Source organism: Ornithorhynchus anatinus, chromosome 19, assembly GCF_004115215.2.
Source record: "Ornithorhynchus anatinus isolate Pmale09 chromosome 19, mOrnAna1.pri.v4, whole genome shotgun sequence".
In the NCBI taxonomy this organism is placed as follows: domain Eukaryota; kingdom Metazoa; phylum Chordata; class Mammalia; order Monotremata; family Ornithorhynchidae; genus Ornithorhynchus; species Ornithorhynchus anatinus.
The window spans coordinates 1,526,648-1,630,333 of NC_041746.1; the positions used below are offsets into that span (position 1 = coordinate 1,526,648).

At 52.3% G+C, this 103,686-nt stretch overlaps 2 protein-coding genes across 2 annotated transcripts; one reads left to right on the forward strand and one right to left on the reverse strand.

The window, feature by feature from the left end:
- The first annotated feature begins 3,963 nt into the window (after positions 1-3,963).
- On the forward strand, positions 3,964-20,810 carry GPR137B (G protein-coupled receptor 137B). The gene is made up of 7 exons (XM_001512652.3): positions 3,964-4,500; positions 12,830-12,879; positions 15,552-15,774; positions 16,444-16,587; positions 17,225-17,353; positions 18,005-18,129; positions 18,879-20,810. Exons 1-7 carry the CDS (start codon positions 4,129-4,131, stop codon positions 18,988-18,990), a joined length of 1,155 nt encoding a protein of 384 aa, XP_001512702.1. The 5' UTR covers positions 3,964-4,128; the 3' UTR covers positions 18,991-20,810.
- Positions 20,811-23,489: 2,679 nt separating this feature from the next.
- ERO1B (endoplasmic reticulum oxidoreductase 1 beta) lies at positions 23,490-61,640 on the reverse strand. The gene is made up of 16 exons (XM_029047218.2): positions 61,400-61,640; positions 51,980-52,099; positions 47,759-47,842; positions 46,310-46,351; positions 45,528-45,610; positions 43,731-43,804; positions 40,387-40,507; positions 40,249-40,295; positions 39,508-39,519; positions 38,015-38,041; positions 35,461-35,553; positions 35,013-35,253; positions 32,158-32,227; positions 30,972-31,058; positions 26,268-26,401; positions 23,490-25,716 (listed from the first exon to the last, which is right to left on the reverse strand). Exons 1-16 carry the CDS (start codon positions 61,490-61,492, stop codon positions 25,656-25,658), a joined length of 1,389 nt encoding a protein of 462 aa, XP_028903051.1. The 5' UTR covers positions 61,493-61,640; the 3' UTR covers positions 23,490-25,655.
- Between the last annotated feature and the right edge of the window lie 42,046 nt (positions 61,641-103,686).

A 103,686-nucleotide genomic window follows, 5' to 3' on the forward strand; every position in this document is an offset into this window, starting at 1 on the left:
TCTTGGGGTTGGTCTCGGACTACCTCTCTTCCTCTCCCTGTGGACCCCGGATTTTCTCAACCCCATTGATCTCGGCTGATTCCACTCACTCTTCCTCCTCCCGGCAGGAGCCCGGCTTTAGTGCGTTGGGGGGAGACGTGAAACCCTCAAACCAAAGCCAAGGGGATGGAAAATTTCACTGTTGTGAATAGGATATGGCAGGTGAACCGCCGACCTCCCCCAGCTGAACTTTGCTGCGATTTTCCGCTGCAGACAAAGCGAAACGTTCTTCCCTGCCCCCAAGAGATTCACAATTCCGGTCTGAGGCAAAAAAAAAGTCACCTAATGCATTTCCTCCCGGGCTTTCTTAAACCTGGTGAGAAGTGAGAACTGAGTGTGTGTGCGGGTGGGTGGGTGGGATGGTGTAAGGGAACCTGTGGCTGGGTATACGTCCGTGGATGCCTACGTGCCCGAGTGTGTATGCACACTGACTTCATGTGTGTGAGTGTCCGAGAACCTTTGCCAATCCATCTCTATCTTTGACTCTTTCCAGATGTGTATCTCTCTGTTTGTCACTGTCTCTGTCTTCTTATTCTCGGCCTCTCTCACTCATTCACTCACCCCTGGCAGCCCCACCCCTGACCCACTCATTGCTCGTGGTGGACTTTGCCTTCTCTGGGGCCTCGGGGCTGGGGGGAAGACCGGGCAGCGGCAGTGTCCGTAGGGGAAGGGGCAGGGCCTGCTGTGTGTGTATGTGTGTGCGCCCGGGGAAGGGGCGAGCAGCGGCTGCAGCAGCAAAGAAGAGGGGTATTTGATTGCCCCCCATCCCCCTGACCCCGCCTTGCCCACCCCCCACCATAAAGAATTCTCAACCACATCCCACTCACTGTAAACAGCCCCACGTCTCCCCACCGTGAACAGTCCCCCGTCCCTCCACAGTGACCAGCCCTTCGGTCCCCCCGACTGTGAACAGTCCCCTGCTCCCCACACTATGAAGAGTCCCCCGTTCTTCCACTTTGAACAGCTTCCTCCCCACACCAGGTCACAGGTCCAGAAGGCGGGCCACTCCTGGGAATTTGGATTGTCGGCTGAAGTACGAGGGGCGACTCCGAGGGGATCTTACCGGTCACCGGGCCTGACGCTTCTCGGCCTGGATGCCCGGAAGTCCCCTCGATTTCTTTGGCCCCAAATGCCGTCCACCTCCCCCAACTCAGCCCCCTCCCTCAATGCCTCGTCGTCCGTCAAGGCCCCCGGTGAGTTGAGTTGGACTCGAGCAACCCTAGGAAATGCCCGTTCAGGGGTCTACCAAAAACAGAGGCAAGAAGGGGTGGGGAGGGCAGGGGGAAGGGGCAGCTAGGCCTTGGGGGACTTTTTCTTTTTTCTAACTATGGTATTTGTTAAACACCCACTAAGTGCCAGGCACCGTACTAAAAGCTGCGGTAGATACAAGGTAATCATGCTGGACGTAGTCCCTGTCCCACATGGGGCTCACAATCTTAATCCTCAATTTACAGGCGAAGTAACTGAGGCCCAGAGAAGTGAAGTGACTCGCCCAAGGTCCCAAGCAGACAAGTGGCAGGGCAGGATTAGAACCCAGGTCCTTCTGATTCCACTAGTAATAATAATAATAACTGTGGTATGGGTTAAGCGTTTACTATGTGCAAGCCACTGTACTAAGCACTGGGATGGATACAAGAAAATCAAGTTGAACACAGTTCCTATCCCATTTGGGGCTCACAGTGTCAATTTCCCTTTTAGGGATGAAGTAAGTGAGGCCCAGAGGAGTGAAGTGACTTGCTCAAGGTCACCCAGCAAACAAATGGCGTCGTCACCTACGACCTTGAGAAGCAGCGTGGCTCAGTGGAAAGAGCACAGGCTTTGGAGTCAGAGGTCATGGGTTCGAATCCTGCCTCGGCCACTTGTCAGCTGTGTGACTTTGGGCAAGTCACTTCACTTCTCAGTGCCTCAGTTACCTCATCTGTAAAATGGGGAGGCCTTGGGTGAGTCACTTAACCTCTCTGGGCCTTGGTTTCCCCATCTGAAGAATGGGGATCACGATCGCTGCCCTTCTTGCCTCACAGGGATATTATGAGGAGAAAATGAGGTGATGGATGTGAAAGCACTTGAGAAAAATAAAAGGACTCTCAAATACAAGGCGTTATTGAGGGCAAGGACGGTGATTATGAGGTGGGTCTTGAAGAATACTGATAATAATAAAAAAATGATGATGGTATTTATAAAGTGCTGGGGTAGATAGAAGGTTATTTGATTGGGCACCGTCCCTGTTCCACTTGGGGCTCACAGTCTAAGAAGAGCAGGGATCTTCTCCCCCTTTTACTGAGGAGGAAACTGAGGCCTAGAGAAGTGAGGCGACTTGCCCAAGCGCAGCAGCAGAACAGCAACGACAGCATAGCACGGCGTTGAGCCAGCTGGAGGCGTCGGATAAATACCGTGTGGTTTATTGGCAATTAATACCATCGATTCACCGATGGAGGAACGGCAAAAACAGAGGCTGCAGTTCCAGCAACAGGAGGGGGAGAAACGGAGGCTGCAATAGCAAGATTCGGACGCTGCCCTAACCACTCAGTAAGTCTTTGATGAATTGAATTAGCATTCATTCATTCTTTAATTCGTATTTATTGAGCGCTAACATTAACAGCAGCATTTGCAGAAGCTACATTAGCTAATGCTAATCTAGACTGCAAACTCGTATTGGGCCAGGAATGGGTCTGTTTATTGCTATATCGCTCTCTCCCAAGCGCTTAGTACAGTGCTCTGCACCCAGCGCTCAATAAATTCGATTGAATGAATGAATGAACGGTGGCTGGCACGTGGTAAGCGCTTAACAAATACCGTCGTGATGATTATCGATATTAGCAGCAGCAGCAGCAGCACCCCAGAAGCAGCAGCAATATAGCGCGGCTCAGTGGAAAGAGCCCGGGCTTGGGAGTCAGAGGTCATGGGTTCTAATGCCGCATCCGCCACTTGTCAGCTTTGTGACTTTGGGCAAGTCGCTTCACTTCTCTGGGCCTCAGTTACCTCCTCTGGAAAATGGGGATGAAGTCCGTGAGCCCCAAGTGGGACAACTTGATCACCTTGTATCTGCCCAGCGCTTAGAACAGGGCTTTGCACATAGTAAGCGGTTAACAGATACCATTGAAAAAAAGAATGAATGAGCATCAGTATCAGTAGTAACTTTAGTCAGCTCTCTCTAGACGGGCAATTCGTCGTGGGCAGGGAATGCGTCCGTTTACTGTTCTATTGGACTCTCCCAAGCGCTTAGTGCAGTGCTCTGCACCCCGTAGGCGCTCCATAAATACGAATGAATGAGCCTCAGTATCAGCAGCCACATTAGTCTCAGCTCCCTCCGGACCGTCAATTCGTCGTGGGCAGGGAATGCGTCTGTTTACGGTTCTGCTGGACTCTCACAGGCGTTTAGTACAGTGCTCTGCACCCAATAAGCGCTCCATAAATGCGACTGCAGGGAGTGGAAGGCCTTCCCAGACTCAGCTTCCCCTTTTCCCTCTGCTCCCTCTCTGCCCCCCATCTTCTCCCCTTTCCCTCTGCTCCCCCCCTCCTTCCCCCCCCCCCAGCACTGTATATATTTTCATCCGTATATATTTTTATGACCCTATTTATTTTGTCAACGAGGTGTCCATCCCCTTCATTCTAATCGATCGCGATTAAGTCGTCTTGTTTTTGTCCGTCCGTCTCCCCGGACGAGACCGTGAGCCCGTCGACGGGCAGGGATGGTCTCGATCTGTTGCCCCATTGTCCATTCCAAGCGCTCAGTCCAGTGCCCTGTACCTAGTAAGCGCTCAGTAAGTACTAGCGCATGAATGAATGGAGGAGCGTCGTGGTGGTGGGAGGAGGTGGAGGCAGCCGGGTTTCCTGGGGCCCGGCGGCCAATCGGTGGCTGGTCCGGCCCCCCGTGAGTCACCCTCGTCTGCGGGGATCATGTGGCCTTCTCCTCCCCCTCCTCCTCCATCGTCCCCCTGCCCCCCGAGGGAGTGCGACTGATTGCCCGCCGTCCGTCCCCACTCCCCTCGGGCCATGGCAGAGGCCGGCGCCGGCCTCCGGGCCGGGCCCAGCCCCCGGACCGGGGCGACCCGATGAGGAGGTCCCCCTTCCCCCCCCCCCCATCCGCCCATGGAGGGGTCTCCCCCGGGCCGCCCCCCCGGCAACGACTCTCTGCCCCCGACCCTGTCCCCGGCCGTGCCCCCCTACGTGAAGCTGGGGCTGACGTCCGTCTACACCGCCTTCTACTCCCTGCTCTTCGTCTTCGTCTACGCCCAGCTCTGGCTGGTCCTGCACCACCGGCACAGGCGGCTCAGCTACCAGACGGTCTTCCTGTTCCTCTGCCTGCTCTGGGCCGCCCTCAGGACCGTCCTCTTCTCCTTCTACTTCAGGGACTTCCTCGCCGCCAACAAGCTCGGACCCTTCGGCTTCTGGCTGCTCTACTGCTGCCCCGTCTGCCTGCAGTTCTTCACCCTCACCCTCATGAACCTCTACTTCAGCCAGGTGCCGGGCCTGGGGGCTGGGGACGGGGCCGGGGGGCTGGGGACAGGGCCGGGGGGCTTCCTTCCCTGACCCCATTGAACCTCTACCTCTGCCAGGGGCCGGGCCTTGGACTGGGGGCCGGGGGCTGAGCTGGCCGGAGAGGGGTTTGACTCCCCGACACCCGTGCACCTCTGTCTCGGACGGGTGCCGGGGCTGGGGGCTGGGATCAGGTCTGGGGGGAGAGGGGCTTCCGTCCCCGACCCGCTGAACCTCTGCTTCAGCCAGATCTGGGGGCTGGGACCCTGGCAGGGGGCAGAGGGTTCTCCTTCCCCGACCCTACTGAACCTCTGCTTCTGCCAGGGGCCGGGCCTTGGGCTGGGGGGAAAGGGGCTTGCCTCCCTGACACCCGTGAACCTCTGTCTCAGACAGGTGCCGGTTCTGGGGGCTGGGATCGGGTCTGGGGGGAGAGGGGCTTCCGTCCCCGACCCTCGTGAACCTCTGCTTCATTCAGCTCCGGGCCTTGGGCTGGGGGCCGGAGGGTTGGAGGGAGAGGGGCTTCCTTCCCTGATCCGTGTGAACTACTTCAGCCAGATGCAGGGGCTGGGGACTGAGACCAGGGCAGGGGGGAGAGGGGCTTCCTTCCCTGACCCTCGTGAACCCCTACTTCAGCCAGGTGCTGGGGCCGGCACCGGGGCTGGGGGCGGAGGGGCTTGGCTCCCTTGACCCTTGTGACCCTCCACCTCAGACAGGTGCCGGGTCTGGGGGCTGGGATCAGTTCTCGCGGGGAGAGGGGCTTGCTTCCCTGATCCTCATGAACTTCAGTCTGGTGCCGGGCCTGGGGCTGGGGACTGGGAGGGAGAAGGAGGGAGAGGAGCTTGATTCCCTGACCCTCAAGAAACTCTTCCTCAGCCAGGTGTCAGGGCTGGGGCTGGGGGGATAGGGGGAGAGGGGCTTCCTTCCCTGACCCCACTGAACCTGTGAGCCCGTCACTGGGCAGGGATTATCTCTATCTGTTGCCTAATTGTACATTCCAAGCGCTTAGTACAGTGCTCCGCACGTAGTAAACGCTCAGTAGATACGACTGAATGAATGCTTCAGCCACGGACTGGGGCAGGGAGCTCGTCCTCTAGACTCTAAGCTTGCTGTGGGCAGGCACTGTGTCTGTTTATTGTTATATCATACTCTCCCAAGCGCTTAGTACAGTGCTCTGGACCCAGTGAGTGCTCAGTAAATACGACAATGAGTGAATTAACCTGTACTTCAGCCAGGTGCTGGGCTGGGACCAGGGTAAAGGGGAGAGGGTCGTGGTTCCTGACCCTCATGAACCTGTCCTTTATCCTGGGGCTGGGGCAGAGGGTCCCCCTCTAGACTGCAAGCTTGTTGTGGGCAGGGAATGTGTCTGTTTATTGTTCTAGTGTACTCTCCCAAGCGCTTAGTACAGTGCTCTGCACACAGCGAGGGCTCAATAAATACTATCTACTGACTGAGGGGCTTGGTTCCCTGTATAAAAAGGGTAAAGCAATCAAAAGAGATAGTGTGTTTCCCCAGGCATGAGCCAGAGAGAGGTGATAAGGCTCTCTTAATCAGCCCTCAGTCTGTAGGTGTCCAATAAGCACTATTGATTGATTGGTTGGCGTAGTGGATAGCGCATGGGCCTGGGAGTCAGAAGGTCATGGGTTCTAATCCCGTCCTGACTCCACCACGTGACCTTGGGTCACGTCTTGGGCAAGACGCTTTGCTTCTCTGGGCCTCGGTTACCTCATCTGTAAACTGGGGATTGAGACTGTGAGCCCCACATGGGACGACCCGATTTGCCAGTGTCCACCCCAGCTCTTAGTACCGTGCTTGGCACAAAGTAAGCGCTTAACAGATACTATTATTATCGTTATTCAGCTACCTTCCCTCCCCAACCTGGTCTAGGCGGGGACCAGAGCGTGGGAAGAGGGGACGAGGATGGCGTTTGGGTGTGTGAGGAAAGGGAAAAGTCAGCCAGTTGGCTCTGGGATATAGCTGTGCCTGTTAAAACTTGGACATTTCAGGTCTCTCCCTTAACTCTTACTTCACTCCTCCTCACGAGGTTGTATCTTGGGCCTTTTCATCACCCGCATCATACTGAGCGCCTCGCCGTGGCCCGCAGGGTTACTGTGCTGAGCGACACTTCCCCCTTCCCCCGCCCCACACATTGTAAGCTCCTTGAGGGCAGGGATCATTAACGCTCGCTAAATCCCACTGATTGCGGTGGTGAGCAGAGCTCATTACTAAGTGTGGTGGTGGGCAGAGTGGTCTGTTCATTGTGGGCAGGGAATGTGTCCGTTTACTGCGCTTAGTACAATGCTCTGCACACAGTAAGTGCTCAATAAATACTAGCGAAAGAATGTGCCGAGCACCCCACAGTGGCAGGCAGGTCACCGTACGAAGCCTAGAGGAAATGTACGCTGTCCCCCAGGGTTCTTGTATCTGACACAATGCTTAATAAGAGTAATACTTATAATACTATTACTGATACTAATTGTGGCATTTGTTAAGCACTTACTCTGTATCAGGAACGGTAATAAGCGCTGGGGTAGATTCAAGCTAGTCAGGTTGGACACAGTCCCCGTCCCACGTGGGGCTCACAGTCTTAATCCCCATTTTACAGATGAGGGAACTGAGGCACAGAGAAGTGAAGCGACTTGCCCGGTCAGTACAGTGCTCGGCATATAATAAGTGCTTGACAAATAACATAATTCATGTACAGGAGAAGTAAAAAGACGGCCCCTGTCCTCAGAGAGCTTCCAATCTTCCTGACCAGACCAACCCTGTCCACTTCAGCTCCCTCCCCTTTAACCCCTCCTGGCCACCAGGCCTCTGCCCAAGGTAGCCCAAAGGGAGCTCCAGGCCCCGGGGACGGTAGCGGTACCGTGGCGGGGGAGTGTTTGACTCACGGAAAGTGAGCAGGGTGATCCCGGGGACCGTCCGGAGGGCCGTGGCCGGGAGGAGGGCCGGCACACGGGCCTACGCCCATCTCCGAACCCCGTCCCGGCGTCTCTCCACCTCGGGTGGGGAGAGGCCCCGAGTGATGGCCGTAAAACCGCCACGGCAAGCTTTAATGGGCTCCCTCTCCCCGGGGCCATCTGTCCAGGGCCCGGTCTTCGGCGGCCCGGATTCCGGAACAGCCGAAAGGCTTGCTTTTCACTAGTTAAAGGGATGGTAAAACGGTCTGCGAATGCGACGTGCTCTATAAAGGCCTAATGAGGGCTCAGGTTTATGAGCTGGGGCCCTTGCCCTGAAAGCCAGGACACAAGGACTCACAGTCGTCCCCCGTCTCCTTCCCATTCCTCATTAAAACTCTCCTGTTGGCGACGTTCTTCTGTCGGGAAAAACCCGGGCCCACTTCTGGAGGTGAGGGGAGGGTAGTCAGGCAAGGAGGGGTCGCTTGGGAAGGCAGGGAGACGGGCTGACCTTTTTGTCCATGTCTGTAATTTATTTATTTATATTAATGTCTGCCTCCCCACTTCTAGACTGTAAACTCATTGTGGGCAGGGAACTTGTCTTTTTATGGCTGTACTGTACTCTCCCAAGCGCTTAATATAGTGATCTGGACACAGTAAGCAGTCAATAAATACTATCGAATGAACACTGGACGGACGTGGGACAGGCAGTCAGGAGACCCGAGTTTTCACTCGGTCGTATTTTTTGAGTGCTTCCTCTGGGCAGAGAACTGTACTAAGCGCTAGGGAGAGCACAATGAAATGATTTAACAGAGTTGGCAGAGACAGTCTCTGCCCACAACGAGTTAACAATCTAGAGAGGGACTTACCTCTGACCCAGCCTGTTGTGTGACTTTAGGCAAACCACTTAACCTCTGTCAGCCTCAGTTTTCTAATCTGTAAAATGGGGATGCTCTGCCTCTCCCTTTCTCTTAGTCTCACCTGATCTGTGTCTGATCTCATTGTCTTGTAAATAATAATAATAATAATTGGGGTTTTTTTAATGCGCTCACAAAGTGCCAGGCACTGTACTAAGGACGAGGGTGGATACAAACAAATTGGGTTGGGCCCAGCCCCGTCCCATATGGGGCTCACAATCTTCATTATTAGTAGTAATAAAAATGATAATAATCTTAAGTGCTCACTATGCGTCAAGCACTGTTCTACACACTGGAGTAGATAGAAATTAATGAGGTCGGACAGAGTCCCTGACCCACATGGGGCTCACTGTCTCTGAATCCCCATTCTACAGGTGAGGTAACCGAGGCACAGAGAAGAGATTTGTCCAAGGTCACACTGTAAACAAGTGGCGGAGTCAGGATTAGAACCCAGGTTCTACCTCTAGCGTGGATCAGTGGGAAGAGCACAGGCTGGGGAGTCAGAAATCCTGGGTTCAGATCCCGGCTCTGCCACTCGTCAGCTGTGTGACTTTGGGCAAGTCACTTAATTTCTCGGTGCCTCAGTTACCTCATCTGCAAAATGGGGATTAAGACTGTGAGCCCCACGTGGGACAACCCGATCACCTTGTATCCCCCAGCGCTTAGAACAGTGCTTTGCACATAGTAAGCGCTTAACAAATGCCAACATTATTATTATTATTATTATTATTATTACCCTGCCATGTGCCCTGCGGTGGGCACAACCCACTACAGCCCCCTGCCCACCATACACACCCTGTAAATACCAGTGAGGGATTAATCTTCCCCCCTTCGGTGCAGCCCTCTCCCAAGCGCTTAGTACAGCGCTCCGGACACAGGAAGCGCTGAGTAAATGCGACTGACCGACTGACAGCCCGTCCCCGTCAGAGTCGTGGCTGGTGGCGGCAGAAACGAGGTGACTCACTACCACGGTGCTGTTGCCTCTGTGGGCTGGGTTGTTTTTTTTTTCTTTGTCTTTTAAGAGGAAACAAATGGGGAAGAGGCAACCCGGGACCGTTGCTTGCTAACAGTCACATGCAAGGAGAAGAGCCATCCCCGCTCGGCCTGAAACTCCTTGTTAAGGAAACTGGGGAAGGGTCACTTGGGGGTGGAAAATTCGGCGCCGAGGGGTTGGAGCCAGGTGGCTCACCTGAGGCGGAATGGACACCGCTCCTCTTCCTCCTCCTTCTTCTCCTCTTCATTCTCCAGGCCTCTGTTGTCCTCTTTCTCTCTCCTTCATTTAAAAAAGACAAAACCCTCCAAACCCCCCGTAAATAAAGCCTTGATTTTCCTAGTGGGGTAGATGTGCCTGACTGCAGATTCCTCCTGCCCCCTCCCCATCGCCCCGACTCCCTCCCTCTGCTCTACACCCCTCCCCACCCCACAGCATTTGTGTATGTATGTACAAATTTATTACTCTATTTTATTAATGATGTGTATTCATCTGTAAGTCTGTTTATTTACATTGATGCTACTGATGCCTGTTTACTTGTTTGGTTTTGTTGTCTGCCCTCCCCCTTCTAGTCTGTGAGCCCATTGTCGGGTAGGAATTGTCTCTATTTATTGCCTAATTGTTCTTTCCAAGCACTTAGTACAGTGTTTTGCACATAGTAAACACTCAATAAATACGATTGAATGAATGAATTAGTTAATTAATTAATTCAGAGCAGAGGCAGAATGGCCTAGTGGATAGCTCATGGGCCTGGGAGTCAGAAGGACCTGGGTTCTAATCCTAGCTCTGTCACTTGCCTGCTGTGGGACCTTGGGCAAGTCATTTCACTTCTCTGGGCCTCAGTTACCTCATCCGGACAATGGGGATGAAGAGTGTGAGCCCCATATGGGACAGGGACTATGTCCAACCCGATTTGCTTGTATCTACCCCAGTGTTTAGTACAGTGCCTGGTACACAGTAAACACTTAACTAATACTATAATTATTATAGTAGCAATAATAATAAGTAGCCACTGGACTTAGTCTGAGGCAATGCAGGGCTTTGGCCTAGTGAGCCCATCAGCAGTAATTACTGTGTGCTGAGAGCTTAGAAGACTACAGTAGAAAAAAGACATCATCATCATCATAATTGTGGTATTCATTATTTTTTTCTATGTTCTAAGCACTATACTAAACGCTGGGGTTGATACAATATAAGCAGATCAGAAACAGCTGCTGACCCTCCTGGGACTCAGAGTCCAAGAGCGTTTAAGGAAGGAGAACAGGCATCTTAGCCCCATTTTATAGATGAGGTAACCGAGGTCCAGAGAAGTCAGAGAAGTGGCATTTCTAAAGTGCTTACTATGTGCCAAGCACTATACTAAAAGCTGGGAGAAATACAAGTTAAAAAGGTGGGACACAGTCCCTGTCTCACATCGGGTTCACACTCTTAATCCCCACTTTACAGATGAGCTCACTGAGGTCCAGAGAAGTGAAGTGACTTGCCCAAGTTCCCCCAGCAGAGAAGTGGAGGAGCCGAGATTAGAACCCAGGTCCTTCTGACTCCCAGGCCTGGGCTCTATCCATTCGGCCACACTCTTCTCAAGGTTCATTTTCTCGCAACGTCCTGTGGGAATGAATTCCCCGGGCTTCCCACCTTCTGCGAAGAGATGGGTTTCAACCTTGCCCCCTTCAAGCTCCGGTGAGTTTTTGACCTCAATCGGCTGGAGGGCCTCAAATCCCAAGTCGAAGAGGGAGGAGGTCGGATTCATTTCGAGGAGGTCTTTTTACAGAAGCGCGCAGGAGCGCTTTTTAATCTGAGGGTCCAAACCTCGCTTTATAGTTAGACCCCGGCCGTGACCCGCATCTCTTCTCGTACAACGAGGGAGGTGTCCGCTATGGACACCAGTTTCCTCTGGCGTCTCCCCCAACCCGCCGCCCTAGAAAATACGAGTCCGTTTCCGAGGGAACGCGGCTTCCGTCGGCTCTGGCTTTTTCAGAGAGGCTTTTGCTTTGAAACTCTCGCCTCGTTTTTCCGCGGCGTTTAAGGTTAGACGAGGGACGGTGAACTTTTCTTCTCTTTTCTGTGAAGTCGGCTCAGGTATTACCGTGTCTGTTGTAGCCTAGGGGAAAGGGATGTAGACCCGGAGACTGGCAGGCAGGAGTGCCAACTCTACCCCTGACCTGCTGTTGGCCCTCGGGCAGATCGCTTACCCTCTCTGGGCCCTCAGTTTCCTCATCAGTGACATGGGTGTAGTACACCTGCCTTCCCCGGAGGGAGATAGTTGATGTGAAAGCGCTTGGGGGAAAATAAAAAGCAGCCAAGATCCGGATTCCGGAGTTAGCATTTAAGCGGCCCTTGCAGACTTGAGCGTGTTCAGCCTGGCTAATAGAGGAAATCGGTGAGGAGTGTTGACAGAACCCACTCTCTGTGGCCCAGCTTGCTTGGGCCACCCTCCGGCTCCTCTTTGTAAGAGAAGCAGCTCAGGAAGGAGGCGCGGGACGGGTCCAGGGTCACCGGCGAGTCACCGGGGGTTACAGTGCTCTGTAGGCGCTCAATAAATACGATTGAATGAATGAACGGGGGCGAGGCAGGGGCTGAATCCGGCACCCTCGCCCCTCACCTCCCCGCGTTAGGTCTGAGCTCTCCAAGGCCCACCTGGGTCTGAAGAGTGTCCGAGGTCAAATGGCTACCGGGGAGGGAGGCGGAGCAGGGGAGAAATCCCGGGTAGTCCGAGGAGCGGGATGGCTGGACAGGGCAGGTTGGGAGGGACAACTCTCCCCATCCTCCCCGGGGCTGCCCAGGATATGCAGCTGGGAACGGCGGCGTGGGGAACGGTACTCTCTCAAGCGCTTAGTACAGTGCTTTGCCCATAGTAAGCGCTCAATAAATACGATTGAATGACTGACCGATCAATCAAGCCACAGTATTAATTGTAGCATTAATCACTGGGAAGCAGCGTGGCCTAGCGGATAGAGCACGGGCCTGGCAGTCACCAGGTCTTGGCTCTGCCACTTGCCTGCTGGGTGATCTTGGGCAAGTCACTTCACTTCTCTGGGCCTCAGTTACCTCGGTTGTAAAATGGGGATTAAGACCGTGAGCCCCATGTGGGACATGGACCGGATCCAATTTGATTACCTTGTATCTACTCCAGTGCTTAGAACAGTGCCTGTCACACAGTAAGCGCTCAACAAATACCATAAAAAAAAAAGCGTCCCCACCAGCCACTTTGCGGTGCAGGCCTTTGGACACAGGGAGCCAGGTGGGGAGGTGGGGATGGTTCGGTGCCGACTGTCACTTCTGCTGCAAACACAACTCTAGCGCTCGTCCTGCTGGCAGAGTGGGAGGCCCTTTCCTCTCTTGATCATGCGTGTGCGAGAGGCCCAGTGACCCAGGAAAGGGTCCTTGCTGCCTCAGTGGGCCCAGAGGGGCCGGGGGCTAAAGGTTCCCACTCAATGGCCCTAATCCCCGGGGGCACTATCTTGGGATCGGTCCCTCCCGCCTCTAAACTTTTCTCCTCCTCTCTTTAACAGGTCATTTTCAAAGCCAAATCCAAGTTCTCCCCTGAGCTGCTCAAATATCGGTAAGGGTCCCCATGGCGGGGCTGGGGACGGGGGTGGGGAGGGGGCGTCTCTTGGGGCTGGGGGTTAAGCGGACGGACCCCGGTCACCAGAACCCCCTCCCTGGGATCGGGGTTTCCCCCCAATTACCTGGGTTCTCATCCCGGCTCTGCCTCTCCTCTGCTGTGAGATCCTCGGGCAAGACACTTCACTTTGCTGTGCCTCAGTTTCCTCATCTGTAAAGGGATTAAGACCGCGAGCCCCACGTGAGACAAGGACTGTGTCCGACCCGATTTGCTCATATCCACCCCAGCCTGGCACCTAGAACCCAGGTCTTTCCGACGTCCAGACCTGTGCTCTAACCATTAGACCATGCTGCTTCTCTGGGTAGACTTGAGTGCTCAGTACGCAGTAAGCACCCCGATGTCACAGATTAATCCGTCCCTCTGTGCCTGTTTCCTCATGTGTAAAATTGGAACCGAATGCTCGTTCTCCCTCCCTGTTAGACTGTAAGCCCCCCGTGGGCCCGTCTGACCCAATTATCCTTTCCCTCCTTCGGCCACACGCGTACACCTGAACCCGCTGATCAGAAATCTCTGGGCTCAAACGACGTCTCCCGGGATGCTTTGGAAGCGTTCCAAGAGCTCCTGCCCGCTCTCCCCGCCTCAACCCACCAAGCGACGACCGGATTAATATCAGTCCGAAATAATGATGATAATAAGCAGCCCCCAGGGCCTTTTCATCTTCAAAGCGGCCTGTGCTGGCGGAGTTGGGTGGTCTCCCGGGAGGCAGAGAACCGCCCGGCTCGCCTCGGTCCCATTCTGAGTCACCCAGAAGGGCAAATCTCGGGCAAGGAGGGGGTTGGCTTTGTTGCGGAGGGCTGAGGGGTCCTAGATCCTTCCTTGTGCTCTCTGGTCCATCCGTTCGGATGCTGACCCCTCCAAACGGGGCCAGGTCTGAGGGCATCCGCACCCCCGACTTGATTCGGTAAGCACTTATCCTGTGCTAATAATAATGATAATAATACTTGTGGTATTTGTTAAGCGCTTCCTAAATGTCAGGCACTGTACTAAGCGCTGGGATGGATACAAGCAAATTGGGTTGGATGCAGTCCCTGTCCCACGTGGGTCTCACAGTCTCAATCCCCCTTTTTCAGATGAGGTAACTGAGGCCCAGAGAAGTGAAATGACTTGTCCAAGGTTGCTTAGCAGCGAGCGGCAGGGCCGGAATTAGAACCCGTGACCCTCTGGCTCCCAAGTCCGTGCCCTATCCATTCCTCCACGGGGTGGATGCAGGGACAGGTCGCTCCCTGTCCCTCAAGGACTCGGATGAAGAGGGAAGGAGAAGAGACCTCAATCTCCATTTTCCAGAGGAGGAGGCTGAGGCCCAGCGCGGCTAAGCCCAAGGCATCGGGAGCCGACCGGGGGTGGGGCTGGAACTAAGAATAATAATCATGAATAATTATAGTACTTGTTAAGTGCTTACTAATAGCCGAGCAATAATAATAATGTTGGTATTTGTTAAGCGCTTACTTAATGTGCCGAGCACTGTTCTAAGCGCTGGGGTAGACACAGGGGAATCAGGTTGTCCCACGTGGGGCGCACAGTCTTAATCCCCATTTTACAGTTGAGGGAACTGAGGCACCGAGAAGTTAAGTGACTTGCCCACAGTCACACAGCCGACAAGTGGCAGAGCTGGGATTCGAACTCATGACCTCTGACTCCAAAGCCCATGCTCTTTCCACTGAGCCAGGCTGCACTCTTCTAAGCACTGGGGTAGCAGATTGGCATAATGGAAAGAGCACAGGCTTGGGAGTCAGAGGACATGGGTTCTAATCCCGGACTCTGCCACTTGCCACCTTGGGCAAGTCACAACTTCTCTGTGCTTCAGTTACCTCATCTGTAAAATGGGGATTAAGACTGTGAACCCCATGTGGGACAACCCAGTGACCCTGTAATAATAATAATAATGTGGGTATTTGTTAAGCGCTTACTATGTGCAGAGCACTGTTCTAAGCGCTGAGGTAGATACAGTGTAATCGGGTCGTTCCACATGAGGCTCACAGTTAATCCCCATTTTACAGACGAGGTAATTGAGGCACAGAGAAGTGAAGTGACTCGCCCACAGTCACACAGCTGACAAGCGGCAGAGCCGGGAGTCGAACCCATGACCTCTGACTCCGAAGCCCGGGCTCCTTCCACTGAGCCACACTGCTTTCTATCCCAACACTTAGAACAGTGCTTGGCACATAGTAAGCGCTTAACGAGTACCATTCTTATTATCATTACAAATTCATCAGGTTGGACGCAGTTCCTGTCCCACGTGGGACTCCCACTCTTAATCCCCATTTTCCAGATGAGGTAACTGAGGCCCGGAGAAGTGATGTGACTCGCCCGAGGCGCCCCAGCAGACGAGTGTTGGGACCCGGGATTAGAACCCAGGTCCTTCTGCCTCCCAGGGCCCGGGCCCTGTCGAGCCTCCAGACTCCGACTCCCAGGGCTCTTCCCACCAGGAGGCAGGTCGGCCCCCGGACGTTCGCCTGTAGGTCGGGGGGAAACACCCAGGGGCGGGGTTGCTTAGCGACACTGCAACGGTGGAGGGGCCGTCCCCTGACCCTCCACCGGCCAGCGGGGACCAGCGAGCGGCTCCGCCGGGGCATCCTCAGGTGTGGGTCGGTCTCCCCGTCTCGCCGCAGGCTGGCCCTGTACCTGGCCTCCCTGGTCGTCAGCCTCGTCTTCCTGCTGGTGAACCTGACGTGCGCCGTGCTGGTGAAAACGGGGACCTGGGAGAGGAAGGTGGTCGTCTCGGTGCGGGTGGCCATCAACGACACCCTCTTCGTGCTCTGCGCCGTCTCCCTCTCCGTCTGCCTCTACAAGATCTCCAAAATGTCCTTGGCCAACATCTACTTGGAATCCAAGGTAGGGGCCTGAGGGAAGGGGCAGGCTACAGAGACAGTTCAGGGTCTCTCCCTGAGGCCGGTAGCAATTATAAAAGTAATAATGACGATTGCGATATTTGTTAAGCGCTTACTATGGACCAAGCACTGTTCTAAGCGCTGGGGGAGATGCAAGGTTATCTGGTTGTCCTATGCGGGGCTCACAGTCTTCATCCCCATTTGACAGCTGAGGCAACTGAGGCCCGGAGAAGTGGTAGTGACTTGCCCAGAGTCACACAGCTGACAAGTGGAGCCGGGATTAGGACCCATAATAATAATGTTGGTATTTGTTAAGCGCTTACTATGTGCAGAGCACTGTTCTAAGCGCTGGGGTAGACACAAGGGAATCAGGTCGTCCCACGTGGGGCTCACAGTCGTCATCCCCATTTTACAGATGAGGTAACCGAGGCACAAAGAAGTGAAGCGACCTGCCCACGGTCACACAACCGACAAGCGGCAGAGCCGGGATTCAAACCCATGACCTCCGACTCCCAAGCCCGGGCTCTTGCCACTAAGCCATGCTGCTTCTCTAGGGTCAAGCGTGGTCTCTGGAGCCCTGCCCTCCGCCTGGGAAGCCCAGCGACCCAAGCCTAGAGAGGATGGTGCCGGGGGGGCCGAGGGGGGGGGTCCCACATTTCCACTGTCCTTTCAGGGCTCCTCCGTGTGTCAGGTGACGGCCATCGGAGTGACCGTGATCCTGCTGTACGCGTCCAGGGCCTGCTACAACCTGTTCACGCTGTCCTTCTCTCGGCACGGAAGCTCGTTCGATTACGACTGGTACAACGTGTCTGACCAGGCGAGTGGGTACCCCCCCCAAGCCGAGGGGGGGAACTGGCTCCCCCCTACATCGATCCCTCGATCCATCCGAACTGAGCCCGGAGCCTTATATTCGTTCATATTTATTGAGCGCTTACTCTGTGCAGAGCAAGTGCTTGGGACAGTGCATTAGAACAATAAGCAGACACATTCCCTGCCCACAACGAGCTTACAGTCGGGGGTGGGGGAGACCGACGTTAATAGAAATAAACAAATGGCGGATAGAGGTGGTGTGGGGCTGGGAGGGGGGATGAATAAAGGGAGCAAGTCAGGGCGACGCAGAAGGGAGTGGGAGAAGAGGAAGAGGGGGCTTGGGCTGGGAAGGCCTCTTGGAGGAGACGGGCCTTCGTAAAGCTTTGAAGGGAGAGTCACTGTCTGTACTAAGTGCTTGGGAGAGGACCCAAGGAGCGGAGCAGGCGGCTCTGACCCTCCGGAGGTTTCTTTTCCAGATCGACACAGGAATGTGTCCGTTTGCGTCATATTGTACGCTCCCAAGCGCTTAGTCCAATACTCGGCACGCAAAATAGCGCTCGATAAATACGACTGAATGAACGGTTTTGGGGGGAGGTAGGGGGTCCTCCTCTTTCCTCGGCGCTCACGCCTCTGTCTCCCCACAGGCCGATTTGAAGAGCCAGCTGGGGGACGCTGGGTACGTGGTGTTCGGGGTGGTCCTCTTCGTGTGGGAGCTCCTGCCCACCTCCCTCGTCGTTTATTTCTTCCGGGTGCGAAACCCCACCAAGGACCCGGTGAGCGAGTGTGGTCGCACCTGTGGGAGATTTGTGGCTCGGCTCCGCCCACCGCGGCCCACTTGTTTCCCCCCCACCCGAGAGCGTCGCTGTTTTGGACTGTCACAGTTCTGGGCCAATTAACGTGGCCTAATGGTTAGAGCACAGGCCTGGGAGTCAGAAGGACCTGGGTTCTAAACCCTCTCCGCCGCTTGTCGGCTGTATGACCTTGGGCAAGTCACTTCACTTCTCTGTGCCTAAATCACCTCATCTATAAAATGGGGATTAATACCGTGAGCCCCACGTTACAAGTTAGGTTGGACACAGTCCCCCTCCCACGTGGGGCTCACGGTCTCAATCCCCGTTTTCCAGATGAAGGAACCGAGGCCCAGAGAAGTGAAGTGACTTGCTCAAGGTCACACAGCAGACAGGTGGCGGAGCTGGGATCAGAACCCAGTCCCGTGCTCTCTCCACGAGGCCATGCTGCTGCTTCTTATTCCCGGAGGATTTTGGAAAACGCATTTCCCAAGCTCCACTCCTGTCCCCTCAGTTCCACCCTCCCGGGGGGCCAGAACCTTATCCCCACCACCCCGGGCTCTGCGGGCGGAGGGACGGTTCAGGCTGCTGCCTTCAGGTAGGTGAGACGTCTAACGACCCCGACTCTCCTTGTAGACCAACCCCAGAGGGGTCCCCAGCCACGCGTTCAGCCCCCGCTCCTATTTCTTTGACAACCCTCGGAGGTATGACAGCGATGACGACCTGGCCTGGAACGTCGCCCCTCAGGGATTCCAGGGAAGGTGAGAGGAGACAGACACCCCGGTTCGTGTCCTCGGAGGGTCCGTGGACGGGAGAGGAAAGGCACTAGCCCCTGGGGAGGGCTGTTTATTCACAAGAGCGTTCCGGCGGCTGCTGAGACCCACGGCCTTCTGGAAGCCGGGGGTGGGGTGAGGGAGGGTTGGGGGATAATAAAAATAATGGTATTTTTTACGCACTTACCGCGTGCCCCGTACTGTACTAAGTGCTGGGCGGGAATACGAGCCAATTGAGTTGGAGTCAGAAGGCCCTGGGTTCCGATCCCGGCTCTGCTACTTGTCTGCTGCATGGCCTTGGACAAGTCACTTAACTTCTTTGTGCCTCAGTTACCTCATCTGGAAAATGGGGATTAGGACCGTGAGCCCCACGTGGGACAGGCACTGCGTCCAACCTGTCTTGTACCCCCCCCCCGGCCCCTCCGGACTTAGGACAGTGCCTGGCACACAGTAAGCACTTAACAAATGCCATGTAAAAAAAACCAAAACCACTGATTCATTGATTCGCTCAGGCGCCCCAGCTCAGTGCTCTGCACACAGTAGGTGCCCAGTCAATACGGCTGCAGTAGCGAAAACTAGTCAGATGGTCCGGGAGACTAGTAGTTCCTTCGGCCTTGGCCTCACCATCCTTTCCAATTACGTTAGGCACCTGGTCAAACCCAAAGATGAAAGAAGCAAGAGGAGGATGTCTGAAAGGCTTTGGATTCATTTATTCGGGGTTTTTTTCCTCCCCTCAGCTTCGCTCCAGATTATTACGACTGGGGTCAGCCTTCGAGCAGCTTCACCGGGCACATAGGGTCTTTGCAGCAAGACTCAGACTTGGATAACGGGAAACCAAGCCACGCGTAGGAGAGGGCGAGGAGGGAGGATTCTGGATCCGCGGGCAGCGACAAGACTCCAGCGCCAGGACCGGCCTGTCGTCCCGCCTTCCCGTCGGCCCGGGGAGGGGGGCATCAAATGCGAATTCAGACCGATGAAGTCTGCAGCCTCGGGTGAGACGAGGCTTGCCCTTCCAAGCGGGCCAATTTAAACGGTTTCTTTCGCACCTTTACGAACGGGCACACTTCGTAATAATGTAATAATAGTGCTTAAGGGGGCTAGCGATACTTTTCCGAGAGTTTGTCGACGCAATGTATTTAGTTTGCACAGGAATTTTTATGCATAACTCACTTTAAAACTATATGTCGTGTAGTTTAATATAATCACGTAGGGTCCTGGGACATTCCTCAGCCCCTTAAAAAAAAAAAATCCTCACCTCCAGTTTAGAGTTCCAGGATTTCTGCTAAGGAAATCCCCTCTTTCCAAATGCTTTTTCCTCTTTCCTGCACAGCGAGACCCTAAATGTGTGATTAGCAGGAGGAGGGCCTGAACGACTCGGCGAGGGAGGGTGGTCCGCAGCCAGGACGAAAAGCTCTGGCTTTCTCCAGTGGGATGACAGCAGAGCAAGGTGGAGAGAATAAATGACTATGGGAGGCGGGAGAGTGGGGCTCCGGCCCAGCTCTGCCACTGCTTGCTGGGTGACCTTTTGTGAGTCAGCCTCTCTGGGCCTCACTTTCCTTTTCTGTAAAGTGGGGGTAAAATATAGGTTCTCCCTGACGCCCTAGTGAGGCCCGCGGGAGACAAGGATTGGGTCCAATCCGGTTGTCATATTTACCTCTGCATTGGGCACGTAGTTAGCGGCTAAAGAACATCATTACCGGGGGAAGCCATCAGGCACGGGTGCATTTTGCCCCGGTCAAAGAGAGGCAAACCGGGGCAAAGCCCCAGCCTCCACAAAAGGAAGTTGGGAGGGGCGGCTTTGCTGCTCCTTGATCAATCGGTGTCAAACGCACCTGATTTTAACGAGGGTCCTCACTGATCTTTGAAGCCCTGGCTTGGGTTGGTGCCCCGGGGCGGGGGTCTCCATCCTTCAGGACCGGAAAGCCGGAGCCCCGGGGAGCCCATCCTAGAGCCCGACCCCCGGCTCCGCAATCCGGAACGGGGAATCCGAAAGCCTCTCAGGAACTCAGAGAAGCCAGAGAACGGAGCCCAGGAAAGGTGTGACCTAACATTCCGGGCCCCTGACCGGGGTTCATCCGTCAGAGCCGGGGGTGAGTGCAACTCCCGGGGCACGGCTTGTCCGGAACGGGAGCAGGAGGTCAAAGCCTCACCCTCCTTCCTGCCCGGGTCTTGGCATAGGAAAGGGCCCGAAACCAACCCCGGCTCCCAAGCCGTCTGCCCCCTTTTCAGAGAGTTGCCAAGGACCGGACTGGTTGCCCGGCCCGGCTAGAGACCCATCCCGGCCGTGGCCACGGGCCGCACAGCCCTCTAGCCAGCAAGGCCCCCGGGTTAGCTGAGAGGTGGACAAAGATAAGCCAGCGCTCAGCTTACAGAGACAAATCCGAACGCAACGCAACATTCTGGGACCAAAGGCAAGGTGTCTAATCTCTGCTCCTTCAGGGGTTCCGAGGAATGATAGCCAGGGTGAAGACTCACATCTCAAATAACCCCCACTAAATTCATTGTTCTTGGGAAACAAAATAACTAACTTTGGGGCATTCACTTAAAGATGATTTACTTAGAGAATTTTATGATCTTTCAGGGCATTTGCGCCCTGAAATAGGATTGCACTGAATGTTGCCTTAAACTTGTTTACTCTGATTTTAAAGATTAAACCTTAAAAAACAATACTTTGCTCTCTCTGCTACTGAATAACTGCCGGGAAAGGTCTCTGTGTATCCTTCAACAGCACTCCATTGCTTTTCACACTGTGATTGCATCGTATCCTGTCAGGCGCGTGTGGTCAAAAGAACACTCCCCACATGTGGATATTTCATTAGGATGAATTATTTGTTTGGAGAGGGGACAAAACCTTATTCCTGCTGACCATTCCAGGTGTGTTTCCAAAACTGTCCAAGTAAAAGCAAACAAGGTTTATAGCTGATGAATAGATTAGTCCAGAGCTTGCAACACGCAATCAAAAGCACACCAAAAGCATGCTGCTAGGAAATGATCCCTCACTCCCTCTCCACAGAGAGCGGGGGAGAAGAGTGGGAAGAAAAATGCAATTTTCATTTGGGTCCCCGATTGATTAACCTAAAAGCAAGCTGAATTTTTCTTCCAACCCATCTCCTGCAGTCTCTCTCCTCGCTATACTGATAAAGCTATTCATTCTAAGAAATCTAAGGAGGCCCAGAAGAAATTAAAGGTTCCATTGTTAGCGATTGTAAAAATTATTCAGATCCCAAACCTATTGCTTTCCCATAAGAAGAATAATCATCTAACGAAGACTTGCAGGATTTCCAACCCACGGATCCAGCTGACCATATCTGAGTGAAAATCACAAACGAACCCTTATTCCGAAAAGACTGAGTAACAAAAGATGCTCATGGGGCAGTCTTTTTTCATTGAGCGCTTACTTTGTGCAGAGTACTAAGCACTTCGAAGAGTACAATATAACAATAAACAGACATGATCCCTGACCACGACAAGCTCACAGTCTAGAGGGGGAGACATTAATAGAAATAAATGACAGATATTGACATAAGTGCTGTGAGAGGCTGGGAGCTCGGGATGAATAAAGGGAGCGAGTCAGGGCGACGCAGAAGGGAGTGAGAGAAGAAGAAAGGGGGGTTTAGTCAGGGAAGGCCTCTTGGAGGAGACGGACCTTCAAATAAGGCTTTGAAGTCGGGGCAAGGGGCATAGATTTGGGGGCTGTTCCTATGAGGCCCAGGTGCCTGCCTGCGCTATTTACAGGAACATGGAGAGTCTCACTACACAAGTTATGGAATTTTTTTAAACCATGATTTATCCTTTAAAATCCCCCTGGCTGATTTAGAAAGCATCGAATTTCCAACGTTTGGATGACTAGTTCAACAAGGACAGAAGTGCAAGTGGAGTGCAGAGTACTTTTTTCGCTCTAGAAAATGACTACAGGGCTGATCTAATTGGGGGGCTACGACTTGGCATCTGGGGCATTGGTTTAGCTGATCAAAATCCTCAATCAATGAGAGATGATGCCGTGTGGGAAATTTGAATTTTGCTGATTTGAAGGCTCCTTGTTGGTAGGGGTCGCCCCAACTAACTCTGTTGTACTGTACTTTCCTACGTGTTTAGTGCAGTGTTCTGCACATAGTAAGCAGCATGGCCTAGTGGAAAGAGCTGCCCCCTCTTCCCTGCTCTGAGCCAAATTAAATAAAAATTAAACCCCCCCCCAAAACAAACTTACCTCAGGTACAGAAATATAAACTATTCTTCAGGGCTGGACTCTGAATGTGGATGTGTGCATAAGCGGTTGTGGGGCTGAGGGAGGGGTGGAAAACAGTGAAATTCCAATTGCAAAGGTGACGCAGAAGGGAATGGAAGATAATAATGATAACAACTGTGGTATTTGTTAAACGTTTGCTGTGTCCCAGGTACTGTACTAAGCGCTGGGGTGCCTACAAGCAAGTTGGGCTGGGCACAGTCCCTGTCCCTCATGAGGCTCATAGTCTTCATCTCCATTTTACAGATGATGTAACTGAGGCCCAGAGAAGTGAAGTGACTTGCCCAAGGTCGTACAGCAGAAAAGTGGGAAAGCCAGGATTAGAACCCAGGTCCTTCTGCTTCTCAAAAAGAGGACAGGAGAGGACAAGAGTCGGGGCCTAGTAGAGATAGGGGGACAATAGAGGGAAAACAGAAACAAACGTTCATACTGTCAACTCTTACCTGGGGTCTAGCACCGTGTTTTGCCCCAAACTGGCCTCCAATAAATACCGAATCAAATGAATCTCCAACAAGAGGGAACTCCTAATAAAAGAAAGCATTTATGCTACACCAAAGAAATCAATTCTGTGACAAAAACATGAGTGTCAATTCACATTTAACAGAGTCAAAAGAGGAGACGCAGTTCCAAGCCGTATTCAGAATCCAAATTGAGATCAACTGCAGAGAATAGCCGGAAATGCCCGTTCGGCGGCGGCGAACTGAGATTGCTAAATAATTGCAGTGACGGCCCAGAGCCTGGGAGCCTGCATCCGGGTGACGAACCACGGCAGAGCGCGTTTCTCAAAACCAGTCCTATTCTCGACCGCAAGGCTGAAGTGACGCTGAGGGTGGGCGATAGAAATCCTTCTTTCTCTTCCCGTAAATTATCCCTAGCAAGGTTGGGAAAAAGTTTTCACAGGGCTTCCTCTACTAATCCCACCGGGACCCGGGGGCCCCTAAAAATGACTCGACTTTGACGTCGGGCAAGATCTATTAATACCTCCCCTCTGGAGATGAAACAAGAGAGAGCCCCCACTCCCCTTCCCGGGACCCGAAACACGCAATGATCCGATAAGGGTTTTGTTGGAAAGGGGAATTCGCGTCAACGAAGGAAAGAGACGTGGTTTCCCTGCAGGTCTTTTATTACGTCATCAGCTGCTACAATCATTTGGGTCATTTTATGCCGACGAGGGAGGGGGCCGGAGGGACCCTCCGGGGACGGTTCCGAAGGCTACCGACAGCTCCGCCGATCTCGCTTGACACCCGGACAACGGCGTGGACGCTAGGACCCCCCGAAGCTCTCGGAGGCAGCGGCTTGATTTCGGAAATGCACCAAACATCGCAGCAGCCGGGACCGAGGAAGGCGTCACCAAGATGCACTTCCAAAACCGTCCCCACTCCTCCCCCTCCAATGATACATTGGGTTTCCCTCCTCTTGGAAATGAGCATTTTGGTTCAAATCAATTCAGTCTGACACATAAGGGACTCGGAACTGTCTCACCTTCTCCACGGCACTCTGGCAGACTGTTTTCTCCAAGGTTGTGGGGGGAAAAAGAAATCACAACACCGGAAATTAGGGCAATAAACAGAAAGAAGCAAAGGTTCTCACCCCTACTACATTAAATCCTCAAACGGTCAAAGTCAGGGCACTGTGAAAGCACGCACAGAAAACTCCAACAGAAAACGGAACTTAAAAAATGATGGGTGTCAAGGGCAAGCCCCAGTTGCTATCATTTCCAAACTACTGCGGACTTGAAATTGCGATTTACCAAGATCTTAATAGCGCTAACTAGACACGCACACACAAACCAGGAAAATGATTTCATTAGTCACTCTTCAAAACAACCTGGCCCAAACCCCGCAAGGAGTCGAACGAGCCCTTTTACGTTCAAACTTGTTGAACCAGATCCTTTTCACTCTCCACTCCAAGCACAGCTCAGACTCTGACAGGATGAAAAAATGGTTTAAGAGCACTTTTTCATTCGCTTTGTAAAAACCGAAGTGGCTACGAAATATAGACTTTTTGGTAGGTCCTACCAGCTATTAATCAAACGGAGGCAAACTTCCTCATTAAACACCAGCACTCGGGCTACCTCAGCTTTTTCAATCATCAAAATAGTATAGCGTCTGCCTTCCTTGGTCGGAGGTTAATCACTGAAATTCAGAAAATCATCATCTACTGCTTTACTGAATACAGTGGGCGGTCTTGAACTCACCTTGAACCACAAAGGATCCAATCACACCCCCCTGAATTCGCTGGACGTTTCAATATTCTACCTAAGAAAGCTAGATTAAGGGTTTGGGGGCAAGTGCGGCGGGGGTGGGGATTGCATAGATGGTAAAAGTCTTAAAAAAACCAAGTATTTCTTTAAAAGGCCTAGTTGCAATTAAAGAATGCAAGTTCTGCCTGTGGTTTTTTTCCTCTTGCCATAAATCTTAGGCTCGTTAAAAATGAATTGCCTGGGAAGATGTATCGTGTTGCTCCAAAGGACAACTCCGCCCGTTCTGGGAGAGAACGAAAACCATCCGTTTTAGGATTCTGGACCCGGGGTCGTGGGTAGAGGGTCGCCGGGCTGTAACCCTGGGTATCAAGCCCGAGGCGGCTTTTGGGGCGGCCAGCCGCAGAGACCCCCCTCTCCCCCGCGAAGGCTCGCCTCATCTCCGTCCATCGCTCACTCGACCTGCGGGTGGGTGTCGTGACCGGGACCTTCCACCCCGAAACGTGGCAGGGGCCGAAAGAGATGGATTCCTGATCTTCCTCAAGCTCCTGCTTGAACCACATCTGGAAGATTTCCCCTTTCATTCTGCAAACCAGGTGTACAAGTGTGAGCCGACCTTTACGGCCGGGATCCCCTTTAGAGGAACATCGGAAGGAAACGCGTGGATAAGTCGCTTCGTGAGCTGCCGGCAGACAGCAGCTACCTTACTCTTCCGGGTGATGAGCCTCGGTGCCGGGACGAGGACGGGGTTATTTCAGATTAGCAAGGAAAAGGGAGAATCTAGTGATTCGGGGCGGCGGACAGGTGGGGAAGCGCGTGGAATCGAACAGATCGGTATCGTTTACAGGTTTAAAAACTATACACTTCATTCATAAATAGCTCCTCTCATCGGGATCCGTTCCCTCTATTAAGGATCATAAATATTCAAGTTGGAACATGAATTTCTCCTGCAAGAGTTCAAAATTAGTTAAGTCCTAGAAGATTGGTGTCTCCCTGCTGAATGTCCGAACGTTCAAAGACTTCCCGGAGTCACTGTAGGGTCGTCGCTAACCGGGCGGGCGAGAGTCTTTATTACCTACTGTGTTGTAATAAAACCTTAAAATTCTGCAGTTCTCTTATGCTCGTGGAGAGTCTGGAAGACAAAACAGTGGGTTTTAGTACAGCGACCGAGAGGCACTGGCATTTCAGAGGACGTTTCCTTGTATGAAGACAATCGTCTGATTTCAAAATACCAGCACGCCCGAAATAGGAAATTGCCACTTTGGGGGTGGTTTGGGGGTGGGGGCGGGGGGGTGTTTCCTCTACAGCTTCTTCTCTAAAAAGATTATCTTCAAAGCTACGGGTCTGCGGCTGTTCTTCTTTTTAAATGACAAAGGAACCGGCACCTCTAAGGAGCAGTCCGCAAGCAATCTCTCCCCTCTAGACTGTAAGCTCGTTACGGGCAGGGAACTTGTCGGCTAATTCTGTCGGGCTGCTCTCTCCCAAGCGTTGGGTACAGTGCTCTGCACATAGTAAGTGCTCAATAAATACAATCGATTGATGGATGGAGGCAGCGGCTTAAGGACTGTTGTTCTCTTTCCTAAACGAGGCGAAGGGAACCGTTCTCCAGATAGCTTGGGTCCTCTCGTTAGATTCACTTAGGAGGGAAAAACGGAGACGAGACGCCACCGAGAGACCACTTACCTTCCAAATGCGTTTATGAGAGCGACTATTTCTTGTCGGGTGAGCTGGAAACCTTTCGACGGGCTGTTCTCTGGAAGCTTCTGAATTTCTTTTTCGGAAAACAAAATCTTTAGCGCCGTTCCCAAGCCTTGGGTCTAAAAGAAATAACACGAGTGCATTCCGATCATCCTAGTGAACACCGATCGGCATTTGACTGGACTCTTTCGGGGAGTCCAGGCAAGTGCCGGGGAATAACTGGGCCCTCGAAAATTAAGCTTTAATTTCGATCTAACCGCGCAAGCCGCACAGTAGTAACGGAGAACCCGTGGAAAGACCTAGGGCCTGGGAGTCAGAGGACCTGGGTTCTAATCCTGGCTCTGTCAACTGCTTGCTGGGTGACCTTGGGCAAGTCACCTTACTTTTCTGTGCCTCTGTTTCCTCAACTGTAAAATGGGGATTAAATACCTGTTCTCCCTCTTAATTAGACTGTGTGCCTCTTGACTGTGTCTGACCTAATTAACTTCCATCTACCCCAGAGGTAAGAAAAGTGTTTGACAAGTAGTAAGCGCTTAATAAATAACATTAAAAAATGGCCTACAACTTTTGAGCTAAATTTGAAAATAAAAAAAGGATCATTGTAAAGAGAGACCAGCCTCACGCTGGATGACAAAGAGCTTCCGAGTCTGATTCAGACAGGGTGACCGCTGAGGGCCCTCACACGTACTGGACACCAAGGTGCCCGGGATATTACGTGTGTTACTTTGCACGGAGAACGATCTGGGGACAATTGCCTGGGGCAGAGGAATCTAGATAGGGTTACCAGGCCGGGGGAGACCCCTGAACCTCTCCACTTGCTCTAAAAATCCCAATGGTTGTTTATTATACGTTTACTATGTACCAAGCGCTGTCCTAAGCACTGAGGTAGTTACAAGATAATCAGATCGGACAGAGACCCTGTCCTACGTGAGGCTCACAGTCTAAGTAGGAGGAAGATTAGGTAATGAATCCCCATTTAACAGATGAGGAGATTGAGGCACAGAGCAGTGAAGCGACTTACTCGAGGCCACACAGAAGAGTCGTGTTGCCCTCCCGACTCCCTGTGAGCACAGGTGTCATTTCTGAGCCGTGGGACTCGGCGGCAGGAAGCTGGGCACTGAAAATCAATTATTGGGCATAAAGGCATCGGGTGCGTTGTCTGTACCGGTCACGGGACTGACGGGCCAAACTCCGGACGGTCATCCCGGTATAAAAACCCCGTGTTGGTGAAACTCCCCAAATGTGGGGCCTGTGACGCCTTAGCGCTCTCTAAAACCAACATAACCCAATACGGATCTCGCTTTGCTGCCCGGGCGAGATGGAAGGCTTCCCCCGTCCACAGAGCAGTTCGGTGGCTCAAGTCCAACCTCAGCCCAGATGTGGGGGTGGGACAGCCCGGAGAGCCTCTGGGTGAGGCCAGGTGGTGGGGAGGGCTGAGGGAGAAGGGAAGGAGGGGCTGGAAGCTGGGGGAAGGGACACGCCGGTTTCTACCCAGAAGCTGGGCACTGAGGAAACCGAGCCAAGGGGAAGAGAGATTTTAACTTTCCTACTCCCATCTGTGTTGAAGGAATCTTCTCCCCTCTCTCCCCACCATCACACGCACATCCACCCACACAGACTCGCTAAGTCCCTCCCTGGAAGGGAGCGCAGGGGAATTTCCAGGCTAATCGGCATCTGAGACCTCAATTAGGCCCCTCTGACTGAAGTGTTTGTCCAATCGGCGGCAGAGGTCCCCGCTGGGCCCGCCCCCTCCCTGGGGATGATGCCAGCCACTGGATGCTCCTCACTACCGAGTCCGGTGCTCCTCCTCTGCTTGAAGGGAGCACTGCAGCGGTGCTCGGGGCCCCATGAGGCCCAGCCTCGCACACTGTCACATCCCCCCTCTCCCCAGAGCCTCTCACGGGTCGGCCCGGCTCGTCCGAACACCCCCTCTACCAGGAGCTCCGGGTGGATGGGTGGGAAGGGGGTCCTCGACTCTTGCCCCTTCTAGAAAGTGAAGTGAACAGGGCGGTTACCGGACCTGGTTGGGGGAGGATGGAGATTTCTGGTTCCCTTTTTGGAACTATTTTTATTCACATTTTCCCTCCACCCTCCATTTTTTCCCAAGAGGAGTGAACCCACCAGCCTCCCGGCTCGATGCCGTCTCCGGACCGGGGCTGGCGGAGAAAGGGACCGGGCTCCTGGCCTGGGGGAGATAAAGGGGCGGCCTTCCCGGGACGGGTCCAATATTGCGGGCGGCATTTGGGGCGAGGGTCTTCTGGATCCTTTAAAAAAGCCTTTTTAATAAGAAGGAGGTCGACAGCTCCCTGCCCCTCTTCCAATGACGGCTAAGCTTTTTTTTCCTATGGTATTTGTTAAGTGCTTACTATGTGCCAGGCACTGTATTAAGCCCTGGGAGAGATACAAGATAATCATATTAGGCACAGTCCATGTCCCACATGGGGCTCACAGTCTTAATCCCCATTTTACAGCGGAGATAACAGGCACAGAGAAGTGAGTTGGCTCAAGGTCCCACGGCTGGCAGTCAGGATTAGAACCCAGGTCATCTGACTCCCAGGCCCTTTCCACTAGGACATGCAGCATATTCACCAATGGCAGACTCGCCTCCTGCAAAAATGGGTGAGTTCGGTCAGTCAGCCGCATTTATTGAATGCTTGCTGTGTGCAGAACACTGTACTAAGCGCTTGGTAGAGGACAAAATAATAACAGAGATATTCCCTGCCCACAACGAGCTTTCAGTCTAGAGGGGAGTCTAGAGTCCTGCGCGTTTTACAGGAGAACCCTGGAGAGAGAGCTCATTATCTTTCAAGCAGCGTGGTTTAGTGGCAAGAGCCTGGGCCTGGGAGTCGGAGGTTGTGAGTTCTAATCCCACCTCCGCCACTTAACAGCTGTGTGACTCTGGGCGAGTCTTTTACCTTCTCTGGGCCTCAGTTACCTCTTCTGTAAAACGGCGATTAAGACTGTGAGCCCCAGGTGGGACAACCTGATAACCCTGTATCTACCCCAGAACTTAGAACGATGCTTGGCGCGTAGTAAGCGCTTAACAAATACCATCACCATCATCATTATCTCTGCAAAAGGATGGCTCTGCTGCTTGCTTGTTCTGTGAGTTCAGATGGGTCCATTCTACGCCTCAGTTTCCTTATCTGTAGAATGGAGATAAACTGCCCTCACTTCCTTCCTCTTAGATCATCAGTCAATCGGTGGTATTTACTGAGCAATTACTGGGGGCGAAGCACTGTGCTAAGTGCTTGGGAAAGTACAATACAACGGAGATACGATCCCTGCTCACAAGGAGAGTGGGGTGTACAAGGGAAGACAGACATTAAAAGAAATTAGAGAGAGAGGTCAGAGTGGAGAGAGGCCGAAGAATAGGTACACAAGTGCTAGAGGTGAGTATCACATTGTTTGAGGGGTATACGGCCAAGTACACAGGCCGTACAGAAGGGAGGGAGGAGAAACGAGGGCTCAGTCAGGGGAAGCCTCTTGGAGGAGATGTGATTTCAGGAGGGTTTTGAGGGTGGGGAGATTGTTGGACCATGGGATATGAAGTTAGGAGGGAACTGTAAGCTCGCTGCGGGCACGGACCGTGTCTGCAAGTTCTGTTGCACTGTATTCATTCAATAGTATTTATTGAGCGCTTACTATGTGCGGAGCACTGTACTAAGCGCTTGGAATGTACAAATCGGTAACAGATACAGTCCCTGCCCTTTGACGGGCTTACAGCTAATCGACGGGCTTACAGTCTAATGCTCTCCCAAGCGCTTAGTAAATACCATTTATGGTGAGGGAGTTGGAGGCCAGAGGGAAGATGCGGCTGACGGACCGGAGGTGAGATAGGTGAGGCTGAGATACGCTCCCCTCCTTCAAAGTCTTATCGAAGGCACGTCTTCCCAAACTAAGCCCCGCTTTTCCTCATCTCCCACTCCCTTCTACATCACCCTGACTCGCTTCCTTTGCTCCCCACTCGCCGCCCGCCCCACCCTCCCAGCCCCACAGCACTGAGGAATATACCTAATTTTATTTATTTGTATTGATGTCTGTCTCCCCCTCTCTAGACCGTGAACTTGTGGTGGGCAAGGAATGTCACTGTTTATTGTTGCATTGCACTTTCCCAAGCTCTTGATACGGTGTTCTGATCTCAGTTAGTGCTCAATAAATACGACTGAATGAATGAGACAGAGATTTGGTGTTAGAGGGGAGAGGTGTGAGCACTGGATTGGAGCAGGAGATCAGCAAGATGAGGTAGGAGGGAGAGAACTGATTAAGTGTCTCAAAGTCATTGGTACGGAGTTCCTGTTGACGTGGAAGTGGATGGACAACTATTAGGGAGATACGGACTGAAGCTTTTTGTAGAAAAATGAACTGGGTCGCGGAGAAAAGTCTGGACCGGAAAGGGGAGACGAGAGGCGGGGAGGTCAGTAAGGAGGCTGATGCAGTAGTCAAGGTGGGATAGGAGGAGTGACTGTATTAACGTGGTGGCATTTTGGATGGAAAGGAAAGTTCGGAGATTAAGAGCGCTGTGAGGGATAGGAGCTACGTTCAATCTATCTCGTATCTACCCCGGCTTGGCATCCAGTAAGTGTCGAACGAATGCCACACTGCGATCATTATTATTGAAGCCTTTGGGAGAGAGGCGAGATATTAACCGAAAAGGAGCGGCGAAGCAGAGTCCAAGATGGCACGTACCTGCAATTTTCCCCAGAGCCTGCATTTGTCACAGCCAACGCAGTCCATTATACGGGATATATTCTTGAAATGCAACCGAAACTCTTCCTGAAAGACACATTTTGTACAATTCCGATCAGCCACATTTGGCTGCCAAATAAAGAGTTTCCCAAGTTAGCATCTCAGAAAGGGGGAAAAAAAAAGAGCATTTTTTTTTAAACTCTATTTTTCTTAACTCTATTAAGTACGAGTTCATACCCTGCACCCCACCTGGGACACGGCCTGTGTCCGATCTGATTGTACTGTGTCTAGTCAGTATGGCTCAGTGGAAAGAGCACGGGTTTTGGAGTCAGAGGTCATGGGTTCGAATCCCGCCTCGGCCACTTGTCTGCTGGGTGACCCTGGGCAAGTCACTTAACTTCTCCGTGCCTCAGTTCCCTCATCTGTAAAATGGGGATTAAGACCGTGAGCCCCACGTGGGACAACCTGATTCCCCTGTGTCTACCCCAGCGCTTAGAACAGTGCTCGGCACATAGTAAGCGCTTAACAAATACCAACTTAGTCCAACACTTAGAACAGTGTTCGGGGGATGGGACGGTGTGGGGCCCGTCACCATTCGGCCCCTGCTCCCGCTGGGCTTGGAGCACAGCTTGGAGGCTCAAGTCCCCCCACTCCCCAGCCCCCTTTTGCCACTCTTAGCCCAAGCCCCACAATCCCCAGCCCCTGTAGGCCACCCCTAGCCCAAGCCCCACACTCCTCGGACCCCAGAAGCCACTCTTAGCCTGGAGACCCGGAATGATTCCCGCAGAGTCTCCCGCAAAAGTGACTTCTCTTGGAGGGCAGAGGAACTTTTGCACATCTGCAGCCTCCTGTGTATGGAGGTGAAGAGTAAAGGGTGTTTTCTGAGATTAAGCACCTCTCTTAGCTACTCTCTCCCTAGGGGTCATTTTTTATAAAAAATCCTTCCCTTGCATGTGGATGGAGCACTTGACTTTATGTCTTCCAATTGGCACTGTAAACCGGTGGCGGGCAGGGGATGGGATTTCCTTTCTCCTCTCTTGCTTTCCTAGGGCCCACACTGATGCTGAGCCCGTCAGGGAAGGGGAGGAGGGGGGCTACACTTAAGGGAGGCCGGAGGTCTCAGCCGCTTTGCGTTGGTCTACGTCGCGCGGGATTTGAAAACCTGGGGAAATGTTCCTGACTTTACCTTCAAGGACTTGGCTCCCTTTTTCTCCCCGGCGAACATGGACTTCTCATCAAAGTGCATAGGAAAGGACCTGGCAGAGAACAATTTTCTTGTATGTTAAGGGGAAAATTTCTATCTTGCTAACCAGGTGCCCCATCTTCTGCATGCCGGACTGCCACAGTCCCCTTTGCCAACATCCCCCGACCTCCACCATCCTCCTTCTGCAGTGTCCTGTTCCTGCCAGTGGCAGAGCCCAGGCCAGGCTCGCTCCTCCGACTCCGGCAGGCCTGCTCTTGCCAGCCCACCGGTACCTCTCCATCAGAAACGAGCTGAGAAGCAATAATCATCGTAATTACGGTACTGGTTATGCGCTTACTATGTGCCAAGCGCTCTTCCAAGCGCTGGGGTAGATACGAGGTGCTCGGGTTGGGCACGGTCCCGGCACGGTCCCTGTCCCACACGGGGCTCACACTCTTAGGAGAAGCAGCACGGTGTAGTGGATAGAGACAGGGCCTGGGAGTCGGAAGGTCATGGGTTCTAATCCCGGCTCTGCCACTTGTCTGCCGTGTGACCTCGGCCAAATCACCTCCCTTCTCTGGGCCTCAGTTACCTCACCTGGAAATTGAGGATTGAGACTGTGAGCCCTATGTGAGACTTTGTCCAACTTGATTTGCTTGTAACCATCCTAACCCAGTGCCTGGCATACAGTAAGAGCTTAACAAATACTATAATTGTTATCATTACTATTATTAATAATCCCCATTTGACGGATGAGGTAACTGAGGCCCAGAGAAGTGAAGTGACTTGCCCAAGGTCACACAGCAGACATGTGGCAAAGATGAGATGAGAACCCAGGTCCTCTGATTCCCAGGCTCGTGGCTCTTGCCACTAGGCCATGCTGCTTCCCTCTCCCAAGCGCTAAATACAGTGCTTTGCACACTGTAAGTGCTCACTAAATAGGATGGCTTGTGGGAAGGGACTTGGACCTCGGCGTTCTGTGATGACCCTTTTAAGCCTTCCTCTTCTACACCAGAGTGATTCATTCCTCTCCCTTTAACTCATTTTCGTAATTTTCTCTGCAGGCCCACGTGCTTGCACACATATACACACGTTCTCCTCTGTGTTGATTGTTTATCTGTCTCTCCTTCCTATTAGATTATAATCTCTCTGCGCGCTGGGGCTGCACCTCTCCTCTGAGGTGGGTTTTGATGCCTGGAACAGCGTTTTACACTCCCTGCGTGACTAAAACACACTTGTTGTTGATGAGGATGATGGTAACGGTGACCATAACAGTAGCAACTGCACGTGTTTAAAATGTCTGCAGTTATCTGAGGGGATCGATGCGTCCCATTCGATTCAGAAAGGGTAATCAAATGGGCATTTTCGCACAATATCCTGCCACTCCCCAACGTATCTGCTCAACGCTTGGGAGTTTAGCTCTCTCAAGTGCTTAGTACAGAGCTCTGCACACAGTAAGCCCTCGATTGATTGATTGAATGGAGATTAATTGGGAGCCGGGGGCAGAAACCAAAGACTCATTCGGATTTATTGAGTGCTCACTGTGTGCAGAGCACTCTACTGAGCACTTGGGAGAGGACAATAAAAGAGTTGATAGACACGTTCCCTGCCCACAGTGAGAAGGGGAGACAGACTGTAGACTAGACTGTAAGCTCGATATGGGCAGGGAATGTCACTGTTTATAGTTGCATTGTATTTTCCCAAGCATTTAGTACAGTGCTCTGCACATAGTAAGCGCTCAATAAATACGACTGAACGAATGAACATGAACAGAAATAAGTAAATGACGGATATGATAATCGTGGTATTTGTTAAGCGCTTACTATGTGACAGGGACTGTACTAAGCGCTGGGGTGGATGCAAGGAAACCGGGTTGGACACAGTCTCTCTCCCCAGTGGGACTCCCAGTCTCAATCCCCATTTTACAGATGAGGTATCTGAGGCCCAGAGAAGTGAAGTGACTGGCCCAAGGTCACACAGCAGACAAGTGGCGGAGCCGGGATTAGAACCTAGGACATTCTGACTCCTAGGCCCGGGTTCCATCCCCTATGCGATGCGGCTTCTCCGCTATGAACCCGCTGCTGTGGGGCTGAGGGAGGGATGAATAAAGGGCGCAAATCGCAGTGTAAGGGCAAGGAGACGGGGGCTTCGGTGGGAGGACCTCGCGGGGTAGTTGACACTACCGCTGGCATCTGATCCAGGGCCACTTGCCAGCTCTCGCCCCTGCCCATCGTGTCCCCACTGAGGCCCAGTTGCAACCGGCGGGTAGCCGAGCGGGGACGCGGCACACGGCGGACGCACGTGTGACCTCTGCCTTTTAGCCCGCCCGCCGTAAAAGCTCACAGCCTTGGGGGTTTGAACCCCAAAATACTTCAGTGCTCACCCCGCCCCAGCCCCACAGCATTTACGTCCACATTCGTATATCCTGCCACTTCCCCTGTCGTCTATTTTATATAACGGCTGTCTCCCCAGCTAGATCGTCAGCTCCTGTGGACAGGGATAGTGTCTACTAACTCTGTTCTATTGGACTCTCCCAAGCGCTTAGTACAGTGCTCTGCAACAGTAAGTGCTCAGTGAGCAGCCTTACCCCAGCGCTTTCTTTTGGGGAAGGGCAGGGCATGGCTCCTCCGAGAAACCCGCGAGGAGACGTAGTCTTTGCTTCGGCTGGTGAGGTGCCCTGCCTACGCGCTGACTGAGCCGCCAGTGCTGCACCCCGAGGAGGAGGAGGAAGAGGAGAACGAGGAGGGGGAGACCGTCCCTCCCCTCTGCCCTCACCTCCATCTCCCGCCCCTCAACGCTAACTTCCCGGTTATCTCGAGCCCGACTCCCCCACGAGACCGGTGGGGCTCGGTGCTCACTTGGTGTCTTGGAAGATATCCAGCAGGAGGGTTTTCGTTTGGGCGTCCTCCTCCATGTTCCCCGTGTACAGATCCACGATCGATCGCTCGAAGTAGGGGGCCACCTTGGACAGGGCGCGCAGCTCAATGAGGTACAGAAAGTAGAGGTTCTTGAGCCGCCTGGGGCCTTCCCCTTTCGTGTCCACAAAGCGCCGCGTGAACTCTCTGACGTTTGGTCCCCAGCTAGGTTTCCCCCAGGTTTCTAAAGAGAGAAAGAGACACACCCACAGAGAGGGGGAGAGACACAAAGAGAGAGGAGGAGAGACACCGAGAGAGGGGAGGAAGACACGCACGGGGAGAACGAGAGAGACATGGGATTAGATTTCAGGACCTTCGCCTTGCCTTTCCCCACAGTGGGGACACATGTGATATCATTTCCACCCCGCCCCGCTCCAACCCGTTATTTTACCTTCTAAGAGGTAATTTGCACACAGGTGCAAATTAATGCTGGCATGAAGTCCAGAGATGAGTTTATAGAAGACTCTTTTCTCGAGACACAAGCCTGTTCGGAGAGACGTTGCAAAGCGACACACGTTAACATCCTGACCAAAGGAGGTTTGGCGTCCAGGCTGCGTTTTCCAATTAAAAATGCCACGATCCATGGCGTTCACAATCTGTCTAGGTACAGCCCCCCTCCCAAGGTCAAAGGAAAACCCCGCTCAAATGGATTTCCTCTGGAAATGATTCTGTGATTACACCCGTTCTTGTCTGTGTCTCTGGGGGAGAGTGGGAGGAGGGAGACTCCAGTGAGAGGGGAATCCACGAGGCCTTCTGGATTGGGGAAGATGGAGAAATCCCCCACTCTAGACTGGAAGCTCCTTGTGGGCAGGTAACATATCTACCAACTTTGCTGTCGTGTGCTCTCCCGGTTGCTTAATACAGTGCTCTGCACACAGTAGGTGCTCAATAAAAACTATTAACTGATTGACTTTCTAAGGTATTTATTAACCGCTTACTATGTGTCAAACACTGTTCTAAGAGCTGTGCTAGGTACAAGTTAATTAGGTCAAATGCGGTCCTTGTCCTGCTTGGGGCTCACAATCTGATTGATTCGTTGATATTTAAGCTGTGACTTGGTGGAATCTTAGCAGCGGAGCTTCGGAGCAGGAGGCTGCTAAACTGATTACAGTCTTAGTGACACAACTCAGAGTCACTCTCATTGGCAAAGCTAGTAGCCAGACTGCTAATTGGAAAGAAAGGAGATGTGTGAACTTCTCTCTCGTCTTTTATTTTTTGGGGGGAAGGGGTGGCGGGGGGGGGGGGGAGAAGGATATCCAAAAAGCACAGTTCAATTCTAGCTTCACTGGTGTAAGATATTTACATTTTTGCTTAAAGCATAATTCAAACAAAATGTCTGAAAGCCAGTTGCTCAACAAAATAAGAAGTGAGAAGCGGCGTGATCTAGGGGATCGAGGCCGGGTCCTGAGAGTCAGAAGGACCTGGGTTCCAATCCCCACTCCACCACTTGCCTGCTGTGTGGCCTTAGGCAAGTCACTTCATTTCTCTGGGCCTCAGTTACCTCTTCTGTAAATTGGGGGTTAGGACTGTGAGCCCCATGTGGGACATGGACTGTGTCCAACCCCATTAGCTAGTATCTGCTCCAGGGCTTAGTCCAGTTTCTGGAACATAGTAAGCGCTTAATAAATACCATTAAGAAACAACAAAAAACTCCAAATACCATTAAAACAATTAACACATAACCTGCTCATCACAAAATGCAATAATTACAGAAATTACACTGGGTCCTGCTTAACTGCAAGACACATGGAGTTCTCCAGATAGGAGATATTCCACATAAATTGCCATAAGAAGCCAGCCAAATGACAAATAAGTCAAAAAGAGACAAGAGGAAAACGTATTTTCGGCAAGCGGTGGGAGGGGTGTGAGTGCGGGTCCATACAAACAACAGAAGCCTGTAACAGAAATGGGAACTAATAAAAATAACAATTTTTCCAGGAAGAGGAGATAGCGCTGGGCTGTGACACTGTCTCCTAGGAGGCAGGCTTCTGAAACTGGCGTCGCAAAACGGGACGTGGTTAATTATCCAGTCACTTCCCCTTCCAAAAAGTGGAAAAGTGGAATGACTGACTGCCGAGGAGTGAAAGGAAAGGAAATACTAATCTCGCCCAGGAATCCTCCACCAATTTTCATATTAAATACTCTTCAGACTGCTGGACTGACATGAGTCAAATCAATACACATAGAGCTTTTGATTCGACAGGGTCAACAGAAGGGATAATTAGTTTTTGGGTTTTTTTTTAATGCCTGTTCCTATGTCAACATTTAATTGTTTAAATTCATAACCTTTTATTACTGATACATATTTACACTGCTACTGGATTATGGATGTTAATAAATGGCGCTAACGGTTAAGTGGTTTTTTTTATTACTTGAAAAACATATTTATACTGTTTTGCATTTTGAACCCTGGGATGAATTCACGTGCTTCATGCGATCTTCTCTGGGAAAGTAGACTTCATCTAGAGCTCTTTTGCTGAACACCATGCCTTGGAACCAATTAAGTATGCTAACTGGTGGGTTTCAGAAGAAGTTTACTTAGGACCTTGCGTGTAAGGCTAAGAAGGTAACTCAGGCCATTTGATTCTGAAGCTTGTCGAATCCCAAGATAAGGCATTTTCCCCAGGTGCAATCAAAATCATCCCTCTGGCTCATGGCAACTAGAACCGTGACCCAAATTAGCCAGCACCGTTGAGATTTCTTTGGTAAACACATGCTCCATCTCATCTGGTGCTTGAAGAGACAAGTTTTAGAATTTAGATATGACGACTTGGAAAACGTCATCCTCCTGGATCGACTCGGGGAACTGGGGAGATGGCACAGGACTACTCCTCACCACCTGGGAAAAATCCCAGTTGTGACGTCCATTCCCAAATGAGCATGAAAGTGTGTACAATGGAAGGTGATAAAAACAGGAGACCCAGCGAATTAAAATCAAAATTTACCTTCTAGCCACGTGTAGAAGGATTCTCCTAAAAATACAGAGACATGTCAGTTAAAACAGTAAGTACAACTGTGCACGAATCCTATTCAAGTCTTCAGGGACTTTGGGTAAGACAGATTTACGGATGTCAGTTTTCTTCAGATGGGAATATTTTTATGAGAATTACAAAAAAAAAATAGTTTACAAAAATCTTTGCCCAGAAATGATTTAGATACATAAAAAAATGGGAACATTAAACAGGCATTTGGAATTTATGGGCAGTTTTGAAATAAACATTTAATTTTGCCTAAATATGTTGTAAATCTTTAAAACCTTTTTTTTCCTGGGCTCAAGGGAAAAACCAGATGGTTCAAATATCTATGGAAAGAAAAATTCACTTCAGTAACACAAAATTTGCATTTAAAATTATGATTGTAGCATATATTTGGAAAGAGGGCTGTCGAATTAGAATGCATTCACCAGAAATAACTTAATAGGGATATGTACATTCAATATCAATTAGCGTATTGAATGATTTCATGTTTTCTAAGAATAAAGGTTTATTCTTGTCCCAGTCAATCTCCAAATTGGAATTTTAGGGATGGGACACATGAGCTGGAGAATTCAGGAATTTATGAGTGAAGTATTTAGTACTCGAAATAACAACAAATATCCCAGGAGGAACAGACCTAATACTTGACAGACTATTCACCAAGATTTATGACAGGCTGGTATAAATCATTTCCTACCTCATCTTTCTTACCCGCCCCGCCCCACCCCCCCAGACATCCCCCTCTGAACTCAAGGGAGAGACTTGGAGGCCTTAGCTCTGGGCTACGATTTGGCAAACGTGGCTCAGGCTGGGAGCCCCAGAATCAGTCCAGGTCTCCCAGAATAGAGGGGGACCCAAGCCCTTGGAAGCCTCAGCATTGACCTGGCTCTTCCCGGGGTCCTGGGGACTGGTCTGGACCACTCCTAGAGCAGTAATGGCTCCCAGGGACTGGCCCACTCTGTCCAAGATACCTTCTCTGACTAAGCCCTCCCTTCCTCTTCTCCCACTCCCTTCAGCATCGCCCTGACTTGCTCACTTTATTCATTCCCCCTCGCCGCCGCCAGCCCCACAGCACTTATGTCCTTATCTGTCATTTATTTAATTCTATAATATCTGTCTCCCCCTCTAGACTGAAAGCTCGTTGTGGGCAGGGAAGCTCCCAAGCGCTCAGTACGGTGCTCTGCACACAGTAAGTGATCAGTAAACCCGACAGAATGAAGTCCAACAGAGCTAGGTTGCAATCCACTTGCTATGACGGACTCATGACCAAAATAACGACTGCTTTATTTTTAATGGGGGGGAAAATGGAATCAAAGGAAAAATATCCAAGGCCACTGTGAACACTCTACCAGGAGCTCTGTCCAATCTGATGATCTTGCATCTACCCCAGCGCTTAATAGAGTATCCAGCACATAATAAAGCGCTTAAATACTATTAAAACAAAACCAAAAAAACCAACTCACCATCATCCTTCCCTGAAAGAGAAAACAACATAAAAGTGATTAAGTTGGGACACTTTAAAGTTCTCCAATCTGACAGATTTCTGTTCAAGAATGAGAGCACGTCTTTAGTTAAGATGAAAATTTGGGAAGTAATCTAAGTCTCATCTAATAATCATCCCGTTACTGAAGATATCTTATCTGTGCACCAGAAGCACAGATGCATAAAATATTTACAAGGCCCTGCTTCGTAACTGAACAAATTGCTATGTGTTGTCAGGGGAAAAAAAATAATATTTCAGCGAGTTAAGACTGCTTGTCCCAACAACTGATGTCTGACTATGTAGCAACTAAGCCACAGCCAGAATTAATGCTGTACGTGTCCGCATAATTATTTGTGTATTTATTCATTCGGCTATTTCCTCCTGACACATTCACACTACTTCCTGTTATATGCTTCTTTGCCACCGCTTCCCATTATTTGTAAACCACTTTTGTCTGTCTCACTAGCTTGGGGGAGACCCCTCTAATTCCCTAACTCCCACTGGATGGTGGGGGGGAATCTGCGCAGTTTTACACTCTCGTCCAGGGTGAGGCAATGCTGAATTTAACGCCCTGCAGACTACTCTGGAAGAGAGCTCGATGGAAGGACGACGATAAATACCTTCGATCTGAAGAGAGCCTCTACTCTGGTGAGCTCTCCACATGACTCTACGGAAGCCTCGGCAAGAATGTCTTAGGTACACAGACGAAGCGGAAACTCACCCCTGCTAGGTGCCAGTGGATTTAAAGGCCGATAGACAGACCGAGGCCTAGAAAACGACGATCGGGATAAATAGGTTTAGGAGCGATTGGAGTTTCACAGACCGTAGGAAAGCATTTCCCTTCCCCGTCCCCAGTTACTTGAAACAGTTTTCCTCATAGATGCTGTTCCACACTCTCCAGGCAGAGGACCCTTTGTAGCCAGTGTAGCGCTCGGGGTTCAGCAGCAGGTCTACGTACTGGGCGGACGGAGACGTTTCATCTGGAAGGGAGACGGCCTTGGGATGGTTCTCCCTCGACTCTCCCGCCTTCCCCTTCTCGTTCCCGCTCTTTCCACAGCCTGGAACCTCCTCCCTCCTTCTCCGGGTCCGACGGAACAAACCATTGCCTACCTTCAAAACCCTCCCAAAATCCCACCTCTTCCAATCAATCAATCCATCAATATTTACTGAGCACTTACTGCGTGCAGAAGACTGTACTGAGCTCAACTGCATTAAACCCGCCCAGCCAGCTCTATCACTTACGGACTTACTGACAGTCCTCCTCAGCACTCTTACATATACATACCTATGCATATTTGTGCATATACACATATGTATTTATATCCCTCCTCAGTACACACACACACACATATATACAACCATTCCAGCAATGGTATTTATCGAACGCTTACTACTACTACTAATGTGCTGTGTTTTGTACTTCTTCACTCATATTTATTGAGCTCTTACTGTGCGCAAAGAACTGTATTAAGCGCTTGGGAGAGTACAGTGTAACAACAAACAGACACATTCCCTGACCACAACGAGCTCACAGTCTTACGTGTGTATCACGTGCCAAGCTAACTCCGTCCTTTCCCAAGGGCTCAGTATAGTTCTCTTTGCTGTCGGCACTCAATAAATACGATGCCCTCAACTGACTGATTTGCCACCGGCCCAAAAACCTTGTTTTATATCCGACTAACTCCGCGTCGAAGCCCGGGCTGAGACTGGGCAGAATTCAAAATGAGAATCTGTTGAATGGCTCTCTCTTTATGTTCGGTCAAGAAACTCGATATGGATGAGATGAAGACAAAATCTCACTGCCCTCAAGGCACTCTTTACAACTTCCCCTTAATTTGGAACTGTTCCCAAACTTCTTTGAGAGCCAAGAAATGTATTTCCCAAATTTGAGCAGCAAGACACGGAACCGAAAACACCTCAAGACGCCGAGAATTCCATTCCATTGTTTTGTGTACTTTTTCTCTTCCGTGTGTGCCGGTCTGAACAAGAGCTTGTTAAAAAAATCATAAATCTTCCTGTCACTCACTCTCTGAGTTTATAGACCAATCTTCTAGCCAAACAATTCAAACCTGAGTCCAGATGGGACTAGGAAAGCGATTTTTCAAATAAATGTGCTACTTGATTTCCTGACTCTGCCTATCGCCCGAATACCCAGATGAAAAAGAAGCAGTGCCTCACTTGAAGAGAGACGGATAAAAAAAGTCATTTTAATTGAAACAAGTGGATCCACAGGGGCCCCTACTTCATCCACATTTTAAATAGTCTGACATTTATCTTTATGTACGGGACACTTCATCGAAATCCTCGGATTTAATCGACAGTGACTGATAGGAGGATCAAAACTAAATGCAGTTCTTTCCACCACTGACCTGGGCTGGATCGATTCAAAGCTCTCGCTGTATTTAGGAAGCACTTATTTTCAACTTTTGATGTGCCTTGTTGAAAGCCCATCTCCTCCAAGAGGTCTTTCCTAGGCCCTCCTTTCCTCTTCTCCCTCTCCCTTCTGCGTCGCCCTGACTCGCTCCCTTCATTCATTCCCTTGACACTTACATATGTGTAATTTACTCATTTTTATTAATGTCTGCCTCCCCCTCTAGACTGTAACCTCGCTGTGGGCAGGGAATGTGTCTGTTCTATTGCACTCTCCCAAATGCTTAGTTCAGTGCTCAGCATGCAGTGAGTGCTCAATAAGTTACGACTGACTGACATTGGCTGACTGTGTCTAACCTTGTATCTACCCCAGTGCTGAGCACAGTGCCTGGCACATAGTAAGCACTTAAATTCCACAATTACTATTATTATTTGATATGGCTGGGCCATCCTGAACCGGAGCGGAGCCATGGAATAGAACTGCCCCACAGCTCCTTGGGGAATCTCGGGACTGAAGGCTGCTGCCAGGGGAAACAGACACCCTCTCTCCCAAGCGGGTCTTACTCTAATGTGGTTAGAGGCCAGCCTTAAGATCTGCCTCGGGATTGGATTCCAAGCTATTTCAGATGATTTGGCTCAAGACTGCGATGGCTATCCGTAGCGCGATCGGTCTAAGCTGCCCTAGCAGGCTGGAGGGAGCCGGGGAAAGATTCTTGGGGACCGCAGGACTTTTCTCACAACCCTCAGATTGCAGCTGCGGTCGTTTAGAGGAGTAGCATGGCGTGGTGGATAGAGCACGGGCCGGGGAGTCGGACGGTCGTGGCTTCCGATCCTGACTCTGCCACTTGTCGGCCTTGGACAAGCCACTTCACTTCTCTGGGCCTTAGTTACCTCATCTGTAAAATGGGCATTAAGACTGTGAGCCCGAAAGAGGACAGGGACTGTGTCCAACTCAATTTGCTTGTATTCTCCCAGCAGTTAGTACAACGCCTGGTACATAGTAAGTGCCTAACAAACACCATAATTACTATTATTTATTTAGTGTTTGCATTATATCTGCCCCAGCACTCAGCACTGAGTTAACAACTACTATAATAATAACTATTATCGGTATGAAAGCCAAGGCAGATCCAAAACTTCCCCATCTCCTTAGTTACCTAGTCTGTAAACTCTTTATGGGCAAGGAACATGTCTACCAATTCTGTCCCAAGCGCTTACTGAAGTGCTCTGCAAACAGATAATTTCCTTCTTCCTGCCTGCTGGAACAGCAAGGGTTCCCTCTCCTGAATTTAAAGGCTTTTCCTGACAGGCTGCTTAGCTACCATTCCCAGGGGCCCCCGGGAAATGTAGGCCACTGGTTTCTGGGGAATCTCAGTTCCTAGGCAGCAGGTCCGGAAGGAATAAGTTACCTATTTCTTCTCCAGTCCCTCGACGCTAATTGTATTTCCAAGAGAGGTCTGAGCATCTTAGCTTGTATCTACCCCATCATTGAGCCCAGTGCCTGGCGTAGCTTACGTGCTTAATGAACACCATCATTAATAGGGCATTTAGCATCAACCACACTCCAGTGACTAAAAACCGCCGACTCTCACTTTATGGGGCGCTTCGGCTGCCTTCCCCAAATCCAGATTCCCTGTGAGATGGGTCACTGGATATAAATGCCCCATTTGTATCCTGAAGGGCATTAATTAAGGATCACTGTGGGAGGGCCAGCACTGAAGACTCAAGGCCTTCTTCAAAAAATGGTTTTGCTCACTGCTTTAAAAACAGTGCTCTCCATTAAAAACAAAAATTATACTCTGAAAACGATATCGTAGTTATTGGTCTCGTTACCGTCCAGTTCACAGAAGTGGTCCTGGGAATCGTCGTATCTTGCCCAGTCAATGAAGGCTTCTTTACTCTGATTACTGAGGATGGGAAAAGTAATTTAATTAGGCATGGATTTGCAGTTTTCCCTATCACTGCCTTCATAGCAAAACATTCTTTTATAATCAAAACCTTTCCTTTTTAAGCCCCTGTTCCAACAAGAATGTTTCTGAAGCCTCTACCGTCACGAGGTCCAAAGCTCAGCTATCTTCGGCAACCTGGATTTCAAAGGAAAACTTACAGAAAATGAAAATCCACCGCCATCCTGGGCTACGCGGGCGGTCACTTCTAGTAGTGAACGGGTGAAAACACAAGCCGAAAAGAGAACTAGAGATAATCCGTTCAATCGGGAGCCCAACGAATGGTCACCGGGAGGAACATTTCTCTCGGATGGTCCAGGGGCATTCCTGGTGGGAGCTGGAAACAAAGCAAGGCTTCCCCTGGTGCCCCCAGGGCAGCGCCTGGGTCCGAGAGCCACCGTGCAACCACGGCCCCGATGGGAAATGGACGGCTGCAGAGTGAAGGGTAGCCCCGGCCGGGCCGACTCTCCCGCTCACCGTGCCCTGGGATGTTCCGCGTCGCTGCGGGGGAGCTGGGGGGCTCATGGTGGAGAATGAGTGGAAGGGCACGGGTGGGGAGAAGCAACATGGGAAAGGTGATGCCCATCCTTGGGACCCTTCTGTCTATTTCTGTCTCCCCAAGGACCCCGGCGGCACTCTGTGGCCTCTGGAATTTTCTTCTGACGCAAGTGGAGCCGCCAGCGGGGCCGCAGGCGACATGGGAGGGGAAGGGACTTGGTCGGGGAGGGTAAACCGGTCTTCGGCAGAGGACTAAGGGGGACCTTTGGAATCCCCATTCCTCCAGACTGGGCTCCATGATGATGGCATTTGTTCAGCGCTTACTCTGTGCCAAGCACTGTTCTAAGCGCTGAGCACTGTTCTGAGTACTTGCTCATACTGATGACTATCCAATCCTTGCTATAATATAAATATATACAAGGCAGTCAAGGGTACGGGGAGCCTTCAGAAACGGAAAAAAATTCATCCTTATTGGTCACAGACATGTATATATATATATATAAATACATATATTTATATATACAGACACACACTTATCTGCATATATTTGATTTTTTTAAATGAAACGCTTGAGAAGCACATCTATGCTGTGACCTTGGGCAAGTCCCTTGACTTCTCTGTGCCTCAGTTCCCTCATCTGTAAAATGGGGATTAAGACTGCGAGTCCCACATGGGACGGGCATTGGGCCCGACCGGATAAGCTTGTATCTATTCCAGCGCATAATACAGTGCCTGGCATGTAGTAAGTGCTTAAATGCCATAGGAAAAAAACAAAAAAAGAAATTAAGCTATAGAGCTGAGTTCTGACTGCCCGATAGAAACGGAAGTCATTTCCTGTAATAAATGATCCCCTATGCCCGAGTTGCATTCCTGTCGGCCTCCTTCGCTGCCTACTCCCTTCCATTTATATTAGAACATTTATGGTTACATTTTTTTTCACAAACACACCTATCGCAATATAAATAAGGGGAAAAACCCTGGGTGTTTCCGAAGTAAACAAATAAATGCCTTTCATTCCCCCCACCCAGCCCCCAGTTCTCTTCAATTCCCCGGTTCGACGACCCGACGTGGCTGTTAAACCGCTTCGTATGCTTTTGCTTCGGATTTTTGCATAAATACAATGTGAAGAAAGTGGCATTTCTAGTGCAAATGAACCACATCTTGAAATGAGTGGAAAAAGACTTGCCTTAATGTGCTGTTAACTGCTCCAAGCTTATTCGCCTGCTCACAGTCTTCCATTTCTTTGGTGTTATTTGCGGCTTTGGAATACTGGAAGAATCCACAGGTAAATTTACCAACAATAATCATTAATCCCCCTTTCCCGGGATTTCTAGTCTTACAGGAAATATATGCTGGTCAGTGCCGAGAGGCTGGCAGGGTCAGCTCCGCCCATAAAATCTAAGGCCTGTGGTTATAGGAGCAGAATGGGGAGAATCCCAGGCAGGCCCTGAACTTTCCCGCTCCAGTTTCAGCCCTGGATCGTCTGGGAATATCGCTTCCACCTCTAAACTCCGAGCTGGAGCTCAGGGAAGGGCAGCAGAACGGCTCTTCTCACGTCCTGCTTCTCTGGCCGGGGCCGACAGGTAAATTGCAACTTCACTCTGTGAAAGAGAACTGACCTCGAGGCAAGACCGCGGGACTAAAAGTCAGGAGGCCTGGGTTCTGATTCTAGCTCTGGCCTGCTGTGTGTCCTTCTCCAAGTCACTTACCCTCTCTGGGCCTCGACCCACAAAAGAAGGGTAAGATACTTGCTCTCCTCCCTCCTTAGGCTGGGAGGCCCAAATAGGACAGGGATGGTGTCTGATTTGATTTTCCTGCATCTACTCCAGCTCTCAGAGTGCTTGGAATCTAGTAAGCGCTTAATAAAGACCCTGACAGAAATAACAACGGGGTGGCTACTGGCCAAACGTTCCTTTTAACGTTGTCAGAAATGAGAAATTCAGGAAGATAAATGGCAATAGTGCTCACTTTATTAGAACTCCCGGCTTTAATTCCAACTGGAACTTTGCTCTGAAAAGAGAAAAAAAGAGTCAGAGAATTATGGATTGCTGTGTCTTTTAAGATGGCTATTTCTTCTGGTTCAAATTTCACTATTAGTAGAACTAGTCCCCAAACTGACATTCAGGCTTTCCTCACTGTCAAGCCAAAGAGAAAAGTTGTGAAGCTCCAATCGGTCAAATGCTGTTTAACGGACAGCGGGTCTTGCAAAGACTTGAGAGAGGTGAACGTTGGAATAATGGCTATAATAATGGAATTGGAATAATGGCTATAATAATGTGTGTGGATTATGGTATCTTTGAATCCACCTAGCCTTGTCTGAATGTAAAATTTACATGTAGGGTTACCAATCTCAGTGAGCAGAAGCAGCGTGGCTCAGTGGAAAGAGCACGGGCTTTGGAGTCAGAGGTCATGGGTTCGAATCCCGGCTCGGTCACTTATCAGCTGTGTGACTTTGGGCAAGTCACTTAACTTCTCGGTGCCTCAGTTACCTCATCTGTAAAATGGGGATGCAGACTGTGAGCCCCACGTGGGACAACCTGATTCCCCTGTGTCTCCCCCAGCGCTTAGAACAGTGCTCAGCACATAGTAAGCGCTTAACAAATACCAACATTATTAACATTATTAAGCAGTATGGTCTGGCGGACAGACCATGGGCCTGGGAGTCAGAAGGTCAGGGGTTCTAATCCTGGCGCGGCCACTTGTCTGCCGGGTGACCTTGGGTAAGTCACATCACTTCTCTGGGCCTCAGTTACCTCACCTGAAAAAAGGGGATTGAGAGTTTGGGAGAGGGATTGTCTCCAACATGATTTGCTGGTTTCCACACCGGTGCTTAGTACAGTGCCTGGCGCATAGTAAGCGCTTAACAAACACCACAATTATTCATTAGCATGAGCAAACCAGAAGTGAGCACATACGGGCACGTGAGTGTTTGTGTCTGTGTATCTACGTATTCCTTTTTGTTCCGCATCCTTGCTGTTTTACTTTTTCATCTAAATTTCAGTTGCTCGGTCTTCCCCTGAGATTGTAATCTGCTCAGGGGCACAAAGCCATTTTCCCTCTCTGACTCCCCCTTAGAGCCTATTCTAGGCCCTGCAACAAGATGGGTCACGAATGGAATATTGTAGAGGAGAACGATGGCTAGTAACAACAGGGCAATAACATTAGGACAAGACTCTCTCTCCCCGCTGATTACAACCGAAGCCGAATGACGTCGCTCCGTTTGTGCCACGAGCACACAGTGTCCGTGAAACTCCAAAATGTGGTTGGCCTAGACAGAACCCAGGTCTTTTGTCGTAGTTTCAAGGATGACAGGCAGCTCGAAGGTGGCGAAAACAAAGGTGACTTGATGCAAAGAACAGAGTCCAGGGAGAGAATATGTATTCTCACAGGAAAGAATCTTTCTCTCCTGCTTCTTACCTCGGGGCAGGGTTCCACATGACAGTCTTTTATTGAACAGTGGCCATCATCTGCCCAGAAAGGACAAGGTCTCTTCAGATTAACCTTCGGAGGGGAAAAACAAAATAGAGAGAACGTGAATATTCGGTGAACTCAAAAATACCAAAATGAACCCCGATGCTGATCGGATCCAAAGAGTGAAATGGCGATAGTCCTTTGAACTTGACACCCTTGCCTGAAAATATCAGATCATTGAAACTTGATCCATGTGGAGGCCCTTATGTTTCCAGGTAACTAGATGGGTTTAACTGTAAAAGTGGGACTTTTTCCAAAGAGAGATGGCATTTCACTAGTCAGCCACCTCTGCGGGAAACAGAAATCAAAGCAGAAAAGAGGAACAGTTATCCTACTATATCAACAGGAGACTTCCTGGAGTTTCCCAACAAGCCCGGGAGGGGGAAATCATTAACAACCAGGACTCAGCCGGGATTCATTTCCCTTGCCGGTCCAGCAATACCTGAATTCATTCATTCATTCAATTGCATTTACTGAGTACTTGCTGTGAGGAGACCATTGTACTAAGCGCTTGGGAGAGTACAAGAGCAAAAAACAAATGATTAAAAAAAATACCGGCAATAAGTGCTTAGTCAATAGGCGAGCCTTTAAATATATACAATGATCATGATGGACAGTGTTATTGATAGAAGCAAACCGGGCCCAGGAGGCATATACCCCAGAGGAAGTTTCTTAAAGGAAGAGAAACAGGATACCTACCAACCAAGTCTGTTGTACTGTACTCTCCCAAGGGCTCAGCATAGTGCCCAGCACACAGAAGACGCTCAATACCACTGATCCATCTGAGTCAAGACGGATCTTTGAACATGTGGCCAACCAAAGCCCCCATTATTCAATCGTATTTAGTGAAGGCTGTGTGCAGAGCACTGTATTAAGAGCTTCATTATTCTTGTTTTCTTCTCTCCTTACTAGCCAGATTCTTGTATTTTCAAAGGTATCTCCTGAGCACCTTCCTTGTGCAGAGCACTGTACTCCATACGCGGGAAAGTACATCGCAGTTGGTAGACAAGATTCTTGTCCTCAAAGAGCTTTCCAAGTCAGTAGGCATTCAATAAATACCATTAATACTGCTGTTACACCCTTCTCCCCCTGCCAATCTTCAGCCCTTGAGCACAGGGACATAACTTCCTAGAGCATCAATTCTACAATGAGGGGGTTACTTGTCTTTCCCTTACTTTAACTCTCCAAGCTAATGACTGTCCTTCATTGGCAATGGGGTGGGGGGAAGGGCTCAATTAAACAAAATTTTGCTGTTGTTGTTTTTTATTAGGCTTAGGGGTGTTTTCTGGAGGGAGCTGTGTAAGGAAAGTGGTCCAGAAGAGACTTATTTAATGTTTTAAGAGAAGAACAACTGGGGGGTGGATGAAATTTTCTCCAGAGTTGCCCCCAAAGGACACAATCAATCTACTGTAAATTTCTGAGTACCTACAATGAACAGAGCACTGCTCTAAGCACTTAGGAGAAAAGAATTTGAAGACTCTATCACTGCCCTTAAGGAGCTTACAGTCTAGCTGGGAGTTGCAGGAATTGAAAGACCCTTTCCAGGGAGAAGAGCCAAATCTTTATACTCCTGCCTTTGATCCTTTTTCCTCAGCCGCCTGTTCGATCCATGAAAAAAGAGTCAGCTAGACTTCTTTCAGACTGCAGAATTTTAATCCTCCTCTACTCCCCAGCTCCCATGGTTACACATTCTGAGCTCTTCTGAAATCATAGCTCCCTTGGGACCGGTCAGAAGACCGGGGGACTAAGAGAGTCATTCGAATCCAAAAATGAATCCCAGCAGGATTTTTCTCCCAGAAGCCATTTCCTCTCACACGCTTCTAAAATCTGCTTTTTAAAAGTTATCGAGAGGGGTTGTCTCCGGGGGACCGTGGAGATATCGCTCTTCGAAGGCCTTTGGTTACCACTGGGACTAGCAAGGTCCAGAACTGGTAACGGTAGTAGGGAGGGAAAGCTGCCCGAGGCCCAACCGTTATCTGGAAGAGGAGGGAAATCCTTCCTGGGAGCTCTCCTTGACTTTGGCAACGATGATGTGGGAAGGACGGAAGACTTGTCCCCTCGGTGAGGGTGGAGGAATTCTACACTGAAAAGTGGGGAAAGATGCTGTCGTAAGAGTGGGAATTTACCTTGGTTAGAGGTGGTAGGGCAAGGACGGACATGAAAAGGGGAATGGACCGTTAAGGACGTCACTAGGATGGATCTGTCAGCACGTACGTCAGAGTTCTTGCGAGAAGCTGACTTCTCCCCTTTGGGCATGAGAGGGCCTATCCAGCAGGGCCTCCACCGGGGCTTGGAAAAAGGAAATGCCTCTTGATAGCCTGCTTTCCCTAATCACTGGCAACTGACGCAGCCCCCGGCAAAGACGCTTGGTCTCACAGCTTCACAGTCGGCCTGGCAGACTCGGGGAGTCTAGGAGTCGGGGCCTCGCCAGTGATCGGACAAGACTGTGGGTCTGAGGGAAAAAAGGGCTTCCGTCCTTCCGGACTCCCATCGACTGCTCTGCCCAGCACACTTAGCGGCTGAATGCCCACTGCTTCACCACTTGCAGGCCAAGAGACTCCTAAGACCAGGCACCTGTCTTCCCATTTGACTCCGAGGACTGTCGGCAGGCAATATTTAATGGGAATTGTCCAACATTTTCAGGTGCCTTTGGTATCGACTGTATTTACTGAGCCCTTACTGTGTGCACAGCTCTGTACTAAGCGCTTGAGAGAGGACAGAGTTGGCAGACACATTCCCTGCCCACAGAGACCTTTCATGGTGTACATCTTAGTTCTTTCCACAAGCCTATATATATCACAGCTGTCTGGTTAAACCAACACTTTGGTTTTCTTAGCCCTCGCACTCTTAGAACAATGGTGAATTTCTTCAATAATGAGGTTGCTGGTTTTTTCCTGGTCTTTGCTAAGCACTTACTATATGTCAAACACCGGGGTAGATACAAGTTGATTTGGTTGGACACAGTCCCTGTCCTGCATGGTGCTCACAGTCGAAATAGGAGGGAGAACAGGAGATCTGAGGCACAGAGAAGTGAAGTGACTTGCCCAAGGTCACACAGCGTAAGAAGGCGGAGAAGGGATTAGAAGCCAGGTCCCGTGACTCCCAGACCCGGGGTCTTTCCACTAGGCCACGATGCATCTCACGACTGAGAGACGGCTTTGGTCCCACGACGGGCCGGGGTGGAGTCAGGATTAGAACTCGGGTTCTCTCACTCCCAGGCCCGTACTCTTTCCACTGGGCCATGCTACTTCTCACAACGCTTGCCTGCCGTGTGTCTCCGGTTGAGGATACCCTACCGCATCAATCACAAACTGCCCGACAGTCAATGACCGAGCCCGAGGAGTCCCCTTTCAACCCCGAGTCGGCTAAGGGGGAGCACACTTCCATTCACTTGGTAAGGGAATTTTCCTCCAGGAGGAAGTTTATCGATAATCAGAAGGGGCACCTTTCAGCGGTGGCCACTGTGAGAGGCAGACTCGATACTTAGAAGAGCTGTGATATTCCCCAGACTGGGAAAGGAACGAAATGGAGCCCACGGGCTTGGAGTCAAAGTGGGATCGCTTCAGATGCCTTGACAACGGTGGGTTCCTGAGGGAGGAATGTGTTCCGAGCCAGGGTGGGATCCTTCTCACGGAGAAACAAAAGACTATCCTCAGAAACGGACCGGCTGGCCTAACACAGCGGGCTTCAGAAAGGGATCTGGGGGACGGAGGGGAGAGGATAGGAGAGATGGATTTTCAAAGCCCCACTGGGTGGGGAAAGACCTGCCACCTAGACTTTGGGGACCCTCCGATCTCACCTGGGAAACAGGGAGACAAAGAACAGTAGCCAACAGAAAGAAGAGAGCAGACACGCCTAATAAAGAGGAAAGAAAAAAGGGAGCAGTTGCGAAAATTGACGAAATAACCCCAAATATAAAGGAGTGCGGGGCATGGTCAAAATAAATAATGCGACAGAAAGTTAACAAGCTGGGCATCACTTCTGCTGCTGTTACTCTTATTACCAAATGCCGTACCTCCAGGGAAAGAGACGGATGAAGGGCACTGTGTGCACGGAGAACCCGAGAGGGTTTCAGCGGGAGAGGCATAAATTATACATCCGCTCCATTCGGGCCATTAGTCCCTCTTCCACGCTTCTCGGCCGCTGGCCGGAGGAGGGCCGCCTTACCTTGTAGTAGCGAAAGTAGTCTCGTTCTTGCAGCCTCTGCATCTTGGGGAAGATCTTGTAGGTATTGAAGCTGTCGATGCTCTCTATATCGCACAGGCAATCGTCCAGGACCCCGGCAAGCTGGAGAAAAAGCACGACGGTTTTTAACGGCGGACGTGAGAACCCGTGTCGAGGATCGAAAGGCTAAGGAATCACAGGCGCGGCACGTCTGCCAGGACGGGAAAAAAAGGCTCATGAGTTCGTCCGGTTCATTCAACTCACCCGTGGGTGACCGTCAGGGGACTGCTAGAGTCTGATGTTCAGGGGCAGAGGTCTGGATGAGTTCTGGAAGAGGAGGGAAATGCGTGCTGGGAGCTCTCCTTGACTTTGCCAATGATGACAGATTATTTTTTTTTCAAGAAAAAGGAATAGAGAGAGAAAAAAGAAAGCTCTCGGATGACCCCCGACCCCTCTCGCCGTTTTAGAAGTTTTAACTAATCCTCTTTCCCCGGGTTGGATGAGGGAGGGAGCATTTGCCAGGCATTCACTCATTCAATCAATGGCTTATTGGGCACTTACTGGGTGCAGAGCAATGGACTAAGCACTGAGGATCCCTCCGAGACCCCCTGGAATCCACCCACTGAGCCTGCTTACGAGGAACCCGCAGGGTGGCGAGGCCGCTGCTTCTCTTTCACACTCTAATGGTGCTCCCGCCCTGGTAGGTGACCTTCACGCCTCGCACAGCCCTGCTGGAGTGGAAAATCAGGGCCCGAGGAAGAGGTCTTCCGCGGGTGTTTAAGGTAGAGCACGGGGCTGACCCCGTGAGGATGCAGGTCTTCGTTCTCTCGGTGTCAGAGACGGAAGGAAAGGACGCCCTGACTCCAGAAGTGAAAAGAGGGACTGCCACTGCCCTGGGGCAAGAAATAAACGCCCCTGGACCCCCGAAAGGGCAGGACGGAGAAAGGGCGGGAAGATTAATAGGAGGATGTATCCTCACTGAACGTCAGAGGCCGAGCAGCATGGCGTAGTGGACAGAACATGGGCCCGGGAGTCAGAAGGACCTGGGTTCTAATCCCGGCTCTGCCACGTTCTGATCCCGGCTCTGCCACTTGTCTGGCGTGTGTCCTTGGACGAGTCACTTCACTTCTCCGGGTCTCAGTTCCCTCATCTGGAAAATGAGGACTCAATACCTGTTCTCCCTCCTCCTTAGCCCGCGAGGCCCGTTTGGGACAGGGACTGTGTCTGACCCGATGACTGTGTATCTTCTCCAGCGCTTAGAAGAGTGCTTGACACAGTAAGTGCTTAACATATACCACAATTATTATTGTGATTATTACGACAGATAACTTTTTGTGCCTCTGGACCCAGAAGAAAAATAATAATTGGTGGTATTTAAGTGCTTACCACGTGCCAGGCACTCTGCTAAGCACTGTAGATGCAAGGTAATCGGGTTGGACAGGGCCCATCTCAGACCCAAAAAGAAGATGGTGTCCTTCGGACCACCGTCATTTTTCACTCATTCCTCAAGTCGGGGATCCGGTGCCGATGACCTGCAACACAACACTTTCTGCGAGGCCACATTTCACCACAACGAAGTAAGAGGAGTCGGCTACCAAGGTTAACGCTTTGTTCCCGTAACCCGGTGATCGACAAAGAGCGGGAGTGGGTGGCACTCGTTTGGAGAATTAATACGGGAAAGGTTAATGATTCGTGAGCTACCTGGAAAAAAAGGACTGCTATCCGATACGCCCGCCAGATCTTCCACACGCTCCAGAGACAATACTATTAACTGTGCTCCTCCTCGTTGCCGTTTGGCCGAACGTCAATGACAGAGTGACCGAAATCACCAACTCTGAAAAGGAACGGTGAATCCGTTCGTCTCTCTCTGACTGAATGTAAGTTGAAAATGAGATGGTGAAAGAGTAACGCTTCTTTCTTCTCAAAAAAAACCAAAACTGATTTTATGGCTTTGGTTTAGGACCTTCACGAGGATGGGTCAAACCTCAGAGGTATTTCTCAAATGACTGGCTTAACTTTACAGAGGAAGAAGGAGGATTTAAAAATCAATTCACACATACAAGCTTCTCACTGCGCAATTAAAAAAAAAAACACACCACTCAGTCCCCCAAAAACAAACAAAACAAAGCCGGATTACCCATACCTTTCTCATTCCCACTTTGAAACGAGCAGCCATATGGTCAAGGACTGCGCTTCTTAAGTAGATGCTCTGTACCATGTCTAACGGATTGGGAATTGCTCATGTGCACGTAACACAGTCGACGGGCTCAGAGACGTTTCGGAAACAACTCACGTCATCTCCCACAATGACGCGGTCGATACACGATTTTGGAGCAACCCGTGGATTTTACGCTCGAAAGCTGGATGGCTAAAGAGGAGGACGGGCTTCTTTGCCCTGCCTACGGAAAGGGGAAAACAGGCCTATCTGACTTTAACCTTAAGACACAAACTTTACGTTTCTGCCGGCCCGGTGACTTTGCATTCGATATGAGCACTGGCGCTTGGCTTTTCAAAAGCATCCGGAGCGGACCGTTAATAGGACAGGTCAGGGGTCTGGCCACCCCCACTCATCTGCCTCTGACAATGGCAATGGTGAGCTTAGGGAAACTCCTTGATGGGCAAAAGAATGAAAAGGAAAACCGGGAGAAAGAGGACTAAGACAAGAGGGAGGAAACACTGGAATGATGGACGAGATCGTCTAAGGTTCAGGAAATGGCAGGCCCTCATATTTTGTGCTTCCGTTGCGTCTTCCTTGCAAGATTACAAACACGGACCGGATGGCATAATGTTCTCTGGCGGGGGAACGGAGATAAAGCTACGGTCAGACCCGGGAAAGTTAAATAATTTCCCAAAGGCTCCTCGGAGAATCAGGGCTGGAGGAGAAATAGAATGGGAGAATGGAGAAATGCTCCCCCAGGTTCAGAGAAGCAGAACCGCTGATCGTTGGGGCCTCCTCAGTTGGGAGTCTATCAAGGAGGGTGAAGATTAAAAGTCAGTTTAATTTAAAAAACCTGTGATCAGAAGGGAATCCCCCACCCCTTCCTTTTGAGGGCGTAAATTTCCGCCTTTAAAAACAGGCCAAGCCCTATGGAAAGTAGCTCTGTTTTGCGTAGCTAAACCAGGAGGGAAGTAGAAGACCTGAGATCATGCAAAGTTCCTCCGACGGGCAGGTGTGAAGACAGATAAATACCCACAGGTGCCTGCCAGTTTAATAATAATAACAGTAGTGTCTGCCGGTATAATAATAATAATAATAATATGGTACTGGTTCAGCGCTTACTATGTGCCAAACAGCGTTCTAAGCGCTGGGGTAGATACAGGGTAATCAGGTTGACCCACGTGAGGTCTCCATCCCCATTTTACAGATGAGGTAACTGAGGCACGGAGAAATGAAGTGACTTGCCCAAGGTCACAGCAGACAAGTGGCGGAGCCGGGATTAGAACCCACGACCATAGGTGTCGATTGGAGACACGATGTTCGCACCCACATTTTTTCTCCCGGAGATCCCCAGCAGAAGGCAGGCCTAGAGAGGTCGCCCCAAGAGAGGGAGGGTTGGTTGAAAAAGCTCCCACAGAAAGGTGGGGGGCCCGGGAGGCGGGCAAAGCCTGGCAACGCTAATCCTCGGAAAAGGGGAAGCTTGCCAGCCCCGCCCTCTCCGATCCCGAAGGACTAGGGAAGTGTGGAGCAGATGACCGCTGGGAAGAGGCATCCTCCTCCTCTAAGTCAGGGACGGGGCGAGCACGGAATTGCCGTTCAACAAACCTCGCCCCGTGGGGATTCACCGGCCGAAGCCTGAACGGCCGAGGTTCGGAGGCAACAAAAGAAAAGCAGGTTTCCACGCCGTGGCACGTGGAGTTGGCTACCACAGGAAGCCGCGGGTGGAAGACAGCAATCGGCTCACACGGGCGTTGGATCGATACACCAGTGGCTAGTGGCTTTCTCTGAGAAACGGGGGTCTGGCGGGGGCGGGGGACACTGGTTTTCCTGCCGAGACAAGCCCCAGAGGGGTCCCAACCGGGGGTGGGCCTCACCCCACCGGCTCCGGGTTCTAATCCTCGCCCCGCCACTCGTCTGCTGTATGATCTCGAGCAAGTCCCTTCACTTCTCTGGGCCTCAGTCACCTCATCTGGAAAAGGGGGATTAAGACTATGAGCCCTATGTGAGACTGTGTCCAACCCGATCTGCTTGGATCCATCCCGGCGCTCAGTACGGCGCCTGGCACATAGCAAGCGCTAAATAGTTCTTCTTATTAATTATCGGGTCTGTCCCGTCTCCGGATGTGGCTTCCATGACTTCCCTGGGGACCGCACGGTCGCTTTCAAATTCACTCTCTAACGTGAAAGCTCGAAAGGGAAAAGTCAATACGCTTTCAGTTTAGTTTAAGCAACGGTGAAGATCAGTAGGAAATGCATTCTTTTAATTCAGTGATCCATTCAGTAATCAACCTCAGTAAAAATGGGGCTTCTTCTCTGCCAAGATTGACGGCAAGAGCAACTCATCCTCCAACAGCGCGGCGAAACCTCGCATCGACAGCTAGTTTTTCCACTCTCTAAAGTGTGGCATGAAAGTCAGCTAGCCACGGAGCTCACTAAAAAAAGCAGAAGTGAATGACGTTTAATAACTGCTAGCCTTAAAAAAAGATTTTAATCTACCTTAAAACTCCAGAGAAAAAAGCACTCGTTATATATCCCCTCAACTGTTTTCTTTCCTTCTCCCAGGCAGCTTCATGGTAAAGGGCAAATATTGCAATTCTTTTCCAGGAAGCTTTTCAGTTGAATTTCTTTTTTGGGGTGTCCGAGCCATATTCCACAAGCCCGGATACTCTTGGGGCCAATTTAAGAGGCCTGGTGGTCTAGGCTTGCATTTGGCTTGACGGTCAGACCTGCGGAAAAATCTAGTTTATTTCCACGACCACCAAAACCGTACTGCTTTATTCCGCTTCAAAGCGCTTCGATGTTTAATTGATCGGCAAATGAACGTACCGTTCTGAAGGCGCTATCGATGTTTGCTGTCTCCCGGGAGACAGGGAAATTGTGAACGTCATTTATGCAATACTTTTCTACCTTTAATCGTACCTGGAGATACTTTTTCAAAAAAAGGCTTTTAAAACGCCCGGGGTCTAGAAATTAAGTGAAAGGCGGAAAAATAAAGGAACTGGATTGACTAGTTTCACTTTCTGTTTTCTCATGCCCCACTTTGCTGTTGTATTTGTTTCTCAAACGTGTTTTTACACCTTCTCGAAATTTTTTGAACTATCATCAGCTTCTCTCCTTCTGAAGGCGGGCCGGCAAGCACATCCCAGTCGGATCGGTGAACGGTTTATCCCGTGGCTCTCAATCAGTCGTACCGACTGAGCGCCTACTGGGTGCAGAGCACTGTGCGAAGCTCTCGGGAGAGTACGACACGACGATATAACAGAAAGATTCCCTGCCCGCAACGAGCTTCAGGTCTAGATCTCGGCTAATTAACGGTCCATTAGGTCATCGGGATCCGAAGAGACCGAGCCAGGCTTCGAGGTTGATGACATGGAACACGTGGTATTGTTTAAAACAAATGGGGACAACTACTGCCCTCGCTCACCCCCACTAGGAAACGGGCCAAAAAAAGGGGAAAATTCAGCATACAAGTCCTCATTCTACATTTACTGTTATATATGAATCCCGTCAGCTTGATAGGAGACGCTTACCGAGTATTAATTTTTTGCCTTTTCAAAAAAATCCCGGTCAAAGGACCCTCATCCAAAAGTGGGGAGGGGGGGTTGGGGAATGGACGGGAAGGGGTGAGAAGCAGCACGATCTAGTGGAAAAGAGCCCGGGTCTCGGAGTCGGAGGAACTGGGTTCCCTTGCTGCGTGACCTCGGACAGGTCACCTAACTTCTCTGCGCCTCGGCTTTCCTCTTCTCCCACCTATTTGGACCGTGAGCCCCGACGCGGGGCAGGGACTGCGTCCGACCTAATTCACTTGTACCCACCCCGACGCCTGGGACGGTGTCTGACACTTAGCGAGCGTTTAAACACCGCAAGGAAAAAGAAGCAGGGGGGTGGCGATGAGGCCTGCGGGAGAGGAAAGCAGAAAAAGGGAGCCCAGGTTGATCTTGAAGGGGGAGGAAGGGTCAGGGAGGCACCCATTTCTCCACTTCTCCTCGCTCCGGGATTCTCCCGGCAGCGTCCCTCCCCGGCCCTTCCGCCGCTCCTCCGGGATTGAGGGGAGTAACGTCGGCTGTCGGAAACTCTTGAAAAGGCGCCGGGGTTTCTGATAACTAACAGCCTTCCCGCGGTTCCTACAGTGGGGAAAATCGTCGGAAGGAAGAGGGTTTTTGTCCTCTCCCTTCTGGGCGAACGTCTAGTTGCCCCACTCGCGCCCATACGGCGGCACTGAAGTCACGCGGAAAATGCCACGGGGCTGACGAACCCCCCACCCACCATCGAAGGGCCCATCTCCTCCAGGAGGCCTTCCCTGCCTAACCCCTCCTTTCCCCTTCTCCCTCTCTCTTCTGCTACCCTTTCTTCATCCCCCCACACTCCCAGCCCCACACCACTTATGTCCAATTTATTTCTTTCTATTAATGTCCGTCTCCCCGCTCTAGACCACCGTGGCAGGGAACGCGTCGGTTGGACTGTCCTCTCGTCCCCTCCCGAGCTCTTAGTAAAGTGCTCCGCACGCAGTGAGCGCTCAATAAGTACATCTGACCGACCGATTACACCCCCAACCTGCCCGTTGAGGGCTTAAAGAGAAGCAGCGTGGCTCAGTGGCAAGAGCCCGGGCTTGGGAGTCAGAGGTGGTGGGTTCTAATCCCGGCTCCGCCACCTGTCAGCTGGGTGACTTTGGGCAGGCCACTTGACTTCTCGCTGCCTGTTCCCTCATCTGTAAAATGGGGATGAAGACCATGAGCCCCAAGTGGGACAACCCGACGACCCTGTATCTCCCCCAGCGCTTAGAACAGTGCTCGGCACATAGTAAGCGCTTCACAAATACCAACATTTTCAGTATTATTAAAAAGCCACATTCCCCCCCGCCCCCGGCTCCGGGACCACCTGTGGTATTTTGTTTGCGCTCTCGGCCGCTTGGCAGCAGGTGTGATGCCAAGTCGAGGCGGCAGTTGGCTGCCCGTTTGGAACCTCCCAAACTCCAAGGACAAAAACGCCGCTCCTTAGTTTAGGAAAACTACAAGGAGGGGACACAGCCAAACGGGGAAGCAGCGTGGCTCAGTGGAAAGAACCTGGGCTTCGGAGTCAGCGATCATGGGTTCGTATCCCGCCTCTGCCACTCGTCAGCTGGGTGACTGTGGGCGAGTCACTTCGCTTCTCTGGGCCTCGGGGACCTCATCTGTAAAATGGGGATGAAGACCGTGAGCCTCCCGCGGGACCACCTGATGACCCTGTATCTCCCCCAGCGCTTAGAACAGTGCTCTGCGCAGAGTCAGCGCTTAATAAATACCAACATTATTATTATTAACCTCAGACCTTGCGGCTGTCGCAAACGTTTTCCTTCTGGCCTTCGGCCTGTCAGTCGGTGGCATTCACCGAGCCTCTACCGTGTGCCGAACGCTGTGTGAAGTCCGGCGGGAAGCCCCCGGGGGGGCTTACAATCTCTCGTCCCGTTCCCACCCGCCCCGCGGCTTCCACCGCGACGGTCAGGTCCCCAACAGTTCCTCTGGACTGTAGGTTCGTGGCGGGCAGGGAATGGGCCTGTTTATTGGTCTACTGGACTCTCCCAAGCGCTTAGCACAGCGCTCCGTACACAGTCAGCACTCACATTGCCTGGGGCGCCTTCCATGCCGCTCCAACCGGATTGGCGCGGCGCTCTACGCCCGTTGCGGGCAGGGAATGTGTCCGTTTATTGTTCTATTATACTCTCCCAAGCGCTTAGCACAGTGCTCTGCACACGGTAAGCGCTCGATAAAGACAACCGACTGACCAGCGCAGGAGCCTAAAGCGGCAGCCTGGCCCGATGGCAAAACCCCGGGCCTGGGAGTCAGAGGACGTGGGTTCTAATCCCGGCTCCGCCACCTCGTCTGCCGTGTGACCTCGGGCAAGGCCCTTCGCTTTTCTCTGCGCCTCAGTGACCTCGTCCGTAAAATGGGGATTATGAGACCGGGAGCGCAACCCCATTAGTCCGTATCTACCCCAGCGCTGGGAAGAGCGCTCGGCACGTAGTAAGCGCTCAACAAACACCATCGTTGTTATTAACGGTAATAACAGTCCTGGCTCCAGGCCTTTCTGGCAGCAGCCGGGAGAGAGAGAGGAGGGAGGGCACCCCGACATCCCCTCCCTGACAGATCCCGCAACGTACACACTGCGCGCACCCCTCGGCACCCCACGGGCCAGAAGCAGCGTGGCTCAGTGGAAAGAGCCCGGGCTGGGGAGTCAGAGGTCACGGGTTCAAATCCCAGCTCCGCCGCTTGTCAGCTGGGTGACCGTGGGCAAGTCACTTCGCCTCTCTGGGCCTCAGTTACCCCATCTGCAAAATGGGGATGAGGACCGGGAGCTCCAAGAGGGACCCACCTGGTCACCTTGAATCCTCTCCAGGGCTTAGAATGGTGCTTGGCACCCAGGAAGTGCTTAACAAATGCCATCATTATTATTATTATTATTATTAGATTGTGTTTCCGCCACAGGACGAAGACATCCAGCCCCAGGAAACAGAATGGAGGCTTCAGAAGAGCCGGCCGTGGCTCTCGCTCCCCTCCGGGGAGAGGACTTAGAAGCCTCCCTCTCCCCTCTGGCCTTATTTAACACCCCCAGCAGCCATGTGCCCCCCATCCCCCCCCCAAAAGCGCAGAACCTGGGCCTTCCCCCCCCCCCCAGACACAGCATGAGGGGGTCCCACGGCTCCGGCCCCCACCTCGGGGGAGAGACCCCCATGGCCGTCCAGCCCCCAGCAGGGATCAGACCCGCACGTGTCTCTCCCCCCTCAACAAGGGTCACAGCCCAGGTCTCGCCCCCTGCCCTCTCAGGAGGGGTCAGAAGCCCACATGGCTCCCCCACCCTAGGAGGGGGCAGAACCCCACATCCCCCCCTCCCCCAGCAGGGGGCAGACCCCCCCCATCTCCCCCAGCAGGGGGCAGACCCCCCCCATATCCCCTCATCCCCCAGCAGGGGGCAGACTCCCACATCCCCCCCCATATCCCCTCATTCCCCAGCAGGGGGCAGACTCCCCTATCTTCCCCCCAGCAGGGGCAGACCCCTATATCCCTTCATCCCCCAGCAGGGGGCAGACTCCCCCATCTTCCCCCCAGCAGGGGCAGACCCCTATATCCCTTCATCCCCCAGCAGGGGGCAGACTCCCCCATCTTCCCCCCAGCAGGGGCAGACCCCCATATCCCCTCATCCCCCAGCAGGGGGCAGACTCCCCCATCTCCCCCCAGCAGGGGCAGACCCCCCCCCCCACCTCCCCCTCCGTTGTGTCCGCGCCCCCCGTACCTGAGCCTCCCCCGCGGGCCACACGCAGCTCAGCGCCACGACCAGCGCCGCCGACACCGCCGCCGCCCGAGGTCTGCCCCCGCCCCGGCTCATGCTGCCCGCCCGTCCGCGGAGCCGGGGGAGCCGTGTGCGGGACACAGAGAGGGAGGGAGGGAGAGAGGGACGGGGCGCGCGTCGCACGATCCCCGTCCGCGGCACCTGTCAGGCGGCACCGCCGCCGCTCCGCCTCTCCCTGCCGCCCCCAGCCCCGCCCCGACGCATCACGGGACTTGTAGTCCCCAGCCGGGGGCGGGGCCGGGCCACGCGGGGCAGCACGGGACTTGTAGTCCCCCTCGTAGGGCGGTTGGCCCCTCCCAGGGCTTCGGCGTCGCGCGGGGCACCACGGGACTTGTAGTCCCCAGCAAGGGGCGGGGCGGTTGGCCCCACCCAGGGCTTCCGAGCCGCGCGGGGCATCACGGGACTTGTAGTCCCCCGCTTGGGGCGGTTGGCCCACCCCCCAGGGCTTCGGAGCCGCGCGGGGCACGACGGGACTTGTAGTCCCCCCTCATGGGGCGGTTGGCCCCCGCCCAGGGCTTCGGCGCCGCGCGGGGCACGACGGGACTTGTAGTCCCCCCCTCATGGGGCGGTTGGCCCCCGCCCAGGGCTTCGGCGTCGCGCGGGGCACCACGGGACTTGTAGTCCCCAGCAAGGGGCGGGGCGGTTGGCCCCACCCAGGGCTTCCGAGCCGCGCGGGGCATCACGGGACTTGTAGTCCCCCGCTTGGGGCGGTTGGCCCACCCCCCAGGGCTTCGGCGCCGCGCGGGGCACGACGGGACTTGTAGTCCCCCCCTCATGGGGCGGTTGGCCCCCGCCCAGGGCTTCGGCGTCGCGCGGGGCACCACGGGACTTGTAGTCCCCCCGCGAGGGGCGGGGCAGTTGGTCCCTCCAGGCTTCCGAGCCGCGCGGGGGCATGACGGGACTTGTAGTCCCCGGCAAGGGCGGGGCACGACGGGACTTGTAGTCTCGGGGCCCGGGCGGCCCCCGCGGGCCCCCCGCCCGCCAATCCCGGCCCACCACGCCGGGCGCCAAAACAAGGGGCGGGGCCGGGGAGGCTCCAGCAGCATCCACGTCATCGTCATCGTCATCCTGATGCCAAGGACCGTCCCTTCACTCCCCCCCACCAGCCCTCTCCCCTTTGGGCCGGCCGCTCGGAATTCCCGCATTAGCATTTATCGAGCGTTTCTTGGGTGCCCAGCACTGTACTGGACGCCTGGACTAGCAGCGTGGCCGAGGGGACCTGGGTTCTAATGTACCACTTGCCCGCTGTGTCACCAAGTCACTTCACTTTTAAAATATAAATATATATATATATATATATATGTAATAATGTTGGTATCGGTTAAGCGCTTCCTCTGTGCCGAGCGCCGTTCTAAGCGCTGGGGGAGATCCGGGGTCATCGGGTTGTCCCACGTGAGGCTCACGGTCCTCATCCCCATTTGACAGATGAGGTCACTGAGGCCCAGAGAATAGTAATAATAACGTTGGTATTTGTTAAGCGCTTCCTCTGTGCCGAGCGCTGTTCTAAGCGCTGGGGGAGATCCGGGGTCATCGGGTTGCCCCACGTGAGGCTCCACGGTCTTCATCCCCATTTGACAGATGAGGGAACTGAGGCACCGGGAAGTGAAGTCACACGGCCAAAGTCACACGGCTGACAAGTGGCAGCGCCGGGATTCGAACCCATGACCTCTGACTCCCCAGCCCGGACTCTTTCCACTGAGCCACGCTGCTTATTGGGCGCTCACTGTGTGCAGAGCACTGTACTTTCGACTTCTAGACCCCCGTTCTCTATCCCCTAGGCCACGCGGCTTCTCTGGGCCTCAGTTTCTTCATCTGTTAAATGGGAATCCAATAGCCGTTCTCGCTCCTACTTCGACCGTGAGCCCTCTCTGGGCCAGGGACTCCGATCTGCAGATATTGTATCTGCCCCAGTGCTCAGCGCAAGGCTTGACACAGAGTAGGCACTTAACAAATGCTTCAAATATTATTCTCTCCCACCCCGGGAGTCCTTCTCAGTGCCGAACCTCCCGTCTCCCTTAGTTAATGCCCCCGGCACGCTACCTGCTGCCATATACGCCAACTCTACGGAGGCAAGACGTAGAGGAAGCAGCGTGGCTCAGTGGAAAAAGCCCGGGCTTTGGAGTCAGAGGTCATGAGTTCGAGTCCCGGCTCTGCCACTTGTCAGCTGCGTGACCCTGGGCAAGTCACTTCATTTCTCTGTGCCTCATGGGGATGAAGACCGGGAGCCCCACAAGGGACAACCTGACGACCCTGTCTCTCCCCCAGCGCTTAGAACAGTGCTCTGCACATAGTAAGCGCTTGACAAATACCAAAATTATTATTACGTCTGTCACCCTCAAAGAATGTGTTTATGCCATCGTATTTATTGAGCGCTCACCGGGGGCAGAGCGCTGTACTGAGCGCTTGGAAAGTACAATCCAGCAATAAAGAGAGACAATCCCTGCCCACACCGGGCCTACAGTCTAGAAGACGGGTTTATCCCAAGAGTCAAGGGTTTGGGGCTTGACTGAGGAAAGAATGCTGAAAAGTAAGGGGTCCCTGCCGGAAAGTCGCAGATGGACCTTTGCTTCTTTGAAGTCTTTCATTTCCATTTCCCCCCTTGGAAATACGCCGCAGCATCGCGCTCCTTACTCGGTTCCCTCCTCTAATAATAATAATGTTGGTATTTGTTAAGCGCTTACTATGTGCCGAGCACCGTTCTAAGCGCTGGGGTAGACATAGGGGAATCGGGTCGTCCCACGTGGGGCTCACAGTCTTAATCCCCATTTTACAGATGAGGGAACTGAGGCACAGAGAAGTTAAGTGACTCGCCCACGGTCACACAGCCGACAAGTGGCAGAGCTGGGATTCGAACTCAGGAGCCCTGACTCCAAAGCCCGTGCTCTTTCCACTGAGCCACGCTGCTTCTCCTTCTCCTCTGTCAAATGGGGATGGAGACCGTGACCCCCCCACGTGGGACGGGGACCGCGTCCAACCCGATTTGCTTGTATCCGCCCCAGCGCTTAGTACGGTGCCTGGCACATAGCGAGTGCTTAACGAATACCGTAGCTATTGATTATTGTTATTTATTCCTCCCTTGAGAGCAACTCGGTGTTCCCTTTTTAAATTATAAGGAGGCCAGGCCTGAAATGATAGCTTGTTACCTTCTCCCCAAGCGAAGCCTAATTACTCCCAGTAACGCCGAACCAGAGCTACACGATTACACCGTGCCGACGTGCGGCAGGGAATGTGACTGTTCATTGTGGTACTGTCCTCTCCCAACCGCTCAGTACAGTGCCCTGCACACAGTAAGCGCTCCATAAATACACCTGAACCAACAGAGCGGATAAAGCCCGGGGCTGGGAGTCAGAAGGACCTTGGGTTCTAATCCTGCCATTTGTCTGCTCTAGGTCACTTCACTTCTCTGGGCCTCAGTTACCTCATCTGTAAAATGGGGGTAGAGATTGTGAGCCCCAGGTGGGACAGGGACTGTGTCCAACCCGATTTGCTTGTATCTACCCCGCCGTTTGGAACGGTGCCTGGCACATACGGAGTGCTTAATAAATAACACTATTATTATTATTTTTTTTCAACTTAGTGGTTACTCCCCTTAATGGCATCGTCCCATGGAGGTGGACTGGCTAGAGAGCAAGAGCCTGGATGAATGTTAAAGCCAAAATGGGGGCAGGGCCGAAAGGGAGCTGGGGGTCATCTGTGGGGCGGAAGGCCTTGCCCCAGGACGCCGGGCACCTTCGCTCTCACGGTCCCCGAAGGGGATGACCACCCTGCTCTTTTTTTAAGATATAAATAATGATAATGTTGGTATTTGTTAAGCGCTTACTCTGTGCAGAGCACTGTTCTAAGCGCTGGGGTAGATACAGGGTAATCAGGTTGCCCCACGTGAGGCTCACAGTCTTCATCCCCATTTTACAGAGGAGGGAACTGAGGCCCAGAAGAGGGAAGTGACTTACAGTCACACAACTGCCAAGTGGCAGAGCCGGGATTCGAACCCATGACCTCTGCCTCTCAAGCCCGGGCTCTTTCCACCGAGCCACGCTGCTTCTATAAAGGATCATATCAATAATTATGGTATGGGTCAGTCAGCCGATGGTATTTCTCGAGTGCTCACTGTGTGCAGAGCACATTCATCCAATCGTTCATTCGGTCGTAGTTAGTGAGCGCGACGCGCTTGGGAGAGGACAACAGAACAATAAACAATCTCCCTGCCCACAACAAGCTTACAGTCTAGAGGGGGAAAAGACTGTGATCTTTGTTAAGCGCTTACTATGTGCCAAGCACTGTTCTAAGCGCTGGGGCGGATACAAGGTGATCAGGTTGTCCCACGTGGGGCTCACAGTTTTAATCCCCATTTGACAGATGAGGTAACTGAGGCACAGAGAAGTTAAGTGACTTGCCCCAAGTCACCCAGCTGGCAAGTGGCGGAGCCGGGATTAGAACCCACGACCTCTGACTCCTAAGCCCGGGCTCTTTCCACTGAGCCACGCTGCTGCTCTCCATACCCAGCGCTGGGGTAGATACAAGATAACCCAGTCCCTGTCCCACGCGGGGTTCAGAGTCTAAAACGGAAAGAGAAAAAACAGTCCATCAGTGGTATTTACTGAGTGCTCATCGTGGGCAGAGCACTGTACTAAGCGCTTGGGCGAATATAGAACAACACATTAGGGAAACATATTACCTATTCACAATCAGGTTACAGTGCAGAGGGAAGTATTTTCTCCCCGTTTTACAGACGGGCAAACCAGGGCTCAGATGGGTTAAGCGACTTGTCCCGGATGACAGAGCAGACCGGGGAGTTGGGGGAGACTGGAACCCAGGTCTCTGGACTTCCAGCCCTCCCCTCTTTCCCCAAGACCACGCCGCAGGCCGGGCCCCTTTCGGAAAGAGAAATTTCCCCGATCGGTAGTGGCATTCTAGCTTAGGGCAAGGCTGTGTCCAACCCAGCTCTCTACCCCAGCGCTTAGTACAGTGCCTGGCACCTAGTAAGCGCTTAACGAGTACCGTAATTATTCTGGAGGGTGGACCTCCACCCCCCTCCCCAACCCCCCCAAAAGATTCCTCTTAGGGGGTTGAGACGTGACTGGATGGAGGAGAACATTTCCTCAAGCAAGGAAGGAGATAAAAGGGGTGAACTTGGCAGGCGTTCATTAAGGAGAAGGATTACACCTTCTTAAATTTAAGAATACCGTTAAGCTGTCAGCATTTTTTTAAATGGCATCTGTTAAGCGTTCACTGTGTGCTAGGCACTAATTCATGGGTCATGGGTTCGAATCCCGGCTCTGCCGCTCGTCAGCTGTGTGACTGTGGGTAAGTCACTTAACTTCTCTGTGCCTCAGTTCCCTCATCTGGCAAATGGGGGTGAAGACTGTGAGCCCCACGTGGGACAACCTGATTCCCCAGCGCTTAGAACAGTGCTCTGCACATAGTAAGCGCTTAACAAATACCAACATTATTATTAATTCCAAGAGCTGGGGTAGGTATAAGTTAATCAGGCTGGACCCGATCCACCTCCCACGTGGGGCTCACAGTCTTAATCCCCATTTGACCGATGAGGTGACTGAGGCCCAGAGAAGTGACCGACCCAAGGTCACACAGCGGGCAAGTGACGGAACGGGGATTAGAACCCAGCTCCTTCTGATTCTCAGGCCCGTGCTCCAGCCACTAGGTCACACCGCTTCTTCGGGGTTTGCCAGCAAGGGCTCTGCCGCAGAATACCGGAACCGCGACCCCTCCGAGGAAGCCCGTAGCTAAGGACGGGGTGGTTATTCTTATTTTTGAGCCTGAAAATTGCCTCGATTCGCTTACAGTGCTGCCTAAGTGACCAGAGTAATGACGAAAATTGCAGTCGGTGTTTACATTTTCGTGGTACAATCAAACGGAGGGTATTGTCTTTCCACCCTAATTCTGTGGTTGTGTAGCCCTGTCACTTCGAATCAAATAAGAAACCAGTGATTTACAGTTTTTATGTAAGTTGAGGTAATTGGGTAGAAATGTAATAGCTCCATTGATTGTGACTTCTGAGAGTCCTTTGACTGTGATTAATGAACCAGGGGATGGGAAATAAATTGTATTTAAACAACTGTGTTTGCAGATGAAAGAGGGATAGGCAGGAGGCCCAAGGGCAGCCTGGCCTAGCGGCTGGAGCCCCGGAGTCAGAAGGACCTGGGTTCTAATCCCGGCTCGGCCGCTTGTCTGCTGGATGACTCCGGGCAAGTGGCTTCACTTCTCCGCGCCTCAGTTCCCTCATCTGTAAAACGGGGATTAACTGTGAGTTCGTGGTAGTCAGCCATCAATACCATCAAAATAGATCAATAGTATCGTAGATATATACACATCATTGATAAAATAGAGTAATAAGTAATATATACAAATATACACAAGTGCTGAGGGGAGGGAGGGAGTAGGGGCCGTGGGGAGAGGAGGAGCTTATAATGTGCCGGGCACTGTGCTAAACGCTGAGGGGGATACACGCAATTCAGGTTGGACACAGTCCTTGCCCCACTTGGGGCTCACAGCCTCAATCCTCATTTTTTCCAGATGAGGCAACCGAGGCACAGAGAAGTGAAGTGACTTCCCCCAGGGCACACAGCAGACACGTGGCGGAGGCAGGATTAGAACTCATGACCGTCTGACTCCCAGGCCCATGCTCTATCCACTATGCCACGCTGCTTCTCCCTACGCGGTGCTACTTCTCACTACGTTTATTTTATCTGTTCATTAGGTCTTTTAAAATGTCGGTGACCTGGAACTCGCCTCACGCTGACCTTGGGCAAGTTTCTTTTTTTTTTTTACAGCTCTCACTCTCCTTTCTTTCATTCATTCAGTGGTATTTATTGAGCGCTTACTGTGTGCAGAGCACTGTACTGAGCGCTTGGAATGGACAGTTCGGTAACAGATAGAGACCATCCCTGCCCAACAACGGGCTCTCTTCCCTCCCCTCTCCCCCAAGAAAGAAGATTTAGGTTGGGTGCTTTTTAGGCGCCACATGCATGTTTAGATCTCCAACCAGTTAAGTCTGACCACTCTCACAAGACCCCGAACCCCCTTCTTCGAATCCCCCTAAGGCCCGGGGCGGCTTCTTCATCGCTCGTTCTGTTTCGAATTGCGCTCTGTGATCGAATCCCATCCAGAGGCCAGCACGGAATATAAATAAGAGCAGCGGTGAGCCATGAGGTGGATAAAATACCACCGGGACGGGGACCATCTCCTACCCTCCTTCGGCAGTTGTTCCTGTTATGCTCTGATTCGGGTGTATTTACTCAGCTGTGAAAACCTCAAAGGTTTTCTTTACTCAGCACCATGAAGTCCTTCCGTTGGCTCCGATGAGCCGAATGATGAGGAGAGCGAGTCCTTGCCTATCGACCTCTTTATGAAGCAGAAACTCTTCACTCTTGGCTTCCAAGCCGTCCATCTCCCGGCCCCCTCCTCCCTCACCTCCCTTCTCTCCTTCTCCATCCCACCCCGCACGCTCCGCCCCTCCGGTGCCGCTCACCTCCTCGCTGACTCCCCCTCTCTACCCCCTCTCCACAGCACTTATGTATATCGGTACATATTTATTATTCTATTAATTGTATTAACGATGTGCATATATCTATAATTCTATTTATTCATTTCGAGTCTACTGATGCCTGTCTACTTGTTTTGCTGTCCGTCTCCCCGCTTCCAGACTGTGAGCCCGTTGTTGGGTAGGGACTGTCCCTATCTGCTGCCGGACTGCACTTTCCGAGGGCTTAGTACAGGGCTCTGCACACAGTGAGCGCTCAGTAAATACGATTGAATGAATGAATGCGGGACCGTGTCCCCGATGAGACCTCCGGATGCTCTTACCGTCCATTCCAAACCACCTGCCCAAATAACTTGCCCCGTGCTATGCAGGTGCGATGGCCACCTGCAGCGCCTGCTGTTGTTTCCTAATCCGACGGACAATTAGTCCCAACCTCTGGAATGCTCTCATTTGTTCATTCAATCGTATTTACTGAGCGTTTACTGTGTGCAAAGCGCTGTACTAAGTGCTTGGAAGAGGACGATACAACAACAGTCACAACGAGCTTCCTCGTATCCGATAGATATGACCGTCCTCCCACTTCGAAGCTTTATCGCAGGCCCGTCTCCTCCAAGAGGCCTTCCCTGACTAAGCCCTCTCTTCCTCTTCTCCCGCTCCCTTCTGCGTCGCCCTGACTTGCTCCTTTTATTCATCCCCCCCCCCAGTCCCACACCACTTATGTCTGTAGAGAAGCAGAGTGGCTTGGTGGAAAAAGCACAGGCTTGGGAGTCTCAGGTCATGGATTCGAATTCCAGCCGCACCACTTGTCAGCTGTGTGATTTGGGCCAAGTCACTTCACTTCCCTGTGCCTCAGTTCCCTCATCTGTAAAATGGGGATTAAGATTGCGAGCACCCCCTGGGACCACCTGACTACCTCGTATCTACCCTAGTGCTTGGTACATAATAATAATAATGTTGGTATTTGTTAAGTGCTTACTATGTGCAGAGCACTGTTCTAAGCGCTGGGGTAGACACAGGGGAATCGGGTTGTCCCACGCGGGGCTCACAGTCTTAATCCCCATTTTACAGATGAGGGAACTGAGGCCCAGAGAAGTTAAGTGACTCGCCCACAGTCACACAGCTGACAAGTGGCAGAGCTGGGATTCGAACTCATGATCTCTGACTCCAAAGCCCATGCTCATAGTAAGCGCTTAACAAACACAGTTATTATTATTATCATATCTGTCATTTATTGATTTCTATTAACGTCCGTCTCCCCCTCTAGACCGTGAGCTCACTGTGGGCAGGGAATGTGTCTACCAGCTCTTTTGTGTCGTACTCTCCCAAGCGCTTAGTACAGCACTCTACACGTAGTAAACGCCATTGATTGACCGATTGATTGATTGGTTCCTGCGTAAGGGAGGCAGGCGGACGAACCCCGCTTTCAGAGCCTGACGCCGGAGGAGGAAGCTCCTCTTGACGACAACACCGAGAAGACGGCCTCGGCCCCTCTCGGGAGGGCGAGAGTTCTCCACCCTACGGCTCGGCCGGGGAGAAGGGGGAAGCGCCGTCAAAACCCATTGGGGAAACCCGTGGGACGTCGTGGAACGGAATTACTCAGACGAAAACCTGACCTCCCCCTCACAGCCCGCTCCCCGGAATTTTGGGCTGACCACAAAAACGGTCAGCGCCTGGCAGAGGTGACAAGCCGGTGCTTTCTCCCTTCCGCCCACTTCCTGCCAGGGTGGACTCTCTGGAAAGGGCCGTCATGCTTAGTCTCGGGGCCGGGGGGATGGAGGGAAGACCCCCGAAGGTCGGACTCTCGGACAGAGGATCATTCGGAGAGTCCCTGCGGAGACAGTGCAGCCTAATGGAAAGAGCGGGAGGCCGGGAGGTTCTGGAACCAGCTCTGCCTCTGGCCAACCCGTGCTCATGCTCTAACCACTGAGCCACGCTGCTTTGCCCCGAGCGAGCGGCTTGAGAAATAGCCCCGATGGGTGATGGTGATGGATGGTATGGGAAGTGTTGTGGTTTAGTGGATGGAGCCCGGGCCTGGGAGTCAGGAGGGCCTGGTTCTAATCCTGGCTCCGGGTCTGCTGTGTGACCTCGGACAAGTCGCTTCACTTCTCCGGGCCTCGGTGACCTCATCTGCAAAATGGGGATTGAGACCGTGAGCCCCACGTGGGACAGGGACTGTGTTCAGCCCGATTCGCTCGTATCCCCCCCGGCATTTAGTACTGCGCCCGGCACATAGTAAGCGCTTGACAAACATCCTAATTATTAAGTGGGAGGGAAAATCTCGTGTCCAACCTGATTTCCTTGCACCTAGCCCAGCGCTTAGAACAGTGCTCGGCACATAGGAAGCGCCTAACGAATACCATAATTATTATTATCATCTAGACAATGAGCCTCTCCTTCCAAAGGAAGAGCATTACCCTCAACTAAAGAATCCCAGGTCCATAAGGGACGCTCACGATCTTTCTAAAAGTGGAAAGAGTCCTCTCGGGATAGCACCCGGAGAGTTTCCAGTCCTCAACCAGCCTCGGCTACGGGAGGGAGAGTCAAACAGAGGCCTGACGCGCCCTTCCTCGCTCGGGCAGTGGCTGGCGAGCGGCACGCCATCGGCTAGCGGTCAAAACTCACCTGGGCAGCAGCGGCCCAGGGGAGAGAGTCGAGGGGGGCGACTCGAGTTTGCTGCCAGGAAGGGAGCTTTGGTAAAACCGCTTCTGTATTTTTATTAAGAAAACTCTCTGGATCCACTACCAGAACGCTTGCAGGTGGAGGCGGGGCGTTCCGGGAGAGACGCGACCGTGGAATCGCTATGGGTGGGAGACGACTCGATGGCGTAAGATAAGACGAGAAAGTGGAAAGAGAAAGAACCCGAAAGACATAACCACCAAAATTTCCCGCCGGGCCTCCCACGGACGCCCCCGTGAAAGGCTTTGGGCGGGAGCCGCTTTAGTTTTCTTTCAGAGCCGTGAGGGTCCCCGTGCTTAGCTCTGGCCTGTTCCGTCCCATCCCTCTATCTCCTCATCAATGACACGTCTTCAAGACTAAAAATCCGATCTCGCTTTGGGCCTCAGGACCCGGCTCAAAACCCCACCCTGATCTCCAAGCCCGGTATGTAACTGTCGCTCGACGTCTCCTAGCTTGTCAGGGAGGCTGCCTCGAGAAACCAGTTTTCCACCTGGATCTCAGATGACCCTGTGCGGCGAAGCCCAGTCAATCAGTCGATCAATCGGCGGCAATTACCGACCGCTTACCGGGTGCAGAACACCGTACTCGGGGCTTGGGAGAGGACGAGAGAACAGAGTTGGTAGAAATCCACCGTGAGCTGACGGTCTAGACCCTGCCCGACCTGGTAAAATCTAGTCGCAGGCAGAACTCACGCTCCGCTCCAAACTGTTACATCTCGTTGTGGGTAGGAAATGTGGCTGTTTATTGCGGTAGTGTACTCTCCCAAGCGCTTAGTACAGTGCTCTGCACCCAGTAAGCGCTCAATAAAATCGACCAAATGAATAAATTGCGTGCCTGGACCCAATTTTACCTCCGCGTCTGCAGGTGATGAAGATCCACACGGCAGAGGATTTAGCTAAGCCCTCTCCCACCGCCTATTTCTTTTGATTCAAATGTTCGTTCCTGCATTCAGTGGTCTTTATTGAGCGCCGACCGTCCGCAGAGCACCGTACTAAGCGCTTGGGAGAGGCCGATACAACACTAAGCCGACACATTCCCTGTCCGCAACGAGCTCACGGCCTAGGTAATGCGTTGTCGTACCGTGCTCTCCCAAGAGCTCAGTTCAGGGCTCTGCACACAGTAAGCGCTCAATAAATACCACTGATCGATCGAAATGTCTGAAACCCACAGAGGAAGTGAGGTTTTGTTTCTCTGAAAAGCAACTAAGAAATTGGAATGTGGACTCATTTAAAGAAAAGCTGTGACATCAACATGGAACAAGTTGCTAGAGAAGCAGCGTGGCCTAGTGGAGAGCGTGGGCCTGGGAGTCGGAACGACCTGGCTTCTAAATGTGTCTGTTTATTGTCAAGTTGCCCTCTCCCAAGCGCTTAGCGCAGTGCTTTGCACCCAGTAAGCGCTCAGTAAATACGATCGAATGAACGAATGAATGACTACTCCGACACACAGTAAGCGTCCAGTAAATACCGCCGATGGATCGCTGAGAACCGGCACGGCGTAGCGGCTGGAGCCCGGGCCTGGGAGTCAGGAGGTCACGGGTTCTAATCCCGGCTCCGCCGTTTGCCGGCTGTGTGACCCTGGGTAAGTCACTTCGCTTCTCTCAGATACCTCATCTGTAAAAGGGGGATTGAGACTGTGAGCCCCACGTGGGACGGGGACTGTGTCCAACCCGATATGCTTGTACATCGGGCTGTTCGTCGCCTGGCACGTAGTGAGCACTTAACGAAAACGGTAATTCTTATTATTGTCGATTCTCGGAGACTCATCCCTCACAGGTCTCCGAAAAGAGCTGAGAGCTGCCGGGAAGGTCACGGAGACCCCCCAGTTGGGGTCTCTAGGAGCCACGAGCTGACCCTTCCCTCCCAAACCCCAACCCACCCTCGCCCCCAACCTAAATTCCTCAAAATCTCTGCTCTCCCACCTTCCTCCCACCCGAGAGTTTTGCGGAATTCAAAGTCTGCTCCAGCCCTGCTCTGAGCTGCCTCGGTAAAGCCTTGAGCCGGGCAGGTGTGCTACGGGCCCTTGAAGAGAAATTCTCTTTAACATGTTCTGTGCTGTCCTGTTTGCGAGGAGAGGGGCCAGAGAGGACAGGGTGGGGTCCCGGGATGACTAATGAGCGGAGAAAGAAAAATCAAAATAGAAGGCACCGGCGTGTCCCGTCATGCGCCAGAATAATGCCTGCGTGAAGATCAGGAAATCGCCGAAATATCAGATTACCGGCGTCACCGATGATGTGGAGGCAGGTAAGATGGTTGGGTGGGGTGCAGGGGAGTTGGGGGGGTTAGGACAAGGCAATGGTGGGGGGGCTGTGTGTCTGTGCGTGCGCACTCATTTACTGCTGGTGTCGGCCTAAAAAGGGGGCTGACTCTGGGGGGGATCAAGTCATGCTTTCTCACAAAATGAGCCCTTGGGTTTGAAGCACCCACAGAGAGCAAGGGAGGTGTGTGTGCGTATGCATTTACTGCTAGTGTCTGCCTACATAGGGGGTTGAATTGGGGGGGAATTAAATCACGCTTTCTCACAGAATGAACCCATGGGTTTCTTTCTAATCATCCAGAGAACGAGTGTGTGTGTGTGCATTTATTGCTGGTGTCTGCCTAAATAGGGGCCTGATTTGGTGGTGTATATGTTGTGGGGGGGACTAAGTCATGCTTTCTCACACAATGAACCCATCCAGAGAGATTGGGGAATCTCATGGCTGCCCTCCTGAGCGCTACCTGAGACACCCAGGATAATAACTCCCCTCTGGGAGGGGGAGGGGGAAAGGGCTGGGGCAGACACACACACACACACACACACACACACACACACACACGCACACTTTGCTAAACCCTCAAGCAGGAAGTGAGTATAAGGAAGAAGCCAGAAGACACTGTGAGGAGGAGGAGGAGAAAGAGGAGGAGGAGGAGGAGGAGGGAGGAAAGAAGGGAAGGAGAGAGGAGGAGGAGGAGAGGTGGCTGGAGTTGGGGTGGTCCCGGCTTAAGGCCTCGTTAAAAGAAAGGGTTTCCATCCCTCCTCTCCCTCTTCTCCCCCTCCCCATCCCCTGTCCCCCCAACCCCCAAGACCCCTGGCCCTGGCCCTGGTCCGGTCCTGGTCCGGTCCTGGCCCTGGCCCCGGTCCTGGCCCCGGTCCCGGTCCCGGCCCTGGTTCTGGTCCTGGTTCCGGTCCCGGCCCGGGGTCTCCGGCCCCCTCCGCTGCCCCATGGCTTCTCCGGAGGACCCTCCGCCTGCAGGTACTGGGGGGTCCATCGCCCCCTCCCCAGGGCCTCCACCTGCCGGACCGCCCGGCCTAGGGGGTGGGGAGGGGGCAGAGAAGGGGGCTGAGGGCCTGGCCTGGGAGGGGGAGGGGGGAAAACCTTTTTTCCCAAGGCCCGGGGCTGGGCCGTGAGTGGGGTGGGTGGGTTGGTGGGGGTGCTCAGGGTGCCCCTGGGCCTGGGCCTGGGCCTGCCTTCTCCAGTCCCTGTGGTCCGGAGGCTTTGTCTGGCCCGGGAGGGCCTCTGGGCCGGGGCAGGACCCATGACTCTCATCACCCACCTTGTCCCCCTCCTCCCCACAGCCTGCTCGCCCTCTCCCCCCTTCTCCTCCCCCTGCCTTGATTCCCCTCCTTCCCTCTTTCCCCACCTTGATCCCCACTTTCCCTCTTTCTCCACCTTGAGCCTCTCCTTACCTCTTTCCCCGCCTTGATTCCCCCCTCCTTCCCTCTTTCCCTTCCTTGATTCCCTTCTTCTCTCTTTCCCCACCTTGATTCCCTTCCTTCCCTCTTTCCCCACCTTGATCCCCTCCCTCCCTCTTTCCCCACCTTGATCCCCTCTTTCCCTCCTTCCCCACCTTGATTCCCCTGCTTCCCTCTTTCCCCTCCTTGATCCCCTCCTTCCCTATTTCTCCACCTTGGTCCCCTCTTTTCCTCTTTCCCCACTTTGATCCCCTCCTTCCCTCCTTCCCCACCAAGCAGTGTGGCTCAGTGAAAAGATCCCGGGCTTGGGAGTCAGAGGTCATGGGTTTTAATCCCGGCTCCGCCACTTGTCAGCTGTGTGACTTGGGGCGAGTCACTTTGCTTCTCTGGGCCTCAGTTCCCTCATCTGTAAAATGGGGATTAAGACCGTGAGCCCCACGTGGGACAACCTGATGACCTTGTATCTACCCCAGTGCTTAGTACAGTGCCTGGCACATAGTAAACGCTTACCAAATACCGTAACTGTTATTAATTATTATTATTCTAATCAATCCATTGCATTTGTTGAGCGCTTACTGTGTGAGGAGCACGGTACTAAGCGCTTGGGAGAGTGCAGTACAAAAGAATTAGCAGACACGGTCCCTGCCCATAACGAGCTGACAGTCTAGGGGATGGATTACATCGTGTGCCCGGCGTAATTCGGGATGTGACGTGCGTCCGGAGGCTCAGAACCTGCAAGGGCAGTCAGTGGCCACTCTGGTGGACGTTGACTGGAGCTGACGGGAACCCTCTGCATGGACATTAATAACCTTCGACTTTGGATGTGCTGGGAAAGAGGAGTTTGGGGGAGAAGGGGAAAGGGGGAAGGAGAGGAGTTTGGGAGAGAAGGGGAAAGGGGGAAGGAGAGGAGTTTTGGAGAGAGGGGAAAAGTGGAAGGAGAGAAGTTTTGGGGAGAAGGGGAAAGGGGGAAGGAGAGGAGTTTGGGGGAGAAGGGGAAAAGGGGAAGGAGAGGAGTTTTGGGGAGAAGGGGAAAGGGGGAAGGAGAGGAGTTTTGGGGAGAAGGGGGAAGGAGAGGAGTTTTGGGGAGAAGGGGAAAGGGGGAAGGAGAGGAGTTCCACAGCTCCGGAAACTCGGTGGCCTAATTTCTACCCATAATCCTTAATAATAATGATGATACTTGTTAAGCGCTCACTCTGTTTCTAAGCCCTGTTCTAAGCGCTAAGGACTGTAATGGTTAGCTGGCCTTAGATTCTAAGCTTCTCGAGGGCAGGGATCATGTCCGTCAGCTCTATTGTATTGTACTCGCCCAGATGCTTAGTTAATACCAACCGGGGTTTTTGTTAAGTGTTTACTCTGTGCCAAGCACTGTACTAAGATCATCAGGTCCCACATGGGACTCACAGTCTAGGTAGGAGGGAGGACAAGTATCGAATCCCCATTTTGCAGATGAGGGAACTGAGGCCCGGAGAAGTGAAGCGACTTGCCCAAGGACACGGAGCTGACGAGCGGCGGAGCCGGGATTAGAACCCAGGTCCTCCGACTCGCAGGCCCGTGCTCTCTCCACAAGGCCACGCTGCTTCTCTAGTTCAGTGTCCTGCACACAGTAAGCGCTGTCTAGATACCGTTGATCGATTGCCGTGGGCCCAACTTCTTTGTCTCTCCCTTTATGGCTTGGCAAACTCGAGTCCTGGAAACCCAGTGGTTCTTCTGGGACTTTGAGAGAACAGGAAAAGAGAGGGAGCTCGGCAGGGCTCGAGGTGCTTCTGGGAAGGCTGGTTGGAAGGGCGAGACCAGCCCTCCGGCTTGGCGACCGTAACGTGTTGGGGACGCAGTGAGCAGGGGTTTCCTCGATTGATACACTTCGGATTCGCTTGGGTGGGGAATGGTCAGTGCACTCTGTGGCTGCAGGCTAGAAGGACTGCCCGGAGGCTTCACGTTTTTTTAAAAAAAGGATTTTCCCTCAGAGAGGAGGAGAACGGGAAAAGGGACGCAGCGCGGCCTAGCGGAAAAAGCGGGGGCCGTGGAGTCCGGGGTCCCGAGTTCTAATCCTGCCTCCCCCACTTATCTGTTGTGTGGCCTCGGGCAAGTCACGTTAACTTCAATGGGTCTCAGGTACCTCATCTGTAAAGTGGAGACAGAATCCCATCCCTCCTGTGGGGATTAAATCCTGTTCCCTCCTGTTTAGACTGTGAGCCCCATGCAGGACAGGGACTGTGTCCAACCTGATTATCCTTTATTTACTCCAGTGTTTAGTACAGCGCCTGGCACAAAACGAGCCCTTAACAAGTACCACCGAAAAAAAAAAAAAGGAAAGGAAAGGTCATTTTCCTTGGCTCGAGGCCGGTGACGGTGTCAATCAGTCAATCATATTTATTGAGCGCTTACTGTGTGCAGAGCAGTGTCCTAAGGAAAGTACATTAGAGAAAGTGCAATATAACAATATAACAGACACATTCCCTGCCCACAATGAGCTCCAGTCTAGAGGGAAAACACTGTTATTTTCAATCAGTCCGTCAATCATATTTACTGAGCACTTACTGTGTACAGATACACACTAAGTACTTGCCACTGTCTCTTCTTCCTCCCTCTATAAATTATTTTGGTTCTGTCTCCCCCATTAGACTACAAGCTCCTGAGGAAAGGGTTCGCATCTACTGACTTTAACCTTTCCCAAGGGCTTAGTACAGTGCTCTGCACACAGGAGGTGCTCAACAAATACTCTTGCTTGATTAAGAGGGTCTGCTGATTCCTGCTGTCCGCAAAGCTGGATTCAGCTTTGGCCTCCCTTTTTCTGTTTTCACCTCATCTTAAGCGCTTTTCCCCCTCGACTCTAAGCTCGTTCTGGACGGCCAACGTGCCTTTCAACTCTGTTGTGTTGTACTCTCCCGAGCGCTTAGTACAATGCTCTGCACACAGTAAGCGCTCAATAAATATGATTGATTGATTGATTTTCCATTTCCGGCTTCCCCTTTTCTGGTTCTTTGTAGTGTATCTCCTCAACCTCCACTCCTTCCCTTCCTCCCTTTCCAGTTTGATCTTCTCTGACAGCAGACAGTTTGTGATTCTGATAATGACGACTGGGATATTTGTTAATTGCTTGTTGACGTGCTGAACGCTGTACTAAGTGCTGGCGAAGATACAAGTTAATAGGGTCAGACGCAGTCCAATGGAACAGAGTCGGTAGACAAGTTCCCTGCCCACAACGGGAAGCAGCGTGGCTTAATGGAAAGGGCATGGACCTGGGAGGTAGGGGAACTGGGTTCTAATTCAGTCTCTGCCACTGTACACAGTGGGCAATTCTCTTGACTTCTCTGGGCCTCCGTTCCCTCAACTGTAAAATGGGGATTAAATTACCTGTACTCCCTCTTATTTAGATTGTGAGCCCCTTGCGGGACGGGGACTGCGTCCGACCTAATTAACTTGTAACTACCCCAGTACTTGGAGCAATGTTGGACACAAAGTATGCATTGAATGAATACCATAGAAAAAGAACCCAGCATAATCAATCAATTGTATTTAGTCAGCCGGCCAATTGTATTTGTTGAGTGCTTACTGTGTGCAGAGCACTGTATTAAGCACTTGGGAGAGTACAATAGAACAATAAACAGAGACATTCCCTGCCCACCATGAGCTTACAGTCTAGAGGGGGAGACAGACATTAATAGAAATATATCTATTTATTTATGTGCCAAGAACTGTACTGAGCATTTGGGAGAGTACAATAGAACAGAATTAGCAGATACTTTCCCTGCCCACAGCGAGCTTACAGTCTAGGGTCAATAAGGTAAGCTCATTGTCCGGGTTTCCGGGATTAGAACCCAGGTCCTCTGACTCTCGGGCCCATGCTCTTTCCCCGAGGCCACACCGCTTCCTAACGGGCACGCTTCAACCTTCAGAACGCCGACTTCCCGGGCCCGTGAGAGATCGGAATTCGGCCCTCTGACCCTGTTCTCTGCCGACCCCTGGCCCACGTCCCGCCTCTGGCCTGGAACGCGCTCCCTCTTCACATCCGACAGACAGTGACTCTCCCCCGTTTCAAAGCTTTATCGAAGGCCCATCTCCTCCAAGAGGCCTTCCCTGACTAAGCCTCCTTTCCTCTTCTCCCACCCCCTTCGGTGTCCCCCTGACTCCTTTTATTCATCCCCTCTCCCAGCCCCATAGCACTTATGTCCGTATCTGTCATTTATCTCTATTTCTGTCTGTCTCCCCCTCTAGACTCTAAGCTTATTGTGGGCAGGAAAATTGTTTAGTATTCTATTGTACTCTCCCAAGTGCTTAGTACAGTGCTCTGGGAAGTGCTCAGTAGATACAACCGACTGACCGATTGAAAGGTTGAGTTGAGAAAACCAATGATCCAGGCAGGTGAATGGTAAGTACTTAATAATCACTATTATTACTGCCGCTATTACTGCCTGTTATGACCTCGTTCTGCCTAAGGCTTAGCAGAATGCTTGGTCCCTAGTGAGCGCTTAATAAATCAATCAGTCGTATTTACTGAGCGCTTACTGTGTGCACGGTACTAAGCGCTTGGGAGAGTAAAGATAATATAAAAGAATGGGTAGGCATATTCCCTGCCCACAACGAGCTTACAGTCTAGAGAGGAAATACCAAATACCACTGCGATTAGTATTCTTCCTCTTGCTCCTATTTTTATAAATCATTTCTCTCCGTCTCCCCCATTCGATCGTAAGCTCCTGGAGGGCAGGGGAGGTGCGTCTCCCTTCTGCCAGACTCTCCCAAGCGCTCGGTCCAGTGCTCTGCGTCCAGTTGGTGCTCGGCAAATACGACTGATTGCTGGATGCCATATACCTGCTGCTAGGAGCCCATATGTCTCCGTCTGATTTGCTTCTTTCAGATGCTTCCAGCTTCAGATCTAGGCAGACGGCGATAATGGAACCGCCAGACGATGCCATCCTGTGCCAAGGTGCCCTACTGTGTTTTCTACCTGGAAGAGTCTGGGGGAGGTTTGCAGGGTCACTACCGGCGGTGGGGTGACCCAGTAGACGCTCGCCGTCTCGGGGCCCGGGTTTCTCGGCTCGAAACCATAATGGAGTCTTCTTCCAAGAGGATGAATCGCTGGGGCCTTTTGCTTGCAGTTAATTAATCAAATAATTGCTTAATTCCCCCGCCCTCCCAACCTCCAAGACCGCTTGCTCTTTTGGGACTCTTATTGATGATGATGATAATAATAGTTGCGGTATTTGTGAATTGCTTACTAGGTGCCAGCCACTGTCCACAGCTCTGGGGCAGATACAGGCAAATCAGGGTGGACACGGTCTTTGTGCCACGTAGGGCTCACAGCTTGAATCCCCATTTTATAGATGAGGTAACTGAGGCCCAGAGAATGATAATGATGATCACTGTGGGATTTGTTAAGCGCTTACTAAGTGCCAAGCCCTGTACTACAGGGTGGATACAAGCAAATCAGGATGGACAGAGTCCCTGTCCCATGTGGGGTTCACAGTCTCAATCCCCATTTTACAGATGAGGTAACTGAGGAAGAGAGAAGGGAGTGGTCACACAGTAGACAAGTGGCAGAGCCCGGGATTAGAACCCAGGACCTTCTGATTCCCGGGCCTGTACTCTCTATCCATTAGGCCAGGCTACTTCTCTTGATCCTGAATGAGTTGCTGGAAACTACCATCGGGCCAGAGAGATTTCCTGAGGGGCCGGGGGGACCATTTTACGAAGGTGGCGAGGCTGGAGGAGGGGTTGCCTAGGTTCAAGGCTCTCCTCCGGCTACCCTCCGCTTAACTCTCCGCTCTCTGTCCTTGCTCTAGCCCGGTTTGCCCTCTTCACTCCTCCCCAGAAATCCTCCATCAGTCTCTCTCTCTCACTCACTTTCCCTCCTCTGGGAATCGGGGGACCTGGGTTCTAATCCCAGCTCCACCACTTACCAGCTGTGGGACCTTAGGCAAGTCACTTCACTTCTGTGTGCCTCAGTTCCCTCATCTACAGAATGCAGATTCGATCCCCTTGCTCCTTCCTACTTAGACTGCGAGCCCCACGCGGGACCAGGATGATCTTGGGTCAACCCCAGAGTTTAGTTCAGTGCTTGGCTCTTAGGAAGCGCTTAACAAATTCCATTCATTCAGTCAAGCATTCGGTCATATTTTTTGAGCGATTACTGAGTGCAGAGCACTGTACTAACTCCTGGGAGAGTCCAATAGAACAATAAACAGACACATTCCCTGCCCACACTAGCTCGGAGTCTAGAGGACAATCATCGTCACCTCCAAGGCTCTTAGGCCTTTCCCTCTTGGTGGAGCCCCCCTCCCCGCCTCCCGCCCGCACCCCAAAATCCGCCCAACCACACCCTCCCATCAGAACCAGTTTCCACTGCATGGAGAAGGCCCCTATGGGCTAAGCGTCCTCCCTAAGGAAGTCGAAAAAGAAACATTCTCCGCTCGCCTCTCGAGGCGAAGTCATTCATTCAATAGTATTTATTGAGCTCTTACTATGTGCGGAGCCCTGTACTAAGAGCTTGGGAAGTACAATTCGGCAACAGATAGAGACCATCTCTGCCCAGAGGGAAGGGCAGATGTAAAACCAGAAGACCCGACACAGATATGTGGTTTTGTCCACAGGCATTTGTTTTCTTTGGTTTGCGGTCAAGATAGGTAAGGAGGAAATTGGGGGTTTTTTTTATGTTATTTGTTAAGCGCTTCCCAAGGGCCTAAAGTGCTGAGGTAGAAACAAGCTATTCGAGGGGGACACAATCCCTGTCCCATGTGGGGGTCACGGTCTTAATCCCCATTTTAATAATAATAATAATAATAATTGTGGTATTTAAGTGCTTACTATGTGCCAGGCACTGTACTAATCGCCGAGGGGGGAGGCACAAGCAAACCGGGTTGGACATAGTCCATATTCCAGTGCTTAGAACAGCTTGGCACATAGTAAACACTTAACAAATACCATCATTATTATTATTATTATTTCACATCGGGCTCATAATCTTAATCCCCCCTTTTACAGATGAGGTAACTGAGGCCCAGAGAAGTGAAGTGAGGCCCAGCGGACTTGTGGCGGGGCCGGGATTAGAACCCAGGTCCTTCTGACTTCCGGGCTCTACCAAGCACTATGCCAAGTCCTGGAGTAGAGGCAAAATAATTAGATTAGACGGAGTTTCTATTCCACACACTTTTCAGGACGGGGCTGGATTGAGAATGGTGCTCCTGAGGGACTGATAACCGGGACCAGGGAGTAGGATGGTGTGGTGGGAAGCAGCACGGCGTAGTGGATAGAACACAGGCCTGGGATTCAGAAGGTCATGGGTTCTAATCTAGATCTGCCACTGAATCATACAGCAGATCAGTGCCTTCACTTCTCTGTGCCTCAGTTCCCTCATCTGCAGAATGGGGATTGAATAATGTTCTTCCTCCTGCTTTGACTGTGAGCCCCATGTGGGACCTGATTATCTTGTATCTTCCCCTGTGCTCAGTACAGTGCCTGGCACATAGTAAGCGCTCAACAAATGCCACAGTCACTATCCCCAAATCAACTGGAGGTGGGCCCTGGTCTCACCCTGCCCTGCTTTGCTTAAATGTAACCCAACTCCTTCGTGCTGAAACTTCGATCCATTTCTTCTTCCTCGGTCCTCGGAGAAGCTGGTCCCCAATTTCACTTTGTTAATTCCTCCCAGCCAAAAAACCTTGCCTAATAGGTGTGGAAAAATAAGGGGGGGGGGGCGCTTCCCGACGAACCCCAATGTTAGGGAAAACCCATTTTGTTGGATGCAGCTCTGACTGACCCCATATACACCGTCCTTTCCGGGCCCCACGTCGCGTTCCACCCCGACAGCATCCTATCCAAAACGCTCTGGGAAGACCAGGAGGACCCTGCCACCGAGAAATTCCCATTTGTTTCTTTCAGATCCCGTTGCCAAAGAACCGGTCGAAGACACAGACCCAAGCACTTTATCTTTTCAAATGGTACGTCCTCATTTTCGATGGGACAGAAACTTATCACCGACTCTGATTTTCATCTAGGTAAAGTGGATCAGAAAACCCGTAGATGATACGTTTGTGATAGAGGTGGCTTCTTAGTACGCTATATTCCATGACACACCACCAATGTGCCTCTGTGTTTATTTTAGATAAGAACCTAACATTCATTCTTCTTGCTCATCCTTTGTGTACAGTGGAAGTCATTGTTTTTAGAGGTTGTGGTGGAAGAATTTTTTTTATTATGGTCTGTGGGCTACACTGAGTCAATAGCCTATGGAGAGATAACCTCATTATACCTGAGAAAAATGATAACCAAAGAAAATAACCAAACCCTTAACTTTGAGAGTACATAATAGTCAGTTATCGCAGTCGGGTTCTTGAAGAAACCCTGGTTAAGGGGAAATGAGGCACGGCTTGATCGACCCCAAAAGGTTGTGGGCAGGGGAGGTGGCTGCCGATTCTCTAAAACTGTACTCTCCCAAGTGCTTAGTAAAGTGCCCTGCACACAATAAGCACCCAGTAAATATGATCGATTGATCCTTCCTTCATTCGACTGTGTTCTAATCAGACAGATGGGTCCTGTGGGAAAAGCTCGTCCCAGATCTTCAAAGCAGATCACCCTCTGGAAAGCCACTTTTTTGTTTGTTTTGCATGATATTTGTTCAGCACTTACTATGTGCCCGGTCCCGTACTGAGCTCTGGGGTAGATAAAAGAAAGCCAGATCGGACCCAGTCCCCATCCCACATGGGGCTCACAGTCTTAATCGTCATTTTACAGATGAGGTCACCGAAGCCCAGAGAAGTTAAGTGACAAGCCCAAGGTCACACAGCAGACAAGTGGCAGAGCTGGGATCAGAACCCAGGCCAGGGCTCTTTCCACTAGGCCACGCTGCTTCTCACGTGAGGGCAGAATTATCGCCAAGGATCAAAAAGGGCAAAAAAGAGACTAAAATTTCCCCTCTGGGTGGGATAGGTCCATTGGATAGGTGATCAAAAGCAAGATAAAATATAGAAGTAGTGAGCTACAGTCAACAGCTGACTGAAGTCAAACTGACAAGTGTTTTGAGGAACGGGTTTCTTTTAATCAGCCTTTTATAATATCTCTTTTATTATTTATAATCATTTGTCACTGGAGGCATTTGCTCGTTCTTGTTTTGTTTAGGGATTTTAGATTGTGAGCCCGTTTGGGACACAGACAGGGGCTGATTTGTGTCTAATTCCCACCTGAGTATTTTCTCTCAGCGCTTAGTTCAGTGCCCTGCCCAGAGTGACTGCTTAATGAATATGATTACTACTAATACTAGGGGTTTTATTGTCACACTAAATTCAATTTTTTTCCCCTACGTGTCTCGTTTCCTTCCCTCTCTTTCCTTTCTGAGTCAGAGGTAACCTTAAAAAAGGAGGGATAAGCGAGCCTACCACTTGATATTAATAGCAGAGAGGCTTATCAGTAAAATTGTGTGTGAGAACAAGCGTCCGTCTGTGAGGTGTGAACTGGCAAAGGACAGGAAATAAAAAGGGGAGAAGAGCTCAGAGGCAGGAGGTGGGGTTCAGTGGTCAGGAAGGGCCACGGGGGCGTTTATTTCTCCCTCTGACGCTGGTCCTTCGCTGTTTTGGACCAGGTCCCCGAAGCTGAGCGTGCCAGAGTTTTGCGATCTGTAAAATGGGAAAACAGCTCACGACGTGGCATGCATTTGAGTGCTAAAGTAATTGCTATGTACCGAAGTAACTCTTGTCTCTCCCGGAACGGTGCCTGGCACGTAGTAAGCGCTCCTCGATTGGGATCATGTCTGCTAATTCAGTTGCCCTTCCCCAAGCGCTTATACAGTGGTTCGCACGGAGCAAACGCTCGATAAATACTAGCCATTGATCGGCGAGGAAGTCCGTAAGCTCGCTGTGGGCAGGGGATGTGTCTATCCTAGTGCTCTGCCCACGGTAAGCGCTCGATAAATACGATTGACTGACTGACGGAGGGGCGACAGGTCCGAGTAGTTAGTAATGGCATTTGTTAAGCGTTTACCCACAGCCAGGAAGTTGAGGTGGGTAGGGTGCTGTCCCTTGTCGTCACTCTGATAGAGAAACCAGGGCAGATCTGTGGCGTAACAAGCCAGCCCCCTACACAGCCGGGATTCCCACCGGGCGGCGGTGGGGCCGGTGTGTCGACGGGGGTCCGGGGTCCAAACGGGCAGGCCGCGGTGGTCTTCCCCCTGACCAAACCCCGGAGGGTTTTATCGTCCCGGCACCGTCGGTTTCCGGGGCCTGTCTCATCTCGCGATCGGACTCTGCTGCCTTGGCAATGACCTCCCTCTCCTTCCCTTGTGTGTTCCTACAGTCAGACAAGTACCCTGTTCAAGACACAGAGCTCCCTAAAGGTAAGGCCCGACTTTCACTGGTAACTTATGTCCGGTTAAGTAATTAACGAGGCGGCCTTGACCGCTCAGTCACTGACCCCTGTAATTGGTGCTTAAATGACGGGGGAAAGACCCTCCCCCTTCCCTAATTCGAGAGCAGGGGGGTCGTTAAAACGCATTCTGCAGCCCTCGCCCCAGATCTGATGCTGCGTTTCTTCACACGCCGTGTCCTGCTGTGACAGCCCGTCACTTGGTCAGAGTATTTACTGAGCGTCTACCGTGTGCAGAGCACTGTTCTCGGTGCTTGGGAGAGCTCAAGGGAGTCTGCGAAATGGTCCCTGCCCTCGAGGAGCTTACAGGTCAGTTGGGGGAGGCAGACTCTACTAGACTCTCCCAAGTGCCCACAGTAGGCACTTGATCAATATTAATGCTACTTCTATGACTAATAATAAGAATTCCGGTATTTGTTAAGAGCTAACTATGCACCAGACACTGTACTAAACACTGGGGTAGATTCGAGGCAATCAGGTCGGACACAGTCAATCAGTCGATCAATTAATGGTATTTATGGAGCGCTTGCTATGTGCGGAACACTGTGCCAAGCATTTGGGAGAGGACGAGTCAACAAAATTAACTGACACGTCCGCTGCCCAGAGCGAGTATACAGTCCAGAGGGGACTAGATAGCCTAAGCGGTAGGAGGGAGGTCGATCGATTGATTGATTGATCAATGAACTGAGGGACCTACAGTCTAAATAGTAGCAGGCCTTCCTTGCAAATTCCCCCAAATGGGTTTTCACCCCTAGCTTTAGTGCTTGGCATTAAACCGTCTCTCCACCACCCAGCAAAACTAAATAGAAGGCAGAAACTGACTCTTTTCAAGGTAATCTTCCAAAAGGGCCAGGCTGTGGGTAACAGAGTGCTCTGTTCAGTCGTATTTAATGAATGCTTACTCTGTGCGGAGCACTGCGCTAAGCCCTTGGGAGAGGACAGTACAACAATAAACAGATGCATTCCCCGCCCGCGACGAGGGTGGGGATCATCCACAGAGAGATGATAGTTGAAGCCGCAGAAGCGAATGAGTTCTCCAAGGAAGCGGGTGCAGATGGAGAATAGAAGGGGACCCAGAACTGAGGGGGGGTGTGGAGGGAGGTGGACGTTAATATAAACAAATAAATTGCAGATGTGCACATCAGTGCTGTGGGGCTGGGAGGGGGGATGAACAAGGGGAGCGAGTCAGGGTGACGCAGGAAAGGGGGACTTAGTCAGGGAAGGCCTCTTGGAGGAGGCGTGCCTTCAATAGAGTTTGAACAGAGGGAGAGCAACTGTCAGATTTGAGGAGGGAGGGCGTGACAGGCCAGAGGCAGGATGTGGGCGAGGGGTCGGCAGCGAGAGTGATGAGATGGAGGCAGAGCGAGAAGGTTGGCATCAGAGGAGCGAAGTGTGCTGGCTGGGTTGTCCTAGGAGAGTAACGAGGCGAGGTAGGAGGGGGCGAGGTGGCGGACTGCATTAAAGCCAATGGGGAGGAGTTTTTGTTTGATGCGGAGGTGGATGGGCAACCACTGGAATTCTTTGAGGAGCGGGGAGACACGTCCCGAACATTTTTATAGAAAAATGATCGGGCAGCAGAGTGAAGAATGGACCGGAGTGGGGAGAGAAGGAGGCTGGGAGGTCAGCGAGGAGGCTGATGCAGTAATCCAGGAGGGGCAGGATGAGTGATTTTATTAACGTGGTAGCATTTGGGATGGAGAGGAAAGGAAGGTTCTTGGCGACGTTGTGAAGGTGTGACCGACAGATTTAGTGATTGATTGAACAGGTGGATTTAAAGACAGAGATAACACCAAGGTGACAGGCTTGTGAGGCAGATGGACGGTGGTGCCGTCTACAGTACAGGAGAGTCAGGGGGAGGACAGGGCTTGGGTGGGAAGATAAGGAGTTCTTTTTTGGCCATATTTAGTTTGAGGTGATGGGAGGACATCCAGGTAGAGATGTCTTCAAGGCAAGAGGAATTGCGAGATTGCAGAGAGGGAGAGAGAGCAGGGGTGGAGCTGTAGATTTGGGGATCATCCACAGAGAGGTGATAGTTGAAGCCGCGGGAGCGAACGAGTTCTCCAAGGAAGCGGGTGTAGATGGAGACAAGAAAGGGACCCAGAACTGAACCTTGAGGGACCCCACGGTTAGGGGGAGGAAAGCATAGGAGGAGGAGCCCGCGAAGGAGACTGAGGATGAATGACCACAGAGAAGAGATCGATACAGCTCTAGACTGTAACCTTGTTGTGGGCAGGGAATGTGTCTAGTGTTAAATTGTATTCTCCCGAGCGCTTAGTACAATGTTCCGCACAGAGTAAGCGCTCAATACATATGATTGATCGGATTACCCAGCGGCAGATGCAAAGTAATCAGATTGGACACAGTCCCCGTCCCACGTGGGGCTCACAGTGTGATTGCTATCTAACCCCGATTTTTTAGATGAGGAAACAGACCCGGAGAGGTTCAGCCACTTGCCCAGAGTCACACAGCAGGCCAGTGGCAGAGCCTGGGCTAGAATCCAGGTCTTCGGCCCCCTAATTCCACGCTCTTTCCGATGGGCCACCCTGCCTCAAAGTAATTGACCGAAGCCGGCCGGTCCATCGGCTGTATTTATCGAGTGCTTACTGTGTGCAGAGCACTGAACTAAGGGCTCGGGAGAATGCGCAAGTACAATAAACAGACACATTCCCTGCCCGTAGTAAACTTACTGTCTAGACAGACGTCAATAGAAATTAAAAAAACACCAAAGGAGGGAATATATCTCAGCTAAGTGAATTCCTAAAGATCATGGATTTAAGGATGTGTTTGGTTTGTTTTAGTGAACGACTACGACCAGATCACCCTGAAGATAACCCCAAGTATAACGTCGAGTGATGTAATACATCAGGTAAGGAAAGTTGTGGTGATTCCTCCTAGCCCACTTGACCCACTTTGACATTTGCATAATTCCCTTGGAACAAGTCACTGAGGGAGATGATGAGCGATTCCCCCCCAGCCAAAGCTTTCCGCCAACTTGTCAAGAAAGCCCCCGGCCTTCTGGGGCTGTGGGATTGGAAATGATCTTTGCCTACGTCCCAGTGGAAAAAGCCTATCACACCCCATCTTTCCAGCCCGACGGGCGTCGTGTGGTTTTTGTGTCGTACTGTCGCCGAGCTCTGAAAATACGGCAGCTGCCAGCCTAGCCTTGAAGCAAAAAGCGGTGTGGCCTAGTGGATCGACTCTGTGGGCCTGGGAGTCAGAAGGACCTGGGTTCTAATCCCGGCTCTGCCACTTCTCTGCCGGGTGACCTCGGGCAAATCACTTCCCTTCTCTGAGTCTCCGTGACCTCATCTATAAAATGGGGCTATGAATGCGAGCCCCATGGGAGACAGGGACTGGGTCCAACCTGATTAATTTGTATCTGCCCAGCGTTTAGAGCGGTTCTTGGCACTACGGTGAGGGCTTAACAAACACCAGAATCATTACTATTATTGTTACTGTGTGATGGTACAACTTAAAAGTATTTAATGCCGTAAAATAGCAATGAGTGGCAAGGGCGTAGAGCATTCCGCAAGGGTGGACAGAGCAATAATGCAGGAATTTCTATCCAAAAATGCCAGTCAAGGAGGTATCTTCAAATCTTCTACCCCTCAGCCCGCAGATTCCCACTGAACCCAAAGGTGCTCTAATCTGATTTTCCCACAGCTCGAGGTTCTTCAAGAGCCCAGCCCCATCATTCCAGGAGAACTCCCTCTCCTGTTTTTAGTTTTAGAAGTTCTCAAAAGGCTCTTCTGCTTGGACGTTGAGGTGGTTCAGGAAGATGAAACGACCGTTGCGTTCGACCAAAGTGCATCCCGGGGGAATTGGGTTTGGGGCAGACTGGCCTTGGTCTCCTGGCACTGCAGTTCCACTCATTATCATCACCATAAATGGTATTTATTGAGCGCTTACTATGTGCGGAGCACTGTCCTCAGCGCATGGGCTAGTACTTCATGCTGTCCGCCTCTTTTCCCCAACTCAGAACTCATCTGCAAAATTAGGTAATCCTTGTCAGCGCTGAAACTCATGAATTGCCTCTGAGGATTCAGGTCCATCCCGCTCCTTCTGTAAACCCCAAATTAATTTCTAACTAGACAAATGTATTGCTCTGTTTAGTCTTGATTTTAGGAAAGAGCTAATAAGCAATAAAACTTGCCTGTTAAACAGGTAGATTCTAAGGCAGTTAAAGCACTTTGGTAATAAAACCAGGTGAGTTTAGTTAAATAAGAAATTATATCCATAAAACCCAGTGACCTTAAATTTCAGCTTACTGAGAGCGGGGCCCCTGGAAATCTCACAGCTGGAGAATTTGAGGTTTTTCTCAAGTTCATTTTCCAAGGTCCATGAGGCTGTGTGCCATCAATCAATCAGTCGATAGTATTTATTGCTCGATTGACAATGACTCTCCCCCCCCTTCAAAACCTTATTGAAGGCCCATCTCCTCCAAGAGGCCCTCCCAGACTAAGCCCCACTTTTCCTCATCTCCCACTCCCTTCTGCGTCGCCCTGACTCGCTCCCTTTATTCACCGCTCTCCTCGGCCTTACGGCACTTAATGTCCATAGCTGTAATTTATTTCTTTATAAAATTGTCTGTATCCCCCTCGAGACCATCCACTCACCGTGGGCAGGGAATGCGTCTGTTACACTGTCGTGCTGTACTCTCCCAAGCACTTACTCCCCGGCTCTGCATAGGGTAAGCGCTCAATAAATACAATCGATTGAGCACCTCCTGTGTGCAGAACACTGTACTAAGCTCTTGGGGGAGAGCAATAGAGCTAGTAGACAAGATGGCGAGACTCAAAGAGCTAACGGTCTAGTGGGGGAGAAGATGCTGAAGTTACGGCTGAATTAGTTTCTGCTGGTGTGGATCGTTGTGCTCCTGGTTTGAAGAACATGGAATATGGGCTGACGCATTCGGGTCATTTCTGGAATGCCAAAAAGCTCAAAACAGATATAAAAAAGAATTTCTCCCCTGAGGTCACCCCGTTTCCTAAATGAGCCGTAGCTTGACTCTTCTTCCAGTAGAGCAAAGAGCCAAGTTTACGGTGTTGTAACAAAACCCATCTCTCTCGCCTCTGACTCCTTTCTCATTCCCTTCCCCCCTGTCTGGATCTTCTTTTTTTTTAAAATGGTATTTGTTAAGCTCTTAGGAACTGTACTAAGCACTGGGGTAGGTACAAGCTAATCAGGTACAAGCTAATCAGGTTGGACCCAATCCCTGCCCCACATGGGGCTTACAGCTTTAATGGCTGTCTCCCCCCCTGCTCTGTTTGTTATGAGCAGGGAATATCACTGTTTATTGTTGTTTTGTACTTTCCTAAGCACTTAGCTCTGCTCCCGAGTGAGTGCGCAATAAATACGATTAAAGAATGAATGAATGAATCTGAAAGCCCATTTTACATGTGAGGTAACTGAGGCCCAGAGAAGTAAAGCGACTTGCCCAAGGTCAGAGAGCAGACGAGGGCCGGAACTGGGATTAGAATCCAGGTCCTCTGACTCCCAAGCCCATGTTCTTTCCCCTAGGCCACCCTGCTTCTCCCTTCCCCTTCAAGTCCATTTTTCTTCCCTCAAGTCACATCTACTCGATTCAGTCACTGTATTTAATTACTGTGCGCAGAGCACTGTACTAAGTGCTTGGGAGAGTATGACATAACAATAAAGAGACACACACTCCCTGCCCACAATGAACCTACAATTCCTTTCTAGACTGTAAGCTCCTTGTGGGAAGGGAACACGCCTACTAAATCTGTTCTATCGTTCTTTCCCGAGGGCTGAGTACAGTGCTCTGTGTAAGTGCTCGAAGTTGATCGCTCCAATTCCCATCTCCGCACTTATTCACTCTCCATCTCCCAGAGCACCTTTGTACCATCTCTTGGAGCACTTTTTTACAACCTTCCGGAGCACTTTCTTAGACCTTGACTCTCCTGCTTGACACCATAACATCCCTTCTTTCTCTCACCATAAATTACTCTGCGTCTGACTCCTTCATCAGATTGTGTGAGGGAGTGGTTTCTTTCGTCCACCCTCAGCCCCACGTGCGGGCTGGGTTGTGGTAGGAGGGGGCAAGGAGTTCGAGGGCTTTAAAGGAGTCCCTCTCTCACCCAAGGGCTCACAGTCTAAGAGGGAGGAAGAGCAAGAATCCCATTTTGCAGATGGGAAGATGGAGGCCCCGAGAGATTAACTGCCGTGCAACCCAAGGTCACGCCGTGGGCCGAGCTTGGATTAGAACCCGGCTCTCCTGACTCCCAGCCCTGTGGTCTCCAGGCTGGAGAAACAGTTAATTCACCTCAGAAGGGAGGGTGGCAGACGGACTCCGCTGTCGGCTCTGTAAGAAGCGTCAAGTCTCCCTAGCGTTTTACCGAGTGAAACTTCCCAGTCGGTTGTCCGAGCAGGAATCCAACTGGCTCCTCCGGAGCGAGAACAAAGTACAGTTTGTTGGGTTTTGTTTTATTGCTGGGCTCCCAGAAAGATTCTTTGAAACCATCTTGGCAGCAGCTGCGGCACCATTGTGACAGAGTTAGAACAGAAAAATCACTCGAGGGGGAATATGAAAGGAAAAAAAAAGAAAACAACGCTTCTGTCCTAAAACCATCGTTTCTCCGGGTCCCTTTTGGGTATGAAGTTAACCTCGACTCGGAAGATTGTTCAGCTAAAAGAGTCGATGTTTTGCTACCTAAAGGCGTAGGAAACAGTTCTGGATCGGGCAAAAATCCGGACCGGGGGGCTTTCAGGCAAAGCGGCAGCACGTCGAGAGGTTAGAGCACAGGCCTAGGGGTCAAAAAGACCTGGGTTCTGATGCCGGCTCTGCCACGTACCTGCTGTGTGACCTCGGGCAAGTCGCTTCACTTCAAGCGCCTCGGTTACTTCATCTGTCAAATGGGGATGGAGGCCGTGAGCCCCGGGAGGGACGGGGGCTGTGTCCAACCCGATGAGCTCTCATCTACCCCAGCGCCGAGAACAGAGCCCGGCACATAGTAAGCGCTTTAACGGATACTCGAAAGGACAAACAGACGAACGGCAAGGAAGCTGGCTCAGGAAGGTCCCCCCGGGCTGCTAATTCCTGACTTGAGCCTGATTCTCCCGTCACCCAAGTGCCAGGCTCTTCCCACCAGGCCAGGCTAGTGGGAAGCAGCGTGGCCTAGTGGATAGAGCCGGGGCCCGGGAGTCAGAAGGCCGTGCGCCCCAATCCCGGCTCCTCCGCTGGTCTGCTGTGGGACCTTGGGCGAGCCGCTTCACGTCTCTGGGCCTCAGTTCCCTCATCTGGAAAATGGGGCTTAAGGCTGGGAGCCCCACGTGGGACAGGGGACTGCGTGCAACCCGATTTGCTCGTATCCACCCCGGCGCTTAGAATAGCGACTGGCACGGAGTAAGCGCTTAACAAATACCATAATTATCAATTATTAGGCGGGAGGGGAGCGACGCAGCCCCCCGGTCCCCGGGAGAGGGGGAGGGGCCGTTAGCCGGTGCTCCCCCGGGCCCGCTGGGAGGCGGGGCTGTGGACGGGCCACGGGGAATTATGGAGGTGTAATTACAGGGAGGCAGAGTCAACCGGCGCTTGCTTGCGGTGGGGGAATCTCTTCTGCGCGATGGCTGGCGTGCCCAGACCCGCACCCCTCGGGCCTCGTGTTCCCGGCATTCCCAGAGCCCTACTCCCGACCCAGGGAGAAGCCGCCTCTCCCGGGTAGCCGGAGGCCCGGGCAGCCGAGTCCCGCCGGGACCCGGCCGACAGCTGGGCCCCACAGCCGGGCCTTAGTCAGTCAATCGTATTTATCGAGCGCTTACGGAGTGCAGAGCACCCGTTCGCTGTGTGACCTCAGGCAAGTCGCTTCACTTCTCTGGGCCTCAGTTCCCTGAAAAATGAGGATTAAGATCGTGAGCCCTATGTGGGACGGGGACCGTGTCCCACTTGATTAGCTTCTATCTACCCCAGTGCTTATTAGAACAGTGCTCGGTACGTAGTAAGTACTTAACAAATATCATCATCATTATTATCATCGTCATTATTATGGTATTTATTAAGCAATTAGTAGGCTGGCTGATGAGTTTTTGCTCGTTTCCTGTGTCCTCAAACTAGCTCCCCTGTCCTCCTTGCTTTTGTTTACCCAAATTTCTGCTCACCCTACAGTCGATCAATGGTATATACTGAGCATTTACTGGGTGCCGAGCACTGTATTAAGCGCTTGGGAGAGTACGATGGCAAAGATTCACAGAGTCCCTGCCCTCAAGGACCTGACAGTTTAGGTGGGGGTTACAACGACTAACTGTTCAGGTATCTGGTTGCTGTACGTTCTCCCAACCCGTGCTTCTCTCATTCATTCTCTTCACACGCCCTCCCAGAAGAGTTGAGACACTACTTAAAGAGTGCAGGAAATAGTGAACGCGTAACACATACCATTAAAAAAAAAATACCCCGTAGGTACCGAATCCCCATTTTTGCAGATGACGGTCCAGAGGCATAGAGAAATGACTTACCCAAGGTCACGCAGCAGACAGGTGGCAGAGCCGGAGATCAGAATCCAGGTCCTCTGAGTCCCAGGCCCGTGCTCTTCCCGTCAAGCCGCGCCGCTCCCCGTGGGCGAGTCGCTTAACCTCTCTGAGCCTCGGTTACCTCAACCGTATGATGGGGATTAAGACTGAGCTTACTACCCTAGTGCTTAGTACCGGGCCTGGCACATAGTAAGCGCTTAACACATATCATTAAAAACGAAAACAAAACATCGGGGCTCACAGTCTAAGCGACTGTGACGTGATCACTGCCTTCGAGGAGCTTACAGTGTAGTGGTGAGGGGAAGTTATTAGTTGTGGGGAGGGCGATCAGGGAAGGCATCCTGGAGGTGGTAACTTTTTTGAGATCATTTTAGAAGACCCGCGCCTGCTTGACTGGTTGCGTGTGATTGCAGGTGGGTGTTGGTGTGTGAGAGAGAGAGAGAGCGTCCCTATCCTGTAGAAAATGCCCAAAGGATGTTGCCAGAGACTTTTGGAGGGGGACAAACCGTAGATAGAGTATCTTATTTCACTGTAATACCCACCCACCCCCGGCATGTATGGGCCACAATCGTCTGTGAAGTGTTCTGGGCTACTTTGGAACCAAAATAAACTGAACTTCAAGATTATTTACCAAGAGGGAAAGCCCCATTTGCTTTCATCTCCGCAACAGCAGTGAAAGTATGAAATCACACCCAGCACCCAGGGCAGGCCTGTGACCTCCCACCAGCCCCGGGCCCCGGGAAGCTCGGCTGGAGTCGAGTTAGACCGGGGCATCTGCCAGGAGGAGGGGCGGGACCGTGATCTTGCGCTCGCCGGGTTGGGGTCGCGATCCACTCGAGGCTGAGCTCCGTCTAGGGTGGCGTAGAAGGGAGAACGAAAAGAGAAATGCCGGTTTGTGAGGGCCTGGTCGAGGGGGACGGGGAATGAGGAGAGACACGGTGGGGGCTGGGGGAGAGAATAAGGGACGAAGTCATTCATTCAATAGTACTTATCGAGCGCTTACTATGTGCAGAGCACTGTACTAAGCGCTTGGAATGTACAGATCGGCAACAGACATAGAGACAATCCCTGCCCGTTGAAGGGCTTACAGTCTAATCGGGGGAGACGGACGGACAAAAGCAATAGCAGTAAATAGAATCAGGGGGATGTACATCTCATTAAAACAATAGCGATAAATAGAATCAAGGGGATGTACATCTCATTAACAAAATGAATAGGGTAATAAAAGTATTTACAAATGAGCAGACGAGCACAGTGCTGAGCAGAGGGGAAGGAAGAGGGGGAGGAGCAGAGGGAAAGGGGGAGAAAGGGGGCTTAGCTGAGGGGAGGCGAAGGGGGGGCAGAGAGGCAACGGAGGGAGCAGAGGGGAAAAGGGGAAGCTCAGTGTGGAAAGGCCTCTCGGGGGAGGTGAGCTCTCAGTAGGGCTTCGAAGAGGGGAAGAGAGTGAGTTTGGCGGAGGGGAGGAGGGAGGGCGTTCCGGGACCGCGGGAGGACGCGGCCCGGGGGTCGGCGGCGGGATAGGCGACAACGGGGGATGGCGAGGAGGTGGGCGGCGGAGGAGCGGAGCGTGCGGGGTGGGCGGTAGAAAGAGAGAAGGGAGGAGAGGTAGGAGGGGGCAAGGGGATGGAGAGCCTCGTAGCCTAGAGTGAGGAGTTTTTGTTTCGTGCGGAGGTCGATGGGCAACCACTGGAGGTTTTTAAGAAGGGGAGTGACAGGCCCAGAGCGTTTCTGCGGGGAGACGAGCCGGGCAGCGGCATGAAGAATAGACTGGAGCGGGGAGAGACGGGAGGGAGGGAGATCAGAGGGAAGGCTGACACGATAATCCAGCCGGGATATCACGAGAGCCTGTACCAGTAAGATAGCCGTTTGGGTGGAGAGGGAAGGCCGGATCTTGGCGATATTATAAAGGTGAGACCGGCCCAAAGCCACACAGCTGACAAGTGGCGGAGCCGGCATTAGAACCCATGACCTCTGACTCCCAAGCCCATGCTTTTTTCCACTGAGCCACGTTGCTTCTCTAGCAAATCTTTTAGATTGCAAGCACCCTGTAGAGGAAGGGGACCGATCTGGTTCTCTTGTATCTACCTCAGCGCTTAGCACGGTGCTTGGCACAGAGTATGTACTTAGGTAACTACCATAATTACTAGAAAAATGGGGTTCTAGAAGCACTGCGGCATAATCCTGAAGAAAGCAAGTCGGGGGGAAGGGAGTTTGATGCGCCTTGTCCCACTCTAAACCCAGTGACCAATTGACCCGGACAGGAATCCCACGGCGCTGAGAGGTGAGGGGCTTTCAGCCTCGATTCCCAAAGTGCATCGGTGCAGCCCGGGCCTGCGAGGCAGAGGACCTGGGTTCTAATCCCCGCTCCGCCACTCGTCTGCTGCGTGACCTTAGGCGAGTCGTTTCGCTTCTCTGGGCCTCGGTGACCCCGTGTGTGAAATGGGGATGAGGACTGGGACCCCCGTGCGGGACAGGGACTTTGTCCCACCTGATTAACTTGTATCTACACCAGCGTTTAATACAGTGCCCGGCACAAAGTGAGCACTTAAATTCCACAATTATCATTATTATTATTATTTTAATTACGACAGGTCTCAGGACTTACGGCATTTACGGGATTACGGTGTTTAACGGTATTCACTAATCAAGTTCCCCACCAGCTTCCAAGCCGGGACGGTATCAATCGATCGATGGATTCATTCGCTCATTCAGTCGTATTTATTAGACGCTTACTGCGTGCGGAGCACCGAACTAAGCACTTGGGAGAGGATAATATAACAATGAACAGACACCTTCCCTGCCCGCAGTGAGTTTACGGTCTGGAGAGGGAAGCGTCAATCAATCGTACTTAATGAGCACTTACTATGTGCAGAGCACTGTACTAAGCGCTTAGGAGAGTACAGTTCAACCGAATCAGCAGACACGTTCCCTGCCCGTAACGAGCTCACAGTCTAGACAGGGGGACGTGAATCGGAATAATTCCGTAAACACTTCGCGGGTATAGGAAGTGTTTCGGTAAGAGTAATAATAATGATAATTGCGGATCTTGTCAAGCGCTTCCTCTGTGCCAAGCACTGTTCTAAGTTCTGGGGTGGATACAAGGTTATCAGGTTGTCCCACGTCGGGCTCACGATCTTCATCCCCATTTGACAGCTGAGGTCACTGAGGCCCAGAAAAGTGAAGTGGCTTGTCCAAAGTCACCCAGCTGACAAGTGGCGGAGCCGGGATCAGAACCCACGACCTCTGACTCCCGAGCCCGTGCCCTTTCCACTAAGCCAAGCTGCTTCCCACTTACTGAGCGCCCGCGTGAACACCTGTGTGAACGCCCCTCAGCTCCCTCCGCGTGGCTCGGTGGAAAGAGCCCGGGCTTGGGAGTCAGAGGTCATGGGTTCGAAATCCCGGCGCTGCCACTTGTCAGCTGTGTGACTGTAGGCCAGTCACTTCACTTCTCTGGGCCTCAGTGACCTCATCTGGAAAATGGGGATGAAGACCGTGAGCCTCACGTGGGACGACCTGATGACCCCGTATCTCCCCCAGCGCTTAGAGCAGGGCTCTGCACATAGTAAGCGCTTAACAGACACCAACATTATTATTATTAACCCCGGCCATCGGGGGCCCGTGCCCGACTCAGGCTCCGGGTCCTCTCGGTTTCCTGACGGCCCCCGGTTCCCCGAGCCCCCCGTTTGCCAGCTCAGCGAGCGTGACGTCGTGAGCGAGAATGCGAGGCGAAAGCCCAGCGCCTTTCTGCCCGCCTCCCTGCCTGCCCGGTCCTGTCTGGAGACTCCGAGAGGAGAAGGCAGGTCTCTACTTGGCCTGGTGGAATAGCGTTCCCCAAACGTGAAGCTACGGGGTGGGGGAGCGTGTGTGTGTGTGGAGGGCGGGGTGTCACACTTCACAAAATGAAAAAAGTCCCACGGAAAAGCCTTTCTTCCCTCCCTAAAAATAATAATACTCGTTGAACATTCACCCTACGTCAAGCACCGTTCTCAGCGCCGGGGTAGATCCAGGCCAATCAGGATAGACACGGTCCTTGCCCCGCGTGGGGCTCCCCGCCTTAACCCCCCTTTTACAGATGAGGGAACCGAGGCACAGAGAAGCGAAGTGATTCGTCCGAGGTCACACGGCAGACAAGTGGCGGAGCGCGATTAGAACCCAGGTCCTTCTGACTCCCAGGCCCGGGCTCTATCCTCTAGGCCACGCTGCTTCCTTCTTTCCCTGTTGCCCTTGATCCGTGGACCACTGCAAACCAGGGGGGACCGATGGGAAGAGCCCCAGGGTTGGGACCCTAGTTCAGGTTTCGGCTTCTCTAGACCATAAGCTCGTTGTGGGCAGGGAATGTGTCTGCCTGTTGGGATACGGTGCCTTCCCAAGCGCTTAGTACAGCGCTCTGCGCACAGTTAGCGCAGGAAATACGCCCGGCTGGCTGGCCGACTACATAAATGCCGAGGATTAGGGAAAGAGTAGATACCTGAGGGCCGAGTGGGTGGGTGGATGCGAGTTGGGGTGTTAGGGAAGGCATCCCGGAGGAGGTGGCATTTCAGGAGGGCTTTGTCGAGGGGGGTGACTGGAGGATTCGGCGTGGGGGGTTCCCGACAGAGGGACCGACGGCGTGAGAAGGGGGCGAAGGCGGGAGAGATGAGAGCGGGGCACTGCTAGATGTGCCCGGGGCGCTATCTGGGGTATTTGTTACTTACTTACTACGTGCCAAGCACCGTCCCAAGCCCCGAGGCAGATACAAGACGATCAGGCCGGACAGAGTCCCTGACCCACACGGGGCCCACGATGTAAATAGGGTGGCCAGCGGGTCCCGAATCCCCATTTTACAGCTGAGGAAACTGAGGCTCGGGGAAGTTCAGCGTCTCGCCCGCGGTCACGCGGCAGGCAAGTGGCAGAGTGGGGATCGGGACCCGGCTCCTCTGACTCCCGGGCCCGGGGTCTCCCCACGGGGCCGCGTCGCTTCGATCCATGGACCCTTTTCAAATAAATCGACCGACGATCGAGTTGACGATCGGCCTCGTGAGAGGGTAAAGGGCCCTAAATAAGCGGCGATCAAAGATGCGAATAAAACGGGCAGTAACATCCTTCCTGGGACTTTTATCGCGCTACCAATAAAGGGATAACGGCAACATATTCGTCTAGTTAAAAATAAAGTTTGGCCCATTGCTCGGCGTGGCCTCGTTGTCAGAGCACGGACCCGGGAGTCAGAGGACCTGGGTTCTGATTCCGGCCCAGCCACGGGTCTGCCGGGCGACTGTGGGCGAGTCGCTCAACTTTTCGGTGCCTCAGTTTCCTCATCTGTAAAAGAGGGATTAAGACCGTGAGCCCTGTGTGGGACAGGGACCGGGTCCAACCCGATTAGCTTGTATGTCCCCCAGCAGTTGGTTCCGCGCCTGGTGCGTAGGAAGCATTTAACAAATGCCATTAAACAAACAAACAAACAAACAGAAATTTTCTCTTGGAGAGAATGTTGCCTCCTCGCTCCTGCCTTTTGACCGTCGGTGGGCACTGGCTCGGCTAAATGAGGGATGGGATTTTAATAAAGGATTTTGTCGTTGCCGTTGTCCGCAGCAGGAAGAAAATGGATATCCCGATAGTACCGGAGAGCCCCTCTCAGGTAAGCGACCGACTCCGACGGTCTCTAAAACGCGAACGATGATGATTCTTATTATGGCACTGTCCAGCGCTTACCGTTCATCGAACGCCGTTCTCAGCGCCGGACGCCGTTCTACGCTCTGGAATGATCCCCTCCGCCGGGGTCCTTTGATTCAAAAAAGAAAGTGGGATATAACGACTTCTGAATCGGCTGAACATTCGATCAGCCCGTGACGTTTACTGAGCGAGCGCTTTCTGGGTGCAGGGCGGTCCCCTCTACCCAGAGCACCGTACTAAACGTTCGGGAGAGCGCAATATACACGTTCTCCCTCTTCCGTGCCTCCAGATTACCTGCTGGAGCTCCACGAGGGCAGAAGCTTTCTGCAAAGGCTGGGACTTGGAAAGGGCCTGGCTGAGGAGATAATAAAATCATTCCTCTCCCTAGGAGTCCAGCTCCATTTCCCCCCTTTCCCGTTCCTCTCCTTTCCTTTGCCCCATCCCCTCTTTGCCTCTCTCCGCCCCCCTTCTCCCTCCTTCTCCCTCTTTGCTCTCTACCGTCCCAAAGCCCGATCGACCAAGCCCCCGCCTCCCGCTCCCCACGTAAAGTCATCCCGACCTCACCCGACCTCAGTCGTCGCTCCGGAGGAAAGAGAGCATGGGATATTTGTTTGGAAACCCCCCCCCCCCAAGATCTCTTCTTCTTGCCAGGGACCCTGCCCAGGCCTCGTAAGGGGGTCGGGTATGGGAGGAGGACGGGGACCAAGCGCAGGAGGAAGAGGAGGGGGTAACGCGCGATCCAGAGACGGAAGAGCGGCTTAAAAAATGGCCGCCCGGGGCCACCGGCCCCTCGGCCGTCGACGGCGGGCTCTCCCTCGGCAGGGCCGTTGAGTTACCCGGCGAGGGTGGCAGGCGGGGTGCCCCGGTCCCCCCCGTCTTCCCCATCCCTCTCTCCAGGGTCTCTCCGCCCCCGGAACCAACCCGAGAGCCGGACCCCATCAAAAAACAGGCCACCGCGCAGGCTGTGGTTTCGCGCCCCCCCGCCCCCCCCGCTTTTCCTTCTCCCTGAAGCGAGGCCCAAAGACTTGGCCTCGTCCGCACTCGGGACGAGCTGTCCAGTGGCTAAAGCCCCGGGCAGCTCGACGGAGAGGCGGGTCCACGGAGGGGAGGGGAGGGGATCGGGGACGGTCACCGTCCGGCCTCGAACCGAGCAGAGAGAAAGGGCCTCGAGAAGACGCCGGCCCCCGGCGGAGACGCCCGAGATCAGGCGTCTTCTTCTTAATGGAAATTCAATTCTGATTCTCTTCCAAAATGTTCTACGTCTGAAGGGGTTTATTGTTTTCTATTTTTGGGGTGCGGAATGATAAATGACTGGAAGCCCTCTGGCGAACAGAAAGTAGCCCTAGAGAAAAATTACCCTCGAGGGCATCTGACTGAAGTCTCCTGAAACAATCGTCTTTTTAGCTAGCGACGGAGGGGGCCGCCTCGATGCTCTAAAATCGTTTTTACGCAGGAAATTCACAAGATGGGCTCCCTGAGGTTTCCAGATTATATTTAGGGAGGAAGCAGGGTCTCGTGGAAGGAGCCCGGGATGGGGAGGCGGAAGATCCCAGTTCTGGCCTCTGCGCTGCCCTAGGCCTGCTGCGTGACCTCGCTTAACCTCTCTGGGCCTCAGTTTTCTCGACGGTAAATGGGGGTGAAATCCTTCCTCTTTCTCCCACTCAGACGGAGAGCCCCACGAGAGACAGAGACTGGGTCCGATCTGATTGGAGTGCGTCTACCCCAGTGCTCAGCACGGGGCTCGGCACGGATTAACCTCTTTAGAAACGCCACGGTGATCGTGGGCGGTAGAAGCGATAGTATCGATTGGCATTTGGAATCTTTTTCCCGAGTGCTTTCACACCAACGACCTCCCTTTCGACCTCAAAACATCTCCGGGGAGTAGCCATTTTACAGGTGAGGAAACTGAGGCTCACAGAGGTGAAATGACCCGCCCGGGGGCGGATCTGGGACCGGACCGTAAATTCCGTCGAGGCCAGGGATGGGCCCCATTAACTCGAACGCGTCCATCCCGGCGCTCGATCCGTCACTCTCCACAGCCCAAACTCCCCATCCGCTTGAAACGAGCGTGGCCCAGTGGCCAGAGCCCGGGCTTGGGAGTCGGAGGTCGTGGGTTCTAATCCCGGCTCCGTCGCTTGTCCGCCGGGCGACCTGGGACAAGTCGCTCGGCTTCTCTGTGCCTCAGTTACCGCATCTGCAAAATGGGGATCGAGACCGCGAGCCCCGCCTCCCATCTATCTACCCCAGCGCTTAGAACCGTGCTTGGCACAAAGTAAGCGCTTAACCAATACCGTGACTGTTATCATTAAAGCGACCGGTGGGTTTTCCCGTCCCCAGCAACCCCGCAAGGCCGCCGGGGGGAAGGGTCTCCCTCGGCCGTGGATCTGCCCCCCCCCGCCGCGTTTTCCGCCGAGGCCCCAGAGCGGCACCTTTAAGGCCCGGGAGTTTCACGTCGAGGCCTCCGAACGTTTCTGGGCAACACCCAGCCGAGGTAATGGCTCTGCAGCCGCTAGCGTGTGCAAGATAAAACAGCCCCTCACCTGCGGGTACCTCTCCGAGCGCACCCTGTGATCCCCTGCCAACTTCCTGCCTACAGCCGTCCTCCAGACGCAACTAATAATGACCTTTGGGATTTCTGAATCTCGTTCAATTCCAGTGCCAACTCCTAATTAACCGCTTCGGCTCCGGCGGGAGGAAGGAGCCGGGAAGCTCCCAGGGGAGCGTGGGTCAGGGCGTCCCCCTCCCGGGGTCAGCTCCGAGCCCGGCCGGGCCCTCCGGGGGAGACCCCTCTCCCCGCCCCGGGGCGCTGACGTTGGCGGTCGGCCGCGGCCGGCTCCAACGGGATCGTCGGCCCTAATGATGTTGGCATTCGTTTGTATCTGTTAAGCGCTTACTGTGTGCCGAGCACTGTTCTAAGCGCCGGGGTAGACACAGGGGAATCGGGTTGCCCCACGTGGGGCTCACGGTCTTAATCCCCATTTTACAGATGGGGGAACTGAGGCACCGAGGCGACTCGCCCAAGGTCCCACAGCTGACAAGTGGCCGAGCCGGGATTTGAACCCATGACCTGTGACTCCAAAGCCCGTGCTCTTTCCACTGAGCCCCGCCGCCCCGCCGCTGGAGACGCTCTCCGGACGCGGGATGAGCCGTCGGCTGCTCTCTGCCCATTTTATTCCCCCCGATGCTATCGGTTGAGCGCTTACTACGTGCCGGGCGCCGTACTAAGCCGCCGGGGCGGATCCGAGCCAGTCGGCTTGGACACGGTCCACGTCCCACGTCTTAACCCTCGTTTTACAGACGAGGTGACCGAGGCTCAGAGAAGGGAAGTCACTCGCCCGAGGTCGCGCAGCAGACAAGTGGTCGAGCCGGGATTCAAACCCAGGGCCTTCTGACTCCCAAGCCCGTGCTCTACCCACTGGGCCACAGTGCCGCTCTGCTGCGCGGGCGCTACTCGAGAATAGTTTGGGGCGATGGCGGTGGGACACAGAGGACCTTCCAGATCCAACCGGATTACCGAGAGGTGGATGCTCTCGTTATCTATCCTCCTTTCCTGCCTCCTCCCAAGCAGCGCGGCTCGGTGGAAGGAGCCCGGGCTTGGGAGTCCGAGGTCGTGGGTTCTAATCCCGGCTCCGCCACTTATCAGCTGTGTGACTCTGGGCGAGTCACCTCACTTCTCTGGGCCTCAGTTCCCTCATCTGTAACAGGGGGACGAAGACCGTGAGCCCCACGTGGGACAACCTGATGACGCTGTATCCACCCAGCGTTTAGAACGTCGCTTGGCACGTAGTAAGTGCTTAACGGTACCATTATTATCATTCTCTCCCTCCATTTGCTCCTCTCCTTTTTTCTCTTCCTCCTCCTCCTCCTCCTCCTCCTCCTCCTCCAGCCCCCACTTCATTTC

Excerpts from the sequence above, each read along its gene's own strand:
- GPR137B (XM_001512652.3), top strand. The coding sequence starts at position 4,129 with ATGGAGGGGTCTCCCCCGGGCCGCCCCCCCGGCAACGACTCTCTGCCC. Across the intron at positions 17,354-18,004 it reads GAAACCCCACCAAGGACCCG|ACCAACCCCAGAGGGGTCCC; the intron begins GTGAGCGAGTGT and ends CTCTCCTTGTAG. Across the intron at positions 18,130-18,878 it reads CCTCAGGGATTCCAGGGAAG|CTTCGCTCCAGATTATTACG; the intron begins GTGAGAGGAGAC and ends TCCTCCCCTCAG.
- ERO1B (XM_029047218.2), bottom strand. The coding sequence starts at position 61,492 with ATGAGCCGGGGCGGGGGCAGACCTCGGGCGGCGGCGGTGTCGGCGGCG. Across the intron at positions 35,554-38,014 it reads CTTCTACACGTGGCTAGAAG|GCTTGTGTCTCGAGAAAAGA; the intron begins GTAAATTTTGAT and ends CTCTCCGAACAG. Across the intron at positions 32,228-35,012 it reads GATATCTTCCAAGACACCAA|GTCCTTTCCTATGCACTTTG; the intron begins GTGAGCACCGAG and ends GTTCTCTGCCAG.